This window comes from Ylistrum balloti, unplaced genomic scaffold (assembly GCF_031769215.1).
Source record: "Ylistrum balloti isolate Yb309-2 unplaced genomic scaffold, AGI_CSIRO_Ybal_v1 Utg370126, whole genome shotgun sequence".
NCBI lineage: Eukaryota > Metazoa > Mollusca > Bivalvia > Pectinida > Pectinidae > Ylistrum > Ylistrum balloti.
In genome coordinates, this window is record NW_026782140.1 from 6809 (window position 1) to 128704 (window position 121896).

A 121896-nucleotide genomic window follows, 5' to 3' on the forward strand; every position below is an offset into this window, starting at 1 on the left:
CAATGATTTTGACTTTGATCATTCTGACTGGGCAAATATTTTTTCATTACCTTTTAAAATAACAAAAGATTCAAAATTTCAGTGGTTCCAGTATAGGATTTTACATAATATTCTGACAACTAATTCAATACTTTTCAAGGCAAACATAGTATTAAGCCCTCTTTGTACATTTTGCAAATTAGAGTCCGAGACCATATCTCACATATTCTGGGGATGTCAAAAAGTTCAAAACTTACTACAGAGTCTTGAGACACTTTTAGATGCTTTTCTAATTCCTTTTACTATTAATAAACAATCTTTAATATTTGGTTTTTGGCCAATTAGACACGAATTTAGTGGAATAGATAATGAAATTGACATCATCATTAAACACTATATTTATAAAACTAGATGTTTTGATACCACATTAAACATACATTCACTAATAAACTCTTTCAAGGACCACCATAATGTCCAAAAGTATATAGCAATAAAAAAGGGTGGTACTTTTCTTGATAATTTTAACAAAGGATGGAAATAAGATTCTGATTTTTTAATAAGAATAAAATATATTATCAACCTAACTCTGACAGTTGGGCTCACTTTTTTTTTGATTTTCTTATTAAGTAATGCTGTAGTCAATTTGATCTCAATTAGTTTCTACTTTTGTTTCTGGAAGGTCTGTCTACCTGTCTCTACCTTACCCTAACGGATGACTCTTACACATGTTTGATATTTCTCTTTATACTTCAGGGAGTTTATTTTGTCTTTGTATATGTCTTTGTTGTCTGCCTTGTGTTTTGTCAATATATCTCCCTCCCTCTGTCTCTCTGTCTGTGTGTCTGTCTTGTCTTGTCTGGTTTTGTCTTGTCTTGTCTGTCTGTCTGTCTATCTGTCTGTTTGTCTGTCTGCTACTTGTAACTGTCTGCGTATGTCTCTATTCTTTTTTTTCCTATAACATGAAACATGACATTATGGAATATTCAGTTTACTTTAATTTCATTAAAACATGTATGATCATCGGGGTGTGAACTTATGTAAGCAAGGAATATATACGCTAACTAGTATGAATGTGGCTGATTAATATAAAATGTCTATGCATGTTTAGAAAACTGGAATGAATTATCTTTTTTCTGTACATTGTGTATTACTGTCATGTGCGCATGTCCTTTAAAAAAAATGAATAAAACATATATATCAAAAAATATATAAAAATAAAAAAAAAATACACTTCACACAAATTAACATTAAACTTGCAATAGTAAATACACTTTAAACAATTTAAAACTATACTTGTAATAATTAATAAACTTCACATCAATTAACAACACACTTATAATAATAAATACACTTCACACAATTAACATAATACTTGTAATAATAAATACACTTCACACAATTAACATAATACTTATAATAATAAATACATCAATTAACAACACACAATAATATACACTTACTTGTAATAATAAATACACTTCACACAAATTAACATATATTTAATAATAAATACATTTCACACAACATAATACTTGTAATAATAAATACACTTCACACAATTAACATAATTTGTAATAATAAATACACTTCACACAATTAACATAATACTTGTAATAATAAATACACTTCACACAATTAACATAATACTTGTAATAATAAATACACTTCACACAATTAACATAATACTTGTAATAGTGCATACACTTCACACAATTAACATAATACTTGTAATAATAAATACACTTCACACAATTAACATAATACTTGTAATAATAAATACACTTCACACAATTAACATAATACTTGTAATAGTGCATACACTTCACACAATTAACATAATACTTGTAATAATAAATACACTTCACACAATTAACATAATACTTGTAATAATAAATACACTTCACACAATTAACATAATACTTGTAATAATAAATACACTTCACACAATTAACATAATACTTGTAATAATAAATACACTTCACACAATTAACATAATACTTGTAATAGTGCATACACTTCACACAATTAACATAATACTTGTAATAATAAATACACTTCACACAATTAACATAATACTTGTAATAATAAATACACTTCACACAATTAACATAATACTTGTAATAATAAATACACTTCACACAATTAACATAATACTTGTAATAATAAATACACTTCACACAATTAACATAATACTTGTAATAATAAATACACTTCACACAATTAACATAATACTTGTAATAATAAATACACTTCACACAATTAACATAATACTTGTAATAATAAATACACTTCACACAATTAACATCACACTTGTAATAATAAATACACTTCACACAATTAACATAATACTTGTAATAATAAATACACTTCACACAATTAACATAATACTTGTAATAATAAATACACTTCACACAATTAACATAATACTTGTAATAATAAATACACTTCACACAATTTAACATCACACTTGTAATAATAAATACACTTCACACAATTAACATAATACTTGTAATAATAAATACACTTCACACAATTTAACATCACACTTGTAATAATAAATACACTTCACACAATTAACATAATACTTGTAATAACAAATAATCACACAAATTCATCACACTTTTAATAATATACATCACACTTGTAATAATAAATACACTTCACACAATTAACACAATACTTGTAATAATAAATACACTTCACACAAATTAACATCACACTTGTAATAATAAATACACTTCACACAAATTAACATCACACTTGTAATAATAAATACACTTCACACAATTTAACATCACACTTGTAATAATAAATACACTTCACACAATTAACATAATACTTGTAATAATAAATACACTTCACACAATTAACATAATACTTGTAATAATAAATACACTTCACACAATTAACATAATACTTGTAATAATAAATACACTTCACACAATTTAACATAATACTTGTAATAATAAATACACTTCACACAATTTAACATCACACTTGTAATAATAAATACACTTCACACAATTAACATAATACTTGTAATAATAAATACACTTCACACAATTTAACATCACACTTGTAATAATAAATACACTTCACACAATTAACATAATACTTGTAATAATAAATACACTTCACACAATTAACATAATACTTGTAATAATAAATACACTTCACACAAATTAACATCACACTTGTAATAATAAATACACTTCACACAAATTAACATCACACTTGTAATAGTGAATACACTTCACACAATTAACATAATACTTGTAATAATAAATACACTTCACACAAATTAACATCACACTTGTAATAACAAATACACTTCACACAAATTAACATTATATTTCCAATAGCAAATACACTTTACACAACACCATACTTATAATAATAAATCAATTCACACAATTAACATTACATTTGCAATATTGAATACACTTCACAAAATTAACACCATATTTTTTATAGTAAATACACTTAACACAAATAACACCATACTTATTATAGCAAATACACTTCACACAATGAACACCATACTTATTATAGCAAATACACTTCACACAATGAACACCATACTTATTATAGCAAATACACTTCACACAATGAACACCATACTTATAATAATAAATACACTTCACACAAATAACACCATACTTATAATAATAAATACACTTCACACAATTAACATTATATTTGCAATATTGAATACACTTCACACAATTAACACCATACTTATAATAATATAACTTCACACAATAAACATTATATTTGCAATATTGAATACACTTCACACAATTAACATTATACTTGTAATAATAAATACACTTCACACAATTAACACCATACTTATAATGATAAATACACTTCACACAATTAACATTATTTTTGTAATAATAAATACATTTCACAAAATTAAATTCATACTTGTAATAATAAAAACACTTCACACAATTAACACCATACTTATAATAATAAATACACTTCACACAATGAACAATATACTTGTTATAGTAAAAACACTTCACACAATGAACACCATACTTGTTATAGTAAAAACACTTCACACAATGAACACCATACGTGTTATAGTAAAAACACTTCACACAATGAACACTATACTTGTAAATGTACATACATCTTGATGTAACTAATTAATATATTTTAGATATGAACCTACATAATAAACAAGGACTGAATCACAATAAAACAAAGCCGTGTACTAATCTGACGATGTCTGTAGGATAACACTTGCGATATTTAGATGAACTATTAGCGCATTCCTACAGATTTTCTCATTTTCCACGTTTCTTTCAAAATACTGTAGAAATGTATTAAATTAGTCCGTTATCCATCTAATTGTGTTGCAACTCATAGCTTAGTAGACTCTGGAACAACCAGTCTCATTTGATATATTGACAGGTCAGGAACTATTTCACAAATTAAAATCACAGCATCTGATGTATAAGTGGCAGAAAATTATACTTCACATTTCCCATGGTGCAAGCATTAAAAAATAACAGAGACCAAAAATCAATGTAGTCACGCATATAGCTTGTCATGTACTGATTAAAGGCCTGGACCAGGAGTGACAGAAGTCGGACGGATAGACTTATCGTTCCGTTCGTCCCGACTGTCACGAGCGGTAGAGGACAGTCATCAAATCCTGTCATCGCCCTATCTGGTCATCTCTATTGATAAACACAAATACACACTATACACCACAGTTCGACTTGACCACTCAGACACGCATTCTGGAACGACCGCCTGTTGTCAAGACAAGCCCCGTGCCTGATAATCGGAGTTTTGTTTTAATGAAACAATACTGTACCTCCTTCACGCTAGCGCCAGGCCCGCTCGTGCTTATCAGTGTGGGGCATTATAAACTGTCATATTCAGGTACTCGCAGAATTACGGCTCATGTCAAGATATGGCCATAATTTATAGTGATACTTCAAAATCTGGCCATTTAAGCTTTTAGAGATGATTGGTGATCTAGCGACTGTCGATTTAACTCATGGTTTTTAAAAGGGAAAGTGTCATTAATGGTCATATGCGTCACTTTTCTATAATCGCAAAAAAGATTAAAATCATTAACGAATATTAAGGTCTTGACAAAACGTAGAAGCAGAATGGGGGGGAGGGTGGGGGGTGAAATAATTCAAGTTTGACTGTCTTTATTCACATTACAGCAATGAAAAAGCCATGTGTCCAAAGTATTGTGAAGTCGATTATTATGACGTCATAAAACTGTGACGTCACAATGCAGAATCGTCACGAAGTAGCAACCAACAGTCAAACAAAAAAAAAGAAGTTGGCAGGATAGGATGAGGCTGTAGAAGGTGGTGTCGTTACGTCCGAAACCGAAATATAACCAGCGCCATGCAGCGCACAGTACAACGACAACATGCGGTAGAAGAATTTGGACTGTTTTATCCGTCATATATGTGTCCGGAACCAGTTCTCTGCATAAGGGCAACTGGAAAAATACCACGTATCCGGATTAAAGGGCCTCGGGAATGTGAATCTAAAGCGGCTAAAGATATAATAACACCACCTTCAGAACCTGTAAACTATCCCGCCAAGGAAAACTACATCCTCACAAAACAACCCAGAATTGATCTAAAGGACGACGAACTTGGTATAATATCTATCAATGATTTAGACACTTCTCTCTCCGGGTGGCATTTCCTGTCCAGTGCAGAATGGAAAGCAGAGCTCGACCGCACACCAATAGGTCCTTGTCAGCCGATACCGGACGACCCTACATCTTGGGTGCACATGTCCATGAGAAAAATAGAAGACGAGTTCTGGAAAGAAACGTTGGATTTTGATGATTACCAAGCCGTTATTGACGTTTTACAAGACACTCTGGAGGGACGGGCAGGCGTGATGGAACCACAGAGGGCAGTGTTCTTACTGGATACCAACCACGTGCCCTTGGTGACCAGCAAGGTCCTTCTAGAGAAGCTCCATCAGTTCTACTTGGATAACGAGGTAAGCCTACTAGTCGTGGTGTCGGAAAATCGGGTGAACATTTAACATGTAAACGAGCAGGAAATCGAGTCTACACAACAATAGAGGGGCTGTCCTTATCGGTATATTGTCATGCAAATAACTTCATCATGACGATAGAAATAAATCTTCCTACGACATGGTATACAGTGTGGTGCGTGTCCCACTTTAGTCTGATGTCCATCTCCAGTGTCTCACAGGAGTCTGATGTCTGTCTCCAGTGTCCCACAGGAGTCTGATGTCCGTCTCCAGTGTCCCACAGGAGTCTGATGTCCATCTCCAGTGTCCCACGTGAGTCTGATGTCCGTCTCCAGTGTCCCACGTGAGTCTGATGTCCGTCTCCAGTGTCCCACAGGAGTCTGATGTCCATCTCCAGTGTCCCACAGGAGTCTGATGTCCGTCGCCAGTGTCCCACAGGAGTCTGATGTCCGTCTCCAGTGTCCCACAGGAGTCTGATGTCCATCTCCAGTGTCCTACGTGAGTCTGATGTCCGTCTCCAGTGTCCCATGTGAGTCAGATGTCCATCTCCAGTGTCCCACAGGAGTCTGATGTCCGTCGCCAGTGTCCCACAGGAGTCTGATTTCAGTCTCCAGTGTCCAACGTGAGTCTGATGTCCGTCTCCAGTGTCTCACAGGAGACTGATGTCCGTCTCCAGTGTCCCCAGTGAGTCTGATGTCCGTCTCCAGTGTCTCACAGGAGACTGATGTCCGTCTCCAGTGTCCCACAGGAGTCTGGTGTCCGTCTCCGGTGTCCCACAGGAGTCTGATGTCCGTCTCAGGTGTCCCACAGGAGTTTAATGTCCGTCTCCAGTGTCCCACAGAAGTCTGATGTTCGTTTCCAGTGTCCCACAAGAGTCTGATGTCCGTTTCCAGTGTATAACACGTGAAGTCAATGTCCACTCTACATAGAAAATTTTCTTCAAAATGATTCATATTTATTCATTTCAGTAAATCCGTGGTAAAAATGCATTTGTTTTAAACATATTTCATTGCTCATAAACAAAAGGATTGGACACAAGTTAGTGTCTCTACTAAATATATCAAATACTCTGTGGATGTTTACATTGCTTATAACACGTGAAGCCGCCAGTGTACACTATTCAGTTTTCTCGGACCATATTCATTAAACAGAGTGTTGACAGGATTACTATTTTTTAGTGGAAATTCGTTTTTGATTTGCCTTGTTTGATACTAGACTTTGGACAACAGTTGTGGTACGACTGTAACATTGCGCCGTCATTAGTTGTGCGTTTAGATGACGATCAGTTGACATCTACATAAAACAAAATAAATAACACCACTGTAAAGATCAATATTAGATGATCGATTATGTTATATTGTTTACCAAATATTTTGTGATGTATCCGCGAGGTTTTCTTAGATTACAGATCCTTCTGGAATCGACGGATACAAGTTTTGGATAGTTCAACCTCAAAACTGGTCCAAACGGAAGCTATGTTTTGAAAAGTTGCTCGGTAGTTTCTGTTCTTTCAATCGATTCAATTGTTCTTTTGATTATCAACTACAAATTTTCAATAATGTTTAAGATGGGACTGTGCCGGCCAACTCATTGTATTTATTTGGTTTGTATCCATAAATCCCTTCGTGAAACCAGAGCAGTGAACAGGAGCATTATCGTCATGAAACAGATAATTATTATTCGAAAAATGTCTAGCGATCACTAGCCACAAGTTTTGGTCTATAATCTAAATATTTTCCCGAATGTTTGTTACCATCAACACGAGTGAGTGTTCCCATACCTTGATTAGTGACGCATCCCCAGACCATAAGGCTTAACTTTTTATATTTAACTCTTGGAGAAATACACTCAGGACGATATGCTTCGTCAGATATCCCCCAAATACACACTCTATTATTTTTTCCCAATCACAATCTAACTTTTAACATGTATTTTCCCCAGTTCTCCTCTGTGTAGAACTGTTTTTCATAGCACCAGGTTACCCGTTTCGCTCAAACACATCTGCTGTACCAATTTCATTTTTAAAATCTCCATACAAATTAACAAGAAATATTTCTGTTTTCAAAAGTGCTAAGATTATAAAAAAAATTGCTGCTCTTAGGCATCGGTCTGTCGACTTTCAGTTCTCTTAAACTTTTCCTTCGTCACTTGCGGTTAAACTTTTGGGTCGGTCCGGTGTTTTACAATTTTCCTTACTTCCGCTTTCATAGAAATTCTTGTAAATTCTACAAACAATGTACATTAATCTTAGACATAATCAGTAACTCGCCAACTTTTTAGAATGATAAGCCTCTCTGAACTATACATACTACATTTTGTTTCTGGCACTCACTTTCGCATCTTCTGTAAATAAACCCATGTGAGCAGACGACAAAAATAAAATGCCAAGCACGAGACTGTGACGTTTCCAATGATGTAAGCGGTGTCTGACTGATTTATGAATCATGTAAAAAGTTCCGACTTAAACAACGCAGAAACCAACATACCGTCCGGCATCACGGAATGGTTTATCGTTCTGCTGCTTTGGTCCAAAGACGGTATATCAGAAGTAATAATTTTATTGATCATTTCGAGACATTGCGATGTTGATAATCTAATGTTTGACTAATGTGAGTTATAAGTGTTAGCGCGGGAAAGGAACCAAACAGTGGTTGAATTTACTTCTGCCTGAAATATGATTCGATATAAAACATACTATAAGGTAGTAGGACTTTTCCAGATGGTATTTCTCAAGGATATAACTTTGGACGTCTTTAGAAGCATTCATTTTTTTCATATGAAATAAATAAGTTAGACACTTTTATCTGATAACTCAGAAACATTACATCTTGGCAGATTTTAAAGTCAGTGGATAGAAATATCAAACAATTACCATGGTTTTGTTATATTCAGTTAGCGATGTAACGTCATTGTTCATATTATGACGTTACAAATTATTTCTAACTGGCACAGCCAATGAAAAACGCCCCGTAGTACACAACACTAGTGGGAAAAATCGGCGAATTTACAGGATCATTACTTCAAACATAGAAAAAACAAAATGATATGTGGGTTAGAGTGGATATACAGGATGTGTTTTCTTCCTTTTTTTCAAAATTTACTTTTCTGGTTTCTATACGATTATCCCTGTATCATTCTATTCACTCTTATTATGGAAGGAGTTGGAAAAAAGATCGCCCCGGAAATCAGAACGTGTGTTAATCATGAAAAAAGTGAGCCTGTGGCGATAACATGAGTGCATGTTACTATGTTTATTCTTTCCTTAGATTCGTAACTTTTCCAAGAAAAAAAGTCAGTTTCATTTTGTCTATTTCAGTTTTATTTTGTCTATTTCAGTTTTATTTTGTCTATTTCAGTTTTATGAATTCGCAGAGGAACTCGAAACCATCGGAGCCAAATTTGTGACAAAGAAAACCATACAAGAGTGAGTAGACTTTCTAGTTCAGTATTTTACCCAGATACCTTATTTCATATATGTAATGGCTTTTTCCAACTAAGACCACGGACTCATATCTAGTTATAGATACGTCCGTGCTACGACAATTATCAAAATATCATGATAAGAAGAATATGGATATTTCATATGAAGATTATTGAAAACTTTTTCTGTTGTTTTCACTGAGGAAATCGGATGGATTTTCAAAATATTGTAAAAATAAGTATAAACATTATATTTTGTAGAACTGATTGACCTAGATAACAGATTCAATTGTTCTAATGTATTGTATTGTTTATTCAATTTAAGCCTTTCAGCTTATTAGTATAATATTTTCAAACATAAGAATACAATGCACATCTACAATTTTATGTTTTTATAACACATACTATTCAGATATTATATGAAAATTAAGTTACATTGTACAAGACGAGATGACAAAAAGACAGACTGGCACATTGTAACATTTCCCCTTCTTTGACAGATGTCTGTCCAGCTCGGACTCTGAGAGCGAGTTAGCCGCAGACATTCTGGAGGACGAACGACTACCCAGTTTTGTACGCCCCGTGGGGGACGAAGGGAGTTAGAGACACGGCACGTGCAAACAAATCTATAATATATGCATGTTCTTTGGTATATAAATCGCAAAAAAAAAAAAAAAAAAAAAATCATAAATCAAAATACCACAAATTACAAAATGGTTCGATAACGCTGGTTAACTTACTAAACTGACAAAAAAATGTAGCTGTTCAGGCAAATATGCCTTGGTGGGTCACATTCAAAAATAATGTTCTAAACATATGGACCAACAATGCACTTTACAGTGGAAGGAGATTATTTGTTTTTGGCTTGAAAATCGAAAATGTACCATATTTGGCATTTTTACTACTCAGCGAAACTTACTCTGATTTACACGTTTTATCTTCAAATTCAAAACGTTATTTGTCAACTATTGTTATCTGTAAAATGAAGCATCGACAAAAAAAGCCCCACTGTTTTCTGAATCGAATCTGGAGTAAAACTTGTTATAAAAATAAGAGGCCTGATTTTATAAGATTAGGAATCAGTATTACGTTGGAGTTTATTTCACTAGTTCTATACCGATCTTTGATTTGGGTACACCTGTGATATAACGCTGATTGATGTTTACTTCACTCTACATTGGTACATATATGTACACATGATTTACTGTATAACTTGAGTATTCTGTATTTTATTGTTTTTAAGATGATTTTGGAAAACAACATCAATCATGTATATCAATGTGATGCAACCTGTGATAGTATACACACTATTTACTGTTCATATTTGAAGTATACATACAAATTATACCTATTTGTAGAAAATAAATATTTATTGAAATAATGACAAATCTTCCGAACTTATTGTTGATAAAAATACTAAATAAGGATTCCGCGAAATTACACGCCTCTTGGCCCACGAAAGTAGAGTCAACGAGACAACTAGGCGGATAAGTGTCCCACCAAATGTGACATTATACGCAAAGAATGTATTATGAGTACATCCTTGTTTAAAGAAAGAAGTTCGAATGATTAGAAGTGTAAAAGAACCCGGACAAAACTCTTATGCAATCAAAGGTCAAAATGTAGGTCAGAGTGACTACTTTTGATACACTACAAAGTGCCTCACCAAGTGTTAAGTTTCAATGACTAGTAGTGTAGGAAACAGGGCTCGGGCAAACATTTACTTTGATGTAGGTCAAAGGTCAAAATGTAGGTCAGAGTGACTACTTTTGATACATGAAACACCGCCTCATCGTGAACATCTTGTAGTATGAGTGATAGAACCCAGATAATAGAGTGATAGGATGGACGGACGGACGGACGACTGGAGAGGAAGTTGTGCATATTTCGACATGTGAGCTGCAAAAGTACAAAGAAAACTTTTGTGGTGCACCTTCTAAAACCGTATGTATGAGGATAGTAATCCAAATAAACGAGGTGCACCCCGTATCACTTTTGTCAATACGAAAAAAAATGCACCACGTCAATATGTGGAACAAATATTAAAATATATTACATGCACGAGTAATGCTTCCAATAAATGATAATGATAATTAACATTTTTCCAACACAATATATTTGTCACAGTTTTCACGAGAGAATGAATTATAAATTGTGTCTTTGTTAAAAATATGGTGGATTATGGACAGGTCATTTTACACTTCACGGACAGTTTGCAACACCTGATACTCACAATTAGGTACAAGTCATCCCAAACGTTACGGATGAATCACCTCGGATATTGCCAACCGGACGACACACCTCAGGTATAACTGCCGACAACTTCCTGAATACAACTGTAGTTTAAGCCCAGAATTATGAACAAGTCATCCTATCCTAGACGTCATGGATGAAATACCTCAGATATTCCTGACCGTCAGCGTTCTGAATACAACAGTGGTTGAAGCCCACAATTATTGACAAGTCTTCCAAGAATTTACATATCAAACTCAGGTATTGCTGAATGGACAAAAACCTCAGATATTACTGTTATCATCATCATACAATATCACAGTCATCAAACATGTAAATGAAGAAGTAAACTGTTGTAAATTGTCCATTTTTTAATCATTGTACAAAGAAAAAAAACTTAGTTTGAAGTTTCAATAATACAAAACAGGTTCAGAGTGTGATTATAAAGGTCAAATTACCTCATGAACACAAACATGAACAAAGGTATTTTTACAAAATTGTAAATTCAAATTTTCAACATAATCAAACAAACAAGAGGCTCATGGGCCTTAACGGTCATCTGACTACAAAACCTTACCCACGGTCAGATGATCTAAAAATGATAAAAATTGAAAACTTACTTTTCCAGATCTGGACACCATAAAAAAATCTTTTAAAAAGTAGAGCTATTTGGTATCAACCTAACCCATATATCAAATCTTCCAATTCTTCAATCAAAATTTCAGCACTGCATGATAGTGTCTTGACAAAAGAAAAGGCCCAATGGTCTTAACACTCACCTGAATTCCATAAACATTGTTGGAGTTTTGTTACATATATCACATAAAACATCTTGTTAACACAGTTAACAGTCATCCTATATTATGGATTCTAATAGAGTTTGAATTAGAGAAAAAGAAATTCTATATAAGCTTCAAATTTGATACCCCTCGCCAGGGGAAAAGCAGAGATCATGAAATTCATAATTTGGGTTAAAGCATCTCAAAACCCCCTTCCATCTATGAAAAGTATTTGATTCTTCCATATCTGAGTTTTGAGGAGATATGCGACAATTTGATTCAATTCGACACCGCCCCAGTCCCCTAGATCGGAGACATTGTAATTCATTCATTTGGTTAATCATTGGCCATGAAAATATCTACCAAATTTCATTAAAATTGGCTCAGGGGCAAGGAATTCTTCACACCTTTTTACTATCTAGTATGAAATGCTGTTTAATTAAAGTAATAACAACCCTGCCAATGTTTTATAAACAGGAGGCCCACAGGACTTAACAGTCATCTGAATATATAGACCTATATATGTAAGAGGACAAATAAGCCTGAAATAAACTGCTCAACTACTCTACAGCTTATAAAGTAGATATTGTTTGGTCATAAAACATTTTCTGCAAACTTAAAATTATATTCTTTAAACATGCTACTACACAAATGCTATTATTCCGAATATATTGCTTATTGAAAAAAAAATTCAAGATCTCAACTCACTTAACCCAAGAGATCTTGAATAAAGGTCAAGGCCAATTATTTGAACAAAACAATGGTCCTTCATCCACTTACATTGTAAAACCAATATCAACAGCCTGGACGTTTCTGTTATTGACACGAAGTTGTTCAAAGATTTTAACCAATTTGGCCCCTGTGACCTTTAAAAAGTGAAAATATAAACAAAATGAACACATTCATTCCAGCATACTACGGGCCAATTATCAGAACTTTTTTAGATATTGAGAAGAAATCATTTAAAGAATTTTTAAACATTTATTCCTGTGACCTTGAAAATGGGTCAAGGTAATTAATTTTATCAAACATGCTACAGGCCCAATTATCAGCACCCTAAGTCTTTTGTTTGCTAAGAAGTTGTTTAAAGATTTTGACATATTTGATGCTTGTGACCTTGAAAGTAGATGAAGGACAATAATATAAACAACCTTGGTATCTCTTTGGTGACAGGCCTAATTTCAGCACCCAGAGTCTTTGGTTATTGAGAAAAAGTTATTTAAAGACATATTTGACACCTGTGACCTTGAAAGTGGATCAAGGTCATTCATACTGACAATCTTGGTAGCTCTTTATTCCATTCTGTTACAGGCCCATTATCAGACCCCTGGGCCTTTTGGTTATTGAGAAGTTATTTAATTTGAAAGTTTACGCATGGCAGACAGTGGACAACGACCGACGAAACACGATGGCTATAGGTAATCCAGACCCTTCGGTTCAGATGACTTAAAAACAACTACCGAGTAATGAACTGCAACATTTAGCAGAATTTGTTACATACCATATCCATTTTCATGTAGGCTCCCTTTGCATGTGTAAGAAAGAACTTATTTGCAAACTGCTTTTAGATTGCTATTTTAAATTTGATGATTCTGCAAAAATGAAGGGGGTTTATTTGTGGGCAGAAATTTATTTTAAGATAAGTGTGGTAATCCATTTTCTGTGCTATAATTTTGATAATGAGAGTTGAAAATGCATCATCAATACCTTGCACTTTTTTGACAAGAATTTTACATACTGAGCATATTGAAATACTGCAAACTTCATCCATCCTTAGTCAAGCCAATGGAAATATCGTACTGATTATCTACAAGTAGCAGTGACACAATTTTCTTCCTTTTGATTAAAAACTGTTTCAATGTTTGCAAGTGATTTTTCGTCACGAGGTTAAATTCATGCAAGATACCGTCTGTATTTGCAGTATTTAGCTGTTTAGAAATACTTTAATAATTGATATTTTTGGTATCAACAACTTGAAAAGTAAAATTAATTCCATTGAATGTTTTTATTATTGTGTAGAAAATTTTTCATGATGGGGTAAAAGTTCTCCACAAAATGGTGCTGGACACAGTGAATATATACAAAACACTACTCCAGAATTTCTATACAAAACTGTACTATGATATATGTATTGACCTTGATCCTAGTTTATTCAAGACTATTGCATGAAGGAATGACAACAGATACATGAGATGTTAAAAAATGATGATATAAGACTGTGGTCAAAATTTAGCATTAACAACATAAAGAGGCATGCTTTTCAACAGTCATGTTTAATGCCTGTGCCAGGTTTGACAATGTTAATAAAAAGTTGGTAATAAATGATTTCACAATAAAATTTAAATCGATCCATTGTCTACAAACTGTTCCCCAATGATGAAAAGAACATCTATTTATTCAGCTTTTCTACAAATTTGAACAGCAAAAATAGCATGCAACAGTTTTAGGATTCTGACCCGCATTCAGTTTATCCACGATTCTGAAGAGTTTTTTTCAGTACAACTTAAGTTTCTTCCTTTTCCCAATTTTCCCACTATAAACCCTGCTTAGGTCAATGGGTTTCCCACATTGATGGGATGTTGGCCGTATTTTTCTCTCTGTTTCTAGAAAAGCTGCTTTATTTCTTCGTCTGTTATCCATCTTTTTTGGGTCATAGCAGCAGACTTTCGTTTTTTATGGGCTTCGGTATGTATTAATCATCAATGTTTCCAGGTGATACCTAACACAGAAAAATCACATAGCTCGATGGCACCTACGATGTGATATCATATCGTATAAATCCTCATATTCATCCTGTTCAGCGGATAATGACTCCTGGATAAGGCCTGTAATAAAGATATCTTCATATAATAACAGCCAGTTCAGTCATTTTGTTTCTACTAAGTTGTGTTAAACCAATATTGTTCAGATAGTCATTTACAGTCATTAAGCAATGTGAAAATATATAAAAAGATACAGGGACTAGGTCATGACGGTAAGAAGCCATTACTAAGCCTGGTGAAAACAAAATAGTGTTTTAAGGTTATTCAGAAAAGATGATGGTGGTCCAAGAAAGAATCAGTCTTCATTAGAACTGATGTACTTTTCATTACTAAAATATTTCAATTGACACTTCTAGTATAGTAGTAATGATTCTCTGGTGTGTCAGAGCAGCAAACAATACTAGGACTAAAGATTGATGTACAGATAAAAAACAAAGTTTTTGAAATATTCTTTGGATTGGTAAAATTTGTGATTTATAAGCTGAATTAAAGCACCATCAATCTGATTCAAAAGAAACAAACCTTCTATTTGGATGTCTTGTAGGGATTTGTCCCAAAACTTTCCCACATGGTCTTAGTATTATAGTAATAGTATCTTGGCTATTTGTGTTTTTTCTAAAAAAAAAATCATCAGTGCATCTTCAGCATAACAATGTTACACATATTTATAAAAATCATATATTTGAAATATAATCCCTATGATTGGTAGCACAGCACTTTATATCGTCAAAAATGGAAGAATTCTGGGAAATTCTTTTCAAAGAAAATAAAAGTTTAGATATCATTTATCTAGCAATATTTCACATCAATAAGATATAAGATTTTCATGAAAAAAAAATGTAAAAATCTTCATGAAAAATATCTATGGCTTAATAAATAGATGCATTTGTTCTCACCCGATACTTTTGTAACTAGCCAACTTTTTCACGATGTTAAAATGACATTTGTATTGGTGGAGTTTTACTTTTTATTTATTCTATTTTATTTTTTTGTTGTTGTTGTTTTTGTTGAAGTGACAACTATTGCCACCAACTTTTCTTGGCCAAAAATATTGCATTTTGTCGAAAAAAAAACAACTAATTTTTATCTCATAAGAAAAAGTAACATCCGTTGAAGCCTGGGCATAGTGTAAATCCTATGTACCTTCAATGTTATTTAAGGTTTTAAGAACCGACTGAATCATGTTGGACAAACGACAAAACAATGTGAAGACGACATTCATGTGAGCGAGGACGCGCTTAAATCCTTACAGAAAACATCAGAATGCGCACAAAACAAGGAACGAACAACAGCACAAATAACAAATCCTCCACATGACGTTTACCAAATCGAGGTGAGAAACAGATATAGTCCGTTGTCTGAACCGCACCCCCAAACAGGAGAGAACTCTTCCAAAGAAACTGCTAATGGTGTTCGACAACCTTGTAACAATTTACCGGCACCCGCCGCTAATACAGATGTTTGTGGTCTCTCAGAACATTGGATAAGGTAATATCACTTGTCCTTTTTTGATACCTTCATCCAATCCGGTTATTCATGCATTTTAAAATCATTCCAAGAGGTAGACCCGTTTCGACATAAGTGCAATATTAGAGGTGGCGTTTACATTCTGTACAAATCTGGTTTAAGGGTTCAGGAAATTACTTTAGATTGTCCTCGAATGGTTGGCATGGAGATTCAGGAATCTGAACGTAATAACATCTATGTTTTTTCGGTATACATGCCATTATCATCAAGACACTTAGACGTTTCCAAGGAAGCTATAGATACATTAGAATCACTTGTATCCGTTTATTCAGGAAAAGGGAGGGTTATTATTATTGGAGACTTTAACGTGAAAATTAATGGCCCACGTTATCAGTTTCCCAGTAACGCTCAAGTGTTTTTGAAACTTTTCTTAGTAGAAATAATTTAGTATCTGTTAATGTCCAATATGATTGATGTGGTCCTCAATACACGTTCTATCCTGTCTCAACTGTACAATGATAGACCATATTGTTGTTGAAAGTAGTATTGTAGATTTGGTAAGAAAATCTGAAATCTTAGATGATGGTGAAAACTCATCAGATCACCTCCCAGTCCGTTGTAGTATCGACATTCCCACAGTTACGTTAACCAATTGTACAAATAATGCCAAATATAACTGGCGGAAAGCATTGAATAATGGTCAAATTAAAAATTACAAGTTTATTGTAGAGTCTGAGCTCAGTTAATTACTGTTCCAGAGAAAATCAAATCAAATGACGAGATTGATCCATATTATGAAAGTTTAAGAACTGTTTTATTAAAGGCGTCAGAACATTGCATTCAAAAATATACATTTGATAAACAACTTAAACCATATTGGAACAAATAATTAACAGAGATACACAGCAAAATGTTGCTTAACAGGAAATTGTGGAAAGATAACGGTTAATGTAGAGGTAATGACGTTAATATCTAGATTATATTTTAGAACTAAACTTAGGATTGCTTTCAACGAGTATAAGAGTCGGCAATTCGAGGAAATTGATCTGTCCGGTGAAGTTGATCAAACGCTATTCTGGCAATTATATAAAAGTAAATCACGTAAACCGAAATTAGCCCAGACTGAGTTGAAGTATGATGGCCGGGTCCTACGTGATCCAAGAGAAATCGTAAATGCATGGGGTAAACATTTTGGCAAGCTTTTTGAAAGTGAAAGTAACGAAATGTTTAATGCTAATACTTTCAATCAGGTTCAACATGATATATTGACAATTAAGGAAAACATCAAAACTGACCAAGATTTTTTTTCTAGAAAATGAGTTTACATTTGAAAAGGTTTATTCGATATGTAAAGGTCTGAAAACAAAAAAAGTCAGATGGTCCAGACGGTCTTGTGTAGGAGCATGTTAAATACTGTAACAGTTCACTTGTCACGCATATAACATATTTTTTAAAATGTTATTGTTAAATATGGATATATTCCAAAATCGTGGAAATTGGGCACGATAATTACACTGTACAAAGGTAATCGGAAACCGAAGGACGATCCAAACAGCTACAGGGGCATAACATTAATTCCTGTATTTTTCAAAATATTTGAGTCATTGATGTCTACCTGTGTCATAGAGTCAGACTTATTTCCAAACCGGCACCAGTCAGCCTATCGCAAAAATTTATGTCGTTTATGTAATGTTTATCTCACAAGTAAAAGTAAAATCTGTTGAAGTCTGGAAATAATGTAAATCCTATGTATTTAACAAGAAAATATCACTATCTATGAGAAAATCTACTAAACAAGGTATAAATCAGCCCCATGGAGATGTAGAAGAACAGAATAGAAGGAAAACCTGTGTCACTTCATCGACCAGATCACTTCACACTAAAACATTTTGTATGGCTCAACCAAAATTTGCCATTGGAAACCTGGAGTGTGACATTTCCACTACAAGTGAGTGGCCCATATGGTTGATAACCCATTCCATTTCATTTGGTTTTAGATCCAAAACCTGAAACAAAAACCGGCATTTGAATAAGTGAGGTGACTCATTCTGACTTCTATTTATATGGGCAATTTAATTTTGTTTCCTTACACAAATACAGTATTAAAATCAATGTTTTCAAGACATATCAAGACTTTCAAGGAGTTTCAGGAATAATTCCCAATTTGAAGGATTTTCAGGCTCTGCACAAACCCTACTTATGTGTGAACACAGCTGGCAGATGATATGTCAGCGATCAAAATTTCTGTAAGTAATTTTCAAACGCTTGACCAAGAAAATCCCTGCAACCAATGGGATTCCAACCCATACCTAGGAGGTGAAAGGCTGGTGAACACTGGTCACCAAAGCGAGTTTTCATCCTAAATGATATTTTCTGTCGATACTTTTGAAATTCAATCCTGAAAATGTAGTATTCTAGTCTTTCGATTTGTTTGTTTCTTGACCTTTGACCTTAAGATTTCTCTGTCCCCAACTTTAACCTCTGACCTTAAGATTGTAATTGGCTATTCTTCATCTTCTTGCATCATTTTTTTTTTTACATGTATACAAAACATGGTAACCATTGTTTTTTCACCTTGATTTGACAGCAGCCTGTCCCTTAACAAATTAGGAAAATAAAGTAGAATTTTATGAAAAAATGGGAAAATATTCTTGGATTTTGCTTCATTTTGGGACAAAAACTCGCATTTTGGCTAGGGGAAACAACTTTTTTTCGGCTGCAAAACATGGCAAAAAAAACCCCTGCTGATAATAGAAGCAAATTTTTTAAAATCCACTGTCAATGTTACTCATTCATTTATGCCAAGTTTCAAAGCACCAGACAAATGGTTTATGTAAGAAGATGTTACAGGTTGATAAATATTGAGGCCTAGCGGCCTTGACGGTCACCTGAGATAAGCAATATCGAATATAAAGGTTAAAGGATAGTTATCAAGTGTCATGAAACAGAAATTGTGACACTGAATATAGACAGTGGCAACACATGCATACCATCGTAACTGTCATATACTGATAATTCTTATAAAGTGAAAAATATTCCTCCCCAGGAAGTAATGTGGGACTCATTTTGGTAATTAAAACATCTTAAGATGCTTCCATTTATGAAGAGCATTTGATTCTGGGTGTTGAAAATTTTTGAAATTTACAACAATTTGACCCCTTTTGGCCCTGCCCTTCAGGCCCCTGGTAGTAGGGTCTGTATAATTCACATTCACAATTTTGGTTCATCTTAGGCCAGGGAAGGTTTCTGCAAAATTTCAGAAATCGGATCAGGAGTGTTAAATTGTTTATTGGAATTCTGAAATATCAGAACTAAAAGTGAAAGTAAAAATTGTATCTGATATGACAGCTTACAACGATTAAACACACATATATCCACCATTGATATAAGCAACAAGAGACCCATAGGGCCTGTTTCACTCACCTGGATCTTTCAGGCCAATGGTATACATGCCTATAGGTTGGGTAGTTGAAGTTACAGCTCATTCACTTAACCTCTTTGGCAGGACAAGATCAATGTGTACATTCTTATATCATGACTGTCTCTCTGTTTTGATGCCCAGTAAAAGCTCATATGGTTTTCGGGTTGGTATTTCAACTATGTGAAACATATTACCAAGAAGTTATGTCCCTAGACATACAAAGTGTTTCCATGGTAACGTTTTGGAATACCTTACGTATCAAATTATAGGTTATAATTAGCTGTAGCATTTGATCAAGTTTAAATGAAAAGTGAACGGCACAACTATATATCATAGGGATGTGGCATGTCGACTATATATCATAGGGATGTGGCATGCCGACTATATATCATAGGGATGTGGCATGTCGACTATATATCATAGGGATGTGGCATGTCGACTATATATCATAGGGATGTAGAATGTCAACTATATATCATAGGGATGTGGCATGTCAGCTATATATCATAGGGATGTGGCATCTCGACTATATATCATAGGGATGTGGCATGTCGACTATATATCATAGGGATGTAGAACATCAACTATATATCATAGGGATGTAGAATGTCAACTATATATCATAGGGATGTGGCATGTCGACTATATATCATAGGGATGTGGCATGTCGACTATATATCATAGGGATGTGGCATGTCGGCTATATATCATAGGGATGTGGCATGTCGGCTATATATCATAGGGATGTGGCATGTCGGCTATATATCATAGGGATGTGGCATGTCGGCTATATATCATAGGGATGTGGCATGTCGACTACACATCATAGGGATGTGGCATGTCGACTACACATCATAGGGATGTGGCATGTCGACTACACATCATAGGGATGTGGCATGTCGACTACACATCATAGGGATGTGGCATGTCGACTACACATCATAGGGATGTGGCATGTCGACTACACATCATAGGGATGTGGCATGTCGACTACACATCATAGGGATGAGGCATGTCGACTACACATCATAGGGATGTGCCATGTCGACTACACATCATAGGGATGTGCCATGTCGATTCACATCATAGGGATGTGGCATGTCAACTATATATCATAGGGATGTGGCATGTCAAGTTTGAGAAATATTGCTTCAGTACTTGATTAGATTCACTTAACACAATATTTCAAACAGAATATCTACAAAATGATTCTTAATTACTTTAAGATAAAAAAACGATAATGATGGGAAATTGATTAAAATTAATAAAATAAACAATCAATGATTACAATCATATAAGTTTTGTGATGTAATTATATAACTAGTGGAGTTTAATACTGATAGAAAGTGAAAGCATTCTCTGTTGGGAGTAATATTTTCTTTTTTGTAACTAATTAATATAAATTACTTCACTTACTTGGAATTGATATAAAAAATCTTTATCTTTATTATACATATTAATTTTTACTAAAATTTTTAATTCAATTTTGAAAAAGTATAACTGATTATTGCATCAGGTGAGATTAAACGATCAATCAATTACATCTGATCATCGTCCTATCACCACCTACCAAGGGGATCAACAGATTAGGAAATAAGATGTGATTTTGGTAGATTTACATTTTGATCATTCTTGCAGATAACATAAGTTTTAAATCAGCTTGTCACAACCTTACTGCATTACACCTCAATCAGTAAAACTGAAATTAAGAGAGGTGAATTGAATAGCATTATATTTTAATTTTTTGCAAAACTTACATTAAGATCTTTCAATAATGATAACCATTCAGGTTTCCATGTAACACATTGAATAATATCAGTTTTCTCTACCAAACTTGACAGACTCCCAGTCCCAAAATGTTTCAAAATGCTAGCAACAAATTGAAATCAGTTTTCAAGATGACCTCTGCTGCATGTGCAAACACTTATGTTTAATGAGTCTAAATGTGGGCGAGTGGATGATACAGAGGACACCTCAAACCTCCTGAGGCATCAGTTTGCACCAATTAATGGAAGGACCAGTTGTAACCCTACCTAGTACAGTCTCCCTGAGATACTTCCTAATATAAGGAGCTTTGAACAGGGTTTTGATAATCAGAAGAGGACCTCTACTGCGTCCATTACAGCACCTTAGACATGCCCCCCACCAGATTTACAGAGCAGATTTCGCTACTTAGGTAAGTCTAAGTCAGTTCAGTTGCATGTTTTACATCTATTTATTCACTACTTGTCATTTTCACCAGACAAGTTTGAAGTATAGCACATATTTAGAAACAGATTTTCAGACCACTGTCACCAGGTCAATATTGATTAATGTAAAATTGACTACTTCATTCCATTTAGATTTTGATAATGATATAATGATATGTTCCGCAGACTTCACAACGTTTTGATTATGACCAATAGTACTGGGGTCTGTTTTACGCTCAGTGATATATATCAACCAAGTGTTAAGAGTGGTGAGCACTCGGAAATCAGCCAAAATCCCACTGTGGGTTTTGATATCTCTGCCCATGGGACAGACCAATGTTCATGGTTTTTGCCTCACATTTAAAAAATGTAACAAAATAAATTGTGAAATCCATTCCATGTGCCATCACCAATATCCCATGAAATGTGCAGAAATAGATGTTATCAATTGGCAACAAAGTTATGCTACATAAAATGAGAAATAGAAAAACAGGAGTGGGAAGCAGCAGAGATCCTTCCAGTGATTAGCTAGGCAGCCAAGATACTGAATATCACAGCATGGCAAGAAACGTGGATACAGCAGTATTGTTAATTGGTGCCAATTTACTCATTTTGTCAGAGCGTTTCATAATCTGAAACATCTTCAAATGTCTAATGTGTAATCAAGCACTTTTACTTTACGCAAAAAATTAAGTTTTGAAGACACATTGATGCGATCTCCATCTTCTGAATCTCACTTCTTCCCAAATTCATCACCTCCATTACAGTAAATGAAAACAGAACCACTGTTGTGTAAAGTACTTGTTTTAATATAAATCTTTTGAGCTATTACATATGCTAAAATTAATATAATAATATTCTTAACATCATTAAACTGATCAGTGTAACTCATATCTTTATATATATCCTCTCACTTTCACTTTCCCAAGTATTAACATCATAGGGAATACCGGGGGTAGATATCATAATGGCTGACACTGAGACAAAATATACTTACATACATTCAAACATACACACAGATTACGTAATGGATATTATGTTATATACGTATGAAATCAAAACCATATTAGCACCTGTTTAAAATATCTCTCACAATCACACAATAGCTGTTGGATACGGGCCACCTGAGTATATTCCATGATCTGGATAAATGGACCTTGCCTCTATCCTTTAGATAAAACAATATGTCCACTGCCTTAAAATTGATCAAAAGAAGAAGCAAGGTATCACCAGCTGATTTCTTTTATGAGGATAAGGCCTCTAGTACTGCCCTAAACCACACAGCTACAGCTCGGGCTCCTGGATCAGGGTTCTTCAGGTGATCTGCACTAACATAGCTGGCTCTGCCAGCTTGAGCTTTCATCTTGGCTGTCTCTTCCGCACTCTTCTCAGCAGCCTGTGGAAAGTAACGAGGCACATTAACACTTGTAATGTCCTTATGATAAAAATTAGCCTTTTTATTGTAAGTGTCGAGCAGAGCAAGTGGTCTCTATTACACAACTTGTAAACTGAAAGGAACTTACACCATATCACTAGAGGTATTATAAATATCTGTAAATTAGTCCTTCAAAAAACATTCTTGTTTTTGTAAAAAAATAACAAAAAAGGTCATTTCTTCACAAAGGCAAAAAATCATTGATTTCCATTTTTTTTTTTTTACATATAGAAATGTACTGGTAAAACTTAACTGACCTCTACAGCCAGACGGAATGCCTCCAATGGTGTGTGACTGGATAAGGCTACTGACCACGCTTGGCTGGCCGAGTGTAGAGGGTCAAGCTGTCAATGGAAACACAAAGCTGGACAGGACTTGTTTACAGTATGAGAAAAGGCATGTATCTTTACATATTGAAAGTGAATGGTGTAATTGTATCCATATAATTATATAATCACTTTACCAATTTTTCATCTGACAATAATTATAGATATTTTCTAGTACTTAAAAACTTAAAAATTGTAATCATTTATGGATTAAAGTAAAATATTTAAAGCAGTTTTTTGTTTGAAAGTGTTTTGGGATACCATGGTTCTGTCCCCTGGCTCAGCACCACCATATCTGTAGAAAATGGCAAGTTAGCAAAATTAATGCAAGAAAGACAACTCTACCATTCATGTGACTATATACAACTGAAAACGAGCTTGTATCTAACATGAAGTGCTTGTATAGGAGGACAGTTGATAGAGGTCTGCCTGTAAATCATTACAGTTGTTTATTTATAGTCATTCAAGAGCAAGAAAATGTATTCTTATAGAAGTAGACATTCAAATCTCTATTTTATAACAAGTAATTAAGACTAGCTAAGATAACTGGAAATTACTTCATCATGGTCTGTATTCCAGCTTTGAGGGCTTCACAGTAAGCATCAGGAGAGACTTTGGTCTGTAGACTGGCAGAGGCCGCAGTGAAGAAAAGACTGTACAACTGTAAGGATTATATATGAAGTGAAAATAGCCTTCATTCTTAAACATTATTAACACAGTAGGTAATGTGACCAATTATATGTTTATATTCTAATGAACTCATTTTATATGTAATTTTACTGCTATAATTAAAGAATGGAGAGTAATCTAGCTTTCACAACACATACAAAGTTCGACTGTATATAAAATTTGTAAAGCTATGAATGAATTAAAACGTGCTTATACAAAGCACAATCTCCTGTAATCACATCCATTTTGGATTATGTTATAATTTATTTCTACATTTTTAGGTTCATTCTGGATTCAGGTAGAGAGCATCTTTCCTGATGCACTATTATATGAATATTTTGTGTACAATTAAACTCACCCCTCCTGATGAACCTCCCATTGTATCCTCTGCAGCACTAGCCAAGGTCAGAGCAAGGTCACCAGGACATGAAACAGGCAGATTTGGACTGTCCTTACTTCCCAAACTAGTCAATATTCCTGGAAGGTTATAAAAAAGACAAGAGAAAAGCACTGTTCATTACTTAACAGAGGTTGAGTAATGGCAAACAATGAATTAAACTACATCATACAGCTGTTTCATCCTTCTAGGACTTGTCAGTGATGCTACATCATACAGCTGTTTCATCCTTCTAGGACTTGTCAGTGATGCTACATCATACAGCTGTTTCATCCTTCTAGGACTTGTCAGTGATGCTACATCATACAGCTGTTTCATCCTTCTAGGACTTGTCAGTGATGCTACATCATACAACTGTTTCATCCTTCTAGGACTCGTCGGTGATGCTACATCATACAACTGTTTCATCCTTCTAGGACTCGTCGGTGATGCTAAATCATACAACTGTTTCATCCTTCTAGGACTCGTCAGTGATACTACATCATACAACTGCTTCATCCTTCTAGGACTCATCAGTGATGCTAAATCATCCAGCTGTTTCATCCTTTCAGGACTTGTCAGTGATGTTACATCATACAACTGTTTCATCCTTTCAGGACTTGTCAGTGATGCTACATCATACAACTGCTTCATCCTTCTAGGACTCATCAGTGATGCTAAATCATCCAGCTGTTTCATCCTTTCAGGACTTGTCAGTGATGTTACATCATACAACTGTTTCATCCTTATAGGACTTGTCAGTGATGCTACATCATACAACTGTTTCATCCTTCAAGGACTCGTCAGTGATGCTACATCATACAGTGACATGTAGTTGTTGCCTTCTAATATATCCATTACTCTACCAGTGATATCATTCTACCATGTCCATTACTGTACCAGTGATATCATTCTACCTTGTCCATTACTGTACCAGTGATATCATTCTACCTTGTCCATTACTGTACCAGTGATATCATTCTACCTGTGTAATATATCCATTACTGTACCAGTGATATCATTCTACCTGTGTAATATATCCATTACTGTACCAGTGATATCATTCTACCTGTGTAATATATCCATTACTGTACCAGTGATATCATTCTACCATGTCCATTACTGTACCAGTGATATCATTCTACCTTGTCCATTACTGTACCAGTGATATCATTCTATCAGTGTAATATATCCATTACTGTACCAGTGATATCATTCTACCTTGTCCATTACTGTACCAGTGATATCATTCTACCTGTGTAATATATCCATTACTGTACCAGTGATATCATTCTACCTTGTAATATATCCATTACCGTACCAGTGATATCATTCTACCTGTGTAATATATCCATTACTGTACCAGTGATATCATTCTACCTGTGTAATATATCCATTACTGTACCAGTGATATCATTCTACCATGTCCATTACTGTACCAGTGATATCATTCTACCTTGTCCATTACTGTACCAGTGATATCATTCTATCAGTGTAATATATCCATTACTGTACCAGTGATATCATTCTACCTTGTCCATTACTGTACCAGTGATATCATTCTACCTTGTCCATTACTGTACCAGTGATATCATTCTACCTTTTACATAAATCTAACAGTGATAGCTTTCTACCTGTGTAATATATCCATTACAGTGATATCATTCTACCTTGATATCATTCCAGTGTAATATACATTACTGTACCAGTGATATCATTCTATGTCCATTACTGTACCAGTGATATCATTCTACCTTGTCCATTACTGTACCAGTGATATCATTCTATCAGTGTAATATATCCATTACTGTACCAGTGATATCATTCTACCTTGTCCATTACTGTACCAGTGATATCATTCTACCTGTGTATATATATCCATTACTGTACCAGTGATATCATTCTACCTTGTCCATTACTGTACCAGTGATATCATTCTATCAGTGTAATATATCCATTACTGTACCAGTGATATCATTCTACCTGTGTAATATATCCATTACTGTACCAGTGATATCATTCTACCTTGTCCATTACTGTACCAGTGATATCATTCTACCTGTGTAATATATCCATTACTGTACCAGTGATATCATTCTACCTTGTCCATTACTGTACCAGTGATATCATTCTACCTTGTCCATTACTGTACCAGTGATATCATTCTACCTTTACTGTACCAGTGATATCTGTACCAGTGTAATATATCCATTACTGTACCAGTGATATCATTCTACCTGTGTAATATATCCATTACTGTACCAGTGATATCATTCTACCCATATATCCATTACTGTGTGATATCATTCTATATCCATTACTGTACCAGTGATATCATTCTACCTTGTCCACTGTGTAATATATCCATTACTGTACCAGTGATATCATTCTAACAGTGTAATATATCCATTACTGTACCAGTGATATCATTCTACCATGTCCATTACTGTACCAGTGATATCATTCAGTGATATCCTTGTCCATTACTGTACCAGTGATATCATTCTATCAGTGTAATATATCCATTACTGTACCAGTGATATCATTCTACCTTGTCCATTACTGTACCAGTGATATCATTCTACCTTGTCCATTACTGTACCAGTGATATCATTCTACCTTGTCCATTACTGTACCAGTGATATCATTCTACCTTGTCCATTACTGTACCAGTGATATCATTCTACCTTGTCCATTACTGTACCAGTGATATCAGTGATATCATTCTACTGTACCAGTGTAATATATCATTCTACCTTGTAATATATCCATTACTGTACCAGTGATATCATTCTACCTGTGTAATATATCCATTACTGTACCAGTGATATCATTCTACCTTGTCCATTACTGTACCAGTGATATCATTCTACCTGTGTAATATATCCATTACTGTACCAGTGATATCATTCTACCTGTGTAATATATCCATTCTACCTGTACCATTACTGTACCAGTGATATCATTCTACCTTGTCCATTACTGTACCAGTGATATCATTCTACCTTGTCCATTACTGTACCAGTGATATCATTCTAGTAAAGATATAAAGTATCTATGTATACAAAGTGATATCATTCTAGTAAAGATATAAAGTATCTATGTATACAAAGTAAGTGTTGAGAACTTTAAAGTAAATAACAGCACATGTACAATAATCACTGTCGTGACTGAATTCATTAGTTATATCAATGCCAAGCCTTTACAATCAGCATATATTACTTTTGAGTGGATTTGATGCATTTGTCCACGTACAGACAACAACCGTCCACATACAGACAACAACTGTTCACGTACAGACAACAACAGACAACAACCGTCCACGTACAGACCACAACCGTCCACGTAGACAACAACAGTCCATGTACAGACTGTCCATGTACAGACAACAACCGTCCATGTACAGACTGTCCACATACAGACAACAACCATCCATGTAGACAACAACCGTCCATGTACAGACTGTCCATGTACAGACAACAAACCGTCCACGTACAGACAACAACCGTCCATGTACAGACTGTCCACATACAGACAACAACCGTCCATGTAGACAACAACCGTCCATGTACAGACAACAAACCGTCCACGTACAGACAACAACCATCCATGTACAGACTGTCCATGTACAGACAACAACCGTCCAGGTACAGACAATAACCGTCCACATACAGACAGTCTACGTACAGACAACAACCGTCCAGGTACAAACAACAACCGTCCACATACAGACAGTCTACGTACAGACAACATACGTCCACATCCAGACAACAACCGTCAACGTACAGACAACAACAGACAACAACCGTTCACGTACAGACAACAACCGCCCACGTACAGACCGTCCACATACAGACAACAACCGTCCATGTACAGACTGTCCACATACAGACAACAACCGTCCATGTAGACAACAACCGTCCATGTACAGACAACAACCGTCCAGGTACAGACAACAACCGTCCTCGTACAGACAACAACCGTCCACGTACAGACAGTCTACGTACAGACAACAAACGTCTACATCCAGACAACAACCGTCAAAATACAGACAACAACCGTCCACGTACAGACAACAACCGTCCACGTACAGACCGTCCACATACAGACAACAACCGTCCATGTACAGACTGTCCACATAGAGACAACAACCGTCCATGTAGACAACAACCGTCCACATACAGACAACAACCGTCCACATACAGACAACAACCGTCCACATACAGACAACAACCATCCATGTACAGACAACAACCGTCCACGTACAGACCGTCCACATACAGACAACAACCGTCCATGTACAGACCGTCCACATACAGACAACAACCGTCCATGTACAGACTGTCCACATACAGACAACAACCGTCCATGTACAGACTGTCCACATACAGACAACAACCGTCCACATACAGACAACAACCGTCCACGTACAGACTGTCCACATACAGACAACAACCGTCCACGTACAGACAACAACCGTCCACATACAGACAACAACTGTCCACATACAGACAACAACCGTCCACGTACAGACCGTCCACATACAGACAACAACCGTCCATGTAGACAACAACCGTCCATGTACAGACTGTCCACATACAGACAACAACCGTCCACATACAGACAACAACTGTCCACATACAGACAACAACCGTCCACGTACAGACTGTCCACATACAGACAACAACCGTCCATGTAGACAACAACCGTCCATGTACAGACCGTCCACGTACAGACAACAACCGTCCACATACAGACAACAACTGTCCACATACAGACAACAACCGTCCACGTACAGACTGTCCACATACAGACAACAACCGTCCACGTACAGACAACAACCGTCCATGTACAGACTGTCCACATACAGACAACAACCGTCCATGTAGACAACAACCGTCCACATACAGACAACAACTGTCCACGTACAGACAACAACTGTATAGCGTTAGTTTTCTTGTAAAACACGACATAGCCTCTGAATCATTAAGTGTCTTTTTCATGACAGAGGTAAATAAAGAAAGTTGTGATCAACATAAGGCAATGCTTTAGTTGCTGTTTGGGGATCCAGTTTGTATGACTTTGTGTGATGATAGTGTGCAACATATTGATGTTCTCTTGTCGTGATTAAAATGACAATCCCTGATGTCGCTATTGTTATCATAAAACACGGCATCTTTTATCACCATTAATAAAATGTAGCAAGATGTAGCTAATGGATTTTGTCTATATTCTTCAACTATTCAGCTATGTTTTACTTGAAACATCGAAGATACCATTTTAATGCAGTACCTACCTTGTGCACCCCTAGCCATTGTACTGCCACAGTCACCGTCTCCACTCTCTCGGTCTAGCTCATTAAGCTGTGATTCTGCAGCTACCAGACGCTCTCCAGCTAGCTTCAGACAATCAAAAATAAGGCTGGCTTCAGCTACAAAAGCAATATCTATGAAAAATAAATGAAATCTAAGTTGTTTAACTTTGCATTCACCTAAATAAAAAAAGTGAGCATGTTTAAATCTGATTGCAAGCTATGGGTTATGGTATGTAGTGTTCATACCTGACCCAATGGTTGCCATTTTGGGGCCTGTCTTGGTGACCTGAGCTTGGATGTTTTCCCTTGGCATTCTGACAGGTGTCTGCCGTGTCAATGTCCCAGGTGGCAGAAGGGGGTGGGGCCAAGCTGGGGCAGTTGTAGGTGCATCTGAAAATCAGAGAAAGTAAACTGATTAACCATACTTTTATGTACTAAAATATTACTGTGAAAACACCTCAATACACATAACTTCTCAAGAAAAATTCTATTACATGAGACTAAAATTAATGAATGGATTTTCCAAATATTTTTCTTTTCAATTTGAGCAAATACAATGATAAATCATGAAACAAAGTTATTAAGATCATTATTTAAATGACACAACAAAAGAACTGTTGTTATAATTAAGCAAATTACTACAACCTAATTACCTAGGCAGCGTCTCAATGTATCATCCAGGTGCAGCAGTGTGATAGATATTCCCGCCATTTCCAGGGATGTGATGTATGTCCCACAGTAAGCTCTCTCTACCAGTACTCCTCTTCTCTCTGTCAACAGCAATGATATCACATTAACCATAGAAAACAAAACAATATTGTACATGATAGTCCCCCTCTACCACCCCACCAGTGTTATAGACACAGATATATTGTACATGATAGTCCCCCTCTACCACCCCACCAGTGTTATAGACACAGATATATTGTACATGATAGACCCTCCCATCCACCCCACCAGTGTTATAGACACAGATATATTGTACATGATAGTCCCCCTCTACCACCCCACCAGTGTTATAGACACAGATATATTGTACATGATAGACCCCCTCTACCACCCCACCAGTGTTATAGACACAGATATATTGTACATGATAGACCCTCCCATCCACCCCACCAGTGTTATAGACACAGATATATTGTACATGATAGTCCCCCTCTACCACCCCACCAGTGTTATAGACACAGATATATTGTACATGATAGACCCTCCCATCCACCCCACCAGTGTTATAGACAGAGATATATTGTACATGATAGTCCCTCCCATCCACCCCACCAGTGTTATAGACACAGATATATTGTACATGATAGACCCTCCCATCCACCCCACCAGTGTTATAGACACAGATATATTGTACATGATAGTCCCCCTCTACCACCCCACCAGTGTTATAGACACAGATATATTGTACATGATAGACCCCCTCTACCACCCCACCAGTGTTATAGACACAGATATATTGTATATGATAGTCCCCCTCTACCACCCCACCAGTGTTATAGACTATAAGACTCTTTCCTATATGGGTATGTAGGATAGGGATATTCCACCCTCGGGATCACAAAATATGGTAAAAACCCTCGGCAAGCCTCGGGTTTTACCACATTTTGTGACCCCTCGGGTGGAATATCCCTATCCTACATACCCATATAGAAAAGAGGTTTTTTTCTCTCATTTCTAATCTCATATTATCAAATATTCGCACTCACCTCGCGATAGCCATCACTAGACGCCGCCATTTTTCAGATTTTTTTTCCTTGGGCCATATACATAAAAAAAATGCTGAAATAGATTCTCCATCCCTGAATTTTGCAAACTATGTTTGCGGTCGAAAACATAATATGGACTTTGAATGTAAACATCCAACGTCAGTGTTTAACTGTTTTTTCTTCAAGCAGGCTGGGTCAAATACCCTTTCAAATATATCACCCAGAGACATGCGTACGCGTTCAAATATAGTGCCTTAAAACACGCAATAAAACAACACTTTTCTTTTTAATATTTACTATTGCTCAATGTATAATATATCAAAAACACTTTTTACATCTTTGAACATGTTGGTCAAGTTATTAATACTACTTCACTGTCAATAGTAATCTTACAAATCTTACACATTTATGAATGGAATTCTTGCTTTGCTTGTGAGATGACGTCTCTTACGTCACACATTTCGCGCCACACCGACAGGAGGAAAGTTAGTCACTGTCACTTTCAATCACACGTGGACGACGGCGGAAAGGCTGAGTCCCAGGGTTGGTGATGTTGATATCTATAGAACAGTTTTGTTAATACGAGCCTGCAAACAATGACTCCAATCGACTATGCATGTTTGTGGATGAAGCGGTTGACGTGGACATAGTCGATGAGCGCGCGGGAAAAAACTATGAATTACTCCGCGCGCGAGGCTTTATTACACAGGCGCCTGTGTAATAAACGTCTATCATGACCATGTTTATTGCCCTGGACAGGCCTATCTGACACAGGTGGAAATGAGAGAAACAGATATATTGTACATGATAGACCCCCTCTACCACGCCACCAGTGTTATAGACACAGATATATTGTACATGATAGACCCTCCCATCCACCCCACCAGTGTTATAGACACAGATATATTGTACATGATAGTCCCCCTCTACCACCCCACCAGTGTTATAGACACAGATATATTGTACATGATAGACCCCCTCTACCACCCCACCAGTGTTATAGACACAGATATATTGTATATGATAGTCCCCCTCTACCACCCCACCAGTGTTATAGACTATAAGACTCTTTCCTATATGGGTATGTAGGATAGGGATATTCCACCCTCGGGATCACAAAATATGGTAAAAACCCTCGGCAAGCCTCGGGTTTTACCACATTTTGTGACCCCTCGGGTGGAATATCCCTATCCTACATACCCATATAGAAAAGAGGTTTTTTTCTCTCATTTCTAATCTCATATTATCAAATATTCGCACTCACCTCGCGATAGCCATCACTAGACGCCGCCATTTTTCAGATTTTTTTTCCTTGGGCCATATACATAAAAAAAATGCTGAAATAGATTCTCCATCCCTGAATTTTGCAAACTATGTTTGCGGTCGAAAACATAATATGGACTTTGAATGTAAACATCCAACGTCAGTGTTTAACTGTTTTTTCTTCAAGCAGGCTGGGTCAAATACCCTTTCAAATATATCACCCAGAGACATGCGTACGCGTTCAAATATAGTGCCTTAAAACACGCAATAAAACAACACTTTTCTTTTTAATATTTACTATTGCTCAATGTATAATATATCAAAAACACTTTTTACATCTTTGAACATGTTGGTCAAGTTATTAATACTACTTCACTGTCAATAGTAATCTTACAAATCTTACACATTTATGAATGGAATTCTTGCTTTGCTTGTGAGATGACGTCTCTTACGTCACACATTTCGCGCCACACCGACAGGAGGAAAGTTAGTCACTGTCACTTTCAATCACACGTGGACGACGGCGGAAAGGCTGAGTCCCAGGGTTGGTGATGTTGATATCTATAGAACAGTTTTGTTAATACGAGCCTGCAAACAATGACTCCAATCGACTATGCGTGTTTGTGGATGAAGCGGTTGACGTGGACATAGTCGATGAGCGCGCGGGAAAAAACTATGAATTACTCCGCGCGCGAGGCTTTATTACACAGGCGCTTGTGTAATAAACGTCTATCATGACCATGTTTATTGCCCTGGACAGGCCTATCTGACACAGGTGGAAATGAGAGAAACAGATATATTGTACATGATAGACCCCCTCTACCACCCCACCAGTGTTATAGACACAGATATTATTGTACATGATAGACCCTCCCATCCACCCCACCAGTGTTATAGACACAGATATATTGTACATGATAGACCCTCCCATCCACCCCACCAGTGTTATAGACACAGATATATTGTACATGATCGACCCTCCCATCCACCCCACCAGTGTTATAGACACAGATATATTGTACATGATAGACCCTCCCATCCACCCCACCAGTGTTATAGACACAGATATATTGTACATGAAAGACCCCCTCTACCACCCCACCAGTGTTATAGACACAGATATATTGTACATGATAGACCCTCCCATCCACCCCACCAGTGTTATAGACACAGATATATTGTACATGATAGACCCCCTCTACCACCCCACCAGTGTTATAGACACAGATATATTGTACATGATAGACCCTCCCATCCACCCCACCAGTGTTATAGACACAGATATATTGTACATGAAAGACCCCCTCTACCACCCCACCAGTGTTATAGACACAGATATATTGTACATGATAGACCCTCCCATCCACCCCACCAGTGTTATAGACACAGATATATTGTACATGATAGACCCCCTCTACCACCCCACCAGTGCTTTTGGTCGGCAGTAAATACAGAGTGGTTTACTCGTATCCATAGTTACAGCATCAGCAGCAAAGGACCTCTCTGTTATCATCATCTTTGTTTACTTACCTAGTAATTCTATGGCCTCCTTGGCAATGATGTTAAGCTCCAACATAGAGGTCCCACCAAGGTTGTTGATCATACAAGCCACTCTGTCACCTACAACAGTTATCTCCAGGAATCAAGGAACAAAATTGTTAATCATTATAGATGCTTGGTCGTTTGATCAATAGTATTTTATCATTGTTGTGATTGCATTCAGAAGTCTTTAATAATTCTTAAACATATTCTTATACAACAGATGACCATGAAAATGTGACAATTTACAAAACCGCAATAGGTTAACTTTTCACTAGCATTTAACGGCTTCTTTGCTGCTGTAGGATAATTTAACAGTGTATGTTGGTATTGTTGTGATGAACAGAATTGCACCCTGCACTGTGTCTACTACCTTGTCATGGCAATATATGTAAAAATTCTCTAACTGATAGCTAAATTGTTATTTGTCTAAACAAGAGGCCCAAGGGCCTTTACAGTCACTGGAGTTAAAATGCTTTCTGTAAAATGTCACAGAAATGCTGTTGTTAAAAAAGTGCAAAACATTAACAGCTGTCCCATGCTAAGGCTTCTAACCAAGTTTGAATTTGAAAATGTAATTTTCCTATATAAACTTTTCCATCCATGAACATTATTTAATGCATTCTATCACACTTGGGTATTGAGAACATCTTTTCAATTTCAGTCAATTTGCCTAATTTTTGGCCCTGTCCATCAGTCCCTGGGGGTTAGCTGATGTCAATATATGCATCTTATCAAACTGTTATCTTATACTAATAATTCTAACAAAGCTTGAGATATTTCTAAAAGAAAATAAATTAATTATGCTAAAAATGTATTTTTTCTGTATAAACAACAATAAATTTAATCACCTCCCAATGGGTGAAGGTGAGACCCTGAAATCAAGAAATTTACAATTTGGGTAAAGCACCGACAGACACTTCCATCCATGAAGAGTTCTATTTTATCTTGGTATTCAGAAGATTTTTGAAATTTCAGTCAATCTGATCTATTTTTGGCCCCTAAGCCACTAAGTATCAGCAAAGGTCAGTATATGCATCTCATTACATTGTCATCTGGAACTTATAATTCTTACTATTCTAATTATGTTCAAAAACAAATTTTCCTATATAAACTAGAGTGAACTTTACCCCCTCTCCAGGGGGAAATGTGAGACACTGAGGTGATGAAGTTTACAATTTTGGTAAAGCAACTCAAGAGAATTTGGTACTACCATACCTGAGATTTTTGAAATTTTAATCAATTTGACCCTTTTTGGAACTGCCCCTCAGGCCCCTATGGGTTGGGAACCATATAATTTGCAATTTTGGTGTGCCTTTAGCCATGGAGGGTTTACGTAAAATTTCATTGAAATCAATTAAGGAATTTTCCTGAGGAAGTCAAAAATGTTAGATGACGCCACACAACAATGGACAAAAGGTGATCGCAATAGGCCACTCTGAAACTTTGTCTCAGCTGACTTAAAATATTCACATTTTGGGTTAAAATTATGGAATATTTGACTCATGAAAATACATGCTAATACAGTATCAAAATGAAAAATGTACTAATTTATTTGCATTACAATATCATTGAGAAGGCCACTATTACTTTCTCCAAAGTTTTCTGTCAGATGATGAACTAGACTTAAATAATTTGGAGAAACCTTTTTGTCTTTTCTATACATGTGATCAGTATTTCCGTTTTACCTTCTTTGACAGGAAGATGTGTACAATTGCTGGAATTGGTCATGTGATCAATCATCATCTTGACTGCTTCCTTGGCACTGACCAACTGTAAAAAAAAAAAAAAACATCAACCCAACCTCGATCATTTACCAAGGTATATATTGCATCTATGAAATGTGACTCGTCGATATTTGAATGTTTGACTTGTGTAGTTTGATCAAAGTGAATAATGAAAATACCTTAGTTCTTTTTACACCTGCTTCACCATGGACTCCTGTAGGTAGGAAGAATGATAACATAAACGGTATATAATATATGTCACACTGTAGACAGTATACACAGTATACACATAATACACTGCAGAGAGAAATAGTGTAATGTACTAGTGTAAGGAAAGAGATGCAGACATCACATGTGGCTGTTGTAAATAAGTTATACATCATCATTCTTTATTTCTCAAAGCTAAGAGTACAGAAAAAGAAAGTTTAAAGTGAAATGGATAAATTTACATGAAGAAAATGAGTGCTAAAAGCATATTGCAATCAAGGATCACTTTTGACCAATTTTCTGAGCTCAAAATACATTTATATTTCACAGTTCACCAGCATGGAAATAGATTTCCGCTGTTTTATGCAGTAGATAGGCACAGTCCTTTGTAAATTCCTCTGTTATAGAATTACTTTCAAATTCAAATCCCGAAATGTTCCCTCTAAATATTGTCTGGAGCAGGAGTTCTTCTGCAAGGCTGGACATGATCAGATATGGTTGTACACCGTAATAATCCACGACTTTTGTCATGAATGTGTCTCTCAAAATAAATGTACTTGTACATTCTGTGACAAAATGTCTTATTGTGTCATAAAACGGATTGTTACACAACCAACATGTATTGTACTGTTCTACAGGAACACACGTTAGCATTTTACAAATATAAAGGACTGTCCTTTTGCCGATGTCCGGTGTTTTGAGCATGACATACAGCTTAGCTACAAAGAGGTACATGTGTAGTGGGTTCTCAAAGTTTGAGCGAGTCCCGCAGGAAAACCACAAGTCTAAGAGTCAGATATTTGGGTCCCATTAAATCCTTGTTGTATACTGTACATCGTATATCATTGTAAACAGATAACACACTGTATGTTATGTAACATTGTATCATATAAAGATTTGATATACTTTGCTTGTATTTGGCACAATTTCTACATTTTGTTGTCACAGTACAGCTAGGTAGCTCATGTTCATTTACAAATTTTTTTCATCTCCCATCAAACATATAACTGAGAAATATTACTACATATATATTGAATTATTGTGCTAGTGTAACAACTAATTGTGACATTTCTTTCCATCGCTTTAGATTTTTTTCAGTCACTTTCCAATATTCATACAGTATTTTAGGATCATTACCATCACTGACAAGTCCTTGAAGGATGAAACAGCTGTATGATGTAGCATCACTGACAAGTCCTTGAAGGATGAAACAGCTGTATGACACAGTCAAATTCATCATTGACTCTACTGTACCCAACTCTAAATTTGTATTAAAAGGTACCATTTACATGTGTGTCTTTTGTGCAATTAAAAAAAATACATTAAAGCAAAAGATTATCAACTTACCGAGTCCTAACTCCATTTCATCATCTGCAATGTGGAAGGAAGGCCCAGAACCAGGAATGCTACAGGGGGTCAAACTTAATCCAATGGTCCCTTCAGAAATAAAGTCATACAACATACAAACGTATGAGTGATAATCTACGACTGATAAATTATTTAAATTGAGGAAATTATCTAACAAGTAATGTCCTGCTTTATCTGATACTGAAACCTCTGCCTGACGTTATAAACACATCCGGGTTTTTTCATCATCCATTAAGGCCATTCTATATCCTATCAACAGTATACCAAATCACAGTGACATCCCAAATCATTACGATATTGCTGAATTCCTTTTAATAAACAGCTGATACAATCATCTGCAGAAGGCCAGTATTCCTTACAATTCTACTTAATGCTTTACACTCACATTATATAAAGTTACAAACCCATCTTTGAAGCAGCATCCTTGGCAACTGTGACAATTTCTTCCAAACTCTTGCCTTCATCAGACAAAGCTCCACATATCTTTGTTTTGATAAACATGCAAAAATGAAATGCAAGGCACTATATGAAGTTTCAGTACATACATATGTATTGTAAAGTTTCATATGGAGTTATACAAAGGCTACTGAGTTCACTAGACAATAAAGTCTACACAGGAGACAGACAGTCAGAGTGTGCTTACTGAGCTGTCACAGAATGATAAGCACTGTTTTGTGACGACTCCAAATCACACAAATATTTATCTAAGCAAGTCTTACACCAATGAGTACACTTTAATGTATAATATCATTTCTACTGGTTTCTCACAAAGCATATTTATTTAGACTTGTAATAAAAAAACATGGAAAATTTCATTTTTGTAGAAATAGGTTTTATGGGATAAAGAGTATCAAAAATAATATCCCATAATAAGTAAGCATACATCAAAGTGTGCATAAACTAGAGAGAATGTTACCACTGACATGGGGTATACAAGGCAGTGCAGTGCTGGTCTCACCTTGTGGATAAAAAGGGTCCCACAGAGTCCCCTCCTGCCTGCAGTCTTGTCAGAAGAGGTCAAGGCACAATCCTCCCCTACTACTACCATTTCTACCTTCACCCCTAGTTGTGTCTTGGCTCTCTCAGCCGACATGCCAAAGTTTAGTCTGTCTCCTGTGTAATTCTTTATTATCAGCAATACGCCAGCTGACAAACGGAAAGAAAATTCAGTATTCAAAACACTTTATCCACAAGGAATGACTAATTTTGATGAGAAAAAGAGAAAAGATACTTGCACATTGTTGTAAATGGTAGGTTCTAATGATACCTGTTGTGTTAACATGCTAAGAGGTGCAGTGATTCCCTCACACCATCAGATAAAAAGTCAGCAAGGATAAGAAGGGAGGGAGCATTGTGCAGTTTCTCAAGCCAAGCAGTAGTTACATTTAAGATTTTTTGGGCTAGCTATGGGAGAGGACAAATAGAAAGGGAAGGATTGCAATGTTTGAATAAATTGAAAGAGGATGGAATGATGAGCCATGATTACCCTTGCCTAACAATATTAGCACATCAAAATTCAGGCGTCAAGACGTGTGAGTGGGAGGTGACTTCTGACACAGGCAGCTTCTGGACAGTTGTTTGAGGGAAGTTCAGTGAATTCTCTAGTCCAATAGTATTTTAATATTTCCCATTTATTCCTATTGAATGAGGGTGGGGTTAATTCCTCAAGTCTTATAATACATGTATAATCAATTCCGCTTCAGGTAGATTTTAAAACGGGGCTGGGAGAGAAAGGGAAGCAGCAATTCTCCAAGCCCTACAACATTATCATGATCATTTTTGACAGAAGCCAATCCTGGAAGAAATTTTTGAAGGAAGAGAAGAAAGTGCAGTGATTCCCTAAGTCCTAGATTATGATTATTTCTGAGATGTATATTGTTGAGGAGTGCAGATAAAAACAAGAGGCCCATGGGCCTTAATGGCCATCTGACTATAAAGATGTATATATGATAGAGGCTCTATGGGCCTGAATCTGTTCAAAAGCTTACACAGAATAGTTTGTCTGTCCATTAAGTCAATATCTGAAAACTTGAAATCCTTTTCCTCAAGTTACTACACAACTAGTGTGATCTAAAACCAAGTTGAAAGAACTAATTTGAAGTTCTGAACACATTTAACCCCAATGACCTTGAAAATGGTTCACAGTCAATCATTTGAATATGTTCCGTTCCCCTTCATCAAATTATGTTACAGAACAAATATCAATAGCTGTGACTTTTTCATTATTAAGAAGAAGCCATTTGAGGCTTTCAACATGTTAGACCCTTGTGGGTCAAGGTTATTCAAGGCATATGACAACAGATGAAACTATAGGTTAAATGACCTAAACCAGTAGTGATTCCCAGTCCTGTATTTTTGCTAGTAGTAAACTCTTAGGGGATGGTAACTGAAGAGAAGCAGATGTAGTATTCCAGTAGAAATAACATGTTATCATCATTTCTTACACTGGTAGATATGTATAGGTTGTAAGCAACGAGTCAGATGGTGTTAAGCAATTAAAAAGTGTTGGAAAAGGTTTTAACAAAGTATCACCTAGGAATCTTGGTGCTCGCCATTGGTGCTCTTCATTTATCTATATTAGCTGTCACATGTCATGTCAAACTGATTGGAACTTCACGAGCCATACCTACCTATAAAGAGAGACTGGCGGAGCCATACCTACCTATATAGAGAGACTGGCGGAGCCATACCTACCTATAGAGAGAGACTGGCAGAGCCATACCTACCTATACAGAGAGACTGGCGGAGCCATACCTACCTATAGAGAGAGACTGGCGGAGCCATACCTACCTATACAGAGAGACTGGCGGAGCCATACCTACCTATAGAGAGAGACTGGCGGAGCCATACCTACCTATACAGAGAGACTGGCGGAGCCATACCTACCTATACAGAGAGACTGGCGGAGCCATACCTACCTATAGAGAGAGACTGGCGGAGCCATACCTACCTATATAGAGAGACTGGCGGATTTGTCCTTCTTGCATAAAATATCAGGTAAAAAACAAAGCTTACCCTGTTCAGAAGTCCCAAGGGAGTTTTAAATAATTTTCAACTCAATCTGATCCATACTGTATACTGCCTCTTGTCAATTACAAAACGTTGCTCAAGGGGCTATGTTACTGGTGTGAGGATGGAAGAGGTTATACACTTGGTGGAATAGCAAGGCAGCTAAGGTCTGAAGGAAGAAAGGAAAGAGCTAAGACGGCAACATAGTGAAAAAGGATAAAATGGACGGAGATGAATGGGAAGGTTAATCTGTGTGTGCAGGCAAGACTGTTACATATTCATGAGAGAGAATGGAAAGAAAAAAGAAGAGGAAAAATAAGTTATTATTAAACAAAGAGTGAAAAATAATTGTAAGTAGGAGGAAGAAAAAGAATAGTTTGTGGAAGCTGGCAGAAGTTTGAAGTGTAAATAGCAAAGGATTGAAGGAAGAGGGAAATGGATTGGAAGGAAGAGGGTAATACATTGGAAAGAAGATGGAAATGTATTGGAAGGAAGAGGGAAATGTATGAGATGGAAGAGGGAAATTTATTGAATGGAAGAGGGAAATGTATTGGAAGGAAGAGGGTAATATATTGGAAAGAAGAGGGAAATGTAATGGAAGGAAGAGGGAAATGTATGAGATGGAAGAGGGAAATTTATTGGATGGAAGAGGGTAATACATTGGAAAGAAGAGGGAAATGTATTGGAAGGAAGAGGGTAATACCGTAAATATTCGCGTATAGTGCGCACTCGCGTATAGTGCGCAGGTACTTTTTGGAGATCAGATTTTCAAAAAAAAAAAAATCTACAGAAAAATTAATTGACTGGTCACTGCGACGAAACATTTGATGTGGTCTGATCCATTGATAAATAGGAAACCACAATGAGCGTGACCCTAACACATGTAATTACCTTAAGTAAACAAATTTACCCAGGTGACCTAACCAGCATGAAAGGCTTGGCTGATTGTATAATTAACGGTTAATGACAGTTAACACGTTGAGTATGAGGAGACTGATGACACCCGGCTTGGGCTGAACGCGTACTATTGGTCGGAAAACGATGTTGTTTTAACTGTCTGAACATTTTCAATCCTACCTTGTCCCCATAAAAGCAGGTGGTTTGTTCAGTATAGGCATGATCTTTCATGGTATCTGTACCCACCGCGGTATCCGAAGGTATTTAATGATAGATTGTTTGCACCAACTTCGACATGGGGAAACTGCGAACGCCATTTGACTACGCCGAGAGACTGGAGTTTCGTGCCGCCGGTGGCCACTTCGACATTCCAGAGTGAAATATCAAAGCACGGAAGAAAGAAAAGACCGTTTAAAGTCCGAACCACTGACCAGAAGGGCTGACATAGGTGCGACAGCGAAACACCCAGATATGGAGAGAGAGCTGTTCAACTTTGTATGCGATCGCCGATATCCCGGCATCGCTGCCAGTACAACAAAACTGCGCGTGCGGGCCATGCAGATCAAGAGAGGTCATGGGGTCACCAACTTTGGGCATCGGTGGGATGGGCTGTCCGATTTATGAACAGAACGACAATCGCCTAAAAAACTTCCGGATTCATTGAATTCCACAGATACATCATCAAAATGACGGGAAACGAAAAAAAAATTAGATTCACCGTAATGCTAGCGTGAATGGCAGATGATTAAAACATTTTATTTTTTTGTTGTTTTTATCTCCAAACTATCATATAAGACCGACGACTTTTACATATAACTATGTGAAGGGAGGTAATCCAATATGGCGGATACAGAATTCGGGAATGATAACCCCCGGAATGGCATGTACCTGCGTATAGTGCGCACCCCCTTTTTGACACGACAGTTTCAGCCTAAAAAAGTGCGCACTATACGCGAATATTTACGGTACATTGGAAAGAAGAGGGAAATGTAATGGAAGGAAGAGGGAAATGTATGAGATGGAAGAGGGAAATTTATTGGATGGAAGAGGGAAATGTATTGGAAGGAAGAGGGAAATTTATTGGAAGGAAGAGGGAAAAACATTTCAAGGAAGAGGGTAATACATTGGAAAGAAGAGGGAAATGTATTGGAAGGAAGAGGGAAATGTATTGGATGGAAGAGGGAAATGTATTGGAAGGAAGAGGGAAAAACATAGGAAGGAAGAGGGTAATACATTGGAAGGAAGAGAGAAATACATTGGAAGGAAGAGGGAAATTTATTGGATGGAAGAGGGAAATGTATTGGAAGGAAGAGGGAAAAACATAAGAAGGAAGAGGGTAATACATTGGAAGGAAGAGAGAAATACATTGGAAGGAAGAGGGAAATGTATTGGATGGAAGAGGGAAATGTATTGGAAGGAAGAGAGAAATACAATGGAAGGAATAGATAAATACATTGAAGGAGAAGAAATGAAGTATCAGTTTTAAAAGAAAGCGGTACAGAAGAGTAAGCAGAGCTGATGGATTGGTGGAAAACATATAGCAGGGAGGGGATTAATAGATGGGAGTTGATTGTTTCACTGGAATGAAAGTCAAGAAATGAAGGAAGAGTAAGTGTTAAGTTGTGAGTGGCAGACAAGACTGGTCGGGAGAAAAGCTTAGGATAGCGAAGAGGATGGGGCAGATTATTCCAACTGCAAAGATGTGCATCAGAACAACTGAAGAGAGAAAGACAGGACAAGAATTCCATGGAAGTGAATGTGTCGTCTGCCCAGCAAGGATTCTGGAAAAAAAGTGTTATGGAACAATAGCTATAGATATTCATTATATTGTATAAAAAAACCAATATACTATATATGGTAACACTGTCCTTGACCTTTGACGTTCAAACCTCAAAAGCAATCCCAAGGAAGCACCATATGTAGTTTGATTTTGATCGGCCTAAGGGAATTGAAGTTATTACAAAAAAACAATTTCCTATTTATAGTAAGTGACCTTGACCTTTGGACCTGAAAAGCAATCAGCAGCAAGCAAAGTGAGGCAGCATTGTATGAAGTTTAAGCTTGATAGTAATAGTTAGATGTTACTTTTGGTAGGCAACACAAAAATGATTGGAGGGTTATAAGCAGTTCCGGATAGTAATGTGAGGAGAAACTCAGGAAAGCAGAAGCATTAAAAGTGTTCAGAAGATAAATATAATGTTACATGTACTCGTCAAAGATCAATTGATCTCAGTTGAGGGCCTAATTGCTGTGACAAAATTTTATTTGATGCCAAACCCAGAATGTGATGTTACAGAATGTCGGCCTGAGATAGAGATGAATTGATCTCTAATACATATGGGTATTAAGATTCTATTCCTTTTTATGTTATTGTGTCGAAACTGAATATTTTTTAAACATATCTATTATCCAAATTCCTACATTTGATTAGATTAACTCACTCTCTTTGCTGTCATACTCAGAAACATAACTGGATAGGATGTCATTTTAATAGTGATATCAATTGGTGCCAAAACTCATGTAAAAAACAAAGGTAGCAGAGAGATTAAACAAGACAGAAATATCAAGCACTGGGATGTGGGTGGTATTTCCCTGAAACTGATCATTCTTGCAAGGATAGAGTCAGGGACACACCTTCATGACCATGAGAGCCCCTGTCAACCCTCTCCTCCCGGCTGTCTTATCTGTGGTGGCCAGAGCACAGTCCTCCCCTATCACAACCACGCCCACTCTCAGTCCCAGGTGACGTGCTCGCTCCACCGCCAACCCAAAGTTGAGGCGGTCACCCGTATAGTTAGCGATGAACACCATACAACCAACTGACATGGCAGAGAGTGGTGCATGACGTGCAAAGTGCAGAGAAAATTAAAGGTTAGTACCACAATCAAACTTCAAAATGTTTTGTTTTTAAATTCTGAGCAGAAACAAGCAGAGTACTGATGATATGCATGTGTGTACCTATGTACAAAGCGATATTTATAATGAAAAAGGTAAAAACACCAGGTAATAAAATCAATGATACTATAATAACACTACCTAAGCAAACCAAGAATAAACAAGGGTATCAGTAAATTGATAAGCGTACCCTGAAAACAACTTCATTGGAAACAAAATCTTAACAGATGACAATAATTCTATAATTAAGGTGTTGCAGGTCCTGACTTTTGTACAAATCACCCTTAGCATGCAAAATGAATACATCAAGTTTCATTATCTTCATAGTTTAAATGAAAACAAATGTATGCTTAAGGCTCAAGATTTCAACAAAGGGCATTCATTTCATAATTTAGGGGTGGCAAATCCTGAATTTGGTACACTGCACATTGTCTTAGTACAATCAATGCATACGAGACATTTCAACATCATTACTTAAATGCAAGCAAAGTTGTGTTATGCACTTATGGGACCTAATTTTGGTACACTGTACATTGTCTTCATATGAAAAATCAAGCACCTAGTGCCATCAGTTCCAATATCAATACAAGCAAAGTTATGATTCTGACATAAAATTTGAACGAAGGACACAAAAAGGATGGATGGAAAGAATATCGGAAGGACAAAGAAGCAACTACATGTTTCCCTGAAGGTGGAAGTATATACATACCTGAACCAGGTGCGGATACAGCCTTGATGCCGGCCAGAATGCTATATGGGGGAGGGGATGCAAACACTGACCCAGCTACTGCTGCTGTCAGCATCCCAGGGCCAACATAACCTACCAAAGGATATGAGATATTTACATTCACTTTGATATTATTTTCTCCAGTGTTTTACATTATCTACTATTGTCTGAGAGTTACAATCAATAAGTACATGTATATATACTTGAGTTGTACAATTGTCATACTGCATGTATTTTTTTCTGATTTAATACAATATATTTGTAAATGATTACTTTTTAAATATTTCTGAACATTCTTACAAACTACCCCAAAGTAAATGTGTCAATATTTGGGATGATAGATATAAATACAGAGGAAACACATTGATAGTAAAACAAAAATAATATCCATCAAAGTAATGATCTAAAGAGGGATTGCGGTTGAATTTCTGTCTACTTCAAAACTCACACATACATGTATATAAAATACAATCAATAACCCCCTCCTTAAGTTGTTAGTTGTTATTGGGACCCCAGGAATCCCCTAGCCTGTGCTGTACATGATCAGTTGGATCATATACCTGCATCGACAAGGTTGATCTATAGCTTGTTATTACTATCTGTTACTGGTGGTCATCTAGGACCTTCATTTTAAATGACATTGTACAGGTGTTTAGCATCAATCAAAACTTCCTTTATTGTACTAACAATCATTTCCTTACATACTAAATATCCAGTGTTTTATACTGTTATACCATGCTAATGTTTTTATATGTTACCTGCATGAGCTGGTTCGTGACCTGACCCTCCCCCGCTAAGAAGGGAAACCTTCCCGGCCCCCACCACATTTGGTCCGACGTCCGTCCGCACTACCACCCTCAGTCCCTCCAGTAGCTGTAGTCCGGGATTGACAGCGACCAAACCCTCCAGATTCTCGTCCACACATTGCTCCACAGTGTTAATCAATTTCTTACAGGCTGCCGACATGGTTACAATCGCTCCAAACGCTTATCTACCTACCGTGAGAAACTTCGCATAGTACAGGAGAGGCGAGCCGACCATGAATCAAGGTCATTTACAAACGTCTTTACATTGTTATTGGCTTACATTTAAGATAAACGCACGCATCACATAGTTAATACATCAGGGATATTCTCGAAGGTCATTGTATGATTAGAGGGGGCGTATTAACATGTAACTGAGACGGTTTCACAGGGTTTGATTGCCACCACAAGCACACATATATAAGTTTTTTTTAGAAATGGGCTTATTGTTGGATGATCACAGTATATTCTTACCACAAATTAATACCCGAAATGAACCGAAAACGTGGGCATCATGAGAACATCCTGATCATGCAGTATTTCTATCAAGGCATTTTCCTCTGAAGAAAGAATACATTTTATTTCATTTTTGCAAGAGAAATGTAGAGAAATATAACAAGTGAACAAAAAGACATTATTGTAATTAATCCATCCATCTTTCTTTCTTTCTTTCTTACTTTCTTTCCAGTATGTAATAACGGAACAGAAAGGAGAGATATCGTATCGTTCATTGACGATCAAAATCATTTAGGATGTCTAGAGACAGGTAGATATAGAAATATACCTAGAGAATCCAGGAATTGTAAACAATGTATAGAGACAGGTAGATATAGAAATATACCTAGATAATCAAGGAATTCTAAACAATGTATAGAGACAGGTAGATATAGAAATATACCTAGAGAATCAAGGAATTGTAAACAATGTCTAGAGACAGCTAGAGAATCAAGGAATTGTAAACAATGTCTAGAGACAGCTAGAGAATCAAGGTATTGTAAACAATGTATAGAGACAGCTAGAGAATCAAGGAATTGTAAACAATGTATAGAGACAGGTAGATATAAAAATGTACATAGAGAATCAAGGAATTGTAAACAATGTATAGAGACAGGTAGATATAGAAATATACCTAGAGAATCAAGGAATTGTAAACAATGTATAGAGACAGGTAGATATAGAAATATACCTAGAGAATCCAGGAATTGTAAACAATGTATAGAGACAGGTAGATATAGAAATATACCTAGAGAATCAAGGAATTGTAAACAATGTATAGAGACAGGTAGATATAGAAATATACCTAGAGAATCAAGGAATTGTAAACAATGTATAGAGACAGGTAGATATAGAAATATACCTAGAGAATCCAGGTATCGTAAAAACGCCTTTTCCTCGTTCTGTAGAATGGTTGATTAACGGACACATGTCGTTGAAACAACGTGGACTCCTAGTTCTGTAGAATGGTTGATTAACGGAAACTTACTGTTGAAACAACGCGATCATCTCTTTTTGTAGCATGACTGACGTACGTACAATTATCGTTGAAACACTGTCGACTCCTGGTTCTGTAGGATGGCTGAAAACCAACCTACATTTTTTTCAGAATAAAAGCTGTACGTTGAATTATTATTGATTTAATGACGTTGAATTTTGAAAGGCTATCACGTCTTTCAAAATCTGATATAAATTCAACGTTCATGCAACGCTGAGTTTACACGTTGATTGAATACCCCTAATTATTGATATCATTCATTCGCATTATTCATATCAATAATTCTGGACATTTAGTGATGTCATCAATTCGTTTTGTGATAAAAATTGATTTTTGATTGATTAATAATTCGATATAATGATATAAATAATTGTATATATTCTCTAATATGCCAAACAACAATATTTACTAACAACTTCAATTCTTCACTCTCAACCTTAGAAAAACCAGAGACAGAACCCATACACATGTTCTGCCTGGTTGGAATATATTCAAGAGAACCATTTTGATACCTTACTCGTAATTACTTTTACTCCGTTGCCCATTTCGGCTCACCTTATCGTAAACAGGTGACGTGCAGGTACATACAATGTTACCTCACCAGAAACAGACATCTGTCGGGAGATCAACACGATGTATAATCTACTACCCTAGTTAATGCCTTACCACGTCGTAGGTGTGTCACGTGCAAGATAGCTCAGTACATCAGCTCAGTAATGACTGTAGAGACAGTCGTTTTTGGCTTATAACAGGGATTGAAACTGCAGCCGACATGAGGATATGGGACGCCCTTGACCGAGTCGACTTAAAATTGTTCGAGGGCATATTTCTCATCACCCTGTGTCTACTGCTGTTTTCGATATCATACTCGATATGTATTTGTATTACAATGCTTCTATTCATGTACGTCTGCTTAGTCGTTATACGTAAGCGGAAATGCATCTTATTGGAGACAAAAGGGAAGGCAGTGCTAATTACTGGATGTGATACAGGTGAGTTCAAAGGTCAAATCATAAATATAAGAACACTTAAATATCAAAATAGGGAATTTTAAAGAACTATAAATGACATCAATCACTCGCTTTTGTCGTCATTATTTTTGCAATGGAGACGGCGTTTTAATAAGTGATTTTAGTTTAAATAAAAAATGGCATGTTATGTTTAAAACAGCAAATGTATAAGAAATGTAAATATAAACGTTTACTTGTGGTATCTATATTTAGTATGTACAATACTAGACATTAGCAGAACCGAAACGGGTAATGTGACTGCAAAACCGTCTCTTTTATAACATGTAAGTGACACGCTTACACAGTGTAAAGATTAGTTGAAAGTCTAAAGTAAAAATGAAAGTAAAATGGATCAGTGTTTTGTGTATATGTCCATGTTTGATTGCCGTAACTTTCCAGTCCTCTTGAATATCCTGCATTTGTGTTAAAAGTGTAATTTCTAAATGTTGGAAATTAGCTTTTAGTTTTAAACTACTATTTCCCGCAATTTTTACACAGCATGAGATACGCCTTTCCTTTTCTCTGGTAAAACACAGGCCCTTATTAATCTATCAACAATAGAAACTCTATCGTTAATGTACGATTACGTTTCCTTACTTTGTCCAAGGTTTCGGATACCATCTAGCCACACGTTTAGACGACCATGGTTATGACGTGTTTGCTGGAATGTTGTCTACATCTAGCGAAGGAGCATCTAGTCTAAGATCACGGAAGTCAAAACGCCTGCACGTTTTACAGCTCGACATTACGTCACAAGATGACGTAGATAAAGCTGTAAAATATATCGAGTCAAAATGCGGCAATAAAGGTTAAGTATACATTAGGTCACGACCTATGAAAGATGTTGGTATTTTATATATATAAATATATATAATTTATATAAACATATCAAAGTAATCATAATCCAAACTCAAATTCAATAAACTGGGGCAAAATATGACCAAAAGAAAGATTTACTAGAGACTAGACTCTTGAAAAAGTACCAGGAGAAAAAGACCAGATATTCTGGAAGAGTAAGCGCCTTATGTTTCATCGACGACGCCCGTCATGTAAATCTTGGTCAATCCAAGTAAGTGATGTCACGTTTTCAAATGAGAACAAGGTATACATCAACGGAAATAACACGGAAACTAACGAGCATCAAACATGTCCAACTTCATATTGCACTAAGAGATGAAATATTTTACAATGTGATCACTATGATGACCGGAAAACCTCCCCATAACCTGCATCTTTGGAAACTCTGTGTTACGGATTTGTCCGTCTGTTGACGACTTCTTGCACGAAAATGTGATAATCGGAACAGGCCCTTGAATATCGAATCAACAGCGTCATGTTAACACCATAACATCGTTGGGGATGCAGGCCGGGATGATGCTATCCAGAAACGGAAAATTCAAACTGGGAAGTTGCACTTATCATATGTCTTGGGAGAAAGCTGTCCATGTTGGTTTCGTTGCAGGAAAAGATTGAGATAAGCAGCTGATGTAGAATAGTATGGATATGATAAACACATTTAATGTTATTCAAAGTCAAGGCGTCATCAATATATCTGAACTTACACAACTTTGCAAGATCTTTGTGACCTACCATGATAATAACTTCAGTAAATTCAGCCTCGTATGAAAGCAAAAACAAGTCGGCCAACAGACAGACAAATTTAGGTCCTATTGGTATGCCAATAGTCTGTTGTAAGATTTTACCACCAAATCTCGACGAATATGTTGTCAACCAGAAACTCGGGTCATTTTTTATGATTTCGTCTTCCTCACATTTCTTCTATGATTTGCACGTATTTTTCACGAAAACGCTTCAATATACCGTAGTTTACAACCATATATCTGTTACTGCCCAAGTTCTCATAGCAAGATACGAATCAAATAGGAATCTGACATTTATTGCATATTCACTAATACAGTCAACACTATTGTCAAACTTTGATACAGGTCTATGGGGAGTGGTGAACAACGCTGGATTTAATATCTATGGTGACGTGGAGTTGGTTACTATCAACCAATACAAGAAATGTATGGACGTCAATCTGTATGGTATGATCAGAGTTACCAAAGCCTGTCTTCCTCTCGTCAGGAAATGTAAAGGTAAACAAGATATTCTACTGATATCAGAATTATGTACAATCGATTTACGATGCCATTACACGTGCATATTCATTTCATCAAACTAGATATTCTTAACTGTAGGGCGTGTGGTGAATGTGTCGAGTGTCAAAGGTCGATATGCCTGGCCGAGCGATTCTGTGTACCATGTCAGTAAATACGGCGTGGAAACATTGTCAGATTCCCTACGACTCGAGATGCGCAAGTTTGGAGTAGGCGTATCTGTGGTTGCACCGGGTGCGTTTGATGCCGCGACCTCATGCAGTGGTCCAGCATCGGTATGGACTCTTCAATGTCTAATTGTATATATAGATATGTATTGATACAAAAAGTATTCGGTGATAAGGTTGAGTGTATGTGTCTTTATTGAAAAACAGTATTGTTAAAGCATCTCTAAATGTAAAAGTGTGAGAGTATCATATATATATATAACTGATTTTACCAGCTGGCAAGGATGAAGAATGAACTTGAAGAATCTTGGAGTGTCGCCTCTGACAACGTAAGGCTGGCTTATGGACGGGGACATATTGATGCTTTGTATGAAAATCTAGCCAGCAAGTCGCTGCCTGGATCGGCCACATCGCCCGATCCTGTACTTGATGCTATCGAGGACGCCCTCGTCAATACTCGACCTCAACCTAGATATGTAGTCGGCGGAAGTAGTGGCTTGGTAGACCACTTAGCAGTATGTTTTTATTATCTACATTTATACCTAAACGTTATTAGAAATAGGCCCAGTTTGAAAATGGCAGTCTTGGTGCTCTCATAAAGTATTATTTCAAAAGCTTTGTAGTTATTAAACTATGCATTACTATTGTAAATATTGTTTACTGACACCATTGTTAAGATAACCATTTGTTTTATTTCAGATTTTAGCTCACGTCTACAGCTTTCTACCAGAATGGTTTTCTGACTACCTGTTGGTACGCATGACTGGATGTGATCAAAGTCACGCAGAAGATAAAGTGAAGAGAAGTTGAACGATCCTTTGTCTACACCTTTATCTCATTGTTTTTATTTTCACTTCATGGATTTATAGTCTTTCCGGTCTTTATACCCATATTACTATTTTTCAAAATAATTGGTTTTTGTGGGGTTTTCTTTTTATTCTTTTATTTAATTCTTGAGTATTTTTCATTCACAAAATCATATGTCCATTGATTAATGACCTATTACAATTGCAAGGGTCCTCAACATCAGTCAGTTCTTGCTAAGCACTATTGGTTCCTGAAACCACTTGCTCACACAATAGAAATCTTTTGAAACCCACGATTTGAACATCACGAAATGACTATATTTTCCAATCACAAATGTAAAGTACGATTTGTTATCATAAACATCAAATAAATCGCCGCCATGATAATGATGTCGTCTGTAAAAAAAAGGAAAAAAATATCAATCAAAACTGAGCTACGTTGTTATTGGTTCAAAAGCAAATATATTACGCCCTCAGATTGAAAGATCGGGGGCATATTGTTTTCGTGCTTTCGGTTTGTTTGTCTGCTATCAATTTTAACTTTGCCCATAACCAGTGCACTGTAAGAGACGGCTTTCGTATTTGGCACGTGTGCTACTTGTCACAAGACCTTTCCGGTGGTACCAAAAATATTCACTATGTGACCCTGACCGTGACCTTTGACCTACATTTTTTTTTTAAAAAATTAACAATAGCCATAACTATTGCACCGTAAGAGGTAGGGATTTCATATTGGCATGTGCATTCCTGATGACCTTTTTGGTAATACCAATATTTCTGACCATGTGGTTCTAATTTTGTTGCAGCCGGGGATATAGTGTATATTAACCACATCAAGTTGATACTCTGTTTTTATTTGGTCAGTACCTCTGAAGCCATTCTCTTTTAAGAACACATTGTTACTTCCAAGTCTAAACAAGATATAAATTTTGATTCATGAGATACAAAAACTCAGAGAAAGTATCGCGAACACGAAATGTACATCAGGGAGAATCTGGATGTTGAAACAGATTTGGCTCTATCTCTCATTAACCAGCATGTAAATGTTTAGTTCATGGTAAGTGATAAAAAAATGCAATGTGCACTAGCCCATAATTCAATAAATTTCTCAATTTTCATATATCTGACAAACTTGAAGTACATGTGTATATATTAGTAGTCTAAACCGTGTCAATTTTTGAATGAATTAAAACGTTACAAGCAGGTTACAGCAAACTTCGTACCAGGCTTGATGTTAGTGAGGAAAGACAAGCTAAGGATGAAACAGTCGAATTCATGCAGAGTGTTTCATGCAATGTCAAAATATGAGGTTCAAGACTGTGATCCAGAAACTCCTATGGAAATATTGTACCAACGCCTAACTCTTATACACATCTTTATTGTAATAAGTAGAAGTAAGATAAACGATTGATTGGCAAACAATGTTTTATTTGTGATAGATTTTCATAGCAAATGATCATTATTATATTATTGTCGAGAAAAACTAGAAAATGAATTAACCACAAAAGCACGTCTGTTGTATTGGGAACAAAACATAATGTTGTCGCATCTATTAACGGCGGTGTCTAGGTTGCGGACGTGGTTTGTTGACTTGGGTCCTTTTATCAGAATTATTGGTCCTATCCCTTGGACTCGGGTTAGATGTTTTAGCACCTTTAATTTTGCCAACGATCATGTATATGATTGCTGCTATAGTGATTGCCCCAGTAACACTTCCGGCGCCAATTCCGGTCGCTTTGAGGAGCTGTACTGTAGTGGCTTTCGGCCGCTTGTTAATGACCACAACCTCTTTACCACTGGTCAGTGTACACATACATGTCGCTCTACCCATTTTCGCCGCCTCTGCCTACAGGATAAACAGAAACAATCAGAAGAGTAATGATATTAACCACAGAACTCCTACTAATCAGAATGCACAGAAGTAAATGTCGAACAGGCTCAATTGATATTGCGAGCAAGAATACGTCATGTTATTTTGTACAATTGACCAACACCTGTTGCTCCGATTTCATTTCCATGAATATAAAATCGCGCATGCATGTGCTACATAAACAGAACGGCTCGCACGTGTACAGGAATATAAAATCGCGCATGCATGTGCTACATAAACAGAACGACTCGCACGTGTACAGGAATATAAAATCGCGCATGCATGTGCTACATAAACAGAACGACTCGCACGTGTACAGGAATATAAAATCGCGCATGCATGTTCTACATAAACAGAACGACTCGCACGTGTAAAGGAAAGCAAAACAAGACTAACATTGTATACAAATAAATTCCATCTATACACTTAATTTATACAACAATCGATACACTAACGAGTGTTCTTTAATTTCCTGTTAACTATGAATATCATCGTCTACTTCACTGAAACCAATATCCTTCTGACGAACCAATTAATCGGGCGAGGAACGACGTAAACATTTAGAAAAGATCTCGTCATCTATTTTAAAATCAAGAAGACAACAAGACGACGACAGAAGGTCTCTCTAGATTCACTGGAGATATATGATACTTACCGCTGTATCCATATCTGAAACTGATAATAAGATATATAGATTAATCGACAAACATATTTTCGAGTAACTTACAGAATTTTTTACTTTGTTCTTTTTTTAACAGGAATATCTTGACCCGAGTGTAAAAGCTTGCACAGCTTTAACTTAAGTAATGTGTTAGCTGTGTTTTCTTTACCAGGGAAAACTTTTTTTTTCTTTACCCTACCAAACATAGGAATGCGTTTTTGTGAAGTGGGGAAGAAATATTAGTCCTACTTATTATTATACAATGCCATTACAAGTATTTATCTTTAATTGGCTGGTGTTGATCTTACCTGTCACAGCACAGTTTTCTATCAAAGAAAGAAAACAATTTTTCAACAATCTATCGATTTATTGACATGTCGTAAATTGTCTTTATTTTACAATTCTTTTCTACAAATATGCTATCGGGTGTTTTTTTCATTAATGCTGATGGTGTGGTTATGTGGTAAGTACCATTTATTCAGATGAAACAATCAAAAGATTGAATAACAGGCGAATTTAGATACATCATTTCTCTAGCTATATGTGGCTACTTCACTTGGACAAGGAAAATCTGCATACATTTTATATAGTATTTTGAATTGAAAATAAAAAGTATGAAGGGAGGTAACACATTTTGACTACAAAATTAGCATACACCAACCACATATCTTATCATCAGAACAACAAATACACGGTATATTATTCAATCATAAATATTCTTATTTGTTTGTAAATGAGGTAAAAGGATTTATTTATTGATAATTTTACACAAAGTTTGTACATCTAAATAACGCACAGGTTATATATTTCCGAATCTTTGCAACCAAACCGAATTATAATGATACATATTGGTAATTTGGATATCTGTAAATTACCTTACCTGATTTAACATGGATATTAAAACATTTTTGCTGTCCTTGCTCGCTGAAAATGTACAGGAAAACAGTACAGAATATGTATGATGACGACGTTAAGAAATTCTTTACTAACAGCGTACAGTATATCTTTGCACACATGTTATAGATGTGATTCTTTTACTGTGGAGGTTATTCAGATGGTTCAAAATTTTCCTGCTTTTACCAAAAGTTTTAATCAATTAAAATATTATTTTTATTGAAGTCACATAATGCTCTATGGTGTTCTTTACTTCTTAATTTCCAAAGTATCTATTTTTCACGATTGAATAAACGGTCGGAAGCGACATTAACAGTGATTTTTTTTTTCATTTCTCCATTTTTGAAATCAAACTATCATTTTTGCCGCACAACCACAGCTCCAATCAGACCTACCCAGTATGTGTAGGTGCGAAACACACTAATTTGTTTTCCGTTGGTCCAGCAGCAGGTATGAAAGACATGACGGATTGACAGACACCTGCGGATGGTGTAGAAGTCAGTGGAAATGACTGAGTGTTCCGAATATGTGTTACACCAGACTGTATGATTTTGGGACTAAATAAAAAAAAAAACCAGATAGGTGAGGTTGATATGCAAGGAGGTCGTTGTATTCTTATACTTTTTTACAATCAAAATTTGTAAAGACCTATTTCAGTAAATCTGAAAAAATGTTTGTACTCAGAAATAAAACGTGCATTTTGACGCAAGAACATACTGTGCGAAAAAATCATTTTTGCTGTAGATCTGGATAATTTTGTTAATATCAATTTGTTAATTAAAAAACAAAATACAGCTAGGTTGATTCAGAAAGCAAAGGATAGCAAGGAACTTGCCACTTGTTAGTGGTACCACCAGGCCGTGTTTCGAGGTATATATAACAAGATGACCCAGACTGACACTGTACTGTCGAGTGATCCGGTAAGGTTGACTGTGTAAACTGGGGCTACAAAAAACAAATATACATAACTATTGGGATTTTTTTTCATTTCTCGTCATTGTTTTTTTGTTCTGTTTTCATTTCCCAGTATTTTGATACTACTACTCCTAGTGAAATAACATTGATTACCCGTGGTAGTTTTATTGATTACCCGTTGTAGTTTTATTGATTACCCGTGGTAGTTTTATTGATTACCCGTGGTAGTTTTATGGATTACCCTTTGCTTTACCTTAGTCGAAGGAAGAGTTGCTCCAGTACCAACTGGAAAAAATGAAAACGTTATGAAAATCATCCTTTTAATGATCCATACGTTCACTGACTCATTCTGCCGTACTTTCCATCATTAACATGGCAAAGAGACATGAACTATATAATAGTAAAAATACCTTTCTGAAGCCGAAAAGTTGTCTGTAATGTGAACGCTTGGAACAATAACCGGACATTAAGAGTGATTCTGCTTATCTGATACACAAATAATATACATTTGGCCACAAGTAAGGGGATACCAATATCTCGGATTGGACTTTTATTTAATTTTATCCTCTATATTTCGGAAAAATAACATTTAACAAAGAAACAAAAATATCTTCAAAAGACATTCCCAAAGTCAAATAAGTCATCAAAGCACCAAAATATATCATTTGATCAAGAAATTGAAATCATTAACGAGTTCCAATTGCATATAAAAATATCAGCATAGTTTGCATGGTACAATTCTTGTGTCCGTTGTTTCATACAAATGATCAGCTGCCGAAGTTTATTTTTAAGAAACCTCTGCCACTCCTGAATCAACTCGTTACTCTAAAATTGTCTGGCATTCTGGACATAACTTGTTTGTGTCTTCCAGTCAGCACAGAACGTTTTACTGGTCAGCAAATGCAAAACCACCTATTGTACAAACGTCTTTGACGGTACGCCGGCTAAAACGAGCATTGTCCTCTGAGTCTGTTTGCAATGATATGGGCTCGCCTTGTCCTGTCTACAGACATCCATCCTTGGCCAGTTTGGTTTAGACATGACATTAACCGATCAGTAACAGAATGGCTTATCATTTCAATGGCTTGCTTTCTTTCATCATTTGTCTGTTTTCGATGTGCCAACTTTTAAATATAATATGAGCACGTATATGACTTATCACTAATGCACGTGCAAGCGGCTATTTATAAGGTAAATTATATTTGTGTTTTGTTGGAGTACGGGGTACCCAAGTACAATCGTTAAGTTGCTGGTTATATCACTTGATGGCATACAAACTAAACAGACAAGGAGATACCGCGAGGAGGTTTATTTCGGAAAAATCAGTTTTGAATGAAAATTTCACAATAAAATCAAAGGTCCCTAACTCATAGCCAAAATATATATTGAGAAATATTTAAAACATATGTTTTTTTAACGAATTCTAATTGTTTATGACCTTGTTGTTTTTGTAGTGTTATGTTTGATTAATTTCTGTAAGTAATGCTGTCTTGCGGTTGCAAAATATGGTTTTCTTAATCTGGACTGAGAATGTATTTGCTCATTTTGTCAGTTATGTCGTAAATAATGGTCGTAATGTGTGCTGAAAGAGTATGAAGTGTTAATCATTCAGCTGTTTACGTATCCCTTACCTTGGGGTTTGGTGGCCTTTACCGTGAAACAAGCTTCGCTGGTTTTTCTACATATAAAGGGGAAAATGTACTTCTAAGAATAGTACTCATTACAAAGTTTAGATAATAGTACCAACATGGACTTTAAACAATCGTTTACAAGAATATTGTGTACCGTTAACAGAGTCCTTTGAATGAGAATTGTTAGTATAAAAAACAATGTGCTCATATTCACACGTGGAGCCTGCCCTTATGGCAAAATCTATTCAAGATTATGAAAAGACAATATATGTGTTGTAGCATATACAATATGCCGAAAATAGAACCCGACATTTGCGTCATTTACACTTACGAAGCAATATCATAAAGACGTTTCTTAGGTGAGTCCATCTTTGTTCATCTGGATTTTCGATCACGTCTTATTTATAACACCTTATGTAATTTTCTGGAATATGGTTGAAAACATCAAAAAGAAAGTAGCTTAGTTTGGATTAATAAATTTAAATTTAATTACTATTTAAAACCTACATGCCAGAATTCGGCCTGTTGACCTGTAAACAGACACGTGTTTCTCTATCTGTGTTTGCGATGACTTGGACATGGACCAACTTCTCGGTAGTAGGTGTTGAATCCACCGACACAGGACTGGTGGTAATGCCGCTATCTACTTGTCCGAACTTTATGTTCGACCTGTCACACACAAGCTTGTATATTGTGGGAAGTGTATTGAGTTCATACATTCATATCATTATTCCTCTAAGCATGAAGAGTTAAACAAAATTCATATTATAGAGATACATAAAATATACGAAATGAAAGATATAATTATAAAAAAGGTTGACAAATATAGGCTAGACGAAAGATACAGTGTAATGCATTCACACAACCAAACATATTACCAGTGTGATACAAAAGATAGATCAATAAGTACGCCCACATATTCACTGGAAAGTTAGAAAACAAATTTTCTCTGCAAAAATGCAGCAGTCTCGCACGAAAAAAGATCATAATCCTCCCCAAATTTCACTCTAACAAGATCAGGAGGAGAACCAAGAAACGTGCCTATTTGAATATCACGAATCGCCTGGTCAGGAGTAACGTAAACTTAAGCAGAATAGTCGTAGCCGAAATCGTAATGTATTTTGTAATTATCATTATTACCAGGGTAAGTAGCCTTAATATAGAGGCATTGTTGTTGGGCGGAAATGCGTCACGGATAGATGTACACGAGGTGAGCTGTTTACGGTTTCAAACATTGTAAACATTGCCTCGTGTATCCGATATGGATTTATCGCTATTTAACAGCATGTAAATCGAGCACAGAAGACAGACTGATAAGTGAACTGTTAACTCCATCTCTATTCTATTTTAGTTGGTATTGTTATATTGTACCATGTTATTATCGGATCAAACAATCTAGGTATCTGTGATCTCGAGTCAGCCGTGACCATTGTTTATTGTTTAGGCGAAATATGTTTTATTGATGTCGTTTTTATGCTTTTTCAGAAAGTGTGTATGTAATACTATTGTTGTATATGTACTAAAATACATACTTGTTTGTTAAATATGCAATTATATAGATTGTATCGCTCGTTTAACGTCTTTAAAAATGTATGGAAGCCCCCTTCCATTTTCACAGTGTTGAACATAGTGGGTAGTGGGTACGCGCGCGAGTGGAAAATTTGTGGAAGCCATGAGGTGTCAGTTTGCGTAGTGTGCGTGCAGTTTTATGTAAAATGAGAATAAATTAGAGCCGCACATTATCATTACATATTTGAAACATGCTTTAGTAGTTTGTTACAGGATTGTACATTATCGGTAATTATCTAGGGTACATTAGATTAGTGTTCAGGATTTATGCTATAATAGATGTTAAGGAAATATTGTAATACGAGTGTTGTGTTTAACTATTGGTATCAATTAACTTGTAGCTTCAAATGGCGGGCTAGCAGCTTCAGCTTGTCAGTAAGGACCAGGCAGGTGCACCCACTCAGTATTACTAAGGCCTTTCGCCAAGGTCAAGGTCAGTCGTTCCTCTATGCGGGAATAATCATGCAGGCTCTAGTCATACATTTACCAAGTTTGGTGTTTACTGCATGAATACTGCTTGTACTGGCAATTATACCGGTGGCTCAAGATTGAGCTGGATCGCGAGGAAGCGACAGTCGTTTTAACTCTGTTGAGTTGTCTTCATATGGTTCTTGATATCATCATCATCATTACCGTAATTGTGTGAAACTACATGAAAATTTTAATCTCTTGGTTTAGACGTGAGCAAATGTGTATTTGCGAGCGAGTCTTGTATATAACCATACAAACTATATTTTGAATTGTTAATAAACGTCATCGATTTGTAATCCATTTCAATTTTCATTTTCCTGGAAAACTAACCGACGCGTTTACCACCTGAACAGTACCCATTCCAATACAGATATTTTTACTAAAATTGTTTCAGACCAACATTCGCTCTGAACTATATATTTCTTGATTAATAAGAAGGGTAATTTAAACGAAATAAAAAAAAATTCAGAACGTACATACAATTTTATCTAGTGAAAGTAGATGTATCGGAACTACTTACGCAGTAACACCAGCACCTTTCAGCAGTAAGGGTATGTTACAAGGTTGGCCAACGATGCATGCCACCGTCACTGGAATAGTTGTATCTATGAAAGCAGGATCCGGCTAAGAAAAAATAATATATTATGATAAAAATATAATAATAAAATTTTGTATGATAAATCAAATGAGTTTTACATTTTGTTATATACATTGAAGTCTGGCATTTTATTTGAGATATAATGTTACTTACTCCATCTGCAGCTGCAAACGTCTTTAATCATTAGTTATACCTTATGTACTAAACGCATATTTTATGTTACTCGATTGCCATTTTGAAGATTTTGCCGAATTCCTACATGAAATTAAAACTGGAAAAAAATTATGTAGGTTATTGTCAAGTCTTTGTTCTGACCAATCACTTACTGCTGTAAATTTCTCCTATCTTCATTATCTACACACAATTAATCTTATTCCTCACTGTAAAGTTTCCTAATGTTTCAAGTATTTGCTATTTTTTTCTAAACCAAAAGTTTTACGTAAACAAGAAAGATTTCACGACAGTCTTCACAGATTTTCAGAATAAATTCTGTATCATAGTATCCATTTTTATGATTTCATTTTATGCTCCAACATGTTGAAAACTAGAACCCTAAAACCTCCATGAAAAGGCGAAAAGAACTTTGAGTGATAATGTACATCAGAGTAGTTCGATATGTTTATGTAAATGTTTAAAGTGTATTTTGATATACCTGTGATCCGGATACTCCAGGAGCGAGAATCGACGAATCTTAAAAAGAAATTAAAAAAATATATATTTCTCCACATTTTTATGCACTTAAGTTTCTAATATACAAATGTATGATATCAATATATTTATAATATGCAACACATGTTCTCTTCGGATCGTCTTTTTTGTGCGCTGTTTTTGTCATTGAAAAAAATCAAACAATAGTAATTAAAAGTAATGTAATATTTTGATTGGATGACCGAATCTATATTAAGGAAATTCTGCTGTGTTGTAGATTAGGTGAACTAATATTCCTGATCATAAAATTTACCTGTTTGACAAGTTGTACCCTTCCATCCTGGTGGACATAAACAGGTCGCTTTTCCATTGACGTCTTTACAAACGCCCCCGTTTTGACAAACCAAGGGTGTTGAAGAACATGGGTCAACTGGATGAAAAGAATATATGTAATTTCTATTTAAAACAATTGTGTTCGCTTTGTCACTGAAGTCCTTATACTTAAAAAGAATACAAGACCATGACCTTCAATGTCATGTAATACATATACTTGTAATCCTTTGTAAATAATATCGCATCGTGCTACAAATTTGAAATGAAATAATATACCTGTGTTTAGGGGATTGTCGCACGTAGTGCCGGTAAAATCGGACGTACATACACAGCGAGCGCTGAGTGGCATTACATTGATCTTGGCAGTGCAGGTGCCGTTGTTCTGGCAATGTAAACTTTGACAAGGACCTCCTGTTCATGAAGATTAGGATTTGTTTGATCAAGTTAAGAGAATTCAAAGGTTTTCTTGAAATACTCAGTAAGTGAACCCATAAGCATTTCCAACATTATAATTAGTAGCACAGGACTCACTATTTATGCTTACAAGTGTATCAAATTCTTCTTCTATCTCTTCATATATATGTACAGAGTTTTTGACTGTGACTTATTTGCTATTACCATGAACGTTTCACCACTAATGTTACTTTAAATAACTCACCTTCCGAAGCAGCATTTGGACCAACAACATGCACTGTGATACATTTCAGCTTTCCTTGATCACCACTGGCAAATCAATTAATAAATAATCAAGATATTTAATAATGCTATCTGCAATCATTTTGTTGATTTTCAACTTCACTCATAACACTTAGTTTTATATTCATAATTAAACGATTTAATGTCTTACACACTCTTTTTATGTTTTGAAGTAACTGTATTTAACTATTTAATATTTTTATGGTAATCACACTGTTTGATGCGTACTACTCAAACCAACCTCGTTTTGGTGGGCTTCAGACATACATGGTTATCTCCCATCTCACTATTGGTTGGTAATATGGTAACGTCTGTATTGCACGTAGAAGTTGTTGTGGAGGGTGTAGAGAACGCCAATAGATTCTTCATTAGTGTTGTTCCTGTCTGTAGAACATCGGGACTGTAAATAAAAAATATATTGTTAAATCTTCCAATGAAATAATTAAAAAAGACTATGATAATCACATAAAGAAATTGAACATATATGGCGCGATTTCAAGATATCGTTCACAAGATGTCAAAATTTGATAATTACTTGTTTAACATAACAAATATATCCCAAATATTTTCAAATGTACGCATTCGCTAGACATCATTGGTACATAAAAGTGTGGCATTGTCTAAGGAGAGACTCGAAATGAAAAATGAATTGTGAGGTAAAATATGAGCTTTGGTCATAGTTTTCAAATATCAGATACAATATATATGGGGTATACCAAGTATTGCTTGACGTCCCTGTTGTCGTAGTGAGGTGAAGATGACACAGAGAGTCGACTTCACATTCAACAACAGAATTTTCCGGTAGTGTTGGTGACGTGAACTGTGGCTAAAGAAACAATCAAAAGATAAATTTGTTACCATTTTATATACCGTTGAATTACAGACTGATAATTACACTAATGGCGACATAAGTTATTGAATGCTGTGTAGTAACAAACGAATGAATGATTTTACAACACAGATATCTGTATGACTTTACAATAATTTATATTAAATAGGGAAGTAATTTTTAATGTTTAACGGTATGCCAAATCAGTTCTAATCGTAAACAAAAATGTTTGATGTATGAAATTTAAGACGTCACACTTTTGTTGGAATTATATCACAATGACTATTTCGTCTTTCAAAAAGGATATTAATAGACAGTACAACGCGCATTTTTATAGATGATGTATTTGTTACATGATAATGTTTAGAAATTGGAAGAAAAGTAGTGTTTATCGGAATATATCACTTAATAGCACATTTGTCTACTTATATATTGCTGTTAATGCAGTTTTCATTAACCATAGATTTGTGGGTGTACATAAATGAATATGTTACAAGTAAAGGGGGAGTTGGGGGAGAAAGCAACAGAAAAAAATACTAACTTTATTTCCGTCAAGAGGTTGTGAAATGATACCTGCAATGGCAAATATAGATTATCATAATGCTATTAACATGTTTGTTACATCAGATATACTTTTCGTTGATAGAATGAAATTTCAAAAAGTGAATATCTTGAATAAAATTATAACCGGAAACCCGTTTCAAGATTAACATGGAAAATACATTGAATACATTGGAAAAATTCAGCAATCGAAAAAAAATTTCACTAGACTGTAATGACTTGGTATATATACAATATTATTATACCTGTTGGCGGTTGCACTGCGTTTACATCGAAGCAGATTTCGTCGACATTTCTAAACAAATTAAGTGACAATTAGATTCAAAAGGATACAGATACATTGGTATAGCTAAACGATATATAGCATAAACGTCTTCAAACATTTTATAAGAAGATGTCAAGATAAGCAGATTCTTACTTATCCTTTTATAGCTTCATTATACAGAGTTGAAAATGCTTGACAGCTTGATTTAAACACTGAATACAGACATTTGAAATATATCGGCGGTAAGTACTGTTGACTTCAAGTAATATCTTTTAACTTCCTTGATTTTTATTCCCACAATGGTTAAGTATTGACTGAAATACATGTAAATTGATAATACGTACGAAGAAGCCGTTTTTGTTTGTACACAGACGTGTTTGGTTCCAGGCTGTGTTGGTGTGACTGGAACATGCAATAGACTGGTGCTACCTGATAATGGATGTACAGTCAATGTTTCTGCTGAGATACCGGGATCGACCAACCCGAAGGCAACATTAGATCTAAAATAAAAACATCACGTGTTGTCTTCGAGGCAAACTAGCAAAGCTAACAGTTTAGACACAAATAGAAACAACTTGTCCATTGAGGACTTGTCAGTGGTGCTCCTTCCTAAAACCATGAAGGCGACTGAGGGAAATGAAAACAAATGGCAAAGAGGTAAGGAGATGTATCAACACCATAATGCAATACATTTGATAATTGTTATACTGGATGAATTTCCGAATGAATTTCCTACAGTCTTTATCTCCTCAAAGGAGTTCACAATAGACTTACTGTGTTACAGCATTTCCTGACACAGGTAAAGGTATAGTGCATGTTTTCCCGACAAAACATGTCACGGTCTTCGGTAACGCAGTATCTACAAACACTGGTTCCGTCTGAAGTAATATAAATAGAATCATGTAAACATTCAGCTAAAACCTATGAAATAGTGATTGGGACAATTTTCTTAAAAAAAAAGAGTTTATGAAAATTTATTTTGTTGTATGCGAAATAAGCGATAATAAAATTATTGCTACTATAACAATGTTAACAGTGGCAATACTTGTGTGAACGTACCGATGACACTGTAGGAGATCCATGTATCTGTTTTGATCCGTCTGTTAAAAAATACGAGTCTGTAATAACATTTCAGAATAGTGTATCCATCTCATCTTCCTGTTTTATAGATATGTACGAGATATATGAGCTATGAAAGTTAAAGAATATCAAATATTTCTTGGAAAGTACTTTTTCAAATTTTGTTGTGGAAATAATGCACATGAGTATATTGTTGATAAATTGCTGTCATGATCTTGCCCGAAAGTAAAAACAAAGTATTTCTCTTGAGAATACACTATCACGTTCTTATTTACCATTGTTACACAGATCACCGGTTTTGCCTGAGGGACAAAGACAAAATGTTTGACCATTTTTGATGAAACCACATGGGTCAACTGAAAAAATAAATAAACAAAATAGAAATAAAAAGTTAAGAGGTGATGATTGCACTTTTTATGTTTTGAAATATAAAAATGTCAAGAATTCATTCAGAAGAATTTTATATGTTGAAATCTTCTTTTTTTACAGTCCGTTTCGATTTCCGATTTCGTACAAAACTTTTTTTTTAAAGAAATCAATCGAATGCAATATTAATTACACAGTGTAATTTTGCAGAAACCCAACGTACCGAACAATTTTTACACTGTCAATTAACATTAATCTGTACTTTGCAACAGTGTATGGCCAGATAAATATAGCGCAGGACATATTTTGAATTAAAACCCTGCTATCAAAAACAACAGAGAGTATTGCAGAACTGCATACTCTAATATTGTTAGAAGCAGAAAGATGTACTAATAGAAAATACCGAAAGTTTTTGTAACTATCTAAATGTGAGAACCAACAATGTCTACGACTGTCAACGTATAACATTCAAGAGTTAATGAGACTGCCAACAAATGTAACGCTCTAGACTTTCTTTGCCTTCTGATTTGAGAGTCAAGTGACTCAAAATCCTGACAGCCAAAATTTATTATGACTTGACTGCCAAAGTGTAAAAAAATCGTTCGCAACTTGTCTCGTACGACAACCAAGCTTTTCTAGAATTATCGGTGAATGGCAGTGAAGGGTTTCTGTATGTACCAATGAGTGGTTATCAGGTGTTTCTGTATGTACCAATGGGTGGTTATATGGTGTTTCTGTATGTACCAATGAGTGGTATTAAGGTGTTTCTGTATGTACCAATACGTGGTAATCAGGTGTTTCTGTATGTACCAATACGTGGTAATCAGGTGTTTCTGTATGTACCAATGAGTGGTATCAAGGTATTTCTGTATGTACCAATACTTGGTAATCAGGTGTTTATGTAACTACCAATACGTGGTAATCAGGTGTTTCTGTATGTACCAATGAGTCGTATTAAGGTATTTCTGTATGTACCAATACGTGGTAATCAGGTGTTTATGTTACTACCAATACGTGGTAATCAGGTGTTTCTGTATGTACCAATGAGTGGTATTAATTTGTTTATGTAACTACCAATTCGTTGTTATCAGGTATTTCTGTATGTACCAATGAGTGGTAATAAGGTGTTTATGTAACTACCAATACGTGGTAATCAGGTATTTCTGTATGTACCAATGAGTGGTATTAATTTGTTTATGTTACTACCAATACGTGGTAATCAGGTATTTCTGTATGTACCAATGAGTTGTAATCAGGTTGTTTTTAAAACTACCAATGAGCAACACGCTAGAGTTTATACTTCTCAACGTATGTTACAAAACACAAACGTAAATAGCCCCCTATCAATGCAACGTTAGGTGGATACAGTCTCTGTTAATATCTGAAAGATCAATATATTCGGCAGGTGTTTAGGTTATCATTATTTCTTTAAGAGAAATATGTGTTAGGATGTTTCATCACCTTAACGCATAGTAGTGTCCCTATCATTCCTGGAGAAAAACACAGACTATAAAACTGTTCTTTGTTATGCGGACATCGTCATATTTCCTACTTCCGCAAATATTCAGAGTCGACGAAAACCGAATTTTGATGATATTAAAATTCTTAAAAGCAGATTACTGTTGCTTATTTGCATCTTAGAAGTGATTTACTCCATACCTGTATCACATGCCAACCCCTTAAAGCCCAATGCACAATTGCACTTGGCTGTAGCTGTAGATCCGCTGAAGTCAGCATCACAGTTACCTCCGTTTTGACAATGGGTAGATTGGCATGGTCCACCTAGCAGCGACATGAAGCATAGTAATAACCCTTGGCGTGCGAGATACAAATATAAACCACAATATACACATTGCATCTCAAGACGTTTTAAGTTCTGAAAACTAGACCAGCAATAGTGTTTTACTAGAAACAAATATGAAAATAATTGTTAAATTTAGTCAGTCAGGTATCTTAATCAACACTTACCAGTTGATGCATCGACATTTGGGTCCGTAACCTTGATAGTAAAACATTTAATGTTGCCTTGCTTACTGAAAATCAAACAAATAAAGTCATTAATGCTAAAAAGATCTATTTCTGTAGAATATGGGTTATAAAATAATTCGCATTTTAATGCTTCTTGCAAAATATATGTATTTATATTTACTGAATAATTCACGTAATCAGTATATAAGGCAATATGTAAGGGAATACAATTAACAAGCGAGATCACCAAACCAATCGTATAGCCAGAACAGTGGAAGGGTACCTGCTTAATGCTGGTTTCACACAGACATGCTGGTCACCTTTCTGACCAGATGTTGGCGCCAGTGTTAATGTTGATTGACAAGTTGGCTTTGTTGCAGTGGCGGTTGGATTTGTTTTGAACACGTGTGTATTTTGCATCTGTCCCGTGGCGACTTGCACTATGTCTGGACTGTGATGTTGGAAGAAAAACGACAAAAACGTGATGAGGGACGTACATAAATATACTTAAAAAACATAGACAGATTTTCGTAGAAGAAACAAAGCATTTCAATTATGAATTTATCATAATATATTTGTGTTTTCTATGATTATTGGATATAACACAAGTTAGAGCTACCAAAATGTGTATTAACACAAAATTTGTATGTGATATGGTATTAAAACGAAATAGTGTTGACTGTGACTGTAGCACAATCCTACTAGGATAAACATGTTTGTATGTGATATGGTATTAAAACGAAATAGTGTTGACTGTGACTGTAGCACAATCCTACTAGGATAAACATGTTTGTATGTGATATGGTATTAAAACGAAATAGTGTTGACTGTGACTGTAGCACAATCCTACTAGGATAAACATGTTTGTATGTGATATGGTATTAAAACGAAATAGTGTTGACTGACTGTAGCACAATCCTACTAGGATAAACATGTTTGTATGTGATATGGTATTAAAACGAAATAGTGTTGACTGTGACTGTAGCACAATCCTACTAGGATAAACATGTTTCACGAACATTTCCCTTTGTGCATTTAGCTTATACTTGCTAATGATGGGTTTGGGCATTATCAATGCTCTGTCACGCTATTATTATATTTCCGTTGAAAAAGACAAATGTGCGTGGAATGACATCTTATGAAATTAACAAACAAACATGATATCGCTCGTTGAAACAACATTTAAAGTCGATATCATACTGCATTTTATCCAGATTTGACCGACCGGTATACGACATTTAGATAGAAACAACATATTACTCTACAGGTAAGAGTGTAGATCAATATTACTTGTACAAATGTTGTACATTCTTTGAAATATTTACCAGTTGTTTGTCGAACTTCCGGGAGTTGCCGACAAATGGATATGACACGTAGCACCTGCTTTACATTCCACAACAGAATTGTCAGGTAACGATGGCGACGTAAACTGAGGCTAAAAAGATAATTATATAAAACCTTAATTTCCCCAATGGTGTTGTAATTTTCTCGGTACTTAATTACAAATGATATAAGATGATTATTGCAAGAAATATCACCAAGTTTAATTGTAATATTATATACTAGCGGGAAAACCCGATTTCGATAGTTATATATAATTCATTGATGATTAGTTCATTGCTTTGGTTTCTCGAGTATTTCCGCATCACTGAAAAAAAATTGATGATTTTTGTTGTCCTATGACAGGCAGCTTTCGCGTGAATAACGTTAAAAAAGAGGTACCGAACGTCGTTTCCTGATCCAAATCAGCAGCGTGTGTGCAATGGCTTCAGTCGCTGCTCATTCTCACCGTAACATTGATGACATCGAGGTGTTTATTGTCCTTTGAAGGATTTTATTCCATTCCTGAATGAGGTCCTGCGTAAATTAAGTGACATCATATGGAACGTTGACGCACTTCCTAACCCTCTTGTCCAGCTCATCACACAAACGCATGGAGGCCAGTCAAGAAATTGGACGTTACGACAAACTACATACGATATGCGATATGTTACTGCTGTAAGGTTGCCATGGAAAAAAAAACACAACAGGTGTTTTCAGGCTTGGATATATCCCTTCCATACCGTGACAGACCCTCACTCGAATCTGTCATTTCCATTACGCTTCTCCAATGGGGCAAACAAAAGTCAGAGACGTATCCTCTATCTTGAGGTCGCGACGTAACACGTAACATGGGATGGCCACACAAGTCCCCTGTAGCTCTGAGACGCCCAACTAAACAGGATATTGTCTAATGTACAACATTTGCTGGGCTACATGTCGTTGTCCCTGTATTATCAGAACAATGACCCTACCACTATCGACTCAATCGCGGCATTTCTTTCTACTATTGATTCAAAAAGAGATGATGTGCAGCTGACCTGTGCTGTTCCAATGTTCAATTTGTATCCGTTTACCAGCACATACGGTGCTGGAGTACCCCGGATGCATTCTTCTTCGAAAAATCTGCTGAAAGCATGTAGCTTCGAGAGGGGACACGGTCGGCTGAATTGTAACAGAACATTTTCTCAGTGAAAGGAGGTAGCTCAGTGTCAAATTTAATTAGATGTCTTGCACATGTCTAAAAGTTATATTACAAAAACTAACTTTCGTTTCTTTTTTTCGAAAGTATATATAATCAAGGCTATGATTACCTGTGATAAATCAGGAATTGCTGTTGACCCTGAAATCATAATGCGAAATGAATAAAAGTGAAAGCATGTCTTTAAGAAGATATCATTTATAAGTACCGCAAAAATTCTGTCGTGGTTACACAGTCTATGACAAGGAAAGCAAATAATGGCCTCTCATTTGGCACACTTAAATGTACAATTACGTTAACAAAATAATTAACTTTTCAACTTGAACATTTAACGAAACCCAACAAAGGAAATAGTATATAAAACGTCACGAATTCGGACCAACAAATATTTGCTAAATGCACCTTACTTTGCGATCTTAGAAATAACGACGTTGCAAACAATTATAAACAAAAAACAGTACGGAACACATGGATAGATGACGATATTGTTTTTGTTAGACACACATGAATACATTTTTACTGACTTCAAATAATCGTAGAGTAGGTATATTTACCGGCAGGTGGCGCTTTGGAATCAACGATAAAGCACATCTCGTCCACATTTCTATAATATATTTATAACATAAGGTTATATATCTATGCAAACGGATTTTCAGTCATCATTTTGATTATGAAGTGTACATAGCTTGTTGGATAGTAAATCAAGTTTCTCCCCCTACTGACCAAGGTGAAGTCTATACGACGGACTAAAGAGTAAGCTGGTAGAACATGATAGCAGATAAACGCAAAGCTAGTGGGAGTTATATCACCATGGAAACTTCCCATATAACTCGACATTCTTAGGCACTTACAGGTACAATAAATTCAATATATCATGCACTTCCACAGACAGACATTGGCAGACTTATACCGAACGTCAACACTGATAAAGCCACTTCACATGGTATGACGGACACCATATGTAACCACTTATAATTAAAGGAAGCAAATTTCTAAAAGAGAATCATGAAAATAATGGAATTAATTTTAAAAACCTGGAATGCCCATAGCAACGAAACGTCGTACATTATGTATTATAGTAAGCAATGTTATAACATATTTGTCTCATGTGTCAGATAGGATATATTGATGATATTTCAACTCACTGTGTGCTTGTCTTTGTCTGCACACACACACGTTTATCTCCAGTACTAAATGGCGTAAACCCCACGGTTGTTAGGTGTTGGTTAGTTGAAACCGTAGACGGATCAACGACTACCGATCCAGGAGTCACCCCACTGTCTAAATGTCCAAACTGAATATTGCTCCTAAATTAGGAAAAAGTGACAGAAAATTCTAATATCTTCCATAGCGAGATTATCATACTTCTGAAATATAAACGTAATCGTCGATTATTTTTTAATCGTAAGAAAGAAATTAAAATTGAATACATACGGTGTGACTGGTGTTCCCGCCACCGGTACTTGTATCTTACATTCTTCGTTAATGGTACATACAATTCTCTTTGGTAACACTGTATCCACAAATTTGGGGTCAGTCTTGTAATGAAAAAATAATATCAACATGTTAATTCAATATGGTATTGCGATTTAAGTATTAATATAAGTTTATAAATAAGATAAAATGATATGTAGTTACACGTCTAAAATAGCATCGATAACTTGTTCATTCTGTTGTCATGTATGTACATGGGACGATAACCAATAGCAACCGTGACAGTAAAGACACAATAAAACTAAGTGTAGAGTTTGATCAAAACTTTGTGACATACGTTAAAGGGATGCAGATAGGTGTAAATATTTTGATCATTATTCTGGAGACTTCAAATTACGGCACATATCGGCAACATGTTCAATAAAGTCAAAGATCTAATATGTAAGAAGTGAAGCTTACATTTGGTCCTGGAAGTGACCCTGGTATAGGAGTTGAAGAGTCTGAAATGGTTAGATTCGTAAAAACATGTCTTATGAAATGTGGAGAACATTTTCAAATTTTAGATTTAACCTTTTTTTAAAATATAGCAAAGTATAACATAACAAATATAACATTTCGTTAAAAAGAATACAACACTCTGTTGAACAAAAACAAAGCAACCCCCTCCCCTACAAAAAAAAGAAATAAGAATGATATCAATATTTTTTAGTTCTAATGATTTCTTACTGATAACAAGTACTTTTTCTGATGCGACGCTGGTGATATCTAACTGATAACAAGTATTTTCCTCTGATGCGACGCTGGTGATATCTAATTAATAACAAGTATTTTCTTCTGATGTGAGGCTGGTGATATCTAACTGATAACAAGTATTTTCTTCTGATGCAACGCTGGTGATATCTAACTGCTAACAAGTACTTTCTTCTGATGCGACGCTGGTGATATCTAATTAATAACAAGTATTTTCCTCTGGTGTGACGCTGGTGATATCTATCTGATAACAAGTATTTTCTTCTGATGCGACGCTGGTGATATCTAACTGATAACAAGTATTTTCCTCTGATGCGACGCTGGTGATATCTAATTAATAACAAGTATTTTCCTCTGGTGTGACGCTGGTGATATCTAACTGATAACAAGTATTTTCCTCTGATGCGACGCTGGTGATATCTAATTGATAACAAGTATGTTCCTCTGATGCGACGCTGGTGATATCTAACTGATAACAAGTATTTTCCTCTGATGCGACGCTGGTGATATCTAACTGATAACAAGTACTTTCTTCTGATGCGACGCTGGTGATATCTAATTAATAACAAGTATTTTCCTCTGGTGTGACGCTGGTGATATCTAACTGATAACAAGTATTTTCCTCTGATGCGACGCTGGTGATATCTAATTAATAACAAGTATTTTCCTCTGGTGTGACGCTGGTGATATCTAACTGATAACAAGTATTTTCCTCTGATGCGACGCTGGTGATATCTAATTAATAACAAGTATTTTCTTCTGATGTGACGCTGGTGATATCTAACTAATAACAAGTATTTTCTTCTGATGCGACGCTGGTGATATCTAATTAATAACAAGTATCTTCCTCTGATGCGACGCTGGTGATATCTATCTGATAACAAGTATTTTCTTCTGATGCGACGCTGGTGATATCTATCTGATAACAAGTATTTTCCTCTGATGCGACGCTGGTGATATCTATCTGATAACAAGTATTTTCTTCTGATGCGACGCTGGTGATATCTAACTGATAACAAGTATTTTCCTCTGATGCGACGCTGGTGATATCTAACTGATAACAAGTATTTTCCTCTGATGCGACGCTGGTGATATCTAACTGATAACAAGTATTTTCTTCTGATGCGACGCTGGTGATATCTATCTGATAACAAGTATTTTCCTCTGATGCGACGCTGGTGATATCTAACTGATAACAAGTATTTTCCTCTGATGCGACGCTGGTGATATCTATCTGATAACAAGTATTTTCCTCTGATGAGACGCTGGTGATATCTAACTGATAACAAGTATTTTCTTCTGATGCGACGCTGGTGATATCTATCTGATAACAAGTATTTTCCTCTGATGCGACGCTGGTGATATCTAACTGATAACAAGTATTTTCTTCTGATGCGACGCTGGTGATATCTATCTGATAACAAGTATTTTCCTCTGATGCGACGCTGGTGATATCTAACTGATAACAAGTATCTTCCTCTGATGCGACGCTGGTGATATCTAACTGATAACAAGTATTTTCTTCTGATGCGACGCTGGTGATATCTATCTGATAACAAGTATTTTCTTCTGATGCGACGCTGGTGATATCTATCTAATAACAAGTATTTTCCTCTGATGCGACGCTGGTGATATCTAACTGATAACAAGTATTTTCTTCTGATGCGACGCTGGTGATATCTATCTGATAACAAGTATTTTCCTCTGATGCGACGCTGGTGATATCTAACTGATAACAAGTATTTTCCTCTGATGCGACGCTGGTGATATCTAACTGATGATATGAGTTTTCTCAAGTAAAAGGGCAGATAACTAGAAGCAAGAATTGGAGTTCAGACAGGAAAGGGAACATCTGAGAAATGAAATAAAGTGGTTTAACAATAGATAATAAAACATGTACTGATATTGATGTCTGTATGTCCATGTTTTTTTTAATTTGTATCCTGAATAGATTTTGTATATTTTTCTTTGTTTTAGGAAGAAAACAAAATCATATCTATATAACAACTTTAAATAAAAACAAATACAACTTTAGAGTAAGATTAATCTCTTACCATTATAACAATTGTTTCCTCGTTTACCCGGAGGGCAGATGCAGAAACTGCTTCCATTCCTAATGATACACGTACCGTTATTACACGTCACTGATGCACACTGGTTAGCTATAAATAAAAAAAAACAATCAATATGAAAAAAGCTGCGCCACAATTCATTGCGGTATGTAAAAGTGTGTCAAAGGAACAATTAAAATATCTCCATTGAATCTATTGGTACCAATTACAGATATAGTTTATGCTTATGGTAATAAAATTAATATATTGGCTATGAGAAATAAATCATTCCTACATGGCTCTCCCTTACAAAACGTCTAATGAAAACATATGTTTATTGTTCAGGTCAGATTTGCATTTCGTTTTAATGTATTGTAATTTCTTATTTCTACCATCGTGTTTTGTAGATGATTCCCCAGTACATATTTACCTGTATTACATGTGAGACCTACATATCCGGGTTTACACTGACATTTCGGAAATCCTGACCCTGAAATGCATGTCCCATTGCTTGTCGGACATGGCAACGTAATACAAGGGTCTTGGTCTACAAGAAAACATGACGAAATATAAGAGATATTTCAAGTACACATACTTTCCTCCACTAGGATTTGTGTCCTCATTAGTATTATACTTAAGTGGAAATGTACACGATGATTTAGCATAAATCTATTACTGCAGTTATTCAATGTAAATCAAAATACGACAGACAAAAGACTTACCAACATGTAAATCGTAGCAGCGAGATTCCGCGTTTCCCCTGAAAATATATAAAAAATCAAATATAATGTGTTGATCCGTGAAAAACAGTATCAGCCGGGGTGATTTCAATTTCCGTATTGTGAAAGATTTCTGGAGAGCAACATCCCTGCATCCCCAACCCATTGTGTTTACATGCCGCATTTGATTCGATATTCAAGGGCCTGATCCTATTATCATGATTTACTTGTAAGAAGACGTCAGCTTACGGACAAATTCGCAACACAGTTTCAAAAGATGCAGGTTGATTAAAATTATGGGAAAAAGTTTACAGTCGATATAGTGATTTCAGTAAGAAATGATTTATATCTGTGTACAATATGGAACAGGACATGTTTGATGCACCTTACTTTGCATGTTGGTTCTGTTCTTGTATACTTTCGTTTGAGAACCTGACATTACTTATTTGGATTGAACAAGATTTTACATGGCGGGTGTCAGTGATCAAGCAGAAAACGCCTAATCTCCCTAGTCTTATCCCCACTGCACTTTTTCAGGAGTCTCCTTGTAATCCTTTCTTATATTCATATTTCGCCCTACTTTTATTGAATTTAAGTTTGGATTGTGAGTATTTTGACATGTTGATATTTTCGTGTTGGTTTCTGATTTCATCATATTAGTTTTACCTAATATATCAATACAATCATATTCCATTGTTTATATAGGTAATGGGATACATTGTGTAAGAAATTTTAATCCAAATGTTTGTAGTGGTAAAACTCTTTTTAGAATTAAGTTGTATTCAAAGATTTTTATTTATTGCTTTCTTACCCACTTACGACTGGTGCTACTTGAAAGCACAAATGTTTGTCGCCTAAAGTGTTGGAGGGGAGACTGATGTCCGTTACACACGTCCCGTCATTGTCCAGGACTGGTGCGAACACATCAATGCTACTGGATAGGGTTCCTTTCTCGGTAACTCTGGGATCACTGTCATAACCAGATAATGGAAACGAAGTAGATGTCATCAAAAGTCCAATAAATGGTGTTTGCAATCGTAACTCTAAAAAGTTTATTTAGAAAACTAAATTTAAAAATATACATACTGTAGAAATATGTTATTAATTATATATCAGTTTAACGACAATAAATGTATAGTTTTTGCTAGCGCCCGCCAATAGAAAATTGAACAGTTCAGTAGACATACGTACCAATTTGATCCTGTGGGAGCAGTATGGATGAGGACATGACAGGATTTGTCCTTGGTGCATTTAATCACTGACCCATCGGGAAGGGTAGGTTCCACGATCTACCAATAGATATCATATAGAAATGTCCTCATAGAATCACAAATTGGGAGTGATATCGAGGATCAACACAATTATGAAAGACCAATATAAGTGTAGGGGACAGAAGTGCAAGAAGTAACAAAAATTATATAATTGATTTTGCCTTTCATACAATTTCATACTTGACGTTCCTTTGCTATCAATACTGTCAAAACAACTTCGTTTTGAAATTTGGAAGCTGAATGTACACATACTGTACAATAGTTTGAAAAAGAAAAAGAAAAAAATGAAAAACTGTTATACAACTAGTGATGACACATATCCATTAGATCGTGTACCTGCTGGCCACCGGGCGTAGCAATAGTTCCAGGTGCAGGAGAACCAACCATGTTTACTTTAAAACACACAATCTGGGCAGCGTTTCTAAGAAAAGTGAATGAAAATGAGATTTTATCCTGGATTTTAAAGTCTTTTATTCCAACAATAAATTGCTACACAATGATATCTGAAATGATAGAAACTGGAAATTATATTTTTGAACTTCATTAGAATTTATGCAACAGTATTTTCAGAAAATATATACTTTGAATGAAACGGTGAAGATGTTCTTTCGAAGCTTTTAGAAGTGTCTAAGTAGTGGGTTTTTCAACCTCACCTAGACAAGAGGACACATTTGGAGTATATTGTGTGGTAGTTGCTCCAGGATTTGATAATATATATATATGTCAATTTTTATGGTAATTTTCATAGCTTGCTCTCGTTGTGTTTGAATGTTGATTCGATTAACATATCAGCCTTAGTTGTTTTTGTAACCACCCACGTACTACGTACAATATGAGATTTAGAATTGAATAAATTTCTTGACAAGCCCAGTGTGTTTTTTAAAATCGGAACACGGAATAAACATTGTTTTCCGAGATACCGCTTATGTCAGGCCCTGTTCAATATTTAAAATACTTGTTCTTTTTTCAATTCCAAGGACAGGTTCAAAAAGGAAAAAATAGACTAACCCTGTTATGTCTGCAGTCTGAACACATGACGTGTGTATTCCTAGATTACTATCCGTTACAGTGACGTCACCTTTGTAAGTCCCTGGTGGGCTTCCTGGGAGTTGGTGAGGAGGATTGGGAACATCCACTTGTCCAATTTGTGATCCTGGGTCATTATGTACCGGAGTGAGAGTTGGTCTGAGAAATAAAAAGTTTGATATAGAAACTCTGAATTGTAAACATGATATTTAAAAATTAATTGACTAAGTGACAAGGACACTAAAATTATGTAAGTACAAAATGATACATACCCATCGTTGTACGTTTAATTTGTATAAATTACCTATGTAACAACGGTGTGTGTATATATATATGAGAGATGGAACAAAATAAACATTTTCCATTACTAATTTCTATTACATACAAAGCATATTTAACATCAAACTTTTCCAAATTCAAAAGTACTGATTTTAACGTACGGGTTGTTGGGGTCTCCGGTGACAATGAGTGGTACATGGCAGATGGTATTCACCACACAGGATACGGTATCAGGTACGACGGTATCAGTAATCACTGGTGGGGAACCAACAGTCTTAAAACGTAAAGATGGTGATATGTATACTACAATGCCAGATACCACAGCTTGTACCGTTGTAGAACCAACACTAAGTAACAGTCATGAAGTGTAATTCATATATGAATCAAAGTACACAAGTCCACAATATAACAGAAATATAGCTGGTTTGGTATACCCGCCCGACCCAGAAAAATCGTACCTTATGAAAAAAACACAAAATAAAGAATAATGCTATTTGAAATGTTTAAACCGGCTGTTCCGGATTTATTTCTGTCCGTTAGTTACTTTGCAGAGTTGAAAATACATCTCTTAAACGCTTGAATGAGAGAGTTTGAGAGTTACAATGTTTCAGCTGTAGATTCGTGTTGGCCTCATAAACGACTTTATGTAACTGAACTGATAGATTTGTGCCTTTCTGTGTCGTCCAGAAATGATAACACTGAGAAGTCTAACAATATGTGGCAGGTAGATTATGACTAAGCCTGGGATGAAATTACTTAGCAATACTAAATTACTTAGCAATACTAAGCGCTATATCACAGGAATTTAAAGTCCAACCTGTGAAGTAATTTTTACACTACTGAAATAGCAGATATGTTTCCTGTTATTTTAGTAGTATGATAACTTTGATTGTAATACATAAACGTCCATTTTCTGTAGATGCACTCCGTGAACAATAAGAAATCAAAGTACTGAAAGGCTAAACGTATTGAAAAATGTTCACAAATAACCGCAAAGCTATATCACTTTCCCCATTCTCCTACACTTTGGAATGCAAAAATTACTAAAATAGGAAAACCAGAGGCTATTTTTCTCAATTTTAAGCGATTTTATATCGTCTTTAATTCGTATTTCAAATTTGACGACAATAATGTGAACAAATCAAAATAGGTAAAAAAAATAACAAAATACACACAACCCTATATTTATCGCCAACAAGCCAAATGATAAATAGCTCTATGATGAAGTTGACTAAATAAAACCTTTGAAATACCCAAGATGTTGCAATTACTATCCTGTCAATATGAGGATTTAGACAAATCGAAAGGACTTTATGCCTACTTCTTTATTTTGAATGTATTGCAAAGTAATAGTCCTTACTTATTATAATTATATTTGTAGTTGAGGAAAGTAAATAAGGTGTACACAGCATTTCAGATAGATTAAAGTGTAAGTAATTACATTAAATGTATTTACATGCCTATCTTCCAGTAATTATGTCTATAAAGACATAGTTCTTTGAGATTAAACTAGACTTCCATATATATACAAAATTTACAATATTTTCACTATAGCTACTACTATTTATGATCTCCAATGCATTAGATAATGTCACCATGACACGCTAAATGAATAAATATGTTATGGAAATATTTCGTTCTAGTTAATTGATAATTATAAGCATGAATAATATTTTGGGGTTTTTTTTATACGCGCTTTGTTTGAAGGAATATTTTCATTTCAAAGAACTTTGATACACATTAACAAACCTTGAAAAATCAGCACAATCAACCTTCATCAAATAAAACTAAAAGACAAAAAATATATGTTATAACAGAGCCAACATCATGATCAGTACACTATTAAAAAGATATTTTTCATAAATCATGAGCACCAAATGTACCTTGCCTACGAAGCGCAAACTTTTTATCTTCAAAAACTTGAAAAAGTGTCATGGCGGTGGGTGTGAAAAACCTGAAAAAGTGTCATATCGGCGGGTGTGCGCGTAGGACGAACAGTCCAATTTTGTGACGTCTAATGAGGTAAAGTGATGTTATATATTAAGACGATCTTGCCACAACGACTAGGATTAAAACAAAACTGATGTTCTGTTTGTAAGTTTTATTTGTTTATAAGTGTTGTTAGTTGATAATTCAAACCAAGCCCCATGACTAGCTTCTTATCAACTCGCACGTACAGTGTTCTGTACGCTTACGTCATGTCGAGAATTCCGTAAAATATATTGTTCAAAATTTATCAAAAAGTTCAACCAAACTGTGATTCTTTTTTGAAATATATAGTAATCGTATTGTTATTAAAAAATAAACAAATTTGGATGCTTTTAAAATAACGATTTGAAAGATCGCGGCATTATTTACGCAGAAAATTGCCCCTAGAGGGCTCTAACTTTTTTCGATATTTCAGCCAATGAGAAGGCCAGGATCGGTAAATTTTGTCTGAAAGGCCGTCGCAATAAAAAATAAACGGAGTTGTTAGGTGGATCGGACAATCTGAAACACATTTTATAGAAGCATGCAAGATTCTGTGCCTGAAATGCAGAAACGTTTTGAATTGCTTATCTTGCGTTTGCCAGAGGTGATCATGATTCACACGTAGTAAAAGTTGGAAAAGGATAATCTTAGTTGTGTCAATGTGTTTTTCGAAAGTGCACATGCTTGAATTACCTAACGTTTTTCTCGCTCGCAGAACTTGAACTTGACAGGAATTTAAGATTTGATTGTTGGTAAAATTATGGCAAAGAAGGCAATATCCCAAAGCACGTGGATACGCAAAGCAGTGACCAAGCAAGAGTATTTGGTACATATCAACAAATCCACAGTTTTTTTTCTGATATCAAAAAGTAGAATAAATACACATTGTATCAAATACACACATTGGTTCATTAATTGGTTAGTCTCCCTCAAGCTGCAACCATGCTCAATCATCTTCCAATTTATTTTGAAAAAAAAAGTTTTTTCACAATATTTCAGGATTTGTATATCTGTAAAGAAAACGTCTACCTCCATCATTGCCAACTTCTCTGACTTGTTATTATAAGTTCTTTGTTCATTAATAAGGATATATTCCGCAATAAATTATCTTTTTGATACACGTAGTATTTTTGTGTTTAAAATATGTTAATGAAATTCAAGTATATAATCTTTAAAATTTCAGAACTCTTCCTACCTACCCACATCGAACAACCTTTGCCGGATTACAGAAAATTTAATTGTGGCCTTGTTGAAAGATATTATGCAAGTTTTATGCGCAATCTGTTATCGTCATTGCTGTTGTTTTGTGATATAATGGATTACATCTCTTTAATCTCTTAGATCTATATTTGATTCGCTGTCATTTCGAGAATTAAAAGATTATTTTCAATCAATGAATAACGTTTTTTGTCTCTGCGATAAGCTATGTTTATAGATTTTTAGATAATAAACATGAATATCACCATCAATCAGATATTAACTCTGGGGGTAAAAAAGAGAGTCGATTGATCGTGTAGTGAATCAATATTTATTGATTATTAAAAGATACTTACAGGTGGTATTGGATTCCCAGCCATGTGGCCGACAACATGGGCGCCGACTTAAAATAAATATATATGATACATTAAATGGATTAAGTGATATTTGGAAATATTGGAATTTGCTCGTCATGAGTAGCACTGAATGATTATCTCTCTCATGCGTTATTCAGGAAAACCTCAAACTGCAAAACACAATTTTGAGTCAAACCAAACAACTTTAAACGCATTGTCTTTCTGAAGTCACACAATGCCATAATCGTGAGACATACCCCATAGGTGTAACGTACCAATACTACAATCCTGTCCAGAGAACCCAGCGATACAGGAACAAGTGGCGATACTGCCTGACGGATCACCTTTACACAGTCCACCATTTTGGCAGGTCTGTCTCTCACAGGGTGTTAACGCTAAGATCATAACGGTTTCAAAAGTACAAACTATGGTGGTATATTTCTGTTATCCAGTTATATAAGTTGTGTTAATGAAACAAGTCTTTTGAGAAAAATGTCACCATAATAGATAAGAATCACTGAATAGAAAAAACGTTTATCTTTAAGAAGGCCAGGCGAATAATCTAACATCTATTTCACTCGGTTACCTTTTCAATTTACATATTTTATTTCAAGCCTAAAACATGTTTTTTTCTTTAATCTGTATTCGACAATGGCTTTCACCATTTGATATTATACCTAGCTATCAATGCAGTCTTGAAGAAAAGACCGTACCTGGAGATGTACTCGGAATCTGTAGATTGTAGCATCTCTTTTCACCCGTAATACTGAAACAAGTAGACGTTTGACATTATCTTATAAAAAGGAACTATAAGGTTACAACAATTTTTTTAAAAAATACAACAGTATATCATATAAATGGCCGAATGTGTTATTTCATTTACTTGATATAAGAGAATATCATAAACATATATCACGGCTCGATTACTGTCAATTGAATGGAAACGTACCAGGTAAAATATTTATACATTTGCCATTAAGCCATCAGATCTCATTTCAGAATAATTTTATTACCATGATCTTAAAGTAAAGGGAATTGGACAATAGACACAGCCTATGAAAGTCCGCTCATTAGAAAATGGAACAGATTACACATGAACTTTATCGCAAAAGTACACAGATAAACCCGCATAACAGCTATAATATAACATGTAATAATGACATATAAGAAAAGAAATGCGTAATATGATTATACCACACTCTTTTCTTATAATTTATCAGAATTACAACAGTCCGTTTCTCAGACTTGGTCAGCACAGACAAACTGTGGAGAAAACCTATTGATACCTTGGCAGAGAAGCCTTCAGACAGATCTGATGATCTCCTGTATTACTCGCACTGAAGGAAACGTCCGTTCTGCACTTGCCGTTTGTTGGTGATACAGGATTCAGTACATGCAAACCACCGGGAAGAGTATCCGCAGTAACCGAAGGGCTGTCGAAAGACATGGAAACTTATTCACTTTTATCATATGAACCCATTCCTGTTATTGGTTTTGGTAAATCCTGTTGACTTCGCATATTTAGATTGATTTACATTTTTAATGTAAGATGCATTTTGGAAATCATATTTCATAGAAATCTTTACTCATATTGTGTTAGATATTAACATTTCTTGGTGTTCAGGATTACTATAACAAATTATACTTAAACTATCATTAAGGCTTTAATTCCTTATAAGTTGAGTAGAGACAATCGCATTTGTCCTTTTATCTCTTTCTTCGGATGTCACTTTTTCTTCTCCATACGATGGGTGTAAACCAAACTTTCACTTGAAATTAATATTTAGACGGAGATTCCTAAGACAGTACTTTTAGACCAGGTGTTCCAAAAAGATCAGTGTCTGCAGCTTAAATTACTATGTCTATAATTTGCTGGTGAGGTGTATATTGAAAATTTTCAAACAAAGGACAATTTCTATTTGTAATACCATCCAAGTGAAGGATCAGGAGTTTGGTGCAATATCACGTGACATATTTTGTTGACGTCACACGAAATGGACGATCCATTCGAAAGCGTTGGTTGGTTGAAATGAGGAATACTCTGCAATAAAGTTCATACATTCATATTTCCTAGTATACATTGACTATAAAATCATATTTAGTATATCCTCAGTTGTAAACAAATGAATGTATTAACTTATTCATTGACAAAGACAAGGAAATGCTATACATCATATTCGTTACGTTATTCGAATTTTTTACCGAAATTACTTCGATAATAAAAAAATTATTCAAATACCTGCTGTTAAGTATATCATTATTGTATTACCTTATTTTTATCCAACAAATCAAAAACCGAATTTGTAATTCAATAATGTGTATAGCTTTCATAAAATTAATTGCTGTGATCAGCATTTTCCAAATCAATCTGGCAACCTCTATGTGCTAATACTTTTCTGGAATGTGTCACAAAACATTAAATATCCTGTTCATTCCGCTTCAGAGTAAGACGTCTTATGAGGATAACATTGTGCCAGCGAATTTTGACGATCCTACTTTACGTTCTAAATTCTCATTCTCTAGATCTTTTGCATCATGACGAATCCTCGAAGAACAAAACCACTGTATAATACACTTTAAGTCATTTTTTACTATGCATGTGTACTTACATTACCGACGACTGGTGTTGAGCCTACAAGTGATATACTAACACTTAACAAATACGACCATCAGATAAACAATAAAAGGATATATTTGTACGCCGAACTTTTATTCAGATACTATCATTACAAACTAACAAATATTTAAACTATTTCATAGAAGTTTAATCATTTCATGTAGATAACAAATACTTTGTTTAGGACACAAAAATGTTTAGGAAACACAAATAGCATAATTGTAGTTTTTCTAAAATATGATGATATTAAAAAACAGATAAATAAAAGGAACTAGCATTGCATATTTCTCTTTAATTAAACTATAACTGAGAATGAATACAGAGAAAACCTGAGAATATCAGTAGCATACCAGGATTTGTTATCTCCACCTTAAAACAGTGTTCGTCGAGTCCGGTTCTACAATAGTAATAATATAAAATGTTCCTTTATATACATATTTATCTAATATATGTTATACTGAGTTAATGGCAACGAAACAACTGCTGAAACCAAATTCCATGTATCATTTCAAATATTTTCGATGGATTGGATAAATAAAAAAAATTTAACAAATGGGATGAAGCCTACATAGGTTTTCTCCCTTTGTTCCGGATATATGATATATAAAATAGTAGAAACAAAAAAACATAAGTTTATTGCTCCTCTTTAGACTTTTAACTCTCGACACAGAACGAAAATGGAAAGATAAATTAGTAAATGAGAAAGCGTTAATGATAAAAATAAAATACAGATATTCATTCGGCAAAATTCATATGGGTCTAATCCGAATGTTACACAGTTATACATCTATATCATCGTCACATATATATATATATATATATATACTTTCATTTTCAAGACTATGATTATGAAATGAAGAAACGATTAATGACATGTTTAATTTTTTATGCTTTTACATTATGTTCATGTCAACAACACTTGGTGATCAAACATGGAGCCTTAAATCCATAAAGAGTATAATTTTCAACAAACTTTATTTACGTTATCATGAGAAATCGTTAACAGACGCAGGCTAAATCACATTCTAGGTCGGACGACGAACAGTCGTGGATTACGCTAGTTAGAATATCAATAATTTTATCTACATTGCTGATATGATAAGTATATGGGATTTATTGTGTTGATATACATCAACGTAAATCCAACGATTATACGTGTGTACACGTCTCGTATACAATCCGGACTTTAAAGACGGAGTGTCGATTTTGTGTTAGAAAGCCCGTAGCTCCACACGGAAGATAAACAACTTGTCCTGACGAACCGAACACTTTTGGTAAGTTTGTTATCTTACGCAAGTTTCGGGGTATTATGATTTGATATTTCCATAGATACTCAGTTTTACGATCATATTCAATACTAGTGATTAATACTGAAACTCTTATTTCTACCACAGACGAAGTCGATAAGCTCTATACATGTCTATCAATGTTCTATAAATAGATGTTGATTTACAGGTCATAGAATACGATCAGTTTAAACAAACCTTGTGTTGATTATTGATGGAATGTAAGTGTGTGCTGCAATACCTTACGTGTACAGCTACTAAGCCTCACAGTTGCCTATCTGATTTTGGTGTACGATGGTAACTGTAGTTTCATAGATATAATACTATGTCAATAGAAATCTGTGTTCGTGAGACAATATGTAATTTCCTTCTGTACCCCCAACAAATATTTATCAAGGATGTGTTACCATATGTCCGGGAAAAGTTGTTAAGGGCGCGTCAGAAAAGCTGGACACATATACAGAATAAAGTATACATAAAGTTAAATATCTGTCAATATTGTTTAAAGCATATTTGACATTTTTGGAGGAATGAAAGTTATTGCAGATTATTGAAGTTATAAAACGTGATCATTGTTTTTGAATTGTTAATTTTTTTAAAAAAGATACCGTGATTTAGACCTTAAAGCCTATTTGGCAAAATTCAAAATAATAATTTATATGTGTTCAATTATAATAAATATATTTGTGCATTTGACAGGTGAGTTTTATCAAATAACTACACATACATTCATTAATTTTCTAAAATAAATTTTCTTACATTTAATCAAACAAATCCTCATTTAGAATGTGGCCGAGACGTACCGGTAGACTACTTTCCTAGGAGTGTGACATACAATTGCTTTCGTTGCGATCACATATACGCTCGGTGTCTACATTGCATTATATATAATTATATGTACTTTTTATTAATATTGGTATATGTCAAGATGTTATTTACTTAAAGATTAAATATCTTGTAAAGAATATGAAAACGACTTTAATTTCTCCATTGTATTTACCACATACATATATTGCAGAAATGGCGTGCTCTCTTCAAGCCGAAGAAAAGGCCAAACCTCCAAAGAATGACCTGGTGTGTAAGCCCCACGGAATGGAAGCAGTGTTTGCCTGTATGCAATGTGAAGATGCACTGTGCTGTGAGGACTGTGTAGTGACCACGCACCAATGTCATCGATTCAAGAAAATATCAGTGTTAATGGCCGAAAAGCGGGAAACAATTGAAAACTACATTAGATATTTAGAGGGGCAAAAATTGCCATCGCTGAAAGAGCAAATGGAAGTTAATGAACGAAAACTGCTTAAAACTCAAAGAGACTCAAGGGAAGCTCGCAGAGCAATACTTGAGAGATCTAAACAACTGAAAGCTGAACTTGACAAAGTTTTAAATAGGAATGTTCGGAGATGTGAGGAAATGGCGTTTGAGAACGAATCCAAATTAACAGTATATAAAGAACACATGGAAAACATCCTCACTGAGCACAGACAGAAGTTGAGAGAAGTGCAGCGCGTTATCGACGAAGGATCAATTGAGGAAATCATACACACCAGAAAGAACCTGCCACAGCCTCCCGTATATCCACAATATCCCGACATACACCTGCCTACCTTCACGCCAGGTGACCCTAGTCAACTGAGAGCAGCTTTTGGAACCATTTTATTAAGCGGTGCAGAGGAAGAAACGACTAATGAAAATAATCCAGCACCAGTTCTTCGTGAAATTGAAGAATTAGATTGAGGCTGTTGAAGTTTTGTTATACAAACATTTATTGAAGTTTTTCAAGTACATTCCATACTTTAATGATCTAATTAATTTAGCACGAACAATTACTGAAGCAACAAACCTTTACTGCACATTGTATTATATCTGTGTCTTACCCAGTGACTGGCAGCGCCTGTACACACACTGTTTTAGTTCCAAGTTGTTTTCCCGTGATTGGGACTACAACTTGGTTGACTCCCTGAGGAAGATTTCCTGTTTGGTCTATCAATGGGGTTTTAACATCAACACCACTGTCGGTATGGCCTATGTGAATGTGTGGCCTGAAAAAAAGTGAGAAGGATGCAACGTTATATCACTTTAATGATTTCGCTAGGAATAGTGATAATAAGACCATGGCCTATGTACCTTATTGGGTAAAGTTTTGATATTTTTGTCATGTTATCTGGAAGGAAAAAAAGTTATATTTCAATACACAATTCCATGTATTTTCATTAATAATTGGTTTGGCACAACATTCAAACGTGTTTGTTTAGTTTCTTAGACAAAAATGATTTTACACAACAAGGTCGTATTCCTTATGACTGAGTTCACACCATCGATTATACATGTCGTTAATTGTCTTAATGCATCTAAATAGGATTGTGGAATTTTTGTTTCAAAGGAGAAGATACACAATGAAACATAAAGATGAAATCAATGCGATATGTGTTTTAAATTAGAGGAATATGCCTTTTTATCTTTAAGACAAACAAAAAACACAAGAAGCATCTGTGGGCAATCTATAAAGATGTGTAATTTCAGATATGTAATATGTAATAATTCTTTAATCGATTGATTAGTTGCTCATTGATTGATTAATGCATAAATCGTGAAACTGAAAGATGTATGTCTGCTTCTCCAACAAACAATGTTAATTGTTTTATCCCAGCGGTAGGAGCATGTTCTTTGGTCACAACGTCGGCGTCTCCTAACAAAACGTTTTCTTCTCGAGTTGTTTCAGCGCTAATTACTCTATGTGTACCCCTCTTCCTTTCCTATCTGGCAAGTATATACATTCAATAGAAGTCTAGGAAGGATGCTACAGTATTTTAATGTTCAGTTTAATTTCATTTTGTTTATATAAATCAAACAGTTCCTCAACTGAACCTACATTGCATCAAAGTGGGACAAGTTTACAAAACAAGCACATCCTGTATTTAACATGCATTCATACGGATCTCACCTAAGAGATGTTGGTGTAAAATTTTAAGTTGATGTTTCTGCATGAATGGACGATTAATTCACTGCTTTATCAAATGTACATTATTTTGAATTGTCATTTAAATGACTTGAATTATGTATAGGTATCAATTATTGTACCAATTTGCTGTCTGTGATATACGCAATCGTTGATTGCTCTTGTTGATTAGTTCATGTCACAATATTCAATAATTCAATCGTGAAAAGTGTAACATTAATTAGGTAATGTGTTATATATCGCTGAAAAGGTCAAGTCCTTATAAAGGAAATGTATTTATTGCTTAAGTATTGTTTTTATTAACGTATAAAATATGTTCCCATGAGAAATGTTCTGTTGATATATTTTATTTTATATAATAGATAAAAACACATCGGAGTCATTTTAAATCTTTTTTTTTTTTTTTTTTTACAATTGTATCGTTTTAATGAAATGGAGTCTGCAACAAGATTTGCAGATATCAGACACTATACAAAGCTATGGGTACAACAGGAAGTAGTAATCTAAACAACCACCCGTACCATTGGACACAAGCACCAAACACGCATACACATACACCTTGCTAATCAGTGACAATCGGTAAGGATCATTTGTAATTGTCACATGGCATGTCAACAACGGTATTGTCATACTTTTATATTGGGAACTATGCTCTTAGTTAAAATAGTCCAGTTGTATTTCATAGGATTTGAAAAATCATGTTGTTTTCTTTTGAGGCTATTTTCAATGAGATATTTATCAATTACTTGCACTGAATAATTAACAAATGATTTACTGAACGAAGATGTACGCTGACCCACGGGTTAATTTATTATTGTGTTATATGCTATGACGTATACAAATGCTGTAACATATGGGCGATTTTATTCAATCTCTCGCGTAATTTTATAATTTTACGTTATAGATAAACTCATAAAAGTATAATATGCTATCCATATTTATTGTTCTTATACGGATACATATTACCTGGTACATACTTAGAGAAGATGTAACGCATCAGAAGTTATATATTAAGTTGTAAAGAGTAATTGTTTTCAGAATCGTGAAGAAATGAGATGCTAAATGTTGGGGGACCATCATCATTTTGTTAAAAGAAACCACAAACAAACATACATTTTCTAATATCATTATTACATAATTACTAGATAACAACATATTTCCGTTGAAAGAGAGGACAGTGTTTCAGAGAGATAAAGGGACATTTCGAATCCCTGGCCAACTTATGGTAATATATCGTATTATGTTAACTTTTAGTTCGTATAATAAAATTGACATACCATTAAAAAATACGAATATACAACACACAAGCATAGAAGAAACCAGTATTGGGCTGATTTACCTATTCCCTTGTATCTTCTCTTTTAGATTAAATATCAATATATATATTTCATTAAAATTATTAAAGTATCACTTACATTGTATTTACGGCTCCATTAACCATTAACGGAATCGCACACTCTTTATTTATTTCACATTTTACGTTAGTCGGTAAAGCCATATCTGTAAATATTGGTGTGGCAGCTGTGTGTACAGGACCTTGATTTCCAGCTGAAAATCAAATTTAATCAGCTTTAACGTTAGGCTTTGATGAAACATATCACGCTTTTAATTTTTGGGGAAAACGTCTTTTTCGATATCAAGAACATGATGATCTCATATGAAGTCTATTGTATATATAAAATATATATCTTCAACTTATCCTGTTTAAAAATTCTGCGAAATTCATATATTTGTCACGAAAATATTTCATAAATTCATGTAGCTTTATACGAACTTAAAGATCTGCCTGTAAAACTATCTTATCCCTTTAGGTATCATTGATTGACAATCCTGCTATTTCCAAATGAGGGACATTGGATGAATTATTTAGTTTATTACCACTGATGTATTAAAGATTTTGGTACATTTGTTTGGAATATAATAACAGATTACTTTGCTTTGGTAAATAAGATATGCTAATGAGTCGCATTCAGAGGTCCAGATCACTGCTAAAGCCGTACTTGGAAGAGAGAGCATATTGTAGCACAGTTTTCATGCAGCAATTTTTATGAATAATCACAAAATTGAACAAAAATGTACTTACAATTTTCGCAGTTGGGACCGCTACGATCTAAGGGACAGACACACTGACCATTAGCCCCACACACGCCGCCATGACGACAAGTCACTCCGTGACAAGGACCGGGTACTGATAACAAAAGAAGGTTTCGGCAGTCTAATGATTTCTTTGTTTTCATACTCCGACTAGCAGTTTCCTTGTTGTTTTCTTGAGTGTTTCATTATATTTTTTTTTATACAATTTGGCATTAAACTTACTATGTGGGAAATGCGACTACCACCAGTGAATGCATAGACTATAGCTTCATATTTTTTGAGAACATACATCTCTTTATTATCCGGTAAAAAAGGCCCTTGGTAGCAAAAACTACTACAATTAACAATAAACAGTAAAAAAAAACGCCATTTCTTCAAATATACAATTAGTGCCTTAATCAGCTTTGTAATGTTGTTCTCTGTCTCCGAAGTGCTTGTACACAGTGCTTATTTCATATTATACATCTGTAGGATTATCAAAATTATGTAAATGTGTTGGTATAAAGTTTTTTTTATACATGTAGTTTAATTTTAAAATTCTTTTTAAATAATATTTTTCCATACTGCTTTGTAATAAAAAGGGCAAATGTTAAAAAGAAGAAATCGGATTAAAAATTTCATATTTCAAATCAAATTGTTATTTTATCAACCAATGAACCAAACATACCTATATGAGTATACTCCACGTCGAAACATCTGCTTTCTCCTGGAATACTGAAGATATAGCAACAATAGCGATAAAACAGGGAAAATACCAACACTACATTTCTTAAAATGTAACTTGGAGAATTTATTTATGACTGCGTGCTATTCATTCATGCTTTTAAAGGTATGCTATGACCTGGTCATACCTTGATGCCGTTCATATATAAAATGTTGTCTTTTTCATACGGAATGAAAGACGTGTTAGTTCCAACTCTAAATCGAACTTACTATGGTAGAGATGTTTCAAAGCAGAGCGTGTCTGTGCCTTGTTTACTGGTCGGTGGCGTGAGTGCTATATCTACAGCACAGGAGCCAACTACGCTGCTGGAGTCAGAATGGAACAAATGCAGGTCATCGGTTGGGCCCTGGGTTTGGTCCACGGATGGACTGTAGAGGAGGAGATAGTGCAATTGGTTTTAATATTACAATTAATTATACATGATGTTCATGGCTGATTATACTGTAAATCTTAAACCGAAATCAAATTTCGTAGATATAATATTACTTTTGAATTGATAGAGTATTCAGCTTCCCTGTTTCGTAAATACAAATACAGATATAATGTGTATATACAAACCACCCATGGTTGATTCCGGGGGACATTTGCATGGTCACGTGACATGTCTTCCCTGGTTCACACTGAACAGTAGAATTGGGCTGGACTGTGGGCTCGATGAAATGTGGCTAAAAAGTGCGAACATATCTGTTTGTCACACAAATCAAATTGATCTTGACGCATAACATTTTTAAATAGTGGTTGAAATATATTGTCACATATCCATTCATTTTGTGATTTCGTCTTATCAAACAAATAACTTACCTGAGCTGTATTAGGAGTAGTTGAACCTAGATAAAGGAAGAGAAACACGTTATTAGTTTCTGGTTTAGGTTGTCAGTACTATTCAAATGGAGAAATAACTAAACTGATGATATTTTCGCGTTGTGACATTGCAAAGCATGCGAGGAAACATAATCCGCCAATTTCTTATATATATAGAAATAAAATAATTACATTTATATATATTTACATGTGGGCACATTTGAAAAAAAAGCACTATCAACATTTATGATCACAGATTATGATGAACATATCTTATAGGAGCCATATTATTAAACTTTTTATTTCTTTATTATATCATTAAGTTGAATTGAATGTCATGCAACAACATCTGGTAACAGGCTGATGTTATCATTGTAAATTATTACCTGCTGTTGGGGCGCTGACGTCAACATCAAAGCAAATTTCATCGCCCACGATACTGAAAATAGAAGATTTCTGAATTACTAAAGATCATTCGGATGGGGGATGTAATACGGTTTATATGTAGCTATCTGCTGTATATAATCTGTTACGTATTAAAGAAACCCTGAACATTGACACGAATACAGTAGAGTACACAAGCGCAAGTAAATATGATCCAATAGGACATAAACACAAAACAAAGAAAGAAAGCATAAGAAATATTGGGATACATACTCGTGAGAACTAGTTGGAGTATGAACACAAACTTTCTTGTTTCCCGGAGTATTGCCTACGACGTTTATTTTGCCTTGGTACGTCCCTGCCGGGGAGTTAGGATCTCTAGACACAGACGGAGAAGTAATGTTCAAACCGCTATCCACTTGTCCAAGTTGTAACGCCGGTCTGGAAACAAACAGCGTGAACGAATTACGGAGGGTTATTTGTTGTATGACGTAAATACAGGCTCTTATTTTCCCCGTTTTTGACGTGCATCGTTTGAATTATAGCATTTGTTTATTTCTCTTCCTAAGGTTTACAACAGATTAATTACAGTGACAATTAAGTAAATTTATGTTATCATCGAACAGTTTTACAACATTTCCGGTCACAAACCACATTTCAATATAACCGTTACTTAATTTGAACTATTTAAAATGAAATTAACCACTCTGTCATCGACATACAGTGTGCTAGTGCTTCCTCCCGGTGTCGTAAAGGTGAAAGGTACTTGACACTTTTGATTCAAGGTGCACTTTATTTTCTTTGGAACGGCAAGGTCTCCAAAAGTGCTCTGTAATATTACATGTACAATAATTTACTGATATATGTGATTATCTTCGCTTATTTAATGTCTACAATCGAATTTCTTTTCTTGCCTCACATCTCCGGAACTTACAATAAAACTGAAGCTTTATACACATTGTTAAAACTGTTCTGTATTACTGACCTGAGTAACCCCCGAAATACTTGCTGGATTAGTGAGAGATTCACCATGAGCTGCAAAAGTAAAGAGACTTATTCAATATATCATAACTGATTGTAGAAAAGACATAAAAATGAATAGCGTCTTTCAGTTCAAATAAAAATACATACAACAAAAAGGAAAATACCAGCATGTCAACATAATCGTAACCCAAACTCAAATTCAATCAAAATTAGGCACAATGAGAGTAAAAGAAAGATTTACACGGAGACTCCTGAAAGAGTACAAGGAGAAAAAGCGAGGTGTTCCGGAAGAGTCAGCCTCTTCTACGTCATAAACGACACCCGCAAAGTAAAACATTGTCAATCCAAATCAGTCCAAGAACAGAGTAAAAAATATCTCCGCAAACGTGAGCAATACCCCACAGTCTTATTGTAAAGTTGGAAATGTGTGGTTGGGGTGAATGGAAAGTTATCTCAGGAATGGGTTGTGTATGTCCACAGGCCCAACATCCCCAGTGAAAATGGTGATGACCGGTGATGTAGTTTGTGAGATAATAAGCGGTATGCAATTGTGGACGGACGGACAGACAGACGGACTGTGGGGTCATTACAACAGAACCATCAGAAAGAAAAGCATCAAACACGTCCAGCTACATATACACAAAGATACACAAATGAATATCACCTTTAAATACAAATTTGGAGTTAGATACTTTATAACAATACAATAAATTTAATTGGATTATACGGCATTTTCGTCTTTCTAGGACTCGTGAGTGATGCTAAGGGCTTAAATTTTGAAGCATATGGTCGACTGAGGAAAATCCAAAGTGATCGTCGAGAAGTCAAAAAATAGACGGTTGTTGCACTAACTGTATAATTTCTTTTTTTTTCAAAAATGTAATTTTCATTTATCTGACAATGCTGTGTGCCATACAAATATACGAACGAATTGAAACTGGCATGCACGTCAAACTAGAGGAGTTAAAGTCCACCAAAAGGTCATATAATTCTACGTAATGAAATCACGATCTAAAATTTCACCAACTTGCATCTTTTAAAACCCCACGTTACGGGTCTGTCTATCAGTTGACGAAAAGCGTGATTATGAGTAAAGGTCCTTGAATATCGAACCAACTACGACCTATAACACCATATATTAAGGATGAAGGGATGCAGTTACCAAGAAACTACATCATTAGGTCGTTCTGTCATTTTATGATTCACATTTAAGTGATGATAAGGAGGCTAAAATGTTGCAACCTCGTGGGCTATTGCGATAATTGGCCAGAAACAAGAGCGGAAGTGCCCCTTCCCCCTCAAAAAAAAAAAAATTAATAAATCTGTATTTTTCAGTGATTGAAGATTTCTGAAGAACGCCAAGTACGTGAGTGTAATCTGGACCTTTCCACTGTTCGAATGCAGCTTAAGGCACAGCTTCGGGACAATGAGGTAAATGAGCAGTGTTTACTATCTGCAAACTCGAACACTGTACAAAAAGCATACAAGTACATGTACTGTGCTTATAATAGCTGATGCATCCATTATGCTTCTTCTTAACTAGTGCTTTGTTCTGAAGCGAATTGAAATAGAAATACAGGTATATCAGAACGTTAGTATTGATAAAACACACCTGTATTTGATCAGTTTTATGACATTAACAGAAGCCGACCACATACTGATAACATTATAGCAGCCTGTGATAAGTTACAAATCACTTACCTTGGCTACAAAGAGGTCCAGAAAACCCACTAAGACATGCACATTTTGATGTCGCTCGGTGACCGTCACAAAATCCTCCGTTCTGGCACAACGTAGAGGAACATGAACCAAGAACTAAAATGAGAAAACATCATTGATAAACAATTAAATGGGAGGGGTGGGGATCGGTAATGCCATATCTTAATGAATTGAAGGAGGGCGAAGTTATCATATCCTTATTTTTTGGTAAGTAAATATTAGTATATTCAGTGTCTAGGCAAATGCCATTTAAATAGTGTATAAGGCTTATTTTGACATAATTTACTTCAAACATATCAGTGTGTCTATACTGGAAAAATATTAAATCCGCGATTAACATTAACGTCTAATAAGTAACAGTTTAAGTATACATATACACAAATCTACCTCACCTGACAACGCGTTAACGACGTTAACGTCATAGCATCTAACCTCTCCGTCACCTCTTCAATACAAAAAAGGAAACATGTATGTTATACTGTCTCAATCTTACCAAATGAGCTCAAAAACACTAACAATGTTTGAAGGAAATACGAAATTTTACCGAGGAAGCCAAAGTATTCCCGAGTTCGTATCTATTTAGAGAATACACTACACAATTTCAATGTGAAATGTAACGTTTCCAGAGTTAAATGTATTACTACATCACGTAAATATTTTTAAAATATATTCATCTTGTGCACGCCAGATATGAAAAATGAAAACTATGTTTATCATCTAATGTTTTGCACACTGTGTATTTTATTCTTATTTGCGGTTGATTAAAATCTCACCCGAACACGTCATGTTTGGCTGATGTAGCTGTGAAACATATGTCTGTGTAAGTTTTGGGAGCATCGTTTAAGAAAACAACGTCAACTTTACACGGACCTGACAATGATGTGCCTGTAGCTTGATGGATGAATACACCTGTATAGACTTTTTCTGAAGATCTGACTGATGGACTGAAACGAAATGGGAAATACAAAGAATAATTCATGTTATCGTGGGCAGAAATCAAACTCATTATTCAATAAAATAATATTATATGTAGATAGGTCTGTATCTGTTTTAATTACCATGTGTCATCGCCGTCGTAGTTAAGTACCCATAGACTGAGATGACAGGGTTTTCCTGTCTCACATTCGACTGAGGAGTTGTTCGGTAAAGTAGGATCAACATAATAAGCATGAGACTGAAAAAAGAATTGTATTTTACACAGGTATTTTAGCTAGTCTGTACAGAAACAAGTGGAATAGGTATAGATATAAATAAGATTTTAGAAAACAATTCTGCTCACGTTTCAATCAGAATCCTATTTCCAGGATCAAATTTAAAAAAAAAACCATATACTTGAAAGGACTATTATTGGTATCGCAAATACTTCATATTTAATTCCAGATATAGATTAATTCGCCGGTTTATCTTAACTTGTTCAATTCGTTTCATTTACCTTGCTTGGCAGGTGTAGATGTCCTGTAAAAGATGGAAATGAGAGTATGACTATCCAAAAAAATTATATTATTGATATTATCTGAAATATAATTCTGAAACATATTATTCATATTTGATATTAATAGAACCAAGAAATGTATACTTACCACTCACTGCATTGACCATAACACATACTTCATCGGCACTTTGTCTGGAATTTAAAAATGATATTTCCACTCTATTAATGTTGTTTTATATACACAGTGTAACATAACGTCTAAAGCAATTCATGTTCTTTTATCTTGGCATTTTGTAATACATGTTTTATAAGTTTATCATCTATTCTGTAATCTATACAGTTTTTTTATCTAGATAAATTCTGATGTTTAATGCTAATAATGTCCATTAGCAATGTGCAGCTTACTACACAAAAAAGAAGTGACTTACCCAGCTTGATTGTGACTTTGGATACATATTTGATGTTGACCACTGGTCTTACTAACCAACTCTACACTGGCGTGGTAGTCGGTTGGTGAGGAAGGGTCCTTGGTAACCGTCGTCCCTTGTACATCAATATCACCGCTGACGTAGCCAGGACTTACCACAGGGCTAAGGAATGTATACAGAGATTTGTATGTACTTATGAAGAAATACTGATTACACACATACCTTATTGTTTCTTTTTATAAACATACATGGAAAAAGAAAGGACAGTCGATCTATGAACGTAAATCTACCTTCATTGTGAATAACATATTTTCGGTAATCATAGCATGTTTGCGTTCTTAGACTCTCGTTTAAAAAATATAGCTAAATATAATTTATATCACTGATGATCCCGTTTAATAATGCATACAGTTGAACAGGAGAGAGGATTAGGTCCAAGACCAAGTAAGTTACTCTTAACAAAGCGCTTGGACAAAGAAATTGACATGTGCATTATATACTGCTATCTCGCCAGATGTCCAGCGTATATATATTGACAAACAAAACCACAACCAGACTAAGCAATCACGTCCGATTTATGTATTACATATAGATCTGTATAGTAAAACTCAAATTCAAAAAAAAATATATTAACACTGAAAAAACATGGATAATAAGACCATGCGTTCCTGAAGAGTAAGCGTCTTCTGCTTCATCGACGACACACACACACACATACACCCACACACACACACACACATACACCCACACACACACACCCACACCCACCCACCCACACACACACACACACCCTTACACACACACACGCACACACACACACACACACACCTCCCGTGTAAACCTTAGCTCAATGAGATCATCATGGCGACCATAAAACTTCCAGATAATTTTCATCGACATGCGTCTTTTAAACTATTGTGTTGCGAGTTTGTCAGTCCGTTGACGAAAATCGTAATAATGAGAGCTCACCGTTGAATATCGAATCAACTGTGAGATGTAAATACCATAGCTTGGAGATGCGGAGATGTTGCTATTCAGATATGGAAAATTCACAATAGGAAAATTGAAATCATCACGTTTATCATACAGCTTGATGGAAAGCTGTCCGTGTTGGTTTCGTTGTAGGAAAAGATCGAGATAAGCAGCTGATGTAGAAGAGTCTGTCGTATCTTTGTTTTAGAACGTTACCTGCTCCCAGGATCGCCTATGAGTGTTGTCGGTATTTTACATGGCTGGCCGACGTAGCATGTCACAGTGTTTGGCAATGCCCCGTCCTTGAATTTACTCTTGAACAGATAAAGACATATTTCGTAATTATATCAAGCTCATAACCTCTTTTTAAAAAATCAATGTTTTAATGAAAAGTCTAAAAATATTGAACACATTGCACAATTAATTTTTAAATGCTGAATTTTCCCGGTGTATTAATTTTCTATTTGTATTAAACAAATATAGTAAACTTACCCCATTAATCTGCGGACTTGCGACCGTATCCATGGATTCTAGTTTTAAAAAGTATGAAGCGGTTAATTCTGATATTAGTTTAAAGTATACCAAATAAGTAACTGTATAGCGACATGATGCTACTTCAGAACTTCTTTGTGTAGTTTTGTTTCTGTTTTGTTTATTTTTGGAGGTTTTTTTACGATTAAAGAAAGATGAATCTAAACGATTAGGTGTACCTAATGGTGTACTGTTCTTGAAAGAGAGCGGACGTTTGTGTGTTATACCCTAGTACACGTAAAGCTTACTTTGTGTGCATGTTGGTCCCGAAAACCCAAGTTTGCAGAAACAATTCGTCTTAGCCCCAATGATATAACAGTATCCACCATTATCACAATGAGGCGGACTTGTGGTCGGACAAGGACCTAAATAACACAAGAGAATTTATTACTATGTTTATGCAAAAGTCATAACATATATTTTACTTTAATAGAATGATTAATAGTATCTGTTACACGATTGTATTGACTCTTCAACAACTGGGAGAAGTAAAACAAAAACCATGCCCTACATATTTAATTGTTTTACATGTAAAATAAACATATTCTTGTAACGAACCTCACCTTTTTCGCAGGACAAACCAGTGTATCCAGCAGTACATACACACACGAATGTTCCTTGGTTGGACCCACAAACTCCTCCGTTCTTACAGGGACTGGAGGCGCAGTGATCTACAACAAAAATAACGAACACCATGACTTGATCAATGTAGTCGTAGAAATCGTTAGAATGGTCTTTGTAAACATTAATGGTTGAAATCAACATCACATCGGTAGTACATACCCACGATTGCAGCAACGCTCTTCATGATAAAACACCTTGCTTCACCTAAATCGCTGTATGTATAAAATAGTAAAAATGTTCGATGTACATCTATTATTTTAATTTCACATGAGATTTGAAATCATTTACACAATAGCATGATGCATATACACCTAGATCGGCTTAAACAAGCCTTTACCTGTATAAATAGTTGACAATGCAGCGACAGAACAGTTAACACAAATATACAGATAACTGAATATCGACTTGAAATACATATCATGAAAATAATAAATAAATGATTAAAAAAATGTAAATTCCAGTGATTAGATTTACTAAATCGGCTGTTGGTCGCTACCGGAAGTAAGTAAAACAGCGTTTTATACTAGAGAATCTTAATCCAACAGAAGGACAAAGCTCACCCAGATTTAAGGCATATCTTCTTTTCAGAACCGGTTGTTACGGACGACGCGAAGTCATATACAATATTTGTCATGCAAGAGGTGCCCATATCAGACGGTTCGAATACTGCTGTTGATACTGTGTCACTGCTCAATACGTGTTTGCTACAATGTATACAATTACAAATTGTTGTATTGGAGATAAGTGATTGGGAGATATGTTTATTTATCGATTTTATTTTTGTTTCTTTAAGATTTTGTTTAAGATGATTTTATTTCTAACGCTAAGCTTTATTATCATGCAAAATATTGAAGTGAACGACTACTGCGTGAAGCAGAGCACACGGAAAGGATGGAGATTAAGATATTGATATTTGAAAGACGTACCAATTACCACTTTCAATCGATGCAAAAACGAAGAAATGGCAGGGTTTTCCTATTTCACACAAAATCTCACTTTGATCCGGCAAAGTAGGATCAACAAATGTATTACTCTGTAAAAATCCAAATGTCATTTCAGTGAAAACACAATGATGACAGCAACTAAAGACATTAAAGTGAGAACGGTACAAACATGTTGTTGAAACAAATTTCGTTAGGGAATAAAATTCATGAACACAAAAGTGGTAAACATATTCAAAACGAACGAGTGTACAAATACGTGTTGCAGAGAAGTACCTGATGTTACTCAATATTTTCAAAAATGCCTCTTGTTACCCTATCTTTGTTTTCATTGCAATGCACATATATGATAAATATCAGATACAGTTGGTGATCTTATGTGGAGGTTACCTTGGTGGACGCCATGCGTGATTAATACTGTTACATAAATTAAATACAATTACGAAACGTTTAGCAAGAACGCGGCTAATATAGATCTGTTGTTCTTATTTGTTTTACCAAGTAACTTTTTTAAAGTTCTATGTTTGATAGGAGGGTGTTAGTTTGAGGTTTTGGCATTATGTGATTATAAACATTCCAATACTTTCAAAGACAGGCCTAAAAAATGTTTATTGATAAAATATATCAATACCAACATACTGATGTCAAGATTTGAAAAAAAATTAAATATATGAACCTTTCTTTACTGAACCCTCCACCATTATACATACATTTTCTGGCATACCATACAGTACTTACAGGTTTCGGAGATATAGGAGCTCCCCAAGGATCGATACCATCTGTAAGCAATTCGAATTCAGCAAATTACACAGTGGGTTAATAAACATGTGAGTGATATTTAGTAGAAACACTGTAAATTTATATAGATAAATAGTGTCCTCTTTGTGAGAGATAGATTATTTCAAAATTTTCACTTTCTTTAACGTTGATCGACGACTTCTCAAAATAAAATCTTATTATTATTTTCATATCAGTAAGGCACATTTATCATTTAACTCCCGCTACTAAGAACACACCACACTATTAAGAAGATGTATTCTGAAATCGCAATTTTCATGCAAGATGTCTGAAACTAACAAATCACATCATACCCCATGGTGAAAAAAGATGCCGGCTGATGAAGAGTGGGAATTCGAATATCTCATTGAGACGTGTTTTATGCTCGTTATTATGTCGGTCAAGTTAATGTTTATATTCGTCTCCTCTGGGAACGTAACATTACTTATTCGGGTTGATCAGGATTAACATTCGGGTATTTTTGATGGAACACAAAATGCTTACCTTTTTGGAACACCTGGTTTCATTTCCCTTCAGATATCTTCATGTAACGCTTTATTTTGTTTAATATGTATATACGTTAAGGATACACAAACACACAACAAATTGTTTTAATATAGTCATGCCTTAAACATGTAAAAAGCCCAAGCGAGCGGGCATCTCGCTAGTGGAAACTCTCTTTTGTCTGGCCTCCCCACTGCTCATTTAGCAGACAAAAAGATGTATATTTATACCAAATGTTTCACACATAGGTAAAATGTGACATGTAATAATCTGGTTGTAAGATGACCTAAGTATTGCTTTTTGAGTGATCTTGCATCTAATTTGACATTACAACCAGACATACCTTTGGCACAGTTATCTGAATGACCATGTGAATGCAATGTTTGAAATTTCTAAAAATCAATAAGGTTTCAATGATATCAACATATCTATAGTTTACACGTAGATTCCTGAAAAAGTAAGAGAATATTAACAGGTGTTCCGAAAGAGTAAGCATCTTTTGTTTCATTGACAACAGCCGCTATGTAAATCTTGATCAATCTAAGAAAGTAATGTCATGTTCTCAAATGAGAACAAGGTATATAACAACGAAACCAGAAGGTAAATTAGCGAGCATCAAAGAAGCCTAACTTCATGTCACATAAAGAAATAATATATTTCTCAATGATATCTCTATTTTCGGATTATGATAAATATGTGTTGACATCTTATTATAGTATTTCCTCTCCTATTCATAGACCTGACAGGATCCTACTCACGTTTGAATTCGTACTCGATGTTGAAGCACTTCGTGTCAGTTGGATGTGTACTACTGATATACAATTAAAACATTCAACATACAGAATATAGCAACAATGTTAGTAATGCAAATATATTAACTTTCGTTATATCAGTTGGAGATTATATATGAAGAGACAACTATCTGACTTCCGAAAATCAAAACATTATTAAGTGTGTGAAAATACGTTTCTGAATTATTAACATATACTGTCTTCAGAGTACAGAATATTCTCAAACCCATTATTTCAACATGTTTCAAAATTTGATTTATAAGCGAAAACACGAGTAATAATTTCTATACTTACTCGGTTGATTTGGCTACTTGCAAACAAATATGCAGTGTTGGGTCTGCCTTAGTTTGAGCTTTGATCTTTATGTCATAGCGGTATACGTTTCGAATACCAGGGATCTTTGGATCGACCGCAGATGAAGGGGTAACTGTTACTCTGCTGGGCTGCAGGATGGTTGTCACCAAAGGTGCAGTACTACAATTACAATGCATTTAATGATAAATACCTTTCTTGTTCCACATACTTTCTCATGTTCTACGGCCTTCTTATTCAGAACGCGACACTTGACATGAGTGGTGGTTTCTTATTTTATCCTAATAAGGTTACACTTACATCGCAATATATACATTTAAAGAGAGCGACATGGAAACCTCGAAAATATATCAGCAAGTCAAGTCACAGCAGCCTCATTAAATATGCACATAATTTGCTTATAATCTAACCTGAATAAGGGATTAAGATAACAAGTCTACCAAGCAAGTCTCGTCATAATACATTTGTTCATTCAAAAAATAACATGCGGAAAGCATTCATTTAGAGTGCCAAAGAATATCCACCAATCAGGTCACACGTGTCTCAGAAAATATGCATAAGATTTGCCGATATTCAAACCTGAACAAATAATTCAGGTAGTAAGCCTACAAAGCAAGTTTTCTAAAGATATTATCATTCCTTCATAAGTTATTAGTACCATATCCTTGGGATGAACAATACTATTCACGGTATCCTTGAAACCTAATATGGCATGGCGTTTGATAAAAAAAAGTGGCCATAGTCTTCAATTAATCAACATTTATTGGAAAGAGGATTTGGTGTCATTTTCCATTTATATATTTCATTTGGTAGGATTTTTGAAATAATATTATGGGAAAATTCATCAATAATTTGTGCCCAGTAAAGATAAGCAATAGGCTTGAGTGAAATATTTTGATTTACAGAGTTGTATAACATTTGCTTAGTAACCTTATCATTCATATTTGGTGACAAATGTGATCTAATTTGGTATTTATATACATCTGAGTTTTTTTTAATTTATTTTTTTCATTCTTTTGGAATAGTTTTAATAATTGTTTTATATATTCATTTCCCCTTATCATCTGAGATGTTCAGGGGTGTTTTAGTAAGTTCATTGTTGTGGCTAAGCTCTGTCCAAGTTTTTATTATATTTTGAAAAAATGCATTAATGCATACATATATGTTCACATACATACCTTCCATATACTAATAGGCATTCTTCTGACCTGTATATGGTACATATAGATATGTGTACATGAATGTATAATTTGAAATATACATCTCATATGTTCTTATGTACTAATTCATTTCATACAAATATGTAAGTACTCAGCATACACTACTACTTACATACGGACATATACATATTGTGTATCTCTATTATAATCTTTTAAATACATTGTATGATATTTACTCCATAGCTTTCATTTAAGAGATCTGTTTTAATAATAACCTGCTTTTTTGTATCACTTTGTCTATTTTGCTTTGTTTTGTTGCTCTTCCAGAAAATTATCCAGAATGTTTTGAGTGCCATTTGACTCAATGTTCTCCTTGTATTTAACAACTGGTTTTATTACTTTTCTACTTTTGATCTCTCTCTTTCTAGACTTTTGTTCATATTGGTTGCAATTATCCCCGTTGATGATCTAGGTCTAGTTCCGAGGCGCCCTTTGGCCAAACAGTTTTTACAAGTAATATTTTCGTTAACCCGTCCTTTATGCCATATCGTGGCGCGAGTTTTTGCCCATGATGGTAGAGACGAATCAATGTTCTTGATGGTTTCAAGTATATCACCAGTTTATTAATATGCCAAATTTCCATTTATCATTAAACGTTCTCGACAATTTCACAGTCCTGCAGTGTGAGGGCATGCTTAATCTGGAGATTATCTGCGGATAGTGGAATGTTCTTCATCTTAACAAGCAATGTATCTTCCTGAACAGGATGCCCTCGATTTCTAGTATATATGGGGAATAACTTTCACCTGACTGAAATTCGTTTGGTTACCAGAGTGTCTTGGCTGTTATCATTGTCTAGATAAATCCGCAATAAGCCATTCACACTCTGTAGGCCCGCAAGATACTCTGCTGGCACAACGCTGATATAATTTACTGGTACAGCCTCAAACTTTCGACAAGTGTAGTGGTTCCGAAAAAATCAACTTCCGTGAGGAACAGAGGTTTAGTCATACGTTTGCCGCGTATGACAATGCACGTACAGTCCCACCAATGTCATTCTTTGTTGCGAAAGCATTTTGCACGTGATAAAGCAATAAATCTTGTATCTTAACCTCTGTTGCAGAAACGTTCAAATATATCTTATCTTGCTAGCGACAGACTTAAAGCGCCTAAAAATCTATCGGAAAATCCAAAAATAACCATGTATCATATTCTTGTCTTCTGAGAAATAAATTCCAAACAGCAATAACATTCTGCCAAATATTTTTTTTTATTATTATTCCTTTGTAGTATATAACATAGTGGTACGTACCTCCCGCTGGAATCGGGCGATGTATATACTGCAAATACACAACTTGACGGGAAGTATCTGTTTCGTTCACACTTAATCAAATCCTCAGCTTCAGGCGTTGGCGCAACAAATTTCGGCTATAGAAAAAATTTTGTTTTACATGAATAATTTGAATTCCCACCCTCAGCTTTCTCGTTGTCATTGAAGGACTTACTTTACCTCGCCAAAAGTAATTATAATAAGCAATAGAACTTTTGTTTACAGATATAGTGAGAATTCTAGCAAGCATTGTGTCCACTGGAACGTCATTTGTATTTCTACCGGTTTTAAACTTCACGAAAAAGAAATATTAATTACAATTCCATTCATAATTTCTGGAACATTAATCATAATCAAAGTCTTTATAAGGTACAAGTAGTGATTCAACAACGGTTCCAGCAATAGTCAATTTTCATTTATAGGTGTAGTTGGTAGGTTAGAAAGGAAAAAATGCACCCATAAACACTAAGTTATTTAAGTGGGGTAAATAAAGATCTACGTACATTTTGGCCTCCATGGGATGTAGGACCTGAAATTGATTTTTAAAAATATAGCAACTGGCTTCTAGTAAATGATTTTTCGACCATCCAAGAATTGTTTTGTATGCTGCTACGAAAGGCAATAGTTAAAAAGAAACATTATCCGTCAGAAGAATATATTTGAATTAAGTATCGAGACCGTATTCTGTTGTATCAGCCCACTGAGGATATCATTCGTAATTTTTTTTAAAAAATCAACCCTAATCTATCCACAAATATTACTGGTAGTTATCTACTTCGCATCAAAGTATAAATGTCAAATGACACGATATAAAATAGTTAATGGATTTGTAAAGTATCAAAAACCAAGGTTTGTCATTCGAAGGATAACCCATATCCCCGCAGCCAGAGATCAACACATTCTTTCATTGTGTGTATAGAAACTATCGTAAATAATAAACGAATCATTTTTGCAATATCTTAGAATTACCCTCTATCCCCACCCCAACCCCCACCAACAACCCCCACCCCCCAACCCCACCCCCACAATAAAAATAAAGGGAAAAAAAGCGAAATCTTAAACATGCACCTATCAATTGACAATTATTCAGACTTTACCAGTAACATCCTCTAATGCCTATAATCATGGCAGTGACGTTCAATATGGCGTGTACATCATTTTTGTTGCGTTTAACAAAATAGTTCAGGAGATGTTATCCGTACAAGATGTCGATCAGTCATGGTAACACGATGCAACAATCACCTTCATCAATATCTTTATGATCGACGCGATGATTTCGAAGTAGTCCGAAACTATTGAAACTATTTACAAGAAACCTGTTTCGGTGACCATGGTAACAATTCGCCAAAATAATAGAATATAAAACTACATGACACAATACTCGTGTGGCTTATATATCGTTGCCAGGAGGTTTAGAATTTATTTGGACAAGTGTTTGTTGACAGCATGACACGATAGTTCAGATGATAATTAAAGTTAAATAGAGAACAATACAATGTATATAAAAATATTAATGAAACCAAATTGAAAATATCATGTAGGTGTATAGATAAAGATTTGTCTTAATTATTGTTGGTTTTGCATTGGAAGTCATCGTCTCTTTGCCACCCAGTATGGGGGAGTGACACAGGTTTATCCGAGGTATATTAAAGAGAATTGTATACTGAAATATCACTGTGAATTCATATGGTTAATACTTACTTTGACAGTTGGATCCGGAAAACCCTGTCGAACATAAACATGTTTTTGATCCTGCCGAACCTATACATATTCCGTTAGGGGCGACACATTGCGCATCACAGCCTAAAGATAAACATTCAATGTGTACACTTCTTAATATCAAAGGATGTACAATCCCACCAGACCGTTGAACATGCTAAAGCAATAATTACACAATTGACATTTATATTTTAGCTGATGCACAAAATGTGTTACTGTTCAAGACCATTCCAAAGCATCCTTTTCTTATAACGAATGATTTATACCAAATATCTAACTGAATACACAACAGAAATCGTTTTTGTATATTATGAATAGTGTACAGTGTGAGGGACTTACTGCAGGCTGATGGATTTGATATGCAAGGATCAACAGTGGGACTCGGATGGCCTGCAGAAGACGTAGAAATGTATATTAATTGTAAATTGTTGAGATTTGTGTAAAATCGAGCTCATTGAAGTAAAATGTAAAAGTGGATATGGTTCTTTTGTAGTATTAGAACTCAATATTTTATAGTTTAGGACTCAATAAAATCTGAGTAGTACTCACAGATTTTATAAAAGACATATAAGTGAAGAACACTTTCAGATACAATTTTAGAATTAAACACTACATCATACAGCTACTTCTTTCCCCTAACTTTGAAAACTAGGACGTGATTGAGGGAAACAAAATTGATCGATAGAAATATCAAAACCTAGGTTGTTTACCTGTACAATCGGTCCCAGAGGAGCCATCTTGACAATGACAGGTATATCCAGCCGCTGTATCTTCACACACACCATTGACACCGCATGGATCAGGTCTGCACGTGTCTATAGCTACAGGTGTATAAGAATTTAATATGTATCTACTACTATGGCACTACTACTATGATATAGAATTAGAATAACTACATACAATCTACGAATACACGCAGCGTTCGACAAATATATATAGAATCTAGTAAGTAATATCGACGGTATGGCCCAATATTGGTACTGGATCCCAGTAAATAAATGAAGTATGATCAATGAAGTAATAACGACAATACGGACAAGTGAATTGTCAATTTTTTCTTAATATCCAAATATCATACCCTTACTTTATAATGAAAGACGAAAAATGTTGCCGCGGAAATAAAAAAGAATTCTTTCATTCATAAAAGATAAGAATAGTATTCAAAAATGAATTATTTTCATTTACACATACACTGACACCTGTGCCGGAAAAAATAAGCCAGCGATATACTGATTTTTTTTCTCTTTATATACTTCCTTAACATCAAAACTTTCCAAAAAAAAATATCATCAGTAACAAAGTTTAGTACTGGAATAATACCAAGAAGTACATTCCTAAAGAATTATTTGGAATTAAGACATGTGTACATACATATAAAAAAATCAGTAACTTGGGAAATTCAAATACTCCTTCGATGAAACTGCATGCTATTTCAATGTCAATAATGCTATTCTCATGAAAAATCATAATTTTAATGTACCATAAACATCTTTGAAATTTTATCATTATTTTTGAAATTCGTTTTATTCTTATGCATACTATTGAATCAGCAATTTAGCAGCAGCTCTAGACGTGAACTATGAAAAAAATACTTTACTCTAAATAGGTATGTATCAACTGAGGAATTAAGCGATGTTGTTATAGTAATAACTATGCGGAGACTTGTTTAGTTGGTGCGCCGTGCTGATAAGTTCCTATCACAAACAAATTTGTGGTCTAGCATAAGGAATAATGACTGGAATCGATTTTTGAAAACACTGGAAACAGAGGACGCTTACACATCCGGAGCATGTAATCTTATTCTCCTTGTACTTTTTCAGGAGTCTGCTGGTAAATCTTCCTCTTTTCATAATTTGCCTTAGTGTTATTGAATGTGAATTTTTGATTATGTTCACATATTGGTGCTTTCTAGTTGTTTTTGTATGCCATGTAAAATCAATGTTTAGCGAAATTTAATTCCACATACAAAGATGGTATCTTACTGCTTACCATTGTCGCAATATACCCCTATGTATCCACTGGTACACAAACATTCAAACTGAAATCCGAGGTGGTGGCACGTGCCCCCGTTATTGCAAGGATTAGGAATGCATGTATCAGGAGCTGAAACACAGAGTTTAATTATCACTTTGATTATCGATTATCAAGTTCAGTTTGATTTTTACATTTTCAATTACAAAGTTTGTTAAAGGGCTTGTACAAACCCTCAGGGTATACTGTTAACATTCCCATCTTGTACACAAAGGCACTATTGTTGAAATCAAAGTATAGAGTATTATTCTAAATTTTAAGACTAACTATTAAGACGTTTGGGTGTAATCTTTTTCACGATGGTAACAACAGACATTTGAATTCCTGGGGTGTCTTGTTTTCACTATTTTTGATGACGGCTTTACATCTCCTTGATTTTGTCAATGGTGGTTATACTAAATGAACGTGGATATTACTATTTTTAAGGCTTATTCATTTTGAACCATTAAGAATCCATTGATTAACTGACTAATCAAAGGCCACATTTAAAGTGGCTACACCAATAAACTGCAAAAAATACATAACATGGAATAATAATAGTGAGAAGAAGTGGTTTGTAAATCATAACATTATTTGATATTTGATCCCTGTGACCTTGAAAGTTGATCAAAGTTTCAATAAACATAAAAGTCCTTCATCCCAGCACGCCAAAGGCCCAATATCAGTACTCTGTGCCTTTTCAGTCATTGCGATGAAGTTGTTAACACATTTGACCCCTTGGATATTTAATGAAACTTGGCAGTCCTTCATACCAGCAAAAGTAAGTAAATGAAAAGAATAAAAGAAAAAAGAAAAAGCCAAATGATGAATTGATAATAAAGGCTGTAGAAAAGGTGTAGACAGAAAAAGGGAACGACAGATGGATAGACATGGCGATTCAAGTATGCCCGTTTACCTTTAATTTCATTATCAAGGTTTAATAAGATCATGATTGTGAACATAAATTTTCAGCCGTGTGCCGAATAATCATTACCTATATCACATACGGCTCCCTTGTATCCTGGAGGACATAAACAAGAATATGATGTTTTGTCACCATTCGTAACACACTCGGCGCCATTTTTACAAGGTTGTATTTCACATGGATCTAAAGAAAACATGAAAAGAGGCATCGAATAATCTTGTGTTTAATACAATGTATCATTGAAAACATTGGTGAATACGTTGATGTTTGAAGAATCTCTGTTTTGAATATTAAATTAGAAGAAACTTTAATGTTCCAGAGCGTAACGTACAAACAGCACATTCGTTTGTTTTGTATAAATGCCAAAAGGGGAAGAGTCAAAATTAAAATGAAAAGATGAATGAAAGCTGCATTGTTTAGGCTGATGTGCTATACCATACCTTTTGGTTGTATCACTGCTTGAAAGCATTTCATGATTACAGCATTCCTGAAAATTATTAAGCGGAATATATCAGAAAGTGTAAGAAAACATGGCGACTTTATACTTTGAATTACTGGTAATATCTTAACTTATCTGTGTCTTTAGCCCCACCCCCTGTCAAGTGCAAAATGAAACTTACGCATCTGATGCTCTCAAGCAAATTTTCTTACTCCCAACTGAAGAATCTTGGAAAGCAATATCAATCATTTTCGCAGCTGCGTGTATGGCGTGTGCATCTTTAATTTGACTAGCATGACTCCCCGCGGCGTCTGAACTAATTAGGTCTATTCCTGTTATCCCTCTGAAAGAAATCAACAAATTAAAAATATTTTATTTTAAGTTATATTTTTCTATTTTATTTCTTACATGGAAACAAAGTCATGGAAACGTCGATATGGTTATACTGACAATTACATTTGATATATGATTTTTGTAGCTATTATTAGTACGGAATGTTCAGTAAAACCAGCACTTACCCAGGTGCCAAGGAAACAGCGTAGATAGGGAAACGGCAAATGGATCCAACCAAACAGGTAATCTCTCCGTTAGATGGGAACCGGAGGAATGTTAGATTTCCCTTGTTTATAAATAATAGATCAGTAGTAATAACCAGCACTTATAAAGCGGTAGTAACCTAATTATTGGAAGATGGTGTTCAAAAATCAATCTTACCGAAAATAAGTATTTATATAAATATGTTTTAATGTCTCCGTGTCTATTCCCGATGTTCATTTAAGATTTAGAACAACATACTTAAAACTAGTTGATATTAGTGCCGATTTCAAGATCCATAGAAATCTGTGTGAAAGACTGGCTTTTGCATACTTACCTCATTAATTCATTAATTCAATCACCAGAAATAGTTAGCAACATACGAACAGAAAGTCTTTAATCGTATATTCTGTGAAGGTTGCTTTTGATGGAACTCAACTAATACCAATAATTTGATAGTATTCAGTATATATATGTTCACTTTAGGTACGTCAAATGATGTTACTTTAGAAAGTTTAGATTGCAATTCAAATAGCGTATATCTTTTAAATGTAAGTCTTGTACAATGTCAGGCATACCGTGTCTGGTCATCAGTACTCTAGAACAGACATAGGTTACAATGAGATGATACATCTGTGAAAAGGTTATGAACATAGGGAAAAAAACAAGGAAACACCAACATGTCAACATAATTATAATCTAAACTCAAATGCAATAAAACTAGTAGGAAATATGAGCAAAGGGAAAATTTGCACTGCGACTCACGGAAAAGTACAAGGATAATGAAACCAGATGTTCCGGAAGAGTAACCGTCTTCTGCTTCAACGACGACACTCGCCATGAACAATAAAAAAACACACACAATTTCGTGTAATAAGTCGTCAACTAACGGACAATCTCATAACGCAAAAGTTACAGATTAATAAAAGGTATTTTTAAAAAGTTCCATGGTCGTCATGGTGATCTCACTGAGAATGTTTTATTTCTTTGTGCGATGTGAAACTGCGAGTGTCTGATGCTCGTCAGTTTGCTTGTTGAATCTATTGCTATTACTGTGTTCTCATTTTAAACGTGACATTACTTACTTGGATTAAACAAAATATACATGGCGGATGTCGTCGATGTTCATTTTGCGATTAAAGATGCAGAATCTACACTAAAGCAAAGCCAAATTATCTGAATGTTTATCAGCCGATGCCAGATTAATTTGAGTTCTGTAGTATATTTATCAATGACAGTGTACAGCATCTTGATGTGTGGTCTACTTTGAAGATCCCGACTAGCGGTTTTTATTCAATGACAATACATGTTTAATCCAGTTTGAATAGGACATGAAAAAAAGGTATTACAACCAGGTGTGTGTATACTTGACCACATGGATTCTTTCTCCGGGGATCGACAAGGTGGAATTTTATATATACGATAATACATAGATACACATTACCGATTAGCTGTTAATGATAATAATGATAAGAAACGATTTAAAGACACTGAGGGTGCTTGATAAGGTCAGGTGATTATCGACACGTTCAGGATTCGTTTATCATATCAAAGTAAAACACTGACCGTGTCCTAATTTCACTCATTGTTATAAGACTTTAGCCACAATAAACATTTGTGTACATATCTGTGACATTTCCTCATAACACAACATAACGACTTCCAACATATATAATCTGTAAAAGTTTATTCCCTTACATTACGGTAAACATTAAGTGTATGTGTTTCACCTGTTTGAGTCAACCATTATCCGTGAAAATATCTCCCCTGTATCTTTAAACATATTCTGTATATATATATCTTACCTGAAATGTCTGCGATACTCCAACCGGAGCAGCTACAAAAACATTATTTAAATGCGCCATTTTAATGTCTTCAAAAGTTTTTTAATCACTCTCCTTCGAATTTTACTCGTCCTATTTTTGACTTTTTTTAATTTTCGACGTATATGAAAAAGTTCAAACTGTTCAGTTTCTTTAAATTCGTGAATCGGTCTGTTACTATTATAAAGTCAGGTATCAGGATATATCTACGGTTGAAATATTTTCAAGTAACATGTTTATGGAAGTAACTTTTATTATTTTTTACGGAAATTTTAGATACATAACTAAGCGATTTTTAAATTCGTACCTTTAACTCGTATGATGAAGCATCTTGGCAGTGCGTCGTATCTGTATAAATAGTAGAATAGTTTTATCTGATTGTATCAGAACAGTTATGAGAAAATGAACGAAAACGCATTTGTTTTCTTTTTATAAGGAAGCATGATTTCTTAATGACATATTTAGGCATATATATCTGTAGACATTTGTATACAAATATATCTGTAGACATTTGTATACATAAATATTTGTAGAATATGTATACATTATATCTGTAGACATTTATATACATATATATCTGTAGACATTTATATACATAACTGTAGATATATGTAAACATATATCTGTAGAATATGTATACATATATATCTGTAGACATTTATATACATATATATCTGTAGACATTTATATACATATATATCTGTAGATATTTATATACATAACTGTAGATATATGTAAACATATATCTGTAGAATATGTATACATATATATCTGTAGACATTCATATACATAACTGTAGATATATGTAAACATATATCTGTAGAATATGTATACATTATATCTGTAGACATTTGTATACATAAATATCTGTAGAATATGTATACATTATATCTGTAGACATTTATATACATATATAACTGTAGACATATGTACACATATATATCTGTAGACATATGTATACATATATATCTGTAGACATATGTATACATTTATCTGTAGACATATGTAAACATATATATCTGTAGACATATGTATACATATAGATCTGTAGACATATGTATACATTTATTTGTAGACATATGTAAACATATATATCTGTAGACATATGTATACATTATATCTGTAGACATATGTAAACATATATATCTGTAGACATTTGTGTACATTATATCTGTAGAATATGTATACATATATACATGTAGACATACATATACATAAAAAACATAAACATGTAGAGACATATATATCTGAAGACATATGTGTACATTTATGAATTATATTTTGCAAACGAAATTATTAAATTTTCTGTAAAAGATACAAGAAAATTATGTATACTACATTACCCAGCGCTGTCCTCGACCCTCACACACAAGATGTGATCTCCCATGTCGGAGGGTACAGGTGTCCACAAAACTGTCTGACCTTTAGCGAGAGGATCTGTAGCTGATTCGTCTGTCACTGCTGACGTCAACGGGACGACACCGTCCCGTCGCGTGAAGAAAAAAGTCGATATTGTCCTAAAACATGTCAAGTTTGATGTGAATAGAAAAGATTTCATGTTTGATGTGAGGGTTAACACTGGTAAATCAAAATTATGTCTGTGTGTTTAAACATAGATGTAATCTAATGAAATCGAATTTGAATTTGAATTCAGTTTCTGTTGGCATGTTTCTCTGTTGTAATTTGGGACAGTTGGATTTAGGAAGAAAGCGACGTTAAGAGGATATTAAGTAGTAATTCCTGATATACCTTGTCGGATTCGTTGGTTTTGCTACCACCTTTATACTCAAATCTGATCCAACAAAGACTGTAAACATCTGCTGTTCCGATGGGGTCGGGGGTATAATGACTGGTGCCTCGTCTTTCAGAGTTATTTCTATATAGAACTGAAAATCACAAACATACATCCTTGAATGTTATCTCTGTCACTCAGCTGATGGAGCATGACTATTTGGTCCATTTGGTAGAGCCGGAGACACGAGTTCGATTCCAGGTCGGGAAAGCAGAAAGGAATGTGTTTTTTCTTTGTTCTTTCCTAATTTCATAATGTAGATACTACACATCTGCGCACTCGTCCACGCTAATTCTGGTTCTATTGTTATAATTTCGTCTTCTTTTCAATATGATAAACTATAGACAACACTCAAATGCCGTTGTGAGAATGCTTAAAACATCGTTATGACATTTCGATTGCAGTAGAATTTTGTTCTATAAGTCATATGTAGATACTACGTACCTGTACAGGGACGGCACTAAGAGATCGCCCTATGGTGTAACGCTGACGTAAAGGATGAGGATCTCCAGTGAGCTTGATATTCTCTCTATTAAAATCCTGTAGGGTAACAGCTATGACTGCTGAATCACCAACCTTGTATTCAGGACTGGACGTGTTGATATGTATGAAGCAATCCTAAAACAAGTAACGGCATAACTACAATAACATCGAATTATTAAGAAATAAATCTCAAAGCCCTTCAAATGTTAGTTCTCATTTCAGCCAATCCAGAAATATTTAATAGAAATATAAATGAAGTAAAGGAAGACCTACACCGTGACTCCTTAATAAGATCAGGAGTTCTAGAAGAGTAAGCATCTTACAACCATCACGTTAATCTTGATCAACTCACAGTCAACGTCCACCTGTGTTTCGCACAAAGAATAGTTCAAGAAGATACTAATATGACGACCATATCAAACTGCATCTTTTGAAACCTATGCTACGAGTTCGTACGTCACTTGACGACTTTTTTAAAACGAAAATCGTGATAGCGGGAATAGATCTTTGAATATCGAATCAACTGTAAATGAGGTTGGGGCTGCTTGGAAATGCATCACTCACGATAGCAATAGCAATACTGAAATTGAAATTATCAGGATTATCATACGACATGGTGGAAAACTGTCCACGTTGGATTCGTTATTGTGAAGGTCGAGATAAACAGCACTAATGTAGATGAGTCTGAGATACTTGAAATGGATCCTTTCATTCCACTAATCTCTTGTAAAACCATATTTACTAATTCAGTAGGTGAATACTTTAAAAGATTGAAAATAATAACCAAACAAACAGAGAACGTTATGTATTCATGAAGTTCTTCAAATAGTCACGTAATACAATGGCCAAACGCAAATAAGCGTAGCTACATATGGCAATGGAGAAAGGAAATTTCGTCATCGTTCTGTATAACTGATTCTAGTCCAACAGATACTGAGTACATGGTACAGTGATGTGAATGCATATTGCATTAGGTCCACTCTTACCTTTAAAACCTAGACACGTCCATAAGTAGACATCAACAGGTGGCAGTGTACTCTTCAGATCTACACAATGATACCGGAACGAACAATTCAGTATGAAATATTAATTTGAAAATTTATTACCTTTTGTATCACTATATTTTTCAAATGGTAACTTGTTTGAAGATCGATGAATTCGATGAAGGCCATTTTTCGGCATTCGAAGTAATCCCCATCCTGGTCAATAGCTGGAATGCTCAATGTGTAGGTTTTGTCTATTCCCAGACTGAAATCAATCAAGCTTTATAAGAAATCAATCATGTTTTATAAGAAATCAAAACGCGATGACTTAGAAAGAATACCAGAAGCACATTATATTTAGTATGTAAAAATATTATTCTAGAACCATTTAAATGCATAAAACAAGGAGTTGCCTTCAGAGTAGGTGATATTTTGATGTCAATGTCTTTGTAATATGAGTTTAGATATTATAGAAGACAGTTGAATTATGCATGTAACAGGATATTGTGGCGAATTACAGTGCCCATTGGAGGTGAAATCATATGCCTAGAATGCACTGCATGGCATGTGACAAATGCCTTTTGTCGGAAGTTCCAGTGACTAGAAAAGTAGGACATATACCCCAGTAAAATCGTTTTCTATCATATAACTTTTTTGAAGGTCAGTGTGACCTACTTTTGATACTTGACACACTGTTAACAGATTAACCCATAAACCAAGCATACAGTTCCGAAGATTAGTTGTGTAGAAGATAGGGTCCGGAAAATAGCGGAATGATGTGAGGTTGGTAGGACGAAAGGACTGGTGGACGAACACGACAAAAAAAACTAGTGGGGACATATTAAGTAAGACATAACGAGACCGTTCGGTCATTACACTGACGTCATGTATGGTATAGCTGATGTAAAGAAAACGTTCTGTTATTACACTGACGTCATGTATGGTGTTGTCTGACATAACGAGACCATTAGGTTATTAAACTGATGTTATGTATGGGATTATCCGACATTTAGAAATCGTTCGGTTATTATAATGACGTCATATATGGGGTTATCAGACATAAAGAAACCGTTATGTTATTACACTGACATGATTTATGGGTTTAACTGACTAAACGTGATCGTTCGGTTATTAAACTGACATCATGTATGGTGTTGTCTGATAAAACGAGGCTATTAGGTTATTAAACTGACGTCATGTTTGGTAGTATATGACATAAAGAAACACGCCCTGTGTGGTGCAGACTGACATAACGTGATTGTTCGGTCATTATACTGACGCTACCTAACATAAAGTGATCATTATGTCACTACACATAAAGGAACCGTTCGGCTATTACGCTGACCTCACGGGATTAACTAACATAACGAGATTATCATACTGACGTCATGAATGGGGTGATTTGCACAATCGGACTCCGGTTACGTCTGTTGGTGTCACTTCGCCGCTTTGCATTTACTTTCAGCTGCATGTGCCATTGTTTTATGGATGGTTGTTTAGACAAAGGAGTCCAACTGTAGCCTTCATATCTGTAAATCAAGGATGACCAATTTCTCAGTTCAGGATTATTGCACTACTGGATGCAGTTTTAGCTCTTTGTGTTAAAAGGAATGTACTTCCTTGATTGCAACCACTAGATAACTGAAACTTGGTTCCTCGTATTTCCAAAAACGATAATAGTTTACGGCAATCCTCGTGGACGACTTAATGTCCACGAGCAGTGAAAACTACTTGAAGGTTGTACAAAAGACAAACATAAATAAAACACGGCTATACAGGAAAAGATTGTTTAAAAAGACTTAATAACTTCTTGGAGAATGTAATACTTCACAGGACATGATTGTTATAATGTAATACTTCAAAGGACATGATTGTTATAATGTAATACTTCACAGGATATGATTATCATAATGTAATACTTCACAGGATATGATTGTTATAATGTAATACTTCACAGGATATGATTATCATAATGTAATACTTCACAGGATATGATTGTTATACCTCACAGGATATGATTATTATAATGTAATACTTCACAGGATATGATTGTTATAATGTAATACTTCACAGGATATGAAAATCATAATGTAATACTTCACAGGATATGATTGTTATACCTCACAGGATATGATTATCATAATGTAATACTTCACAGGATATGATTGTTATAATGTAATACTTCACAGGATATGATTGTTATACCTCACAGGATATGATTGTTATAATGTAATATTTCACAGGATATGATTGTTATAATGTAATACTTCACAGGATATGATTGTTATACCTCACAGGATATGATTGTTATAATGTAATACTTCACAGGATATGATTGTTATACCTCACAGGATATGATTGTAATAATGTAATACTTCACAGGACATGATTGTAATAATGTAATACTTCACAGGACATGATTGTTATAATGTAATACTTCACAGGATATGATTGTTATAATGTAATACTTCACAGGATATGATTGTTATAATGTAGTACTTCACAGGATATGATTGTTATAATGTAATACTTCACAGGATATGATTATCATAATGTAATATTTCACAGGATATGATTGTTATAATGTAATACTTCACAGGATATGATTGTTATAATGTAATACTTCACAGGATATGATTGTTATACATCACAGGATATGATTGTTATGATGTAATACTTCACAGGATATGATTGTTATACCTCACAGGATATGATTGTTATAATGTAATACTTCACAGGACATGATTGTAATAATGTAATACTTCACAGAACATGATTGTTATAATGTAATACTTCACAGGATATGATTGTTATAATGTAATACTTCACAGGATATGATTGTTATAATGTAATACTTCACAGGATATGATTATCATAATGTAATATTTCACAGGATATGATTGTTATAATGTAATATTTCACAGGATATGATTGTTATAATGTAATACTTCACAGGATATGATTGTTATACCTCACAGGATATGATTGTTATAATGTAATACTTCACAGGATATGATTGTTATAATGTAATACTTCACAGGATATGATTATCATAATGTAATATTTCACAGGATATGATTGTTATAATGTAATACTTCACATGATATGATTGTTATAATGTAATACTTCACAGGATATGATTGTTATAATGTAATACTTCACAGGATATGATTGTTATAATGTAATACTTCACAGGATATGATTGTTATACCTCACAGGATATGATTGTTATAATGTAATACTTCACAGGATATGATTGTTATACCTCACAGGATATGATTGTTATAATGTAATACTTCACAGGATATGATTGTTATAATGCATTATAACGAGTCAAACTAATACCAACTAATATCAAATATTGCGGTCGGATATCATAAACATAATCTATTCGGGAGTTGATTGAATACAATTTTAAGTCCTGTAAGCAAAGAAAGTTTATCATCTATAGCACTAACAAGAAAACACCATCTTGCCTAACTCACATGAAATCCGTGTACTCTGCTGCTTCCTTAACCTTTATGGTCACCTCTGTTTTGTCCAGCTCCCATCCGAGAAGATCATTGATAGCCATCACTTGGACAGTTAGATTGCTATTTGCCTCCGTTGTCACATCTCTTGGATGAGGAAGTTGTGTGCCGTACTTTTCCTCTACTGACCAGTTCCCGAAGTAAGTTTGGTTTGTTGACGCCATGATATTGTTACGCTGTGCAGTAATGTCGGATCCTATATTGGTGTGATCACAGTGCACACCACACTGTCCTTTACCAAGACGCCAGCCCGTCAGTATCTTTGCGTTTATCTGTTTTCAAACAGACACAAAAGGTGTATTATTCCCCGAGATCTTGTAAACGAACCTGTTCTGGCTAGAGGTCGAACTGTATTACATAATATATCATGTATTATAATCAAGTATTTTAATAGCAAGCGCATGCTATTTATTAAAGCTTTCATGCGGAAATAAAACCATACTCTTAATGAGAGTAATTCAAATAATTTCATTTTGACAAACATAGGAATTAGTTTGAAATTCACTGTACTAAAGCCTTTATATCGATATCTGTTTAAATTTAGATATGTTTTAAATTTCATTTCAAATGGTGTTTAAACAACGTGTATGGAATCATGAGGCAGTTCAAACCGATAAGTGATAAAGAAATGAATTATGAAACAGGCAGTTCAAACCGATATAAAGAGGAATATTGGGACATCTTACCTATTCCCCGATAAATGTTAATTATAATGATAATTGGCTTTATCATTCTTGACAGCATATTGAGCAACATGCTCGTCTAACATATTTCTAAAATAATTTGTTTTGCGAGATAGCAAGTAAAAAACATGTGAGGAGGAAGATTTTGTAGGTCTACTTGGAACAGCAGACAAGTAAATGAAACAATTCAAACTTTGTGGAGGGAAATTATTAAGCACATTGTACATTAAACCAGCTTGATTGTATAAAACTTGTTCACAAAAAGGCTATTTAGCAGCTTAAACATATCACAGGAAGGTGTAGGGAAATCATAGTTTAAAATAATTCTTGGTGCTTTCTTTTGTAGACTCTCTAGTTTTACAACATGTTTTGAAACTGTTGCCCCAGACAGTGGAATAGTAGTCCATGGGTGGGTTAATTTACATATAAGATAAACAACAGTGGCCTTAATGTTGAGCCCTGTGATTCTCCGATAGATGAGGAGAGAGAATCACTCAAAGTTGACATTCCATTGTCTATGGCATTACACCAAGTTTTAATAGTATTCGTCAGTGCAGTCAGCCACGAGTGATTGGCTCTGAAACCAGATTGGCTATCAGAAATATGAACATGAATATGTTGATTAAACAGGCAGATTGACCTGTAATAAAAATCTACATTAAAAGCTCTTTTTTGTCCTTATTTGGTAGATGGCTTACTTTAGCCCATTTCCAAAATTGTTGTGTCAATGAAATCATTCATCGGTTTACAAATTATTGGAGCAATAGTTTAAATGATTTAATATCACCTAAACCAGTAGCTTTACTGACATCTAAGTGCAGCAAATAAATTCAATAAAATAAATACTAATTTTTGGAATATTAAAGACATTGCCCTCTGGTTTTTCTTGAGTGTACATTTCAAGTATTTGCAATAGATCTGACGGGTCTTTTCCACATGTTTCATTTATGTATCGGGTTTCTATATTTGTAAAATACTCATTACAACAATTTCTTATTTTCATCAGCTGAAAAAAGTATCACATCCGATGCGCCTTAATAACCAATATACCGTGACTCTACAAAGGCGTGTGTTCTTTTCCTTTCTAACTAGTGTCAATTTCCAAATCGTGATCGCCAATACATTTTCAGTCAATAACTTTATAAATAACAATTTTAGAAAATACAATGTTCATGGGAGGTAGACCTTGCAAGCAGATTTTGGCAGCATGGTTTGCACCAATTGATTCGTTATATCTCAGAGCCGCTTTATTTGGCACTGATGAAATCACCTGTTAACGTACGCCGAGACAATTGTGTAGTTACCTTAATGAAAGTGCGCCGAAACAATTGTGTAGTTACCTTAATGAAAGTGCGCCGAGACAATTGTGTAGTTACCTTAATGAAAGTGCGCCGAGACAAATGTGTAGTTACCTTAATTTTGAAAATACACCTATTTGTAGAAAACCATGATTCTTATATTCACACTTGATAACCACATAATTTATTAAATATTCAAAAAAGAATTTCCGAGAAAAGCGGTGATCCGCGAGTTCAATTGATTGGCCATATCATACCTGAAGCAGCAGTTGACGCTACTTGGGCGTCATTAACAACACAACAGCATCAAAATGGTTTCAAGAGCAAACAAATGAATTAAGATTGTATCTGCTTTTGCCAATAAGCTTAATGCTTAATGTAACTTTACTTCCTGATGTCTTACACATCACTTATCCTCTCACTACAAATTTACAAGCAGTGATTCAAGCTCTACATACGATGATAATTTTAAGGTGATAATTGTAAGGTGAGGGCATTAGGGTCTCAACTCACTGCGGTATCTTAGAAACCGAAGTAAGGTGAAGTATGAACGTGTTTATGTACAATATCAATTTGAACCGAAACATGAGAAAGTATCTTTACTTACGAGAATGTTATTTGATTGATCATCAAAAGCTTCAAAGCTCATTGAACCCCCTAGGAACTCCGGCCCGGTAAACGTTCCAGTCCCAGATCCGGAAGAGTTCACCAAACCGAGGCAGAGCATTAGTGGGGAAATCACAAGTAGGAGTTCCCCTGGGAGCCTCATCCCGAATGAACTCAATGCAGAAAAATTATCTGACGAGAAAAATATAATGATGTGATCGGTATAATAAATAACATAGTAATTGAAGAAATAAAGGCGGAGATAATAAATAGAGTGGAAGTAATTCGGCCGCAGTAGCGGAACACAGGAAAGTTACAACCGAAATGTCAACCATTAAGAGTTTGTATTGATATACATTGCTGAAACAATACCACACTCACAAACCCTATTGTCGCAGTAGTAAATTACATTTCTTTTCTTGTTTTTTTTTTTTTTTTTTTTTGTTATTTTTCCTCCTTTTTCTGTGTTATACAATATCTGCTGTACGATGACAGAATATCGACATTTTTCACCAGTTTTCACATTAAAAAAAAAATTAATAATGGATTTTAGTGGCTAAATGATACTTTGATATTTAGAATATTTCAATTTTCAATTACAAAAACCAAACAAAATCAAAACATTAAAGGTGACAGAATATTAATATGTAGTTTTGGGAT

General features: G+C 35.1%; 6 protein-coding genes across 10 annotated transcripts; 3 read left to right on the plus strand and 3 right to left on the minus strand.

The window, feature by feature from the left end:
* Positions 1 to 5364: 5364 nt before the first annotated feature.
* On the plus strand, positions 5365 to 9999 carry LOC132550469 (uncharacterized). Its single transcript, XM_060214537.1, has 3 exons — positions 5365 to 5979; positions 9333 to 9400; positions 9897 to 9999. Exons 1-3 carry the CDS (start codon positions 5365 to 5367, stop codon positions 9997 to 9999), a joined length of 786 nt encoding a protein of 261 aa, XP_060070520.1.
* Positions 10000 to 23051: 13052 nt separating this feature from the next.
* LOC132550527 (triokinase/FMN cyclase-like) lies at positions 23052 to 47011 on the minus strand. 5 transcript variants are annotated; one of them, XM_060214614.1, is made up of 17 exons: positions 46991 to 47011; positions 46472 to 46708; positions 45696 to 45806; positions 39144 to 39331; positions 38590 to 38668; positions 38165 to 38254; positions 36790 to 36824; positions 36572 to 36656; positions 34875 to 34964; positions 31020 to 31136; positions 30613 to 30756; positions 30349 to 30483; positions 25035 to 25153; positions 24565 to 24668; positions 24269 to 24302; positions 23939 to 24025; positions 23052 to 23642 (listed from the first exon to the last, which is right to left on the minus strand). In XM_060214614.1, exons 2-17 carry the CDS (start codon positions 46677 to 46679, stop codon positions 23490 to 23492), a joined length of 1779 nt encoding a protein of 592 aa, XP_060070597.1. In that variant the 5' UTR covers positions 46680 to 46708; positions 46991 to 47011; the 3' UTR covers positions 23052 to 23489. The 5 variants fall into 5 exon arrangements, with proteins under 5 accessions (XP_060070597.1, XP_060070598.1, XP_060070596.1 ...); XM_060214615.1 differs by lacking the exon at positions 39144 to 39331 and adding an exon at positions 44726 to 44910 and having other exon boundaries at positions 46472 to 46999; XM_060214613.1 differs by having other exon boundaries at positions 46472 to 46998.
* A 1769-nt stretch (positions 47012 to 48780) lies between these two features.
* Positions 48781 to 52115, plus strand: LOC132550543 (D-beta-hydroxybutyrate dehydrogenase, mitochondrial-like). The gene is made up of 6 exons (XM_060214636.1): positions 48781 to 49000; positions 49626 to 49826; positions 50965 to 51117; positions 51220 to 51413; positions 51581 to 51820; positions 52005 to 52115. The coding sequence occupies exons 1-6, from the start codon at positions 48781 to 48783 to the stop codon at positions 52113 to 52115; spliced, it is 1119 nt and encodes a 372-aa protein (XP_060070619.1).
* A 1548-nt stretch (positions 52116 to 53663) lies between these two features.
* Positions 53664 to 82488, minus strand: LOC132550470 (neurogenic locus notch homolog protein 3-like). The gene is made up of 36 exons (XM_060214539.1): positions 82328 to 82488; positions 81755 to 81807; positions 81317 to 81436; positions 81042 to 81088; positions 77679 to 77791; positions 77221 to 77397; positions 76549 to 76633; positions 76133 to 76230; positions 75753 to 75911; positions 74945 to 74982; positions 74645 to 74769; positions 74226 to 74325; positions 71881 to 71921; positions 71422 to 71525; positions 71133 to 71294; positions 70542 to 70591; positions 70100 to 70128; positions 68792 to 68901; positions 67750 to 67917; positions 67467 to 67531; positions 67158 to 67280; positions 65408 to 65488; positions 65112 to 65170; positions 64827 to 64930; positions 64397 to 64552; positions 64033 to 64082; positions 63768 to 63799; positions 63114 to 63223; positions 62639 to 62797; positions 62360 to 62424; positions 62030 to 62112; positions 61682 to 61798; positions 60643 to 60746; positions 58083 to 58129; positions 56705 to 56736; positions 53664 to 53957 (listed from the first exon to the last, which is right to left on the minus strand). Exons 1-36 carry the CDS (start codon positions 82486 to 82488, stop codon positions 53664 to 53666), a joined length of 3621 nt encoding a protein of 1206 aa, XP_060070522.1.
* Positions 82489 to 84907: 2419 nt separating this feature from the next.
* On the plus strand, positions 84908 to 88219 carry LOC132550520 (uncharacterized). The gene is made up of 2 exons (XM_060214604.1): positions 84908 to 84932; positions 85963 to 88219. Exon 2 carries the CDS (start codon positions 85965 to 85967, stop codon positions 86679 to 86681), a length of 717 nt encoding a protein of 238 aa, XP_060070587.1. The 5' UTR covers positions 84908 to 84932; positions 85963 to 85964; the 3' UTR covers positions 86682 to 88219.
* A 1095-nt stretch (positions 88220 to 89314) lies between these two features.
* LOC132550472 (uncharacterized) lies at positions 89315 to 121399 on the minus strand. The gene is made up of 31 exons (XM_060214540.1): positions 121238 to 121399; positions 118605 to 118921; positions 116505 to 116648; positions 115243 to 115384; positions 114098 to 114271; positions 113611 to 113747; positions 113205 to 113378; positions 109686 to 109847; positions 101904 to 102083; positions 101577 to 101629; positions 98536 to 98706; positions 98221 to 98337; positions 97934 to 97971; positions 97658 to 97755; positions 96470 to 96631; positions 96190 to 96233; positions 96042 to 96064; positions 95668 to 95783; positions 95383 to 95553; positions 95002 to 95054; positions 94592 to 94705; positions 92892 to 92941; positions 92629 to 92735; positions 92180 to 92347; positions 91909 to 91961; positions 91523 to 91548; positions 91280 to 91386; positions 90931 to 91089; positions 90665 to 90711; positions 89987 to 90091; positions 89315 to 89451 (listed from the first exon to the last, which is right to left on the minus strand). The coding sequence occupies exons 1-31, from the start codon at positions 121397 to 121399 to the stop codon at positions 89315 to 89317; spliced, it is 3711 nt and encodes a 1236-aa protein (XP_060070523.1).
* Between the last annotated feature and the right edge of the window lie 497 nt (positions 121400 to 121896).

Coding starts and splice junctions, on each gene's coding strand:
- LOC132550520 (XM_060214604.1), top strand. CDS start 85,965: ATGGCGTGCTCTCTTCAAGCCGAAGAAAAGGCCAAACCTCCAAAGAAT.
- LOC132550470 (XM_060214539.1), bottom strand. CDS start 82,488: ATGTCTTTCGACAGCCCTTCGGTTACTGCGGATACTCTTCCCGGTGGT. Junction 70,129..70,541: donor TTCCAAAGCGCCACCTGCCG/GTAAATATACCT, acceptor TTATGATTTCAG/GGTCAACAGCAATTCCTGAT. Junction 53,958..56,704: donor CAACTCTTCCTTCGACTAAG/GTAAAGCAAAGG, acceptor TTTATCCTGTAG/GCAGAGGCGGCGAAAATGGG.
- LOC132550472 (XM_060214540.1), bottom strand. CDS start 121,399: ATGAGGCTCCCAGGGGAACTCCTACTTGTGATTTCCCCACTAATGCTC. Junction 92,942..94,591: donor TGGACCTCTTTGTAGCCAAG/GTAAGTGATTTG, acceptor TTACTTTTGCAG/CTCATGGTGAATCTCTCACT. Junction 91,090..91,279: donor CCCGGAATCAACCATGGGTG/GTTTGTATATAC, acceptor CCTCCTCTACAG/TCCATCCGTGGACCAAACCC.
- LOC132550527 (XM_060214614.1), bottom strand. CDS start 46,679: ATGTCGGCAGCCTGTAAGAAATTGATTAACACTGTGGAGCAATGTGTG. Junction 45,807..46,471: donor TCACGAACCAGCTCATGCAG/GTAACATATAAA, acceptor ATCCTTTGGTAG/GTTATGTTGGCCCTGGGATG. Junction 36,657..36,789: donor CAGGTGTAAAAAGAACTAAG/GTATTTTCATTA, acceptor TTTTTTTTACAG/TTGGTCAGTGCCAAGGAAGC.
- LOC132550543 (XM_060214636.1), top strand. CDS start 48,781: ATGAGGATATGGGACGCCCTTGACCGAGTCGACTTAAAATTGTTCGAG. Junction 51,118..51,219: donor TCTCGTCAGGAAATGTAAAG/GTAAACAAGATA, acceptor TCTTAACTGTAG/GGCGTGTGGTGAATGTGTCG. Junction 51,821..52,004: donor GCTTGGTAGACCACTTAGCA/GTATGTTTTTAT, acceptor GTTTTATTTCAG/ATTTTAGCTCACGTCTACAG.
- LOC132550469 (XM_060214537.1), top strand. CDS start 5,365: ATGCAGCGCACAGTACAACGACAACATGCGGTAGAAGAATTTGGACTG. Junction 5,980..9,332: donor AGTTCTACTTGGATAACGAG/GTAAGCCTACTA, acceptor TGTCTATTTCAG/TTTTATGAATTCGCAGAGGA. Junction 9,401..9,896: donor ACAAAGAAAACCATACAAGA/GTGAGTAGACTT, acceptor CTTCTTTGACAG/ATGTCTGTCCAGCTCGGACT.